Source organism: Pungitius pungitius, chromosome 18, assembly GCF_949316345.1.
Source record: "Pungitius pungitius chromosome 18, fPunPun2.1, whole genome shotgun sequence".
Lineage (NCBI taxonomy): Eukaryota > Metazoa > Chordata > Actinopteri > Perciformes > Gasterosteidae > Pungitius > Pungitius pungitius.
This window is the reverse complement of record NC_084917.1, coordinates 16,603,771-16,747,949: the sequence shown is the minus strand read 5'-3', so window position 1 is coordinate 16,747,949 and position 144,179 is coordinate 16,603,771.

The following is a 144,179-nucleotide window of genomic DNA, read 5'->3' as shown; positions in this document are numbered from 1 at the left end:
TAAACATCATCCTTCACACCATAGTGATACGGATGAAAAAAGGTAATTTGCTTGATAGTAACAGTGAAAGTTAAAGCATTCTTCATACAGTCTGTTTTAGCTGTTTTCTCCTTCTGCAAAAGCTTTGAAAGTAACAATAACGGTAAAAAACGTGGTTGAGTCATTCAGGTTCTAAAACTAAACATCATCATTCATAGCATAGTGATAGGGATGAAAAAAGGTATTTTGCTTGATAGAAACAGTGTAAGGTAAAGCATTCTTCATACAGTCCGTTTTAGCTGTTTTCTCCTTCTGCAAAAGCTTTGAAAGTAACAATAATGGTCAAAACGTGGTTGAGTGAATCAGGTTCTAAAACTAAACATCATCCTTCATACCATAATGATAGGGATGAAAAAAGGTCATTTGCTTGATAGTAACAGTGAAAGTTAAAACATTCTTCATACAGTCCGTTTTAGCTGTTTTCTCATTCTGCAACAGCTTTGAAAGTAACAATAATGGTCAAAATGTGGTTGAGTGAATCAGGTTTTAAAACTAAACATCATCCTTCACACCATAGTGATACGGATGAAAAAAGGTCATTTGCTTGATAGAAACAGTTTAAGCTAAAGCAATCTTGATACAGTCCGTTTTAGCTGTTTACTGCTTCTGCAACAGCTTTGAAAGTAACAATAATTGTCAAAACGTTGTTGAGTGAATCAGGTTCTAAAACTAAACATCATCCTTCATACCATAATGATAGGGATGAAAAAAGGTAATTTGCTTGATAGAAACAGTGTAAGGTAAAGCATTCTTCATACAGTCCGTTTTAGCTGTTTTCTCCTTCTGCAAAAGCTTTGAAAGTAACAATAATGGTCAAAACGTGGTTGAGTGAATCAGGTTCTAAAACTAAACATCATCCTTCATACCATAATGATAGGGATGAAAAAAGGTCATTTGCTTGATAGTAACAGTGAAAGTTAAAACATTCTTCATACAGTCCGTTTTAGCTGTTTTCTCATTCTGCAACAGCTTTGAAAGTAACAATAATGGTCAAAATGTGGTTGAGTGAATCAGGTTCTAAAACTAAACATCATCCTTCATACCATAATGATAGGGATGAAAAAAGGTCATTTGCTTGATAGTAACAGTGAAAGTTAAAACATTCTTCATACAGTCCGTTTTAGCTGTTTTCTCATTCTGCAACAGCTTTGAAAGTAACAATAATGGTCAAAATGTGGTTGAGTGAATCAGGTTTTAAAACTAAACATCATCCTTCACACCATAGTGATACGGATGAAAAAAGGTCATTTGCTTGATAGTAACAGTGAAAGTTAAAGCATTCTTCATACAGTCCGTTTTAGCTGTTTTCTCCTTCTGCAAAAGCTTTGAAAGTAACAATAATGGTAAAAAACGTGGTTGAGTCATTCAGGTTCTAAAACTAAACATCATCCTTCATACCATAATGATAGGGATGAAAAAAGGTAATTTGCTTGATAGAAACAGTGTAAGGTAAAGCATTCTTCATACAGTCCGTTTTAGCTGTTTTCTCCTTCTGCAAAAGCTTTGAAAGTAACAATAATGGTCAAAACGTGGTTGAGTGAATCAGGTTCTAAAACTAAACATCATCCTTCATACCATAATGATAGGGATGAAAAAAGGTCATTTGCTTGATAGTAACAGTGAAAGTTAAAACATTCTTCATACAGTCCGTTTTAGCTGTTTTCTCATTCTGCAACAGCTTTGAAAGTAACAATAATGGTCAAAATGTGGTTGAGTGAATCAGGTTTTAAAACTAAACATCATCCTTCACACCATAGTGATACGGATGAAAAAAGGTCATTTGCTTGATAGAAACAGTTTAAGCTAAAGCAATCTTGATACAGTCCGTTTTAGCTGTTTACTGCTTCTGCAACAGCTTTGAAAGTAACAATAATTGTCAAAACGTTGTTGAGTGAATCAGGTTCTAAAACTAAACATCATCCTTCATACCATAATGATAGGGATGAAAAAAGGTAATTTGCTTGATAGAAACAGTGTAAGGTAAAGCATTCTTCATACAGTCCGTTTTAGCTGTTTTCTCCTTCTGCAAAAGCTTTGAAAGTAACAATAATGGTCAAAACGTGGTTGAGTGAATCAGGTTCTAAAACTAAACATCATCCTTCATACCATAATGATAGGGATGAAAAAAGGTAATTTGCTTGATAGAAACAGTGTAAGGTAAAGCATTCTTCATACAGTCCGTTTTAGCTGTTTTCTCCTTCTGCAAAAGCTTTGAAGTAACAATAATGGTAAAAAACGTGGTTGAGTCATTCAGGTTCTAAAACTAAACATCATCCTTCATACCATAATGATAGGGATGAAAAAAGGTCATTTGCTTGATAGTAACAGTGAAAGTTAAAGCAATCTTGATACAGTCTGTTTTAGCTGTTTTCTCCTTCTGCAAAAGCTTTGAAAGTAACAATAACGGTAAAAAACGTGGTTGAGTCATTCAGGTTCTAAAACTAAACATCATCATTCATAGCATAGTGATAGGGATGAAAAAAGGTATTTTGCTTGATAGAAACAGTTTAAGCTAAAGCAATCTTGATACAGTCCGTTTTAGCTGTTTACTGCTTCTGCAACAGCTTTGAAAGTAACAATAATGGTCAAAACGTTGTTGAGTGAATCAGGTTCTAAAACTAAACATCATCCTTCATACCATAATGATAGGGATGAAAAAAGGTAATTTGCTTGATAGTAACAGTGAAAGTTAAAAGCATTCTTTATACAGTCCGTTTTAGCTGTTTTCTCATTCTGCAACAGCTTTGAAAGTAACAATAATGGTCAAAACGTTGAGTGAATCAGGTTCTAAAACTAAACATCATCCTTCATACCATAATGATAGGGATGAAAAAAGGTAATTTGCTTGATAGTAACAGTGAAAGTTAAAAGCATTCTTTATACAGTCCGTTTTAGCTGTTTTCTCATTCTGCAACAGCTTTGAAAGTAACAATAATGGTCAAAACGTTGAGTGAATCAGGTTCTAAAACTAAACATCATCCTTCATACCATAATGATAGGGATGAAAAAAGGTAATTTGCTTGATAGTAACAGTGAAAGTTAAAAGCATTCTTTATACAGTCCGTTTTAGCTGTTTTCTCATTCTGCAACAGCTTTGAAAGTAACAATAATGGTCAAAACGTTGAGTGAATCAGGTTCTAAAACTAAACATCATCCTTCATACCATAATGATAGGGATGAAAAAAGGTAATTTGCTTGATAGTAACAGTGAAAGTTAAAGCATTCTTCATACAGTCCGTTTTAGCTGTTTTCTCCTTCTGCAAAAGCTTTGAAAGTAACAATAATGGTCAAAACGTGGTTGAGTGAATCAGGTTCTAAAACTAAACATCATCCTTCATACCATAATGATAGGGATGAAAAAAGGTAATTTGCTTGATAGTAACAGTGAAAGTTAAAGCAATCTTGATACAGTCCGTTTTAGCTGTTTACTGCTTCTGCAACAGCTTTGAAAGTAACAATAATGGTCAAAACGTTGTTGAGTGAATCAGGTTCTAAAACTAAACATCATCCTTCATACCATAATGATAGGGATGAAAAAAGGTAATTTGCTTGATAGTAACAGTGAAAGTTAAAAGCATTCTTCATACAGTCCGTTTTAGCTGTTTTCTCATTCTGCAACAGCTTTGAAAGTAACAATAATGGTCAAAACGTTGTTGAGTGAATCAGGTTCTAAAACTAAACATCATCCTTCATACCATAATGATAGGGATGAAAAAAGGTAATTTGCTTGATAGTAACAGTGAAAGTTAAAGCATTCTTCATACAGTCCGTTTTAGCTGTTTTCTCCTTCTGCAAAAGCTTTGAAAGTAACAATAATGGTAAAAAACGTGGTTGAGTCATTCAGGTTCTAAAACTAAACATCATCCTTCATACTATAATGATAGGGATGAAAAAAGGTAATTTGCTTGATGGAAACAGTGTAAGGTAAAGCATTCTTCATACAGTCCGTTTTAGCTGTTTTCTCCATCTGCAAAAGCTTTGAAAGTAACAATAATGGTCAAAACGTGGTTGAGTGAATCAGGTTCTAAAACTAAACATCATCCTTCATACCATAATGATAGGGATGAAAAAAGGTAATTTGCTTGATAGTAACAGTGAAAGTTAAAGCATTCTTCATACAGTCCGTTTTAGCTGTTTTCTCCTTCTGCAAAAGCTTTGAAAGTAACAATAATGGTAAAAAACGTGGTTGAGTCATTCAGGTTCTAAAACTAAACATCATCCTTCATACTATAATGATAGGGATGAAAAAAGGTAATTTGCTTGATAGTAACAGTGAAAGTTAAAGCAATCTTGATACAGTCCGTTTTAGCTGTTTACTGATTCTGCAACAGCTTTGAAAGTAACAATAATGGTCAAAACGTTGAGTGAATCAGGTTCTAAAACTAAACATCATCCTTCATACCATAATGATAGGGATGAAAAAAGGTAATTTGCTTGATAGTAACAGTGAAAGTTAAAGCATTCTTCATACAGTCCGTTTTAGCTGTTTTCTCCTTCTGCAAAAGCTTTGAAAGTAACAATAATGGTAAAAAACGTGGTTGAGTCATTCAGGTTCTAAAACTAAACATCATCCTTCATACTATAATGATAGGGATGAAAAAAGGTAATTTGCTTGATAGTAACAGTGAAAGTTAAAGCAATCTTGATACAGTCCGTTTTAGCTGTTTACTGATTCTGCAACAGCTTTGAAAGTAACAATAATGGTCAAAACGTTGTTGAGTGAATCAGGTTCTAAAACTAAACATCATCCTTCATACCATAATGATAGGGATGAAAAAAGGTAATTTGCTTGATAGTAACAGTGAAAGTTAAAGCATTCTTCATACAGTCCGTTTTAGCTGTTTACTGATTCTGCAACAGCTTTGAAAGTAACAATAATGGTCAAAACGTTGTTGAGTGAATCAGGTTCTAAAACTAAACATCATCCTTCACACCATAGTGATACGGATGAAAAAAGGTAATTTGCTTGATAGTAACAGTGAAAGTTAAAGCATTCTTCATACAGTCTGTTTTAGCTGTTTTCTCCTTCTGCAAAAGCTTTGAAAGTAACAATAACGGTAAAAAACGTGGTTGAGTCATTCAGGTTCTAAAACTAAACATCATCATTCATAGCATAGTGATAGGGATGAAAAAAGGTATTTTGCTTGATAGAAACAGTGTAAGGTAAAGCATTCTTCATACAGTCCGTTTTAGCTGTTTTCTCCTTCTGCAAAAGCTTTGAAAGTAACAATAATGGTCAAAACGTGGTTGAGTGAATCAGGTTCTAAAACTAAACATCATCCTTCATACCATAATGATAGGGATGAAAAAAGGTCATTTGCTTGATAGTAACAGTGAAAGTTAAAACATTCTTCATACAGTCCGTTTTAGCTGTTTTCTCATTCTGCAACAGCTTTGAAAGTAACAATAATGGTCAAAATGTGGTTGAGTGAATCAGGTTTTAAAACTAAACATCATCCTTCACACCATAGTGATACGGATGAAAAAAGGTCATTTGCTTGATAGAAACAGTTTAAGCTAAAGCAATCTTGATACAGTCCGTTTTAGCTGTTTACTGCTTCTGCAACAGCTTTGAAAGTAACAATAATTGTCAAAACGTTGTTGAGTGAATCAGGTTCTAAAACTAAACATCATCCTTCATACCATAATGATAGGGATGAAAAAAGGTAATTTGCTTGATAGAAACAGTGTAAGGTAAAGCATTCTTCATACAGTCCGTTTTAGCTGTTTTCTCCTTCTGCAAAAGCTTTGAAAGTAACAATAATGGTCAAAACGTGGTTGAGTGAATCAGGTTCTAAAACTAAACATCATCCTTCACACCATAGTGATACGGATGAAAAAAGGTAATTTGCTTGATAGTAACAGTGAAAGTTAAAGCATTCTTCATACAGTCTGTTTTAGCTGTTTTCTCCTTCTGCAAAAGCTTTGAAAGTAACAATAACGGTAAAAAACGTGGTTGAGTCATTCAGGTTCTAAAACTAAACATCATCATTCATAGCATAGTGATAGGGATGAAAAAAGGTATTTTGCTTGATAGAAACAGTGTAAGGTAAAGCATTCTTCATACAGTCCGTTTTAGCTGTTTTCTCCTTCTGCAAAAGCTTTGAAAGTAACAATAATGGTCAAAACGTGGTTGAGTGAATCAGGTTCTAAAACTAAACATCATCCTTCATACCATAATGATAGGGATGAAAAAAGGTCATTTGCTTGATAGTAACAGTGAAAGTTAAAACATTCTTCATACAGTCCGTTTTAGCTGTTTTCTCATTCTGCAACAGCTTTGAAAGTAACAATAATGGTCAAAATGTGGTTGAGTGAATCAGGTTTTAAAACTAAACATCATCCTTCACACCATAGTGATACGGATGAAAAAAGGTCATTTGCTTGATAGAAACAGTTTAAGCTAAAGCAATCTTGATACAGTCCGTTTTAGCTGTTTACTGCTTCTGCAACAGCTTTGAAAGTAACAATAATTGTCAAAACGTTGTTGAGTGAATCAGCTTCTAAAACTAAACATCATCCTTCATACCATAATGATAGGGATGAAAAAAGGTAATTTGCTTGATAGAAACAGTGTAAGGTAAAGCATTCTTCATACAGTCCGTTTTAGCTGTTTTCTCCTTCTGCAAAAGCTTTGAAAGTAACAATAATGGTCAAAACGTGGTTGAGTGAATCAGGTTCTAAAACTAAACATCATCCTTCATACCATAATGATAGGGATGAAAAAAGGTCATTTGCTTGATAGTAACAGTGAAAGTTAAAACATTCTTCATACAGTCCGTTTTAGCTGTTTTCTCATTCTGCAACAGCTTTGAAAGTAACAATAATGGTCAAAATGTGGTTGAGTGAATCAGGTTCTAAAACTAAACATCATCCTTCATACCATAATGATAGGGATGAAAAAAGGTCATTTGCTTGATAGTAACAGTGAAAGTTAAAACATTCTTCATACAGTCCGTTTTAGCTGTTTTCTCATTCTGCAACAGCTTTGAAAGTAACAATAATGGTCAAAATGTGGTTGAGTGAATCAGGTTTTAAAACTAAACATCATCCTTCACACCATAGTGATACGGATGAAAAAAGGTCATTTGCTTGATAGAAACAGTTTAAGCTAAAGCAATCTTGATACAGTCCGTTTTAGCTGTTTACTGCTTCTGCAACAGCTTTGAAAGTAACAATAATTGTCAAAACGTTGTTGAGTGAATCAGGTTCTAAAACTAAACATCATCCTTCATACCATAATGATAGGGATGAAAAAAGGTAATTTGCTTGATAGAAACAGTGTAAGGTAAAGCATTCTTCATACAGTCCGTTTTAGCTGTTTTCTCCTTCTGCAAAAGCTTTGAAAGTAACAATAATGGTCAAAACGTGGTTGAGTGAATCAGGTTCTAAAACTAAACATCATCCTTCATACCATAATGATAGGGATGAAAAAAGGTAATTTGCTTGATAGAAACAGTGTAAGGTAAAGCATTCTTCATACAGTCCGTTTTAGCTGTTTTCTCCTTCTGCAAAAGCTTTGAAGTAACAATAATGGTAAAAAACGTGGTTGAGTCATTCAGGTTCTAAAACTAAACATCATCCTTCATACCATAATGATAGGGATGAAAAAAGGTCATTTGCTTGATAGTAACAGTGAAAGTTAAAGCAATCTTGATACAGTCTGTTTTAGCTGTTTACTGCTTCTGCAACAGCTTTGAAAGTAACAATAATGGTCAAAATGTGCTTGAGTGAATCAGGTTCTAAAACTAAACATCATCCTTCACACCATAGTGATACGGATGAAAAAAGGTAATTTGCTTGATAGTAACAGTGAAAGTTAAAGCAATCTTGATACAGTCTGTTTTAGCTGTTTACTGCTTCTGCAACAGCTTTGAAAGTAACAATAATGGTCAAAATGTGCTTGAGTGAATCAGGTTTTAAAACTAAACATCATCCTTCACACCATAGTGATACGGATGAAAAAAGGTCATTTGCTTGATAGTAACAGTGAAAGTTAAAGCATTCTTCATACAGTCTGTTTTAGCTGTTTTCTCCTTCTGCAAAAGCTTTGAAAGTAACAATAACGGTAAAAAACGTGGTTGAGTCATTCAGGTTCTAAAACTAAACATCATCATTCATAGCATAGTGATAGGGATGAAAAAAGGTATTTTGCTTGATAGAAACAGTTTAAGCTAAAGCAATCTTGATACAGTCCGTTTTAGCTGTTTACTGCTTCTGCAACAGCTTTGAAAGTAACAATAATGGTCAAAACGTTGTTGAGTGAATCAGGTTCTAAAACTAAACATCATCCTTCATACCATAATGATAGGGATGAAAAAAGGTAATTTGCTTGATAGTAACAGTGAAAGTTAAAAGCATTCTTTATACAGTCCGTTTTAGCTGTTTTCTCATTCTGCAACAGCTTTGAAAGTAACAATAATGGTCAAAACGTTGAGTGAATCAGGTTCTAAAACTAAACATCATCCTTCATACCATAATGATAGGGATGAAAAAAGGTAATTTGCTTGATAGTAACAGTGAAAGTTAAAAGCATTCTTTATACAGTCCGTTTTAGCTGTTTTCTCATTCTGCAACAGCTTTGAAAGTAACAATAATGGTCAAAACGTTGAGTGAATCAGGTTCTAAAACTAAACATCATCCTTCATACCATAATGATAGGGATGAAAAAAGGTAATTTGCTTGATAGTAACAGTGAAAGTTAAAAGCATTCTTTATACAGTCCGTTTTAGCTGTTTTCTCATTCTGCAACAGCTTTGAAAGTAACAATAATGGTCAAAACGTTGTTGAGTGAATCAGGTTCTAAAACTAAACATCATCCTTCATACCATAATGATAGGGATGAAAAAAGGTAATTTGCTTGATAGTAACAGTGAAAGTTAAAGCATTCTTCATACAGTCCGTTTTAGCTGTTTTCTCCTTCTGCAAAAGCTTTGAAAGTAACAATAATGGTAAAAAACGTGGTTGAGTCATTCAGGTTCTAAAACTAAACATCATCCTTCATACTATAATGATAGGGATGAAAAAAGGTAATTTGCTTGATGGAAACAGTGTAAGGTAAAGCATTCTTCATACAGTCCGTTTTAGCTGTTTTCTCCATCTGCAAAAGCTTTGAAAGTAACAATAATGGTCAAAACGTGGTTGAGTGAATCAGGTTCTAAAACTAAACATCATCCTTCATACCATAATGATAGGGATGAAAAAAGGTAATTTGCTTGATAGTAACAGTGAAAGTTAAAGCATTCTTCATACAGTCCGTTTTAGCTGTTTTCTCCTTCTGCAAAAGCTTTGAAAGTAACAATAATGGTAAAAAACGTGGTTGAGTCATTCAGGTTCTAAAACTAAACATTATCCTTCATACTATAATGATAGGGATGAAAAAAGGTAATTTGCTTGATAGTAACAGTGAAAGTTAAAGCAATCTTGATACAGTCCGTTTTAGCTGTTTACTGATTCTGCAACAGCTTTGAAAGTAACAATAATGGTCAAAACGTTGTTGAGTGAATCAGGTTCTAAAACTAAACATCATCCTTCATACCATAATGATAGGGATGAAAAAAGGTAATTTGCTTGATAGTAACAGTGAAAGTTAAAGCATTCTTCATACAGTCCGTTTTAGCTGTTTTCTCCTTCTGCAAAAGCTTTGAAAGTAACAATAATGGTAAAAAACGTGGTTGAGTCATTCAGGTTCTAAAACTAAACATCATCCTTCATACTATAATGATAGGGATGAAAAAAGGTAATTTGCTTGATAGAAACAGTGTAAGGTAAAGCATTCTTCATACAGTCCGTTTTAGCTGTTTTCTCCATCTGCAAAAGCTTTGAAAGTAACAATAATGGTCAAAACGTGGTTGAGTGAATCAGGTTCTAAAACTAAACATCATCCTTCATACCATAATGATAGGGATGAAAAAAGGTAATTTGCTTGATAGAAACAGTGTAAGGTAAAGCATTCTTCATACAGTCCGTTTTAGCTGTTTTCTCCTTCTGCAAAAGCTTTGAAAGTAACAATAATGGTCAAAACGTGGTTGAGTGAATCAGGTTCTAAAACTAAACATCATCCTTCATACCATAATGATAGGGATGAAAAAAGGTAATTTGCTTGATAGAAACAGTGTAAGGTAAAGCATTCTTCATACAGTCCGTTTTAGCTGTTTTCTCCTTCTGCAAAAGCTTTGAAGTAACAATAATGGTAAAAAACGTGGTTGAGTCATTCAGGTTCTAAAACTAAACATCATCCTTCATACCATAATGATAGGGATGAAAAAAGGTCATTTGCTTGATAGTAACAGTGAAAGTTAAAGCAATCTTGATACAGTCTGTTTTAGCTGTTTACTGCTTCTGCAACAGCTTTGAAAGTAACAATAATGGTCAAAATGTGCTTGAGTGAATCAGGTTCTAAAACTAAACATCATCCTTCACACCATAGTGATACGGATGAAAAAAGGTAATTTGCTTGATAGTAACAGTGAAAGTTAAAGCAATCTTGATACAGTCTGTTTTAGCTGTTTACTGCTTCTGCAACAGCTTTGAAAGTAACAATAATGGTCAAAATGTGCTTGAGTGAATCAGGTTTTAAAACTAAACATCATCCTTCACACCATAGTGATACGGATGAAAAAAGGTCATTTGCTTGATAGTAACAGTGAAAGTTAAAGCATTCTTCATACAGTCTGTTTTAGCTGTTTTCTCCTTCTGCAAAAGCTTTGAAAGTAACAATAACGGTAAAAAACGTGGTTGAGTCATTCAGGTTCTAAAACTAAACATCATCATTCATAGCATAGTGATAGGGATGAAAAAAGGTATTTTGCTTGATAGAAACAGTTTAAGCTAAAGCAATCTTGATACAGTCCGTTTTAGCTGTTTACTGCTTCTGCAACAGCTTTGAAAGTAACAATAATGGTCAAAACGTTGTTGAGTGAATCAGGTTCTAAAACTAAACATCATCCTTCATACCATAATGATAGGGATGAAAAAAGGTAATTTGCTTGATAGTAACAGTGAAAGTTAAAAGCATTCTTTATACAGTCCGTTTTAGCTGTTTTCTCATTCTGCAACAGCTTTGAAAGTAACAATAATGGTCAAAACGTTGAGTGAATCAGGTTCTAAAACTGAACATCATCCTTCATACCATAATGATAGGGATGAAAAAAGGTAATTTGCTTGATAGTAACAGTGAAAGTTAAAAGCATTCTTTATACAGTCCGTTTTAGCTGTTTTCTCATTCTGCAACAGCTTTGAAAGTAACAATAATGGTCAAAACGTTGTTGAGTGAATCAGGTTCTAAAACTAAACATCATCCTTCATACCATAATGATAGGGATGAAAAAAGGTAATTTGCTTGATAGTAACAGTGAAAGTTAAAGCATTCTTCATACAGTCCGTTTTAGCTGTTTTCTCCTTCTGCAAAAGCTTTGAAAGTAACAATAATGGTAAAAAACGTGGTTGAGTCATTCAGGTTCTAAAACTAAACATCATCCTTCATACTATAATGATAGGGATGAAAAAAGGTAATTTGCTTGATGGAAACAGTGTAAGGTAAAGCATTCTTCATACAGTCCGTTTTAGCTGTTTTCTCCATCTGCAAAAGCTTTGAAAGTAACAATAATGGTCAAAACGTGGTTGAGTGAATCAGGTTCTAAAACTAAACATCATCCTTCATACCATAATGATAGGGATGAAAAAAGGTAATTTGCTTGATAGTAACAGTGAAAGTTAAAGCATTCTTCATACAGTCCGTTTTAGCTGTTTTCTCCTTCTGCAAAAGCTTTGAAAGTAACAATAATGGTAAAAAACGTGGTTGAGTCATTCAGGTTCTAAAACTAAACATTATCCTTCATACTATAATGATAGGGATGAAAAAAGGTAATTTGCTTGATAGTAACAGTGAAAGTTAAAGCAATCTTGATACAGTCCGTTTTAGCTGTTTACTGATTCTGCAACAGCTTTGAAAGTAACAATAATGGTCAAAACGTTGTTGAGTGAATCAGGTTCTAAAACTAAACATCATCCTTCATACCATAATGATAGGGATGAAAAAAGGTAATTTGCTTGATAGTAACAGTGAAAGTTAAAGCATTCTTCATACAGTCCGTTTTAGCTGTTTTCTCCTTCTGCAAAAGCTTTGAAAGTAACAATAATGGTAAAAAACGTGGTTGAGTCATTCAGGTTCTAAAACTAAACATCATCCTTCATACTATAATGATAGGGATGAAAAAAGGTAATTTGCTTGATAGAAACAGTGTAAGGTAAAGCATTCTTCATACAGTCCGTTTTAGCTGTTTTCTCCATCTGCAAAAGCTTTGAAAGTAACAATAATGGTCAAAACGTGGTTGAGTGAATCAGGTTCTAAAACTAAACATCATCCTTCATACCATAATGATAGGGATGAAAAAAGGTAATTTGCTTGATAGAAACAGTGTAAGGTAAAGCATTCTTCATACAGTCCGTTTTAGCTGTTTTCTCCTTCTGCAAAAGCTTTGAAAGTAACAATAATGGTCAAAACGTGGTTGAGTGAATCAGGTTCTAAAACTAAACATCATCCTTCATACCATAATGATAGGGATGAAAAAAGGTAATTTGCTTGATAGAAACAGTGTAAGGTAAAGCATTCTTCATACAGTCCGTTTTAGCTGTTTTCTCCTTCTGCAAAAGCTTTGAAGTAACAATAATGGTAAAAAACGTGGTTGAGTCATTCAGGTTCTAAAACTAAACATCATCCTTCATACCATAATGATAGGGATGAAAAAAGGTCATTTGCTTGATAGTAACAGTGAAAGTTAAAGCAATCTTGATACAGTCTGTTTTAGCTGTTTACTGCTTCTGCAACAGCTTTGAAAGTAACAATAATGGTCAAAATGTGCTTGAGTGAATCAGGTTCTAAAACTAAACATCATCCTTCACACCATAGTGATACGGATGAAAAAAGGTAATTTGCTTGATAGTAACAGTGAAAGTTAAAGCAATCTTGATACAGTCTGTTTTAGCTGTTTACTGCTTCTGCAACAGCTTTGAAAGTAACAATAATGGTCAAAATGTGCTTGAGTGAATCAGGTTTTAAAACTAAACATCATCCTTCACACCATAGTGATACGGATGAAAAAAGGTCATTTGCTTGATAGTAACAGTGAAAGTTAAAGCATTCTTCATACAGTCTGTTTTAGCTGTTTTCTCCTTCTGCAAAAGCTTTGAAAGTAACAATAACGGTAAAAAACGTGGTTGAGTCATTCAGGTTCTAAAACTAAACATCATCATTCATAGCATAGTGATAGGGATGAAAAAAGGTATTTTGCTTGATAGAAACAGTTTAAGCTAAAGCAATCTTGATACAGTCCGTTTTAGCTGTTTACTGCTTCTGCAACAGCTTTGAAAGTAACAATAATGGTCAAAACGTTGTTGAGTGAATCAGGTTCTAAAACTAAACATCATCCTTCATACCATAATGATAGGGATGAAAAAAGGTAATTTGCTTGATAGTAACAGTGAAAGTTAAAAGCATTCTTTATACAGTCCGTTTTAGCTGTTTTCTCATTCTGCAACAGCTTTGAAAGTAACAATAATGGTCAAAACGTTGAGTGAATCAGGTTCTAAAACTAAACATCATCCTTCATACCATAATGATAGGGATGAAAAAAGGTAATTTGCTTGATAGTAACAGTGAAAGTTAAAAGCATTCTTTATACAGTCCGTTTTAGCTGTTTTCTCATTCTGCAACAGCTTTGAAAGTAACAATAATGGTCAAAACGTTGAGTGAATCAGGTTCTAAAACTAAACATCATCCTTCATACCATAATGATAGGGATGAAAAAAGGTAATTTGCTTGATAGTAACAGTGAAAGTTAAAAGCATTCTTTATACAGTCCGTTTTAGCTGTTTTCTCATTCTGCAACAGCTTTGAAAGTAACAATAATGGTCAAAACGTTGAGTGAATCAGGTTCTAAAACTAAACATCATCCTTCATACCATAATGATAGGGATGAAAAAAGGTAATTTGCTTGATAGTAACAGTGAAAGTTAAAGCATTCTTCATACAGTCCGTTTTAGCTGTTTTCTCCTTCTGCAAAAGCTTTGAAAGTAACAATAATGGTAAAAAACGTGGTTGAGTCATTCAGGTTCTAAAACTAAACATCATCCTTCATACCATAATGATAGGGATGAAAAAAGGTAATTTGCTTGATAGAAACAGTGTAAGGTAAAGCATTCTTCATACAGTCCGTTTTAGCTGTTTTCTCCTTCTGCAAAAGCTTTGAAAGTAACAATAATGGTCAAAACGTGGTTGAGTGAATCAGGTTCTAAAACTAAACATCATCCTTCATACCATAATGATAGGGATGAAAAAAGGTCATTTGCTTGATAGTAACAGTGAAAGTTAAAACATTCTTCATACAGTCCGTTTTAGCTGTTTTCTCATTCTGCAACAGCTTTGAAAGTAACAATAATGGTCAAAATGTGGTTGAGTGAATCAGGTTTTAAAACTAAACATCATCCTTCACACCATAGTGATACGGATGAAAAAAGGTCATTTGCTTGATAGAAACAGTTTAAGCTAAAGCAATCTTGATACAGTCCGTTTTAGCTGTTTACTGCTTCTGCAACAGCTTTGAAAGTAACAATAATTGTCAAAACGTTGTTGAGTGAATCAGGTTCTAAAACTAAACATCATCCTTCATACCATAATGATAGGGATGAAAAAAGGTAATTTGCTTGATAGAAACAGTGTAAGGTAAAGCATTCTTCATACAGTCCGTTTTAGCTGTTTTCTCCTTCTGCAAAAGCTTTGAAAGTAACAATAATGGTCAAAACGTGGTTGAGTGAATCAGGTTCTAAAACTAAACATCATCCTTCATACCATAATGATAGGGATGAAAAAAGGTAATTTGCTTGATAGAAACAGTGTAAGGTAAAGCATTCTTCATACAGTCCGTTTTAGCTGTTTTCTCCTTCTGCAAAAGCTTTGAAGTAACAATAATGGTAAAAAACGTGGTTGAGTCATTCAGGTTCTAAAACTAAACATCATCCTTCATACCATAATGATAGGGATGAAAAAAGGTCATTTGCTTGATAGTAACAGTGAAAGTTAAAGCAATCTTGATACAGTCTGTTTTAGCTGTTTACTGCTTCTGCAACAGCTTTGAAAGTAACAATAATGGTCAAAATGTGCTTGAGTGAATCAGGTTCTAAAACTAAACATCATCCTTCACACCATAGTGATACGGATGAAAAAAGGTAATTTGCTTGATAGTAACAGTGAAAGTTAAAGCAATCTTGATACAGTCTGTTTTAGCTGTTTACTGCTTCTGCAACAGCTTTGAAAGTAACAATAATGGTCAAAATGTGCTTGAGTGAATCAGGTTTTAAAACTAAACATCATCCTTCACACCATAGTGATACGGATGAAAAAAGGTCATTTGCTTGATAGTAACAGTGAAAGTTAAAGCATTCTTCATACAGTCTGTTTTAGCTGTTTTCTCCTTCTGCAAAAGCTTTGAAAGTAACAATAACGGTAAAAAACGTGGTTGAGTCATTCAGGTTCTAAAACTAAACATCATCATTCATAGCATAGTGATAGGGATGAAAAAAGGTATTTTGCTTGATAGAAACAGTTTAAGCTAAAGCAATCTTGATACAGTCCGTTTTAGCTGTTTACTGCTTCTGCAACAGCTTTGAAAGTAACAATAATGGTCAAAACGTTGTTGAGTGAATCAGGTTCTAAAACTAAACATCATCCTTCATACCATAATGATAGGGATGAAAAAAGGTAATTTGCTTGATAGTAACAGTGAAAGTTAAAAGCATTCTTTATACAGTCCGTTTTAGCTGTTTTCTCATTCTGCAACAGCTTTGAAAGTAACAATAATGGTCAAAACGTTGAGTGAATCAGGTTCTAAAACTAAACATCATCCTTCATACCATAATGATAGGGATGAAAAAAGGTAATTTGCTTGATAGTAACAGTGAAAGTTAAAAGCATTCTTTATACAGTCCGTTTTAGCTGTTTTCTCATTCTGCAACAGCTTTGAAAGTAACAATAATGGTCAAAACGTTGAGTGAATCAGGTTCTAAAACTAAACATCATCCTTCATACCATAATGATAGGGATGAAAAAAGGTAATTTGCTTGATAGTAACAGTGAAAGTTAAAAGCATTCTTTATACAGTCCGTTTTAGCTGTTTTCTCATTCTGCAACAGCTTTGAAAGTAACAATAATGGTCAAAACGTTGAGTGAATCAGGTTCTAAAACTAAACATCATCCTTCATACCATAATGATAGGGATGAAAAAAGGTAATTTGCTTGATAGTAACAGTGAAAGTTAAAGCATTCTTCATACAGTCCGTTTTAGCTGTTTTCTCCTTCTGCAAAAGCTTTGAAAGTAACAATAATGGTCAAAACGTGGTTGAGTGAATCAGGTTCTAAAACTAAACATCATCCTTCATACCATAATGATAGGGATGAAAAAAGGTAATTTGCTTGATAGTAACAGTGAAAGTTAAAGCAATCTTGATACAGTCCGTTTTAGCTGTTTACTGCTTCTGCAACAGCTTTGAAAGTAACAATAATGGTCAAAACGTTGTTGAGTGAATCAGGTTCTAAAACTAAACATCATCCTTCATACCATAATGATAGGGATGAAAAAAGGTAATTTGCTTGATAGTAACAGTGAAAGTTAAAAGCATTCTTCATACAGTCCGTTTTAGCTGTTTTCTCATTCTGCAACAGCTTTGAAAGTAACAATAATGGTCAAAACGTTGTTGAGTGAATCAGGTTCTAAAACTAAACATCATCCTTCATACCATAATGATAGGGATGAAAAAAGGTAATTTGCTTGATAGTAACAGTGAAAGTTAAAGCATTCTTCATACAGTCCGTTTTAGCTGTTTTCTCCTTCTGCAAAAGCTTTGAAAGTAACAATAATGGTAAAAAACGTGGTTGAGTCATTCAGGTTCTAAAACTAAACATCATCCTTCATACTATAATGATAGGGATGAAAAAAGGTAATTTGCTTGATGGAAACAGTGTAAGGTAAAGCATTCTTCATACAGTCCGTTTTAGCTGTTTTCTTCATCTGCAAAAGCTTTGAAAGTAACAATAATGGTCAAAACGTGGTTGAGTGAATCAGGTTCTAAAACTAAACATCATCCTTCATACCATAATGATAGGGATGAAAAAAGGTAATTTGCTTGATAGTAACAGTGAAAGTTAAAGCATTCTTCATACAGTCCGTTTTAGCTGTTTTCTCCTTCTGCAAAAGCTTTGAAAGTAACAATAATGGTAAAAAACGTGGTTGAGTCATTCAGGTTCTAAAACTAAACATCATCCTTCATACTATAATGATAGGGATGAAAAAAGGTAATTTGCTTGATAGTAACAGTGAAAGTTAAAGCAATCTTGATACAGTCCGTTTTAGCTGTTTACTGATTCTGCAACAGCTTTGAAAGTAACAATAATGGTCAAAACGTTGTTGAGTGAATCAGGTTCTAAAACTAAACATCATCCTTCATACCATAATGATAGGGATGAAAAAAGGTAATTTGCTTGATAGTAACAGTGAAAGTTAAAGCATTCTTCATACAGTCCGTTTTAGCTGTTTTCTCCTTCTGCAAAAGCTTTGAAAGTAACAATAATGGTAAAAAACGTGGTTGAGTCATTCAGGTTCTAAAACTAAACATCATCCTTCATACTATAATGATAGGGATGAAAAAAGGTAATTTGCTTGATAGAAACAGTGTAAGGTAAAGCATTCTTCATACAGTCCGTTTTAGCTGTTTTCTCCATCTGCAAAAGCTTTGAAAGTAACAATAATGGTCAAAACGTGGTTGAGTGAATCAGGTTCTAAAACTAAACATCATCCTTCATACCATAATGATAGGGATGAAAAAAGGTAATTTGCTTGATAGAAACAGTGTAAGGTAAAGCATTCTTCATACAGTCCGTTTTAGCTGTTTTCTCCTTCTGCAAAAGCTTTGAAAGTAACAATAATGGTCAAAACGTGGTTGAGTGAATCAGGTTCTAAAACTAAACATCATCCTTCATACCATAATGATAGGGATGAAAAAAGGTAATTTGCTTGATAGAAACAGTGTAAGGTAAAGCATTCTTCATACAGTCCGTTTTAGCTGTTTTCTCCTTCTGCAAAAGCTTTGAAGTAACAATAATGGTAAAAAACGTGGTTGAGTCATTCAGGTTCTAAAACTAAACATCATCCTTCATACCATAATGATAGGGATGAAAAAAGGTCATTTGCTTGATAGTAACAGTGAAAGTTAAAGCAATCTTGATACAGTCTGTTTTAGCTGTTTACTGCTTCTGCAACAGCTTTGAAAGTAACAATAATGGTCAAAATGTGCTTGAGTGAATCAGGTTCTAAAACTAAACATCATCCTTCACACCATAGTGATACGGATGAAAAAAGGTAATTTGCTTGATAGTAACAGTGAAAGTTAAAGCAATCTTGATACAGTCTGTTTTAGCTGTTTACTGCTTCTGCAACAGCTTTGAAAGTAACAATAATGGTCAAAATGTGCTTGAGTGAATCAGGTTTTAAAACTAAACATCATCCTTCACACCATAGTGATACGGATGAAAAAAGGTCATTTGCTTGATAGTAACAGTGAAAGTTAAAGCATTCTTCATACAGTCTGTTTTAGCTGTTTTCTCCTTCTGCAAAAGCTTTGAAAGTAACAATAACGGTAAAAAACGTGGTTGAGTCATTCAGGTTCTAAAACTAAACATCATCATTCATAGCATAGTGATAGGGATGAAAAAAGGTATTTTGCTTGATAGAAACAGTTTAAGCTAAAGCAATCTTGATACAGTCCGTTTTAGCTGTTTACTGCTTCTGCAACAGCTTTGAAAGTAACAATAATGGTCAAAACGTTGTTGAGTGAATCAGGTTCTAAAACTAAACATCATCCTTCATACCATAATGATAGGGATGAAAAAAGGTAATTTGCTTGATAGTAACAGTGAAAGTTAAAAGCATTCTTTATACAGTCCGTTTTAGCTGTTTTCTCATTCTGCAACAGCTTTGAAAGTAACAATAATGGTCAAAACGTTGAGTGAATCAGGTTCTAAAACTAAACATCATCCTTCATACCATAATGATAGGGATGAAAAAAGGTAATTTGCTTGATAGTAACAGTGAAAGTTAAAAGCATTCTTTATACAGTCCGTTTTAGCTGTTTTCTCATTCTGCAACAGCTTTGAAAGTAACAATAATGGTCAAAACGTTGAGTGAATCAGGTTCTAAAACTAAACATCATCCTTCATACCATAATGATAGGGATGAAAAAAGGTAATTTGCTTGATAGTAACAGTGAAAGTTAAAAGCATTCTTTATACAGTCCGTTTTAGCTGTTTTCTCATTCTGCAACAGCTTTGAAAGTAACAATAATGGTCAAAACGTTGAGTGAATCAGGTTCTAAAACTAAACATCATCCTTCATACCATAATGATAGGGATGAAAAAAGGTAATTTGCTTGATAGTAACAGTGAAAGTTAAAGCATTCTTCATACAGTCCGTTTTAGCTGTTTTCTCCTTCTGCAAAAGCTTTGAAAGTAACAATAATGGTCAAAACGTGGTTGAGTGAATCAGGTTCTAAAACTAAACATCATCCTTCATACCATAATGATAGGGATGAAAAAAGGTAATTTGCTTGATAGTAACAGTGAAAGTTAAAGCAATCTTGATACAGTCCGTTTTAGCTGTTTACTGCTTCTGCAACAGCTTTGAAAGTAACAATAATGGTCAAAACGTTGTTGAGTGAATCAGGTTCTAAAACTAAACATCATCCTTCATACCATAATGATAGGGATGAAAAAAGGTAATTTGCTTGATAGTAACAGTGAAAGTTAAAAGCATTCTTCATACAGTCCGTTTTAGCTGTTTTCTCATTCTGCAACAGCTTTGAAAGTAACAATAATGGTCAAAACGTTGTTGAGTGAATCAGGTTCTAAAACTAAACATCATCCTTCATACCATAATGATAGGGATGAAAAAAGGTAATTTGCTTGATAGTAACAGTGAAAGTTAAAGCATTCTTCATACAGTCCGTTTTAGCTGTTTTCTCCTTCTGCAAAAGCTTTGAAAGTAACAATAATGGTAAAAAACGTGGTTGAGTCATTCAGGTTCTAAAACTAAACATCATCCTTCATACTATAATGATAGGGATGAAAAAAGGTAATTTGCTTGATGGAAACAGTGTAAGGTAAAGCATTCTTCATACAGTCCGTTTTAGCTGTTTTCTCCATCTGCAAAAGCTTTGAAAGTAACAATAATGGTCAAAACGTGGTTGAGTGAATCAGGTTCTAAAACTAAACATCATCCTTCATACCATAATGATAGGGATGAAAAAAGGTAATTTGCTTGATAGTAACAGTGAAAGTTAAAGCATTCTTCATACAGTCCGTTTTAGCTGTTTTCTCCTTCTGCAAAAGCTTTGAAAGTAACAATAATGGTAAAAAACGTGGTTGAGTCATTCAGGTTCTAAAACTAAACATCATCCTTCATACTATAATGATAGGGATGAAAAAAGGTAATTTGCTTGATAGTAACAGTGAAAGTTAAAGCAATCTTGATACAGTCCGTTTTAGCTGTTTACTGATTCTGCAACAGCTTTGAAAGTAACAATAATGGTCAAAACGTTGTTGAGTGAATCAGGTTCTAAAACTAAACATCATCCTTCATACCATAATGATAGGGATGAAAAAAGGTAATTTGCTTGATAGTAACAGTGAAAGTTAAAGCATTCTTCATACAGTCCGTTTTAGCTGTTTTCTCCTTCTGCAAAAGCTTTGAAAGTAACAATAATGGTAAAAAACGTGGTTGAGTCATTCAGGTTCTAAAACTAAACATCATCCTTCATACTATAATGATAGGGATGAAAAAAGGTAATTTGCTTGATAGAAACAGTGTAAGGTAAAGCATTCTTCATACAGTCCGTTTTAGCTGTTTTCTCCATCTGCAAAAGCTTTGAAAGTAACAATAATGGTCAAAACGTGGTTGAGTGAATCAGGTTCTAAAACTAAACATCATCCTTCATACCATAATGATAGGGATGAAAAAAGGTAATTTGCTTGATAGTAACAGTGAAAGTTAAAGCATTCTTCATACAGTCCGTTTTAGCTGTTTACTGATTCTGCAACAGCTTTGAAAGTAACAATAATGGTCAAAACGTTGTTGAGTGAATCAGGTTCTAAAACTAAACATCATCCTTCACACCATAGTGATACGGATGAAAAAAGGTAATTTGCTTGATAGTAACAGTGAAAGTTAAAGCATTCTTCATACAGTCTGTTTTAGCTGTTTTCTCCTTCTGCAAAAGCTTTGAAAGTAACAATAACGGTAAAAAACGTGGTTGAGTCATTCAGGTCCTAAAACTAAACATCATCATTCATAGCATAGTGATAGGGATGAAAAAAGGTATTTTGCTTGATAGAAACAGTGTAAGGTAAAGCATTCTTCATACAGTCCGTTTTAGCTGTTTTCTCCTTCTGCAAAAGCTTTGAAAGTAACAATAATGGTCAAAACGTGGTTGAGTGAATCAGGTTCTAAAACTAAACATCATCCTTCATACCATAATGATAGGGATGAAAAAAGGTCATTTGCTTGATAGTAACAGTGAAAGTTAAAACATTCTTCATACAGTCCGTTTTAGCTGTTTTCTCATTCTGCAACAGCTTTGAAAGTAACAATAATGGTCAAAATGTGGTTGAGTGAATCAGGTTTTAAAACTAAACATCATCCTTCACACCATAGTGATACGGATGAAAAAAGGTCATTTGCTTGATAGAAACAGTTTAAGCTAAAGCAATCTTGATACAGTCCGTTTTAGCTGTTTTCTCCTTCTGCAAAAGCTTTGAAAGTAACAATAACGGTAAAAAACGTTGTTGAGTGAATCAGGTTCTAAAACTAAACATCATCATTCATAGCATAGTGATAGGGATGAAAAAAGGTATTTTGCTTGATAGAAACAGTTTAAGCTAAAGCAATCTTGATACAGTCCGTTTTAGCTGTTTACTGCTTCTGCAACAGCTTTGAAAGTAACAATAATGGTCAAAACGTTGTTGAGTGAATCAGGTTCTAAAACTAAACATCATCCTTCATACCATAATGATAGGGATGAAAAAAGGTAATTTGCTTGATAGTAACAGTGAAAGTTAAAAGCATTCTTTATACAGTCCGTTTTAGCTGTTTTCTCATTCTGCAACAGCTTTGAAAGTAACAATAATGGTCAAAACGTTGAGTGAATCAGGTTCTAAAACTAAACATCATCCTTCATACCATAATGATAGGGATGAAAAAAGGTAATTTGCTTGATAGTAACAGTGAAAGTTAAAAGCATTCTTTATACAGTCCGTTTTAGCTGTTTTCTCATTCTGCAACAGCTTTGAAAGTAACAATAATGGTCAAAACGTTGAGTGAATCAGGTTCTAAAACTAAACATCATCCTTCATACCATAATGATAGGGATGAAAAAAGGTAATTTGCTTGATAGTAACAGTGAAAGTTAAAAGCATTCTTTATACAGTCCGTTTTAGCTGTTTTCTCATTCTGCAACAGCTTTGAAAGTAACAATAATGGTCAAAACGTTGAGTGAATCAGGTTCTAAAACTAAACATCATCCTTCATACCATAATGATAGGGATGAAAAAAGGTAATTTGCTTGATAGTAACAGTGAAAGTTAAAGCATTCTTCATACAGTCCGTTTTAGCTGTTTTCTCCTTCTGCAAAAGCTTTGAAAGTAACAATAATGGTCAAAACGTGGTTGAGTGAATCAGGTTCTAAAACTAAACATCATCCTTCATACCATAATGATAGGGATGAAAAAAGGTAATTTGCTTGATAGTAACAGTGAAAGTTAAAGCAATCTTGATACAGTCCGTTTTAGCTGTTTACTGCTTCTGCAACAGCTTTGAAAGTAACAATAATGGTCAAAACGTTGTTGAGTGAATCAGGTTCTAAAACTAAACATCATCCTTCATACCATAATGATAGGGATGAAAAAAGGTAATTTGCTTGATAGTAACAGTGAAAGTTAAAAGCATTCTTCATACAGTCCGTTTTAGCTGTTTTCTCATTCTGCAACAGCTTTGAAAGTAACAATAATGGTCAAAACGTTGTTGAGTGAATCAGGTTCTAAAACTAAACATCATCCTTCATACCATAATGATAGGGATGAAAAAAGGTAATTTGCTTGATAGTAACAGTGAAAGTTAAAGCATTCTTCATACAGTCCGTTTTAGCTGTTTTCTCCTTCTGCAAAAGCTTTGAAAGTAACAATAATGGTAAAAAACGTGGTTGAGTCATTCAGGTTCTAAAACTAAACATCATCCTTCATACTATAATGATAGGGATGAAAAAAGGTAATTTGCTTGATAGTAACAGTGAAAGTTAAAAGCATTCTTCATACAGTCCGTTTTAGCTGTTTTCTCATTCTGCAACAGCTTTGAAAGTAACAATAATGGTCAAAACGTTGAGTGAATCAGGTTCTAAAACTAAACATCATCCTTCATACCATAATGATAGGGATGAAAAAAGGTAATTTGCTTGATAGTAACAGTGAAAGTTAAAAGCATTCTTTATACAGTCCGTTTTAGCTGTTTTCTCATTCTGCAACAGCTTTGAAAGTAACAATAATGGTCAAAACGTTGAGTGAATCAGGTTCTAAAACTAAACATCATCCTTCATACCATAATGATAGGGATGAAAAAAGGTAATTTGCTTGATAGTAACAGTGAAAGTTAAAAGCATTCTTTATACAGTCCGTTTTAGCTGTTTTCTCATTCTGCAACAGCTTTGAAAGTAACAATAATGGTCAAAACGTTGAGTGAATCAGGTTCTAAAACTAAACATCATCCTTCATACCATAATGATAGGGATGAAAAAAGGTAATTTGCTTGATAGTAACAGTGAAAGTTAAAGCATTCTTCATACAGTCCGTTTTAGCTGTTTTCTCCTTCTGCAAAAGCTTTGAAAGTAACAATAATGGTCAAAACGTGGTTGAGTGAATCAGGTTCTAAAACTAAACATCATCCTTCATACCATAATGATAGGGATGAAAAAAGGTAATTTGCTTGATAGTAACAGTGAAAGTTAAAGCAATCTTGATACAGTCCGTTTTAGCTGTTTACTGCTTCTGCAACAGCTTTGAAAGTAACAATAATGGTCAAAACGTTGTTGAGTGAATCAGGTTCTAAAACTAAACATCATCCTTCATACCATAATGATAGGGATGAAAAAAGGTAATTTGCTTGATAGTAACAGTGAAAGTTAAAAGCATTCTTCATACAGTCCGTTTTAGCTGTTTTCTCATTCTGCAACAGCTTTGAAAGTAACAATAATGGTCAAAACGTTGTTGAGTGAATCAGGTTCTAAAACTAAACATCATCCTTCATACCATAATGATAGGGATGAAAAAAGGTAATTTGCTTGATAGTAACAGTGAAAGTTAAAGCATTCTTCATACAGTCCGTTTTAGCTGTTTTCTCCTTCTGCAAAAGCTTTGAAAGTAACAATAATGGTAAAAAACGTGGTTGAGTCATTCAGGTTCTAAAACTAAACATCATCCTTCATACTATAATGATAGGGATGAAAAAAGGTAATTTGCTTGATAGTAACAGTGAAAGTTAAAGCAATCTTGATACAGTCCGTTTTAGCTGTTTACTGATTCTGCAACAGCTTTGAAAGTAACAATAATGGTCAAAACGTTGAGTGAATCAGGTTCTAAAACTAAACATCATCCTTCATACCATAATGATAGGGATGAAAAAAGGTAATTTGCTTGATAGTAACAGTGAAAGTTAAAGCATTCTTCATACAGTCCGTTTTAGCTGTTTTCTCCTTCTGCAAAAGCTTTGAAAGTAACAATAATGGTAAAAAACGTGGTTGAGTCATTCAGGTTCTAAAACTAAACATCATCCTTCATACTATAATGATAGGGATGAAAAAAGGTAATTTGCTTGATAGTAACAGTGAAAGTTAAAGCAATCTTGATACAGTCCGTTTTAGCTGTTTACTGATTCTGCAACAGCTTTGAAAGTAACAATAATGGTCAAAACGTTGTTGAGTGAATCAGGTTCTAAAACTAAACATCATCCTTCACACCATAGTGATACGGATGAAAAAAGGTCATTTGCTTGATAGTAACAGTGAAAGTTAAAGCATTCTTCATACAGTCTGTTTTAGCTGTTTTCTCCTTCTGCAAAAGCTTTGAAAGTAACAATAACGGTAAAAAACGTGGTTGAGTCATTCAGGTTCTAAAACTAAACATCATCATTCATAGCATAGTGATAGGGATGAAAAAAGGTATTTTGCTTGATAGAAACAGTGTAAGGTAAAGCATTCTTCATACAGTCCGTTTTAGCTGTTTTCTCCTTCTGCAAAAGCTTTGAAAGTAACAATAATGGTCAAAACGTGGTTGAGTGAATCAGGTTCTAAAACTAAACATCATCCTTCATACCATAATGATAGGGATGAAAAAAGGTCATTTGCTTGATAGTAACAGTGAAAGTTAAAACATTCTTCATACAGTCCGTTTTAGCTGTTTTCTCATTCTGCAACAGCTTTGAAAGTAACAATAATGGTCAAAATGTGGTTGAGTGAATCAGGTTTTAAAACTAAACATCATCCTTCACACCATAGTGATACGGATGAAAAAAGGTCATTTGCTTGATAGAAACAGTTTAAGCTAAAGCAATCTTGATACAGTCCGTTTTAGCTGTTTACTGCTTCTGCAACAGCTTTGAAAGTAACAATAATTGTCAAAACGTTGTTGAGTGAATCAGGTTCTAAAACTAAACATCATCCTTCATACCATAATGATAGGGATGAAAAAAGGTAATTTGCTTGATAGAAACAGTGTAAGGTAAAGCATTCTTCATACAGTCCGTTTTAGCTGTTTTCTCCTTCTGCAAAAGCTTTGAAAGTAACAATAATGGTCAAAACGTGGTTGAGTGAATCAGGTTCTAAAACTAAACATCATCCTTCATACCATAATGATAGGGATGAAAAAAGGTCATTTGCTTGATAGTAACAGTGAAAGTTAAAACATTCTTCATACAGTCCGTTTTAGCTGTTTTCTCATTCTGCAACAGCTTTGAAAGTAACAATAATGGTCAAAATGTGGTTGAGTGAATCAGGTTTTAAAACTAAACATCATCCTTCACACCATAGTGATACGGATGAAAAAAGGTCATTTGCTTGATAGTAACAGTGAAAGTTAAAGCATTCTTCATACAGTCCGTTTTAGCTGTTTTCTCCTTCTGCAAAAGCTTTGAAAGTAACAATAATGGTAAAAAACTTGGTTGAGTCATTCAGGTTCTAAAACTAAACATCATCCTTCATACCATAATGATAGGGATGAAAAAAGGTAATTTGCTTGATAGAAACAGTGTAAGGTAAAGCATTCTTCATACAGTCCGTTTTAGCTGTTTTCTCCTTCTGCAAAAGCTTTGAAAGTAACAATAATGGTCAAAACGTGGTTGAGTGAATCAGGTTCTAAAACTAAACATCATCCTTCACACCATAGTGATACGGATGAAAAAAGGTAATTTGCTTGATAGTAACAGTGAAAGTTAAAGCATTCTTCATACAGTCTGTTTTAGCTGTTTTCTCCTTCTGCAAAAGCTTTGAAAGTAACAATAACGGTTAAAAACGTGGTTGAGTCATTCAGGTTCTAAAACTAAACATCATCATTCATAGCATAGTGATAGGGATGAAAAAAGGTATTTTGCTTGATAGAAACAGTGTAAGGTAAAGCATTCTTCATACAGTCCGTTTTAGCTGTTTTCTCCTTCTGCAAAAGCTTTGAAAGTAACAATAATGGTCAAAACGTGGTTGAGTGAATCAGGTTCTAAAACTAAACATCATCCTTCATACCATAATGATAGGGATGAAAAAAGGTCATTTGCTTGATAGTAACAGTGAAAGTTAAAACATTCTTCATACAGTCCGTTTTAGCTGTTTTCTCATTCTGCAACAGCTTTGAAAGTAACAATAATGGTCAAAATGTGGTTGAGTGAATCAGGTTTTAAAACTAAACATCATCCTTCACACCATAGTGATACGGATGAAAAAAGGTCATTTGCTTGATAGAAACAGTTTAAGCTAAAGCAATCTTGATACAGTCCGTTTTAGCTGTTTACTGCTTCTGCAACAGCTTTGAAAGTAACAATAATTGTCAAAACGTTGTTGAGTGAATCAGGTTCTAAAACTAAACATCATCCCTCATACCATAATGATAGGGATGAAAAAAGGTAATTTGCTTGATAGAAACAGTGTAAGGTAAAGCATTCTTCATACAGTCCGTTTTAGCTGTTTTCTCCTTCTGCAAAAGCTTTGAAAGTAACAATAATGGTCAAAACGTGGTTGAGTGAATCAGGTTCTAAAACTAAACATCATCCTTCATACCATAATGATAGGGATGAAAAAAGGTCATTTGCTTGATAGTAACAGTGAAAGTTAAAACATTCTTCATACAGTCCGTTTTAGCTGTTTTCTCATTCTGCAACAGCTTTGAAAGTAACAATAATGGTCAAAATGTGGTTGAGTGAATCAGGTTCTAAAACTAAACATCATCCTTCATACCATAATGATAGGGATGAAAAAAGGTCATTTGCTTGATAGTAACAGTGAAAGTTAAAACATTCTTCATACAGTCCGTTTTGCTGTTTTCTCATTCTGCAACAGCTTTGAAAGTAACAATAATGGTCAAAATGTGGTTGAGTGAATCAGGTTTTAAAACTAAACATCATCCTTCACACCATAGTGATACGGATGAAAAAAGGTCATTTGCTTGATAGTAACAGTGAAAGTTAAAGCATTCTTCATACAGTCCGTTTTAGCTGTTTTCTCCTTCTGCAAAAGCTTTGAAAGTAACAATAATGGTAAAAAACGTGGTTGAGTCATTCAGGTTCTAAAACTAAACATCATCCTTCATACCATAATGATAGGGATGAAAAAAGGTAATTTGCTTGATAGAAACAGTGTAAGGTAAAGCATTCTTCATACAGTCCGTTTTAGCTGTTTTCTCCTTCTGCAAAAGCTTTGAAAGTAACAATAATGGTCAAAACGTGGTTGAGTGAATCAGGTTCTAAAACTAAACATCATCCTTCATACCATAATGATAGGGATGAAAAAAGGTCATTTGCTTGATAGTAACAGTGAAAGTTAAAACATTCTTCATACAGTCCGTTTTAGCTGTTTTCTCATTCTGCAACAGCTTTGAAAGTAACAATAATGGTCAAAATGTGGTTGAGTGAATCAGGTTTTAAAACTAAACATCATCCTTCACACCATAGTGATACGGATGAAAAAAGGTCATTTGCTTGATAGAAACAGTTTAAGCTAAAGCAATCTTGATACAGTCCGTTTTAGCTGTTTACTGCTTCTGCAACAGCTTTGAAAGTAACAATAATGGTCAAAACGTGGTTGAGTGAATCAGGTTCTAAAACTAAACATCATCCTTCACACCATAGTGATACGGATGAAAAAAGGTAATTTGCTTGATAGTAACAGTGAAAGTTAAAGCATTCTTCATACAGTCTGTTTTAGCTGTTTTCTCCTTCTGCAAAAGCTTTGAAAGTAACAATAACGGTAAAAAACGTGGTTGAGTCATTCAGGTTCTAAAACTAAACATCATCCTTCATACTATAATGATAGGGATGAAAAAAGGTAATTTGCTTGATAGTAACAGTGAAAGTTAAAGCAATCTTGATACAGTCCGTTTTAGCTGTTTACTGATTCTGCAACAGCTTTGAAAGTAACAATAATGGTCAAAACGTTGAGTGAATCAGGTTCTAAAACTAAACATCATCCTTCATACCATAATGATAGGGATGAAAAAAGGTAATTTGCTTGATAGTAACAGTGAAAGTTAAAGCATTCTTCATACAGTCCGTTTTAGCTGTTTTCTCCTTCTGCAAAAGCTTTGAAAGTAACAATAATGGTAAAAAACGTGGTTGAGTCATTCAGGTTCTAAAACTAAACATCATCCTTCATACTATAATGATAGGGATGAAAAAAGGTAATTTGCTTGATAGTAACAGTGAAAGTTAAAGCAATCTTGATACAGTCCGTTTTAGCTGTTTACTGATTCTGCAACAGCTTTGAAAGTAACAATAATGGTCAAAACGTTGTTGAGTGAATCAGGTTCTAAAACTAAACATCATCCTTCACACCATAGTGATACGGATGAAAAAAGGTCATTTGCTTGATAGTAACAGTGAAAGTTAAAGCATTCTTCATACAGTCTGTTTTAGCTGTTTTCTCCTTCTGCAAAAGCTTTGAAAGTAACAATAACGGTAAAAAACGTGGTTGAGTCATTCAGGTTCTAAAACTAAACATCATCATTCATAGCATAGTGATAGGGATGAAAAAAGGTATTTTGCTTGATAGAAACAGTTTAAGCTAAAGCAATCTTGATACAGTCCGTTTTAGCTGTTTACTGCTTCTGCAACAGCTTTGAAAGTAACAATAATGGTCAAAACGTTGTTGAGTGAATCAGGTTCTAAAACTAAACATCATCCTTCATACCATAATGATAGGGATGAAAAAAGGTAATTTGCTTGATAGTAACAGTGAAAGTTAAAAGCATTCTTCATACAGTCCGTTTTAGCTGTTTTCTCATTCTGCAACAGCTTTGAAAGTAACAATAATGGTCAAAACGTTGTTGAGTGAATCAGGTTCTAAAACTAAACATCATCCTTCATACCATAATGATAGGGATGAAAAAAGGTAATTTGCTTGATAGTAACAGTGAAAGTTAAAGCATTCTTCATACAGTCCGTTTTAGCTGTTTTCTCCTTCTGCAAAAGCTTTGAAAGTAACAATAATGGTAAAAAACGTGGTTGAGTCATTCAGGTTCTAAAACTAAACATCATCCTTCATACTATATTGATAGGGATGAAAAAAGGTAATTTGCTTGATAGAAACAGTGTAAGGTAAAGCATTCTTCATACAGTCCGTTTTAGCTGTTTTCTCCATCTGCAAAAGCTTTGAAAGTAACAATAATGGTCAAAACGTGGTTGAGTGAATCAGGTTCTAAAACTAAACATCATCCTTCATACCATAATGATAGGGATGAAAAAAGGTAATTTGCTTGATAGTAACAGTGAAAGTTAAAGCATTCTTCATACAGTCCGTTTTAGCTGTTTACTGATTCTGCAACAGCTTTGAAAGTAACAATAATGGTCAAAACGTTGTTGAGTGAATCAGGTTCTAAAACTAAACATCATCCTTCACACCATAGTGATACGGATGAAAAAAGGTCATTTGCTTGATAGTAACAGTGAAAGTTAAAGCATTCTTCATACAGTCTGTTTTAGCTGTTTTCTCCTTCTGCAAAAGCTTTGAAAGTAACAATAACGGTAAAAAACGTGGTTGAGTCATTCAGGTTCTAAAACTAAACATCATCATTCATAGCATAGTGATAGGGATGAAAAAAGGTATTTTGCTTGATAGAAACAGTTTAAGCTAAAGCAATCTTGATACAGTCCGTTTTAGCTGTTTACTGCTTCTGCAACAGCTTTGAAAGTAACAATAATGGTCAAAACGTTGTTGAGTGAATCAGGTTCTAAAACTAAACATCATCCTTCATACCATATAGGGATGAAAAAAGGTAATTTGCTTGATAGTAACAGTGAAAGTTAAAAGCATTCTTCATACAGTCCGTTTTAGCTGTTTTCTCATTCTGCAACAGCTTTGAAAGTAACAATAATGGTCAAAACGTTGTTGAGTGAATCAGGTTCTAAAACTAAACATCATCCTTCATACCATAATGATAGGGATGAAAAAAGGTAATTTGCTTGATAGTAACAGTGAAAGTTAAAGCATTCTTCATACAGTCCGTTTTAGCTGTTTTCTCCTTCTGCAAAAGCTTTGAAAGTAACAATAATGGTAAAAAACGTGGTTGAGTCATTCAGGTTCTAAAACTAAACATCATCCTTCATACTATAATGATAGGGATGAAAAAAGGTAATTTGCTTGATAGTAACAGTGAAAGTTAAAGCATTCTTCATACAGTCCGTTTTAGCTGTTTACTGATTCTGCAACAGCTTTGAAAGTAACAATAATGGTCAAAACGTTGTTGAGTGAATCAGGTTCTAAAACTAAACATCATCCTTCATACCATAATGATAGGGATGAAAAAAGGTAATTTGCTTGATAGTAACAGTGAAAGTTAAAGCATTCTTCATACAGTCCGTTTTAGCTGTTTTCTCCTTCTGCAAAAGCTTTGAAAGTAACAATAATGGTCAAAACGTGGTTGAGTGAATCAGGTTCTAAAACTAAACATCATCCTTCATACCATAATGATAGGGATGAAAAAAGGTAATTTGCTTGATAGTAACAGTGAAAGTTAAAGCATTCTTCATACAGTCCGTTTTAGCTGTTTTCTCCTTCTGCAAAAGCTTTGAAAGTAACAATAATGGTCAAAACGTGGTTGAGTGAATCAGGTTCTAAAACTAAACATCGTCCTTCATACTATAATGATAGGGATGAAAAAAGGTAATTTGCTTGATAGTAACAGTGAAAGTTAAAGCAATCTTGATACAGTCCGTTTTAGCTGTTTACTGATTCTGCAACAGCTTTGAAAGTAACAATAATGGTCAAAACGTTGTTGAGTCATTCAGGTTCTAAAGCTAAACATCATCCTTCACACCATAGTGATACGGATGAAAAAAGGTAATTTGCTTGATAGTAACAGTGAAAGTTAAAGCATTCTTCATACAGTCCGTTTTAGCTGTTTTCTCCTTCTGCAAAAGCTTTGAAAGTAACAATAATGGTAAAAAACGTGGTTGAGTCATTCAGGTTCTAAAACTAAACATCATCCTTCATACCATAATGATAGGGATGAAAAAAGGTCATTTGCTTGATAGTAACAGTGAAAGTTAAAACATTCTTCATACAGTCCGTTTTAGCTGTTTTCTCATTCTGCAACAGCTTTGAAAGTAACAATAATGGTCAAAATGTGGTTGAGTGAATCAGGTTTTAAAACTAAACATCATCCTTCACACCATAGTGATACGGATGAAAAAAGGTCATTTGCTTGATAGTAACAGTGAAAGTTAAAGCATTCTTCATACAGTCCGTTTTAGCTGTTTTCTCCTTCTGCAAAAGCTTTGAAAGTAACAATAATGGTAAAAAACGTGGTTGAGTCATTCAGGTTCTAAAACTAAACATCATCCTTCATACTATAATGATAGGGATGAAAAAAGGTAATTTGCTTGATAGTAACAGTGAAAGTTAAAGCAATCTTGATACAGTCCGTTTTAGCTGTTTACTGATTCTGCAACAGCTTTGAAAGTAACAATAATGGTCAAAACGTTGTTGAGTGAATCAGGTTCTAAAACTAAACATCATCCTTCATACCATAATGATAGGGATGAAAAAAGGTAATTTGCTTGATAGTAACAGTGAAAGTTAAAGCATTCTTCATACAGTCTGTTTTAGCTGTTTTCTCCTTCTGCAAAAGCTTTGAAAGTAACAATAACGGTAAAAAACGTGGTTGAGTCATTCAGGTTCTAAAACTAAACATCATCATTCATAGCATAGTGATAGGGATGAAAAAAGGTATTTTGCTTGATAGAAACAGTTTAAGCTAAAGCAATCTTGATACAGTCCGTTTTAGCTGTTTACTGCTTCTGCAACAGCTTTGAAAGTAACAATAATGGTCAAAACGTTGTTGAGTGAATCAGGTTCTAAAACTAAACATCATCCTTCATACCATAATGATAGGGATGAAAAAAGGTAATTTGCTTGATAGTAACAGTGAAAGTTAAAAGCATTCTTCATACAGTCCGTTTTAGCTGTTTTCTCATTCTGCAAAAGCTTTGAAAGTAACAATAATGGTAAAAAACGTGGTTGAGTCATTCAGGTTCTAAAACTAAACATCATCCTTCATACTATAATGATAGGGATGAAAAAAGGTAATTTGCTTGATAGAAACAGTGTAAGGTAAAGCATTCTTCATACAGTCCGTTTTAGCTGTTTTCTCCATCTGCAAAAGCTTTGAAAGTAACAATAATGGTCAAAACGTGGTTGAGTGAATCAGGTTTTAAAACTAAACATCTTCCTTCACACCATAGTGATACGGATGAAAAAAGGTCATTTGCTTGATAGAAACAGTGTAAGGTAAAGCATTCTTCATTCAGTCCGTTTTAGCTGTTTTCTCATTCTGCAAAAGCTTTGAAAGTAACAATAATGGTCAAAACGTAGTGGAGTGAATCAGGTTTTAAAACTAAACATCATCATTCATATCATAGTGATAGGGATGAAAAAAGGTCATTTGCTTGATAGTAACAGTGAAAGTTAAAGCATTCTTCATACAGTCCGATTTAGCTGATTTCTCCTTCTGCAAAGGCTTTGAAAGTAACAATAATGGTCAAAATGTGGTGGAGTGAATTAGTTTTTAAAACTAAACATCATCCTTCACACCATAGTGATACGGATGAAAAAAGGTCATTTGCTTGATAGAAACAGTGTAAGGTAAATCATTCTTCATACAGTCCGTTTTAGCTGTTTACTGCTTCTGCAACAGCTTTGAAAGTAACAATAATGGTCAAAACATTGTTGACTGAATCAGGTTCTAAAACTAAACCTAATCGATCATAGCATGATTAAAATGGTGAAAAAGGTCATTTGCTTGATAGAAACAGTGAAAGTTAAAGCATTCTTCATACAGTCCGTTTTAGCTGTTTACTCCTTCTGCAAAGGCTTTGAAAGTAACAATAATGGTCAAAATGTGGTGGAGTGAATCAGGTTTTAAAACTAAACATCATCCTTCACACCATAGTGATACGGATGAAAAAAGGTCATTTGCTTGATAGAAACAGTGTAAGGTAAATTATTCTTCATACAGTCCGTTTTAGCTGTTTACTGCTTCTTCAACAGCTTTGAAAGTAACAATAATGGTCAAAATGTGGTTGAGTGAATCAGGTTTTAAAACTAAACATCTTCCTTCACACCATAGTGATACGGATGAAAAAAGGTCATTTGCTTGATAGAAACAGTGTAAGGTAAATCATTCTTCATACAGTCCGTTTTAGCTGTTTTCTCCGTCTGCAAAAGCTTTGAAAGTAACAATAATGATCAAAACGTAGTGGAGTCAATACGGTTCTAAAACTAAACATCATCCTTCATACCATAATGATAGGGATGAAAAAAGGTCTTTTGCTTGGTAGTAACAGTGAAAGTTAAAGCAATCTTGATACAGTCTGTTTTAGCTGTTTACTGCTTCTGCAACAGCTTTGAAAGTAACAATAATGGTCAAAATGTGGTTGAGTGAATCAGGTTTTAAAACTAAACATCTTCCTTCACACCATAGTGATACGGATGAAAAAAGGTCATTTGCTTGATAGAAACAGTGTAAGGTAAAGCATTCTTCATTCAGTCCGTTTTAGCTGTTTTCTCATTCTGCAAAAGCTTTGAAAGTAACAATAATGGTCAAAACGTAGTGGAGTGAATCAGGTTTTAAAACTAAACATCATCATTCATATCATAGTGATAGGGATGAAAAAAGGTCATTTGCTTGATAGTAACAGTGAAAGTTAAAGCATTCTTCATACAGTCCGATTTAGCTGATTTCTCCTTCTGCAAAGGCTTTGAAAGTAACAATAATGGTCAAAATGTGGTGGAGTGAATTAGTTTTTAAAACTAAACATCATCCTTCACACCATAGTGATACGGATGAAAAAAGGTCATTTGCTTGATAGAAACAGTGTAAGGTAAATCATTCTTCATACAGTCCGTTTTAGCTGTTTACTGCTTCTGCAACAGCTTTGAAAGTAACAATAATGGTCAAAACATTGTTGACTGAATCAGGTTCTAAAACTAAACCTAATCGATCATAGCATGATTAAAATGGTGAAAAAGGTCATTTGCTTGATAGAAACAGTGAAAGTTAAAGCATTCTTCATACAGTCCGTTTTAGCTGTTTACTCCTTCTGCAAAGGCTTTGAAAGTAACAATAATGGTCAAAATGTGGTGGAGTGAATCAGGTTTTAAAACTAAACATCATCCTTCACACCATAGTGATACGGATGAAAAAAGGTCATTTGCTTGATAGAAACAGTGTAAGGTAAATTATTCTTCATACAGTCCGTTTTAGCTGTTTACTGCTTCTTCAACAGCTTTGAAAGTAACAATAATGGTCAAAATGTGGTTGAGTGAATCAGGTTTTAAAACTAAACATCTTCCTTCACACCATAGTGATACGGATGAAAAAAGGTCATTTGCTTGATAGAAACAGTGTAAGGTAAATCATTCTTCATACAGTCCGATATAGCTGATTTCTCCTTCTGCAAAAGCTTTGAAAGTAACAATAATGGTCAAAACGTTGTTGAGTGAATCAGGTTGTAAAACTAAACCTAATCCATCATAGCATGATTAAAATGGTGAAAAAGGTCATTTGCTTGATAGAAACAGTGAAAGTTAAAGCATTCTTCATACAGTCCGTTTTAGCTGTTTTCTCCGTCTGCAAAAGCTTTGAAAGTAACAATAATGATCAAAACGTAGTGGAGTCAATACGATTCTAAAACTAAACATCATCCTTCATACCATAATGATAGGGATGAAAAAAGGTCATTTGCTTGATAGTAACAGTGAAAGTTAAAGCAATCTTGATACAGTCTGTTTTAGCTGTTTACTGCTTCTGCAACAGCTTTGAAAGTAACAATAATGGTCAAAATGTGCTTGACTGAATCAGGTTCTAAAACTAAACATCATCCTTCATACCATAATGATAGGGATGAAAAAAGGTCATTTGCTTGATAGAAACAGTGAAAGTTAAAGCATTCTTCATTCAGTCCGTTTTAGCTGTTTTCTCATTCTGCAAAAGCTTTGAAAGTAACAATAATGGTCAAAACGTAGTGGAGTGAATCAGGTTTTAAAACTAAACATCATCATTCATATCATAGTGATAGGGATGAAAAAAGGTCATTTGCTTGATAGTAACAGTGAAAGTTAAAGCATTCTTCATACAGTCCGATTTAGCTGATTTCTCCTTCTGCAAAGGCTTTGAAAGTAACAATAATGGTCAAAATGTGGTGGAGTGAATTAGGTTTTAAAACTAAACATCATCCTTCACACCATAGTGATACGGATGAAAAAAGGTCATTTGCTTGATAGAAACAGTGTAAGGTAAATCATTCTTCATACAGTCCGATTTAGCTGTTTACTGCTTCTGCAACAGCTTTGAAAGTAACAATAATGGTCAAAATGTGGTTGAGTTAATCAGGTTTTAAAACTAAACATCTTCCTTCACACCATAGTGATACGGATGAAAAAAGGTCATTTGCTTGATAGAAACAGTGTAAGGTAAATCATTCTTCATACAGTCCGATTTAGCTGTTTACTGCTTCTGCAACAGCTTTGAAAGTAACAATAATGGTCAAAACATTGTTGACTGAATCAGGTTCTAAAACTAAACCTAATCCATCATAGCATGATTAAAATGGTGAAAAAGGTCATTTGCTTGATAGAAACAGTGAAAGTTAAAGCATTCTTCATACAGTCCGTTTTAGCTGTTTACTCCTTCTGCAAAGGCTTTGAAAGTAACAATAATGGTCAAAATGTGGTTGAGTGAATCAGGTTTTAAAACTAAACATCTTCCTTCACACCATAGTGATACGGATGAAAAAAGGTCATTTGCTTGATAGAAACAGTTTAAGGTAAATCATTCTTCATACAGTCCGATATAGCTGATTTCTCCTTCTGCAAAAGCTTTGAAAGTAACAATAATGGTCAAAACGTTGTTGAGTGAATCAGGTTGTAAAACTAAACCTAATCCATCATAGCATGATTAAAATGGTGAAAAAGGTCATTTGCTTGATAGAAACAGTGAAAGTTAAAGCATTCTTCATACAGTCCGATTTAGCTGATTTCTCCTTCTGCAAAGGCTTTGAAAGTAACAATAATGGTCAAAATGTGGTGGAGTGAATTAGGTTTTAAAACTAAACATCATCCTTCACACCATAGTGATACGGATGAAAAAAGGTCATTTGCTTGATAGAAACAGTGTAAGGTAAATCATTCTTCATACAGTCCGTTTTAGCTGTTTACTCCTTCTGCAAAAGCTTTGAAAGTAACAATAATGGTAAAAAACGTGGTTGAGTCATTCAGGTTCTAAAACTAAACATCATCATTCATAGCATAGTGATAGGGATGAAAAAAGGTATTTTGCTTGATAGAAACAGTTTAAGCTAAAGCAATCTTGATACAGTCCGTTTTAGCTGTTTACTGCTTCTGCAACAGCTTTGAAAGTAACAATAATGGTCAAAACGTTGTTGAGTGAATCAGGTTCTAAAACTAAACATCATCCTTCATACCATATAGGGATGAAAAAAGGTAATTTGCTTGATAGTAACAGTGAAAGTTAAAAGCATTCTTCATACAGTCCGTTTTAGATGTTTTCTCATTCTGCAACAGCTTTGAAAGTAACAATAATGGTCAAAACGTTGTTGAGTGAATCAGGTTCTAAAACTAAACATCATCCTTCATACCATAATGATAGGGATGAAAAAAGGTAATTTGCTTGATAGTAACAGTGAAAGTTAAAGCATTCTTCATACAGTCCGTTTTAGCTGTTTTCTCCTTCTGCAAAAGCTTTGAAAGTAACAATAATGGTAAAAAACGTGGTTGAGTCATTCAGGTTCTAAAACTAAACATCATCCTTCATACTATAATGATAGGGATGAAAAAAGGTAATTTGCTTGATAGAAACAGTGTAAGGTAAAGCATTCTTCATACAGTCCGTTTTAGCTGTTTTCTCCATCTGCAAAAGCTTTGAAAGTAACAATAATGGTCAAAACGTGGTTGAGTGAATCAGGTTCTAAAACTAAACATCATCCTTCATACCATAATGATAGGGATGAAAAAAGGTAATTTGCTTGATAGTAACAGTGAAAGTTAAAGCATTCTTCATACAGTCCGTTTTAGCTGTTTTCTCCTTCTGCAAAAGCTTTGAAAGTAACAATAATGGTAAAAAACGTGGTTGAGTCATTCAGGTTCTAAAACTAAACATCATCCTTCATACCATAATGATAGTGATGAAAAAAGGTCATTTGCTTGATAGTAACAGTGAAAGTTAAAACATTCTTCATACAGTCCGTTTTAGCTGTTTTCTCATTCTGCAACAGCTTTGAAAGTAACAATAATGGTCAAAATGTGGTTGAGTGAATCAGGTTTTAAAACTAAACATCATCCTTCACACCATAGTGATACGGATGAAAAAAGGTCATTTGCTTGATAGTAACAGTGAAAGTTAAAGCATTCTTCATACAGTCCGTTTTAGCTGTTTTCTCCTTCTGCAAAAGCTTTGAAAGTAACAATAATGGTAAAAAACGTGGTGAGTCATTCAGGTTCTAAAACTAAACATCATCCTTCATACTATAATGATAGGGATGAAAAAAGGTAATTTGCTTGATAGTAACAGTGAAAGTTAAAGCAATCTTTATACAGTCCGTTTTAGCTGTTTACTGATTCTGCAACAGCTTTGAAAGTAACAATAATGGTCAAAACGTTGTTGAGTGAATCAGGTTCTAAAACTAAACATCATCCTTCATACCATAATGATAGGGATGAAAAAAGGTAATTTGCTTGATAGAAACAGTGTAAGGTAAAGCATTCTTCATACAGTCCGTTTTAGCTGTTTTCTCCATCTGCAAAAGCTTTGAAAGTAACAATAATGGTCAAAACGTGGTTGAGTGAATCAGGTTCTAAAACTAAACATCATCCTTCATACCATAATGATAGGGATGAAAAAAGGTAATTTGCTTGATAGTAACAGTGAAAGTTAAAGCATTCTTCATACAGTCCGTTTTAGCTGTTTACTGATTCTGCAACAGCTTTGAAAGTAACAATAATGGTCAAAACGTTGTTGAGTGAATCAGGTTCTAAAACTAAACATCATCCTTCACACCATAGTGATACGGATGAAAAAAGGTCATTTGCTTGATAGTAACAGTGAAAGTTAAAGCATTCTTCATACAGTCCGTTTTAGCTGTTTTCTCCTTCTGCAAAGGCTTTGAAAGTAACAATAATGGTCAAAATGTGCTTGACTGAATCAGGTTCTAAAACTAAACATCATCCTTCATACCATAATGATAGGGATGAAAAAAGGTCATTTGCTTGATAGAAACAGTGTAAGGTAAATCATTCTTCATACAGTCCGTTTTAGCTGTTTACTGCTTCTGCAACAGCTTTGAAAGTAACAATAATGGTCAAAACATTGTTGACTGAATCAGGTTCTAAAACTAAACCTAATCGATCATAGCATGATTAAAATGGTGAAAAAGGTCATTTGCTTGATAGAAACAGTGAAAGTTAAAGCATTCTTCATACAGTCCGTTTTAGCTGTTTACTCCTTCTGCAAAGGCTTTGAAAGTAACAATAATGGTCAAAATGTGGTGGAGTGAATTAGTTTTTAAAACTAAACATCATCCTTCACACCATAGTGATACGGATGAAAAAAGGTCATTTGCTTGATAGAAACAGTGTAAGGTAAATCATTCTTCATACAGTCCGTTTTAGCTGTTTACTGCTTCTGCAACAGCTTTGAAAGTAACAATAATGGTCAAAACATTGTTGACTGAATCAGGTTCTAAAACTAAACCTAATCGATCATAGCATGATTAAAATGGTGAAAAAGGTCATTTGCTTGATAGAAACAGTGAAAGTTAAAGCATTCTTCATACAGTCCGTTTTAGCTGTTTACTCCTTCTGCAAAGGCTTTGAAAGTAACAATAATGGTCAAAATGTGCTTGACTGAATCAGGTTCTAAAACTAAACATCATCCTTCATACCATAATGATAGGGATGAAAAAAGGTCATTTGCTTGATAGAAACAGTGAAAGTTAAAGCATTCTTCATTCAGTCCGTTTTAGCTGTTTTCTCATTCTGCAAAAGCTTTGAAAGTAACAATAATGGTCAAAACGTAGTGGAGTGAATCAGGTTTTAAAACTAAACATCATCATTCATATCATAGTGATAGGGATGAAAAAAGGTCATTTGCTTGATAGTAACAGTGAAAGTTAAAGCATTCTTCATACAGTCCGATTTAGCTGATTTCTCCTTCTGCAAAGGCTTTGAAAGTAACAATAATGGTCAAAATGTGGTGGAGTGAATTAGTTTTTAAAACTAAACATCATCCTTCACACCATAGTGATACGGATGAAAAAAGGTCATTTGCTTGATAGAAACAGTGTAAGGTAAATCATTCTTCATACAGTCCGTTTTAGCTGTTTACTGCTTCTGCAACAGCTTTGAAAGTAACAATAATGGTCAAAACATTGTTGACTGAATCAGGTTCTAAAACTAAACCTAATCGATCATAGCATGATTAAAATGGTGAAAAAGGTCATTTGCTTGATAGAAACAGTGAAAGTTAAAGCATTCTTCATACAGTCCGTTTTAGCTGTTTACTCCTTCTGCAAAGGCTTTGAAAGTAACAATAATGGTCAAAATGTGGTGGAGTGAATCAGGTTTTAAAACTAAACATCATCCTTCACACCATAGTGATACGGATGAAAAAAGGTCATTTGCTTGATAGAAACAGTGTAAGGTAAATTATTCTTCATACAGTCCGTTTTAGCTGTTTACTGCTTCTTCAACAGCTTTGAAAGTAACAATAATGGTCAAAATGTGGTTGAGTGAATCAGGTTTTAAAACTAAACATCTTCCTTCACACCATAGTGATACGGATGAAAAAAGGTCATTTGCTTGATAGAAACAGTGTAAGGTAAATCATTCTTCATACAGTCCGATATAGCTGATTTCTCCTTCTGCAAAAGCTTTGAAAGTAACAATAATGGTCAAAACGTTGTTGAGTGAATCAGGTTGTAAAACTAAACCTAATCCATCATAGCATGATTAAAATGGTGAAAAAGGTCATTTGCTTGATAGAAACAGTGAAAGTTAAAGCATTCTTCATACAGTCCGTTTTAGCTGTTTTCTCCGTCTGCAAAAGCTTTGAAAGTAACAATAATGATCAAAACGTAGTGGAGTCAATACGATTCTAAAACTAAACATCATCCTTCATACCATAATGATAGGGATGAAAAAAGGTCATTTGCTTGATAGTAACAGTGAAAGTTAAAGCAATCTTGATACAGTCTGTTTTAGCTGTTTACTGCTTCTGCAACAGCTTTGAAAGTAACAATAATGGTCAAAATGTGCTTGACTGAATCAGGTTCTAAAACTAAACATCATCCTTCATACCATAATGATAGGGATGAAAAAAGGTCATTTGCTTGATAGAAACAGTGAAAGTTAAAGCATTCTTCATTCAGTCCGTTTTAGCTGTTTTCTCATTCTGCAAAAGCTTTGAAAGTAACAATAATGGTCAAAACGTAGTGGAGTGAATCAGGTTTTAAAACTAAACATCATCATTCATATCATAGTGATAGGGATGAAAAAAGGTCATTTGCTTGATAGTAACAGTGAAAGTTAAAGCATTCTTCATACAGTCCGATTTAGCTGATTTCTCCTTCTGCAAAGGCTTTGAAAGTAACAATAATGGTCAAAATGTGCTTGACTGAATCAGGTTCTAAAACTAAACATCATCCTTCATACCATAATGATAGGGATGAAAAAAGGTCATTTGCTTGATAGAAACAGTGTAAGGTAAATCATTCTTCATACAGTCCGTTTTAGCTGTTTACTGCTTCTGCAACAGCTTTGAAAGTAACAATAATGGTCAAAACATTGTTGACTGAATCAGGTTCTAAAACTAAACCTAATCGATCATAGCATGATTAAAATGGTGAAAAAGGTCATTTGCTTGATAGAAACAGTGAAAGTTAAAGCATTCTTCATACAGTCCGTTTTAGCTGTTTACTCCTTCTGCAAAGGCTTTGAAAGTAACAATAATGGTCAAAATGTGGTGGAGTGAATTAGTTTTTAAAACTAAACATCATCCTTCACACCATAGTGATACGGATGAAAAAAGGTCATTTGCTTGATAGAAACAGTGTAAGGTAAATCATTCTTCATACAGTCCGTTTTAGCTGTTTACTGCTTCTGCAACAGCTTTGAAAGTAACAATAATGGTCAAAACATTGTTGACTGAATCAGGTTCTAAAACTAAACCTAATCGATCATAGCATGATTAAAATGGTGAAAAAGGTCATTTGCTTGATAGAAACAGTGAAAGTTAAAGCATTCTTCATACAGTCCGTTTTAGCTGTTTACTCCTTCTGCAAAGGCTTTGAAAGTAACAATAATGGTCAAAATGTGCTTGACTGAATCAGGTTCTAAAACTAAACATCATCCTTCATACCATAATGATAGGGATGAAAAAAGGTCATTTGCTTGATAGAAACAGTGAAAGTTAAAGCATTCTTCATTCAGTCCGTTTTAGCTGTTTTCTCATTCTGCAAAAGCTTTGAAAGTAACAATAATGGTCAAAACGTAGTGGAGTGAATCAGGTTTTAAAACTAAACATCATCATTCATATCATAGTGATAGGGATGAAAAAAGGTCATTTGCTTGATAGTAACAGTGAAAGTTAAAGCATTCTTCATACAGTCCGATTTAGCTGATTTCTCCTTCTGCAAAGGCTTTGAAAGTAACAATAATGGTCAAAATGTGGTGGAGTGAATTAGTTTTTAAAACTAAACATCATCCTTCACACCATAGTGATACGGATGAAAAAAGGTCATTTGCTTGATAGAAACAGTGTAAGGTAAATCATTCTTCATACAGTCCGTTTTAGCTGTTTACTGCTTCTGCAACAGCTTTGAAAGTAACAATAATGGTCAAAACATTGTTGACTGAATCAGGTTCTAAAACTAAACCTAATCGATCATAGCATGATTAAAATGGTGAAAAAGGTCATTTGCTTGATAGAAACAGTGAAAGTTAAAGCATTCTTCATACAGTCCGTTTTAGCTGTTTACTCCTTCTGCAAAGGCTTTGAAAGTAACAATAATGGTCAAAATGTGGTGGAGTGAATCAGGTTTTAAAACTAAACATCATCCTTCACACCATAGTGATACGGATGAAAAAAGGTCATTTGCTTGATAGAAACAGTGTAAGGTAAATTATTCTTCATACAGTCCGTTTTAGCTGTTTACTGCTTCTTCAACAGCTTTGAAAGTAACAATAATGGTCAAAATGTGGTTGAGTGAATCAGGTTTTAAAACTAAACATCTTCCTTCACACCATAGTGATACGGATGAAAAAAGGTCATTTGCTTGATAGAAACAGTGTAAGGTAAATCATTCTTCATACAGTCCGATATAGCTGATTTCTCCTTCTGCAAAAGCTTTGAAAGTAACAATAATGGTCAAAACGTTGTTGAGTGAATCAGGTTGTAAAACTAAACCTAATCCATCATAGCATGATTAAAATGGTGAAAAAGGTCATTTGCTTGATAGAAACAGTGAAAGTTAAAGCATTCTTCATACAGTCCGTTTTAGCTGTTTTCTCCGTCTGCAAAAGCTTTGAAAGTAACAATAATGATCAAAACGTAGTGGAGTCAATACGATTCTAAAACTAAACATCATCCTTCATACCATAATGATAGGGATGAAAAAAGGTCATTTGCTTGATAGTAACAGTGAAAGTTAAAGCAATCTTGATACAGTCTGTTTTAGCTGTTTACTGCTTCTGCAACAGCTTTGAAAGTAACAATAATGGTCAAAATGTGCTTGACTGAATCAGGTTCTAAAACTAAACATCATCCTTCACACCATAGTGATACGGATGAAAAAAGGTCATTTGCTTGATAGAAACAGTGTAAGGTAAATCATTCTTCATACAGTCCGATTTAGCTGTTTACTGCTTCTGCAACAGCTTTGAAAGTAACAATAATGGTCAAAATGTGGTTGAGTTAATCAGGTTTTAAAACTAAACATCTTCCTTCACACCATAGTGATACGGATGAAAAAAGGTCATTTGCTTGATAGAAACAGTGTAAGGTAAATCATTCTTCATACAGTCCGATTTAGCTGTTTACTGCTTCTGCAACAGCTTTGAAAGTAACAATAATGGTCAAAACATTGTTGACTGAATCAGGTTCTAAAACTAAACCTAATCCATCATAGCATGATTAAAATGGTGAAAAAGGTCATTTGCTTGATAGAAACAGTGAAAGTTAAAGCATTCTTCATACAGTCCGTTTTAGCTGTTTACTCCTTCTGCAAAGGCTTTGAAAGTAACAATAATGGTCAAAATGTGGTTGAGTGAATCAGGTTTTAAAACTAAACATCTTCCTTCACACCATAGTGATACGGATGAAAAAAGGTCATTTGCTTGATAGAAACAGTTTAAGGTAAATCATTCTTCATACAGTCCGATATAGCTGATTTCTCCTTCTGCAAAAGCTTTGAAAGTAACAATAATGGTCAAAACGTTGTTGAGTGAATCAGGTTGTAAAACTAAACCTAATCCATCATAGCATGATTAAAATGGTGAAAAAGGTCATTTGCTTGATAGAAACAGTGAAAGTTAAAGCATTCTTCATACAGTCCGATTTAGCTGATTTCTCCTTCTGCAAAGGCTTTGAAAGTAACAATAATGGTCAAAATGTGGTGGAGTGAATTAGGTTTTAAAACTAAACATCATCCTTCACACCATAGTGATACGGATGAAAAAAGGTCATTTGCTTGATAGAAACAGTGTAAGGTAAATCATTCTTCATACAGTCCGTTTTAGCTGTTTACTCCTTCTGCAAAAGCTTTGAAAGTAACAATAATGGTAAAAAACGTGGTTGAGTCATTCAGGTTCTAAAACTAAACATCATCATTCATAGCATAGTGATAGGGATGAAAAAAGGTATTTTGCTTGATAGAAACAGTTTAAGCTAAAGCAATCTTGATACAGTCCGTTTTAGCTGTTTACTGCTTCTGCAACAGCTTTGAAAGTAACAATAATGGTCAAAACGTTGTTGAGTGAATCAGGTTCTAAAACTAAACATCATCCTTCATACCATATAGGGATGAAAAAAGGTAATTTGCTTGATAGTAACAGTGAAAGTTAAAAGCATTCTTCATACAGTCCGTTTTAGATGTTTTCTCATTCTGCAACAGCTTTGAAAGTAACAATAATGGTCAAAACGTTGTTGAGTGAATCAGGTTCTAAAACTAAACATCATCCTTCATACCATAATGATAGGGATGAAAAAAGGTAATTTGCTTGATAGTAACAGTGAAAGTTAAAGCATTCTTCATACAGTCCGTTTTAGCTGTTTTCTCCTTCTGCAAAAGCTTTGAAAGTAACAATAATGGTAAAAAACGTGGTTGAGTCATTCAGGTTCTAAAACTAAACATCATCCTTCATACTATAATGATAGGGATGAAAAAAGGTAATTTGCTTGATAGAAACAGTGTAAGGTAAAGCATTCTTCATACAGTCCGTTTTAGCTGTTTTCTCCATCTGCAAAAGCTTTGAAAGTAACAATAATGGTCAAAACGTGGTTGAGTGAATCAGGTTCTAAAACTAAACATCATCCTTCATACCATAATGATAGGGATGAAAAAAGGTAATTTGCTTGATAGTAACAGTGAAAGTTAAAGCATTCTTCATACAGTCCGTTTTAGCTGTTTTCTCCTTCTGCAAAAGCTTTGAAAGTAACAATAATGGTAAAAAACGTGGTTGAGTCATTCAGGTTCTAAAACTAAACATCATCCTTCATACCATAATGATAGTGATGAAAAAAGGTCATTTGCTTGATAGTAACAGTGAAAGTTAAAACATTCTTCATACAGTCCGTTTTAGCTGTTTTCTCATTCTGCAACAGCTTTGAAAGTAACAATAATGGTAAAAAACGTGGTGAGTCATTCAGGTTCTAAAACTAAACATCATCCTTCATACTATAATGATAGGGATGAAAAAAGGTAATTTGCTTGATAGTAACAGTGAAAGTTAAAGCAATCTTTATACAGTCCGTTTTAGCTGTTTACTGATTCTGCAACAGCTTTGAAAGTAACAATAATGGTCAAAACGTTGTTGAGTGAATCAGGTTCTAAAACTAAACATCATCCTTCATACCATAATGATAGGGATGAAAAAAGGTAATTTGCTTGATAGAAACAGTGTAAGGTAAAGCATTCTTCATACAGTCCGTTTTAGCTGTTTTCTCCATCTGCAAAAGCTTTGAAAGTAACAATAATGGTCAAAACGTGGTTGAGTGAATCAGGTTCTAAAACTAAACATCATCCTTCATACCATAATGATAGGGATGAAAAAAGGTAATTTGCTTGATAGTAACAGTGAAAGTTAAAGCATTCTTCATACAGTCCGTTTTAGCTGTTTACTGATTCTGCAACAGCTTTGAAAGTAACAATAATGGTCAAAACGTTGTTGAGTGAATCAGGTTCTAAAACTAAACATCATCCTTCACACCATAGTGATACGGATGAAAAAAGGTCATTTGCTTGATAGTAACAGTGAAAGTTAAAGCATTCTTCATACAGTCTGTTTTAGCTGTTTTCTCCTTCTGCAAAAGCTTTGAAAGTAACAATAACGGTAAAAAACGTGGTTGAGTCATTCAGGTTCTAAAACTAAACATCATCCTTCACACCATAGTGATACGGATGAAAAAAGGTAATTTGCTTGATAGTAACAGTGAAAGTTAAAGCAATCTTGATACAGTCCGTTTTAGCTGTTTACTGATTCTGCAACAGCTTTGAAAGTAACAATAATGGTCAAAACGTTGTTGAGTGAATCAGGTTCTAAAACTAAACATCATCCTTCATACCATAATGATAGGGATGAAAAAAGGTAATTTGCTTGATAGTAACAGTGAAAGTTAAAGCATTCTTCATACAGTCTGTTTTAGCTGTTTTCTCCTTCTGCAAAAGCTTTGAAAGTAACAATAACGGTAAAAAACGTGGTTGAGTCATTCAGGTTCTAAAACTAAACATCATCATTCATAGCATAGTGATAGGGATGAAAAAAGGTATTTTGCTTGATAGAAACAGTTTAAGCTAAAGCAATCTTGATACAGTCCGTTTTAGCTGTTTACTGCTTCTGCAACAGCTTTGAAAGTAACAATAATGGTCAAAACGTGGTTGAGTGAATCAGGTTCTAAAACTAAACATCATCCTTCATACCATAATGATAGGGATGAAAAAAGGTAATTTGCTTGATAGTAACAGTGAAAGTTAAAGCATTCTTCATACAGTCCGTTTTAGCTGTTTTCTCCTTCTGCAAAAGCTTTGAAAGTAACAATAATGGTAAAAAACGTGGTTGAGTCATTCAGGTTCTAAAACTAAACATCATCCTTCATACCATAATGATAGGGATGAAAAAAGGTCATTTGCTTGATAGTAACAGTGAAAGTTAAAACATTCTTCATACAGTCCGTTTTAGCTGTTTTCTCATTCTGCAACAGCTTTGAAAGTAACAATAATGGTCAAAATGTGGTTGAGTGAATCAGGTTTTAAAACTAAACATCATCCTTCACACCATAGTGATACGGATGAAAAAAGGTCATTTGCTTGATAGTAACAGTGAAAGTTAAAGCATTCTTCATACAGTCCGTTTTAGCTGTTTTCTCCTTCTGCAAAAGCTTTGAAAGTAACAATAATGGTAAAAAACGTGGTTGAGTCATTCAGGTTCTAAAACTAAACATCATCCTTCATACTATAATGATAGGGATGAAAAAAGGTAATTTGCTTGATAGTAACAGTGAAAGTTAAAGCAATCTTGATACAGTCCGTTTTAGCTGTTTACTGATTCTGCAACAGCTTTGAAAGTAACAATAATGGTCAAAACGTTGTTGAGTGAATCAGGTTCTAAAACTAAACATCATCCTTCATACCATAATGATAGGGATGAAAAAAGGTAATTTGCTTGATAGTAACAGTGAAAGTTAAAGCATTCTTCATACAGTCCGATTTAGCTGATTTCTCCTTCTGCAAAGGCTTTGAAAGTAACAATAATGGTCAAAACGTTGTTGAGTGAATCAGGTTCTAAAACTAAACATCATCCTTCATACCATAATGATAGGGATGAAAAAAGGTAATTTGCTTGATAGTAACAGTGAAAGTTAAAGCATTCTTCATACAGTCCGTTTTAGCTGTTTTCTCCTTCTGCAAAAGCTTTGAATGTAACAATAATGGTAAAAAACGTGGTTGAGTCATTCAGGTTCTAAAACTAAACATCATCCTTCATACTATAATGATAGGGATGAAAAAAGGTAATTTGCTTGATAGTAACAGTGAAAGTTAAAGCAATCTTGATACAGTCCGTTTTAGCTGTTTACTGCTTCTGCAACAGCTTTGAAAGTAACAATAATGGTCAAAACGTTGTTGAGTGAATCAGGTTCTAAAACTAAACATCATCCTTCATACCATAATGATAGGGATGAAAAAAGGTAATTTGCTTGATAGTAACAGTGAAAGTTAAAAGCATTCTTCATACAGTCCGTTTTAGCTGTTTTCTCATTCTGCAACAGCTTTGAAAGTAACAATAATGGTCAAAACGTTGTTGAGTGAATCAGGTTCTAAAACTAAACATCATCCTTCATACCATAATGATAGGGATGAAAAAAGGTAATTTGCTTGATAGTAACAGTGAAAGTTAAAGCATTCTTCATACAGTCCGTTTTAGCTGTTTTCTCCTTCTGCAAAAGCTTTGAAAGTAACAATAATGGTAAAAAAACGTGGTTGAGTCATTCAGGTTCTAAAACTAAACATCATCCTTCACACCATAGTGATACGGATGAAAAAAGGTAATTTGCTTGATAGTAACAGTGAAAGTTAAAGCAATCTTGATACAGTCCGTTTTAGCTGTTTACTGATTCTGCAACAGCTTTGAAAGTAACAATAATGGTCAAAACGTTGTTGAGTGAATCAGGTTCTAAAACTAAACATCATCCTTCATACCATAATGATAGGGATGAAAAAAGGTAATTTGCTTGATAGTAACAGTGAAAGTTAAAGCATTCTTCATACAGTCTGTTTTAGCTGTTTTCTCCTTCTGCAAAAGCTTTGAAAGTAACAATAACGGTAAAAAACGTGGTTGAGTCATTCAGGTTCTAAAACTAAACATCATCATTCATAGCATAGTGATAGGGATGAAAAAAGGTATTTTGCTTGATAGAAACAGTTTAAGCTAAAGCAATCTTGATACAGTCCGTTTTAGCTGTTTACTGCTTCTGCAACAGCTTTGAAAGTAACAATAATGGTCAAAACGTGGTTGAGTGAATCAGGTTCTAAAACTAAACATCATCCTTCATACCATAATGATAGGGATGAAAAAAGGTAATTTGCTTGATAGTAACAGTGAAAGTTAAAGCATTCTTCATACAGTCCGTTTTAGCTGTTTTCTCCTTCTGCAAAAGCTTTGAAAGTAACAATAATGGTAAAAAACGTGGTTGAGTCATTCAGGTTCTAAAACTAAACATCATCCTTCATACCATAATGATAGGGATGAAAAAAGGTCATTTGCTTGATAGTAACAGTGAAAGTTAAAACATTCTTCATACAGTCCGTTTTAGCTGTTTTCTCATTCTGCAACAGCTTTGAAAGTAACAATAATGGTCAAAATGTGGTTGAGTGAATCAGGTTTTAAAACTAAACATCATCCTTCACACCATAGTGATACGGATGAAAAAAGGTCATTTGCTTGATAGTAACAGTGAAAGTTAAAGCATTCTTCATACAGTCCGTTTTAGCTGTTTTCTCCTTCTGCAAAAGCTTTGAAAGTAACAATAATGGTAAAAAACGTGGTTGAGTCATTCAGGTTCTAAAACTAAACATCATCCTTCATACTATAATGATAGGGATGAAAAAAGGTAATTTGCTTGATAGTAACAGTGAAAGTTAAAGCAATCTTGATACAGTCCGTTTTAGCTGTTTACTGATTCTGCAACAGCTTTGAAAGTAACAATAATGGTCAAAACGTTGTTGAGTGAATCAGGTTCTAAAACTAAACATCATCCTTCATACCATAATGATAGGGATGAAAAAAGGTAATTTGCTTGATAGTAACAGTGAAAGTTAAAGCATTCTTCATACAGTCCGATTTAGCTGATTTCTCCTTCTGCAAAGGCTTTGAAAGTAACAATAATGGTCAAAACGTTGTTGAGTGAATCAGGTTCTAAAACTAAACATCATCCTTCATACCATAATGATAGGGATGAAAAAAGGTAATTTGCTTGATAGTAACAGTGAAAGTTAAAGCATTCTTCATACAGTCCGTTTTAGCTGTTTTCTCCTTCTGCAAAAGCTTTGAATGTAACAATAATGGTAAAAAACGTGGTTGAGTCATTCAGGTTCTAAAACTAAACATCATCCTTCATACTATAATGATAGGGATGAAAAAAGGTAATTTGCTTGATAGTAACAGTGAAAGTTAAAGCAATCTTGATACAGTCCGTTTTAGCTGTTTACTGCTTCTGCAACAGCTTTGAAAGTAACAATAATGGTCAAAACGTTGTTGAGTGAATCAGGTTCTAAAACTAAACATCATCCTTCATACCATAATGATAGGGATGAAAAAAGGTAATTTGCTTGATAGTAACAGTGAAAGTTAAAAGCATTCTTCATACAGTCCGTTTTAGCTGTTTTCTCATTCTGCAACAGCTTTGAAAGTAACAATAATGGTCAAAACGTTGTTGAGTGAATCAGGTTCTAAAACTAAACATCATCCTTCATACCATAATGATAGGGATGAAAAAAGGTAATTTGCTTGATAGTAACAGTGAAAGTTAAAGCATTCTTCATACAGTCCGTTTTAGCTGTTTTCTCCTTCTGCAAAAGCTTTGAATGTAACAATAATGGTAAAAAACGTGGTTGAGTCATTCAGGTTCTAAAACTAAACATCATCCTTCATACTATAATGATAGGGATGAAAAAAGGTAATTTGCTTGATAGTAACAGTGAAAGTTAAAGCAATCTTGATACAGTCCGTTTTAGCTGTTTACTGCTTCTGCAACAGCTTTGAAAGTAACAATAATGGTCAAAACGTTGTTGAGTGAATCAGGTTCTAAAACTAAACATCATCCTTCATACCATAATGATAGGGATGAAAAAAGGTAATTTGCTTGATAGTAACAGTGAAAGTTAAAGCATTCTTCATACAGTCCGTTTTAGCTGTTTTCTCCTTCTGCAAAAGCTTTGAAAGTAACAATAATGGTAAAAAAACGTGGTTGAGTCATTCAGGTTCTAAAACTAAACATCATCCTTCATACTATAATGATAGGGATGAAAAAAGGTAATTTGCTTGATAGTAACAGTGAAAGTTAAAGCAATCTTGATACAGTCCGTTTTAGCTGTTTACTGATTCTGCAACAGCTTTGAAAGTAACAATAATGGTCAAAACGTTGTTGAGTGAATCAGGTTCTAAAACTAAACATCATCCTTCATACCATAATGATAGGGATGAAAAAAGGTAATTTGCTTGATAGTAACAGTGAAAGTTAAAGCATTCTTCATACAGTCCGTTTTAGCTGTTTTCTCCTTCTGCAAAAGCTTTGAAAGTAACAATAATGGTAAAAAACGTGGTTGAGTCATTCAGGTTCTAAAACTAAACATCATCCTTCATACTATAATGATAGGGATGAAAAAAGGTAATTTGCTTGATAGTAACAGTGAAAGTTAAAAGCATTCTTCATACAGTCCGTTTTAGCTGTTTACTCCTTCTGCAAAAGCTTTGAAAGTAACAATAATGGTCAAAACGTAGTAGAGTGAATCAGGTTTTAAAACTAAACATCATCCTCCATACCATAATGATAGGGATGAAAAAAGGTAATTTGCTTGATAGTAACAGTGAAAGTTAAAGCAATCTTGATACAGTCTGTTTTAGCTGTTTACTGCTTCTGCAACAGCTTTGAAAGTAACAATAATGGTCAAAATGTGGTTGAGTGAATCAGGTTCTAAAACTAAACATCATCCTTCACACCATAGTGATACGGATGAAAAAAGGTCATTTGCTTGATAGTAACAGTGAAAGTTAAAGCATTCTTCATACAGTTCCGTTTTAGCTGTTTTCTCCTTCTGCAAAAGCTTTGAAAGTAACAATAACGGTAAAAAACGTGGTTGAGTCATTCAGGTTCTAAAACTAAACATCATCATTCATAGCATAGTGATAGGGATGAAAAAAGGTAATTTGCTTGATAGAAACAGTGTAAGGTAAAGGATTCTTTATACAGTCTGTTTTAGCTTTTTACTGCTTCTGCAACAGCTTTGAAAGTAACAATAATGGTAAAAAACGTGGTTGAGTGATTCAGGTTCTAAAACTAAACATCATCCTTCACACCATAGTGATACGGATGAAAAAAGGTCATTTGCTTGATAGAAACAGTGTAAGGTAAATCATTCTTCATACAGTCCGTTTTAGCTGTTTACTCCTTCTGCAAAAGCTTTGAAAGTAACAATAATGGTCAAAACGTAGTAGAGTGAATCAGGTTCTAAAACTAAACATCATCCTCCATACCATAATGATAGGGATGAAAAAAGGTAATTTGCTTGATAGAAACAGTTTAAGCTAAAGCAATCTTTATACAGTCCGTTTTAGCTGTTTACTGCTTCTGCAACAGCTTTGAAAGTAACAATAATGGTCAAAACGTTGTTGAGTGAATCAGGTTCTAAAACTAAACATCATCCTTCATACCATAATGATAGGGATGAAAAAAGGTAATTTGCTTGATAGTAACAGTGAAAGTTAAAGCATTCTTCATACAGTCCGTTTTAGCTGTTTTCTCATTCTGCAACAGCTTTGAAAGTAACAATAATGGTCAAAATGTGGTTGAGTGAATCAGGTTTTAAAACTAAACATCATCCTTCACACCATAGTGATACGGATGAAAAAAGGTCATTTGCTTGATAGAAACAGTGTAAGGTAAATCATTCTTCATACAGTCCGTTTTAGCTGTTTACTCCTTCTGCAAAAGCTTTGAAAGTAACAATAATGGTAAAAAACGTGGTTGAGTCATTCAGGTTCTAAAACTAAACATCATCCTTCATACTATAATGATAGGGATGAAAAAAGGTAATTTGCTTGATAGTAACAGTGAAAGTTAAAGCAATCTTGATACAGTCTGTTTTAGCTGTTTACTGCTTCTGCAACAGCTTTGAAAATAACAATAATGGTCAAAATGTGCTTGAGTGAATCAGGTTCTAAAACTAAACATCATCCTTCACACCATAGTGATAGGGATGAAAAAAGGTAATTTGCTTGATAGAAACAGTGTAAGGTAAAGGATTCTTTATACAGTCTGTTTTAGCTTTTTACTGCTTCTGCAACAGCTTTGAAAGTAACAATAATGGTAAAAAACGTGGTTGAGTGATTCAGGTTCTAAAACTAAACATCATCCTTCACACCATAGTGATACGGATGAAAAAAGGTCATTTGCTTGATAGAAACAGTGTAAGGTAAATCATTCTTCATACAGTCCGTTTTAGCTGTTTACTCCTTCTGCAAAAGCTTTGAAAGTAACAATAATGGTCAAAACGTAGTAGAGTGAATCAGGTTCTAAAACTAAACATCATCCTCCATACCATAATGATAGGGATGAAAAAAGGTAATTTGCTTGATAGAAACAGTTTAAGCTAAAGCAATCTTTATACAGTCCGTTTTAGCTGTTTACTGCTTCTGCAACAGCTTTGAAAGTAACAATAATGGTCAAAACGTTGTTGAGTGAATCAGGTTCTAAAACTAAACATCATCCTTAATACCATAATGATAGGGATGAAAAAAGGTAATTTGCTTGATAGAAACAGTTTAAGCTAAAGCAATCTTGATACAGTCCGTTTTAGCTGTTTACTGCTTCTTCAACAGCTTTGAAAGTAACAATAATTGTCAAAACGTTGTTGAGTGAATCAGGTTCTAAAACTAAACATCATCCTTAATACCATAATGATAGGGATGAAAAAAGGTAATTTGCTTGATAGTAACAGTGAAAGTTAAAGCATTCTTCATACAGTCCGTTTTAGCTGTTTTCTCCTTCTGCAAAAGCTTTGAAAGTAACAATAATGGTAAAAAACGTGGTTGAGTCATTCAGGTTCTAAAACTAAACATCATCCTTCATACTATAATGATAGGGATGAAAAAAGGTAATTTGCTTGATAGTAACAGTGAAAGTTAAAGCAATCTTGATACAGTCTGTTTTAGCTGTTTACTGCTTCTGCAACAGCTTTGAAAGTAACAATAATGGTCAAAATGTGCTTGAGTGAATCAGGTTCTAAAACTAAACATCATCCTTCACACCATAGTGATACGGATGAAAAAAGGTCATTTGCTTGATAGTAACAGTGAAAGTTAAAGCATTCTTCATACAGTCCGTTTTAGCTGTTTTCTCCTTCTGCAAAAGCTTTGAAAGTAACAATAACGGTAAAAAACGTGGTTGAGTCATTCAGGTTCTAAAACTAAACATCATCATTCATAGCATAGTGATAGGGATGAAAAAAGGTAATTTGCTTGATAGAAACAGTTTAAGCTAAAGCAATCTTGATACAGTCCGTTTTAGCTGTTTACTGCCTCTGCAACAGCTTTGAAAGTAACAATAATTGTCAAAACGTTGTTGAGTGAATCAGGTTCTAAAACTAAACATCTTCCTTCACACCATAGTGATACGGATGAAAAAAGGTCATTTGCTTGATAGAAACAGTGTAAGGTAAATCATTCTTCATACAGTCCGATATAGCTGATTTCTCCTTCTGCAAAAGCTTTGAAAGTAACAATAATGGTCAAAACGTTGTTGAGTGAATCAGGTTGTAAAACTAAACCTAATCCATCATAGCATGATTAAAATGGTGAAAAAGGTCATTTGCTTGATAGAAACAGTGAAAGTTAAAGCATTCTTCATACAGTCCGTTTTAGCTGTTTTCTCCGTCTGCAAAAGCTTTGAAAGTAACAATAATGATCAAAACGTAGTGGAGTCAATACGATTCTAAAACTAAACATCATCCTTCATACCATAATGATAGGGATGAAAAAAGGTCATTTGCTTGATAGTAACAGTGAAAGTTAAAGCAATCTTGATACAGTCTGTTTTAGCTGTTTACTGCTTCTGCAACAGCTTTGAAAGTAACAATAATGGTCAAAATGTGCTTGACTGAATCAGGTTCTAAAACTAAACATCATCCTTCATACCATAATGATAGGGATGAAAAAAGGTCATTTGCTTGATAGAAACAGTGAAAGTTAAAGCATTCTTCATTCAGTCCGTTTTAGCTGTTTTCTCATTCTGCAAAAGCTTTGAAAGTAACAATAATGGTCAAAACGTAGTGGAGTGAATCAGGTTTTAAAACTAAACATCATCATTCATATCATAGTGATAGGGATGAAAAAAGGTCATTTGCTTGATAGTAACAGTGAAAGTTAAAGCATTCTTCATACAGTCCGATTTAGCTGATTTCTCCTTCTGCAAAGGCTTTGAAAGTAACAATAATGGTCAAAATGTGGTGGAGTGAATTAGGTTTTAAAACTAAACATCATCCTTCACACCATAGTGATACGGATGAAAAAAGGTCATTTGCTTGATAGAAACAGTGTAAGGTAAATCATTCTTCATACAGTCCGATTTAGCTGTTTACTGCTTCTGCAACAGCTTTGAAAGTAACAATAATGGTCAAAATGTGGTTGAGTTAATCAGGTTTTAAAACTAAACATCTTCCTTCACACCATAGTGATACGGATGAAAAAAGGTCATTTGCTTGATAGAAACAGTGTAAGGTAAATCATTCTTCATACAGTCCGATTTAGCTGTTTACTGCTTCTGCAACAGCTTTGAAAGTAACAATAATGGTCAAAACATTGTTGACTGAATCAGGTTCTAAAACTAAACCTAATCCATCATAGCATGATTAAAATGGTGAAAAAGGTCATTTGCTTGATAGAAACAGTGAAAGTTAAAGCATTCTTCATACAGTCCGTTTTAGCTGTTTACTCCTTCTGCAAAGGCTTTGAAAGTAACAATAATGGTCAAAATGTGGTTGAGTGAATCAGGTTTTAAAACTAAACATCTTCCTTCACACCATAGTGATACGGATGAAAAAAGGTCATTTGCTTGATAGAAACAGTTTAAGGTAAATCATTCTTCATACAGTCCGATATAGCTGATTTCTCCTTCTGCAAAAGCTTTGAAAGTAACAATAATGGTCAAAACGTTGTTGAGTGAATCAGGTTGTAAAACTAAACCTAATCCATCATAGCATGATTAAAATGGTGAAAAAGGTCATTTGCTTGATAGAAACAGTGAAAGTTAAAGCATTCTTCATACAGTCTGATTTAGCTGATTTCTCCTTCTGCAAAGGCTTTGAAAGTAACAATAATGGTCAAAATGTGGTGGAGTGAATTAGGTTTTAAAACTAAACATCATCCTTCACACCATAGTGATACGGATGAAAAAAGGTCATTTGCTTGATAGAAACAGTGTAAGGTAAATCATTCTTCATACAGTCCGATTTAGCTGTTTACTGCTTCTGCAACAGCTTTGAAAGTAACAATAATGGTCAAAACATTGTTGACTGAATCAGGTTCTAAAACTAAACCTAATCCATCATAGCATGATTAAAATGGTGAAAAAGGTCATTTGCTTGATAGAAACAGTGAAAGTTAAAGCATTCTTCATACAGTCCGTTTTAGCTGTTTACTCCTTCTGCAAAGGCTTTGAAAGTAACAATAATGGTCAAAATGTGCTTGACTGAATCAGGTTCTAAAACTAAACATCATCCTTCATACCATAATGATAGGGATGAAAAAAGGTCATTTGCTTGATAGAAACAGTGAAAGTTAAAGCATTCTTCATTCAGTCCGTTTTAGCTGTTTTCTCATTCTGCAAAAGCTTTGAAAGTAACAATAATGGTCAAAACGTAGTGGAGTGAATCAGGTTTTAAAACTAAACATCATCATTGATATCATAGTGATAGGGATGAAAAAAGGTCATTTGCTTGATAGTAACAGTGAAAGTTAAAGCATTCTTCATACAGTCCGATTTAGCTGATTTCTCCTTCTGCAAAGGCTTTGAAAGTAACAATAATGGTCAAAATGTGGTGGAGTGAATTAGTTTTTAAAACTAAACATCATCCTTCACACCATAGTGATACGGATGAAAAAAGGTCATTTGCTTGATAGAAACAGTGTAAGGTAAATCATTCTTCATACAGTCTGTTTTAGCTGTTTACTGCTTCTGCAACAGCTTTGAAAGTAACAATAATGGTCAAAACATTGTTGACTGAATCAGGTTCTAAAACTAAACCTAATCGATCATAGCATGATTAAAATGGTGAAAAAGGTCATTTGCTTGATAGAAACAGTGAAAGTTAAAGCATTCTTCATACAGTCCGTTTTAGCTGTTTACTCCTTCTGCAAAGGCTTTGAAAGTAACAATAATGGTCAAAATGTGGTGGAGTGAATCAGGTTTTAAAACTAAACATCATCTTTCACACCATAGTGATACGGATGAAAAAAGGTCATTTGCTTGATAGAAACAGTGTAAGGTAAATTATTCTTCATACAGTCCGTTTTAGCTGTTTACTGCTTCTGCAACAGCTTTGAAAGTAACAATAATGGTCAAAATGTGCTTGACTGAATCAGGTTCTAAAACTAAACATCATCCTTCACACCATAGTGATACGGATGAAAAAAGGTAATTTGCTTGATAGTAACAGTGAAAGTTAAAGCAATCTTGATACAGTCCGTTTTAGCTGTTTACTGCTTCTTCAACAGCTTTGAAAGTAACAATAATGGTCAAAATGTGGTTGAGTGAATCAGGTTTTAAAACTAAACATCTTCCTTCACACCATAGTGATACGGATGAAAAAAGGTCATTTGCTTGATAGAAACAGTGTAAGGTAAATCATTCTTCATACAGTCCGATATAGCTGATTTCTCCTTCTGCAAAAGCTTTGAAAGTAACAATAATGGTCAAAACGTTGTTGAGTGAATCAGGTTGTAAAACTAAATCTAATCCATCATAGCATGATTAAAATGGTGAAAAAGGTCATTTGCTTGATAGAAACAGTGAAAGTTAAAGCATTCTTCATACAGTCCGTTTTAGCTGTTTTCTCCGTCTGCAAAAGCTTTAAAAGTAACAATAATGATCAAAACGTAGTGGAGTCAATACGATTCTAAAACTAAACATCATCCTTCATACCATAATGATAGGGATGAAAAAAGGTCATTTGCTTGATAGTAACAGTGAAAGTTAAAGCAATCTTGATACAGTCTGTTTTAGCTGTTTACTGCTTCTGCAACAGCTTTGAAAGTAACAATAATGGTCAAAATGTGCTTGACTGAATCAGGTTCTAAAACTAAACATCATCCTTCATACCATAATGATAGGGATGAAAAAAGGTCATTTGCTTGATAGAAACAGTGAAAGTTAAAGCATTCTTCATTCAGTCCGTTTTAGCTGTTTTCTCATTCTGCAAAAGCTTTGAAAGTAACAATAATGGTCAAAACCTAGTGGAGTGAATCAGGTTTTAAAACTAAACATCATCATTCATATCATAGTGATAGGGATGAAAAAAGGTCATTTGCTTGATAGTAACAGTGAAAGGTAAAGCATTCTTCATACAGTCCGATTTAGCTGATTTCTCCTTCTGCAAAGGCTTTGAAAGTAACAATAATGGTCAAAATGTGGTGGAGTGAATTAGGTTTTAAAACTAAACATCATCCTTCACACCATAGTGATACGGATGAAAAAAGGTCATTTGCTTGATAGAAACAGTGTAAGGTAAATCATTCTTCATACAGTCCGATTTAGCTGTTTACTGCTTCTGCAACAGCTTTGAAAGTAACAATAATGGTCAAAATGTGGTTGAGTTAATCAGGTTTTAAAACTAAACATCTTCCTTCACACCATAGTGATACGGATGAAAAAAGGTCATTTGCTTGATAGAAACAGTGTAAGGTAAATCATTCTTCATACAGTCCGTTTTAACTGTTTACTGCTTCTGCAACAGCTTTGAAAGTAACAATAATGGTCAAAATGTGGTTGAGTGAATCAGGTTTTAAAACTAAACATCTTCCTTCACACCATAGTGATACGGATGAAAAAAGGTCATTTGCTTGATAGAAACAGTTTAAGGTAAATCATTCTTCATACAGTCCGATATAGCTGATTTCTCCTTCTGCAAAAGCTTTGAAAGTAACAATAATGGTCAAAACGTTGTTGAGTGAATCAGGTTGTAAAACTAAACCTAATCCATCATAGCATGATTAAAATGGTGAAAAAGGTCATTTGCTTGATAGAAACAGTGAAAGTTAAAGCATTCTTCATACAGTCCGATTTAGCTGATTTCTCCTTCTGCAAAGGCTTTGAAAGTAACAATAATGGTCAAAATGTGGTGGAGTGAATTAGGTTTTAAAACTAAACATCATCCTTCACACCATAGTGATACGGATGAAAAAAGGTCATTTGCTTGATAGTAACAGTGAAAGTTAAAGCATTCTTCATACAGTCCGATTTAGCTGATTTCTCCTTCTGCAAAGGCTTTGAAAGTAACAATAATGGTCAAAATGTGGTGGAGTGAATTAGTTTTTAAAACTAAACATCATCCTTCACACCATAGTGATACGGATGAAAAAAGGTCATTTGCTTGATAGAAACAGTGTAAGGTAAATCATTCTTCATACAGTCTGTTTTAGCTGTTTACTGCTTCTGCAACAGCTTTGAAAGTAACAATAATGGTCAAAACATTGTTGACTGAATCAGGTTCTAAAACTAAACCTAATCGATCATAGCATGATTAAAATGGTGAAAAAGGTCATTTGCTTGATAGAAACAGTGAAAGTTAAAGCATTCTTCATACAGTCCGTTTTAGCTGTTTACTCCTTCTGCAAAGGCTTTGAAAGTAACCATAATGGTCAAAATGTGGTGGAGTGAATCAGGTTTTAAAACTAAACATCATCTTTCACACCATAGTGATACGGATGAAAAAAGGTCATTTGCTTGATAGAAACAGTGTAAGGTAAATTATTCTTCATACAGTCCGTTTTAGCTGTTTACTGCTTCTGCAACAGCTTTGAAAGTAACAATAATGGTCAAAATGTGCTTGACTGAATCAGGTTCTAAAACTAAACATCATCCTTCACACCATAGTGATACGGATGAAAAAAGGTAATTTGCTTGATAGTAACAGTGAAAGTTAAAGCAATCTTGATACAGTCCGTTTTAGCTGTTTACTGCTTCTTCAACAGCTTTGAAAGTAACAATAATGGTCAAAATGTGGTTGAGTGAATCAGGTTTTAAAACTAAACATCTTCCTTCACACCATAGTGATACGGATGAAAAAAGGTCATTTGCTTGATAGAAACAGTGTAAGGTAAATCATTCTTCATACAGTCCGATATAGCTGATTTCTCCTTCTGCAAAAGCTTTGAAAGTAACAATAATGGTCAAAACGTTGTTGAGTGAATCAGGTTGTAAAACTAAATCTAATCCATCATAGCATGATTAAAATGGTGAAAAAGGTCATTTGCTTGATAGAAACAGTGTAAGTTAAAGCATTCTTCATTCAGTCCGGTTTAGCTGTTTTCTCATTCTGCAAAAGCTTTGAAAGTAACAATAATGGTCAAAACGTAGTGGAGTGAATTAGTTTTTGAAACTAAACATCTTCCTTCACACCATAGTGATAGGGATGAAAAAAGGTCATTTGCTTGATAGTAACAGTGAAAGTTAAAGCATTCTTCATACAGTCCGATTTAGCTGATTTCTCCTTCTGCAAAGGCTTTGAAAGTAACAATAATGGTCAAAATGTGGTGGAGTGAATTAGTTTTTGAAACTAAACATCTTCCTTCACACCATAGTGATAGGGATGAAAAAAGGTCATTTGCTTGATAGTAACAGTGAAAGTTAAAGCATTCTTCATACAGTCCGTTTTAGCTGTTTTCTCCGTCTGCAAAAGCTTTGAAAGTAACAATAATGATCAAAACGTAGTGGAGTCAATACGATTCTAAAACTAAACATCATCCTTCATACCATAATGATAGGGATGAAAAAAGGTCATTTGCTTGATAGTAACAGTGAAAGTTAAAGCAATCTTGATACAGTCTGTTTTAGCTGTTTACTGCTTCTGCAACAGCTTTGAAAGTAACAATAATGGTCAAAATGTGCTTGACTGAATCAGGTTCTAAAACTAAACATCATCCTTCATACCATAATGATAGGGATGAAAAAAGGTCATTTGCTTGATAGAAACAGTGAAAGTTAAAGCATTCTTCATTCAGTCCGTTTTAGCTGTTTTCTCATTCTGCAAAAGCTTTGAAAGTAACAATAATGGTCAAAACGTAGTGGAGTGAATCAGGTTTTAAAACTAAACATCATCATTCATATCATAGTGATAGGGATGAAAAAAGGTCATTTGCTTGATAGTAACAGTGAAAGGTAAAGCATTCTTCATACAGTCCGATTTAGCTGATTTCTCCTTCTGCAAAGGCTTTGAAAGTAACAATAATGGTCAAAATGTGGTGGAGTGAATTAGGTTTTAAAACTAAACATCATCCTTCACACCATAGTGATACGGATGAAAAAAGGTCATTTGCTTGATAGAAACAGTGTAAGGTAAATCATTCTTCATACAGTCCGATTTAGCTGTTTACTGCTTCTGCAACAGCTTTGAAAGTAACAATAATGGTCAAAATGTGGTTGAGTTAATCAGGTTTTAAAACTAAACATCTTCCTTCACACCATAGTGATACGGATGAAAAAAGGTCATTTGCTTGATAGAAACAGTGTAAGGTAAATCATTCTTCATACAGTCCGTTTTAACTGTTTACTGCTTCTGCAACAGCTTTGAAAGTAACAATAATGGTCAAAATGTGGTTGAGTGAATCAGGTTTTAAAACTAAACATCTTCCTTCACACCATAGTGATACGGATGAAAAAAGGTCATTTGCTTGATAGAAACAGTTTAAGGTAAATCATTCTTCATACAGTCCGATATAGCTGATTTCTCCTTCTGCAAAAGCTTTGAAAGTAACAATAATGGTCAAAACGTTGTTGAGTGAATCAGGTTGTAAAACTAAACCTAATCCATCATAGCATGATTAAAATGGTGAAAAAGGTCATTTGCTTGATAGAAACAGTGAAAGTTAAAGCATTCTTCATACAGTCCGATTTAGCTGATTTCTCCTTCTGCAAAGGCTTTGAAAGTAACAATAATGGTCAAAATGTGGTGGAGTGAATTAGGTTTTAAAACTAAACATCATCCTTCACACCATAGTGATACGGATGAAAAAAGGTCATTTGCTTGATAGAAACAGTGTAAGGTAAATCATTCTTCATACAGTCCGATTTAGCTGTTTACTGCTTCTGCAACAGCTTTGAAAGTAACAATAATGGTCAAAACATTGTTGACTGAATCAGGTTCTAAAACTAAACCTAATCCATCATAGCATGATTAAAATGGTGAAAAAGGTAATTTGCTTGATAGAAACAGTGAAAGTTAAAGCATTCTTCATACAGTCCGTTTTAGCTGTTTACTCCTTTTGCAAAGGCTTTGAAAGTAACAATAATGGTCAAAATGTGGTGGAGTGAATCAGGTTTTAAAACTAAACATCATCCTTCACACCATAGTGATACGGATGAAAAAAGGTCATTTGCTTGATAGAAACAGTGTAAGGTAAATTATTCTTCATACAGTCAGTTTTAGCTGTTTACTGCTTCTGCAACAGCTTTGAAAGTAACAATAATGGTCAAAATGTGGTTGAGTTAATCAGGTTTTAAAACTAAACATCTTCCTTCACACCATAGTGATACGGATGAAAAAAGGTCATTTGCTTGATAGAAACAGTGTAAGGTAAATCATTCTTCATACAGTCCGTTTTAACTGTTTACTGCTTCTGCAACAGCTTTGAAAGTAACAATAATGGTCAAAATGTGGTTGAGTGAATCAGGTTTTAAAACTAAACATCTTCCTTCACACCATAGTGATACGGATGAAAAAAGGTCATTTGCTTGATAGAAACAGTTTAAGGTAAATCATTCTTCATACAGTCCGATATAGCTGATTTCTCCTTCTGCAAAAGCTTTGAAAGTAACAATAATGGTCAAAACGTTGTTGAGTGAATCAGGTTGTAAAACTAAACCTAATCCATCATAGCATGATTAAAATGGTGAAAAAGGTCATTTGCTTGATAGAAACAGTGAAAGTTAAAGCATTCTTCATACAGTCCGTTTTAGCTGTTTTCTCCGTCTGCAAAAGCTTTGAAAGTAACAATAATGATCAAAACGTAGTGGAGTCAATACGATTCTAAAACTAAACATCATCCTTCATACCATAATGATAGGGATGAAAAAAGGTCATTTGCTTGATAGTAACAGTGAAAGTTAAAGCAATCTTGATACAGTCTGTTTTAGCTGTTTACTGCTTCTGCAACAGCTTTGAAAGTAACAATAATGGTCAAAATGTGCTTGACTGAATCAGGTTCTAAAACTAAACATCATCCTTCATACCATAATGATAGGGATGAAAAAAGGTCATTTGCTTGATAGAAACAGTGAAAGTTAAAGCATTCTTCATTCAGTCCGTTTTAGCTGTTTTCTCATTCTGCAAAAGCTTTGAAAGTAACAATAATGGTCAAAACGTAGTGGAGTGAATCAGGTTTTAAAACTAAACATCATCATTCATATCATAGTGATAGGGATGAAAAAAGGTCATTTGCTTGATAGTAACAGTGAAAGGTAAAGCATTCTTCATACAGTCCGATTTAGCTGATTTCTCCTTCTGCAAAGGCTTTGAAAGTAACAATAATGGTCAAAATGTGGTGGAGTGAATTAGGTTTTAAAACTAAACATCATCCTTCACACCATAGTGATACGGATGAAAAAAGGTCATTTGCTTGATAGAAACAGTGTTGTCAGGATCGCGTGGAGGAGCAGGCGGAAGCAGGACTCAGGCGCAGACTTCTCCAGGTTTCCAAAAAAAGTGATCTTTATTCTATACAAAACCCAAACGTGCTCCCACAGCGAGGGACATATAGACAATGACACGACAACGGACAACAGGCACACAGGGCTTAAATACACAAGGGAGGTGCAGGTGATTGGACACAGGTGGAATCAATCAGGCAATCACAGGACAAGGCAGGAAGTGAAGTTACCCAGGAACACAAGAGACATGAAAACTACCAAATAAAACAGGAAGAGAGACCAAACCGTGACAGAACCCCCCCCTCAAGGACCGAATTCCAGACGGTCCTCAAGGGGAACAGAACCAGAGAAACACAGACAAGGGGAGGGAGGGTGGGAACCCAACGATCTTGGGCCGCGCAAGGAACTCAGGGTGATGGCGGCCACTCGTCGGGTCCTTCGGGGGGTCTACCGCTACGGCGACCGGGCTTCAGGGTCTCGGGGGGGCGACCGCTACGGCGGCCGGGCTTCAGGGTCTCGGGGGGCCGACCGCTACGGCGGCCGGGCTTCCGGGTCTCGGGGGGCCGACCGCTACGGCGGCCGGGCCTCAGGATCTCGGGGGGTCTGCCGGGTCGGCGGCCGGGCCTCAGGGTCTCGGGGGCCCTGCCGGGTCGGCGACCGGGCCTCGGAGTGGCGGTGAGCGCCGAGCTGTGCGGCTGCGGCGTCGTCGCGGCGGGGGGCGCCGAGCTCTGCGGCTCCGGCGTCGTCGTGGCGGGGGGCGCCGAGCTCTGCGGCTCCGGCGTCGTCGTGGCGGGGGGCGCCGAGCTCTGCGGCTCCGGCGTCGTCGTGGCGGGGGGCGCCGAGCTCTGCGGCTCCGGCGTCGTCGTGGCGGGGGGCGCCGAGCTCTGCGGCTCCGGCGTCGTCGTGGCGGGGGGCGCCGAGCAGTGCGGCTCCGGCGTCGTCGTGGCGGGGGGCGCCGAGCAGTGCGGCTCCGGCGTCGTCGTGGCGGGGGGCGCCGAGCAGTGCGGCTCTGGCGTCGTCGTGGCGAGGGGCGCCGAGCTGTGCGGCTCCGTCGTCGTCGTCGTGGCGGGGGGCGCCGAGCTGTGCGGCTCCGGCGTCGTCGTGGCGGGGGGCTCCGGCCCAACCCCTGACCCCACCCCCCCTTCAAGGACCGACTTCCAGGCGGTCACAAGAGGGTGGGAGGGAGGGGCCATCGTCGGGGGCCGTGGGGGCGGGGGAGGAGACTGGACTCTGGGGGCCGGAACGGGCGGAGACTGGACTCTGGGGGCCGGAACGGGCGGAGACTGGACTCTGGGGGCCGGAACGGGCGGAGACTGGACTCTGGGGGCCGGAACGGGCGGAGACTGGACTCTGGGGGCCGGAACGGGCGGAGACTGGACTCTGGGGGCCGGAACGGGCGGAGACTGGACTCTGGGGGCCGGAACGGGCGGAGACTGGACTCTGGGGGCCGGAACGGGCGGAGACTGGACTCTGGGGGCCGGAACGGGCGCCGACGGGCGTCTCGGCGCAGGAACGGGCTGGGGCGAGCGTCTTTGGGCCGGGTCAGGAGCCGGGGCTGGAGGGGTTCGTATCCTCCTCCTCCGGCTCTTCCTCGGGTTGAGGAGGTCCCTTATTTCCAGGCACGCCTTCTGATAGCCCCTGGGACCAAAAATGAAGTTCGTCTTGCGCTGGAAAAACGGGCTCCTCACATCCAGGTATTCCGGGCCCAAGTCGTACCAGGAGTCTGCTGAGTCCTTCCTTGGTCGTGTCATTCTGTCAGGATCGCGTGGAGGAGCAGGCGGAAGCAGGACTCAGGCGCAGACTTCTCCAGGTTTCCAAAAAAAGTGATCTTTATTCTATACAAAACCCAAACGTGCTCCCACAGCGAGGGACATATAGACAATGACACGACAACGGACAACAGGCACACAGGGCTTAAATACACAAGGGAGGTGCAGGTGATTGGACACAGGTGGAATCAATCAGGCAATCACAGGACAAGGCAGGAAGTGAAGTTACCCAGGAACACAAGAGACATGAAAACTACCAAATAAAACAGGAAGAGAGACCAAACCGTGACAAGTGTAAGGTAAATCATTCTTCATACAGTCCGATTTAGCTGTTTACTGCTTCTGCAACAGCTTTGAAAGTAACAATAATGGTCAAAATGTGGTTGAGTTAATCAGGTTTTAAAACTAAACATCTTCCTTCACACCATAGTGATACGGATGAAAAAAGGTCATTTGCTTGATAGAAACAGTGTAAGGTAAATCATTCTTCATACAGTCCGTTTTAACTGTTTACTGCTTCTGCAACAGCTTTGAAAGTAACAATAATGGTCAAAATGTGGTTGAGTGAATCAGGTTTTAAAACTAAACATCTTCCTTCACACCATAGTGATACGGATGAAAAAAGGTCATTTGCTTGATAGAAACAGTTTAAGGTAAATCATTCTTCATACAGTCCGATATAGCTGATTTCTCCTTCTGCAAAAGCTTTGAAAGTAACAATAATGGTCAAAACGTTGTTGAGTGAATCAGGTTGTAAAACTAAACCTAATCCATCATAGCATGATTAAAATGGTGAAAAAGGTCATTTGCTTGATAGAAACAGTGAAAGTTAAAGCATTCTTCATACAGTCCGATTTAGCTGATTTCTCCTTCTGCAAAGGCTTTGAAAGTAACAATAATGGTCAAAATGTGGTGGAGTGAATTAGGTTTTAAAACTAAACATCATCCTTCACACCATAGTGATACGGATGAAAAAAGGTCATTTGCTTGATAGAAACAGTGTAAGGTAAATCATTCTTCATACAGTCCGATTTAGCTGTTTACTGCTTCTGCAACAGCTTTGAAAGTAACAATAATGGTCAAAACATTGTTGACTGAATCAGGTTCTAAAACTAAACCTAATCCATCATAGCATGATTAAAATGGTGAAAAAGGTAATTTGCTTGATAGAAACAGTGAAAGTTAAAGCATTCTTCATACAGTCCGTTTTAGCTGTTTACTCCTTTTGCAAAGGCTTTGAAAGTAACAATAATGGTCAAAATGTGGTGGAGTGAATCAGGTTTTAAAACTAAACATCATCCTTCACACCATAGTGATACGGATGAAAAAAGGTCATTTGCTTGATAGAAACAGTGTAAGGTAAATTATTCTTCATACAGTCAGTTTTAGCTGTTTACTGCTTCTGCAACAGCTTTGAAAGTAACAATAATGGTCAAAATGTGGTTGAGTTAATCAGGTTTTAAAACTAAACATCTTCCTTCACACCATAGTGATACGGATGAAAAAAGGTCATTTGCTTGATAGAAACAGTGTAAGGTAAATCATTCTTCATACAGTCCGTTTTAACTGTTTACTGCTTCTGCAACAGCTTTGAAAGTAACAATAATGGTCAAAATGTGGTTGAGTGAATCAGGTTTTAAAACTAAACATCTTCCTTCACACCATAGTGATACGGATGAAAAAAGGTCATTTGCTTGATAGAAACAGTTTAAGGTAAATCATTCTTCATACAGTCCGATATAGCTGATTTCTCCTTCTGCAAAAGCTTTGAAAGTAACAATAATGGTCAAAACGTTGTTGAGTGAATCAGGTTGTAAAACTAAACCTAATCCATCATAGCATGATTAAAATGGTGAAAAAGGTCATTTGCTTGATAGAAACAGTGAAAGTTAAAGCATTCTTCATACAGTCCGTTTTAGCTGTTTACTCCTTCTGCAAAGGCTTTGAAAGTAACAATAATGGTCAAAATGTGGTGGAGTGAATCAGGTTTTAAAACTAAACATCATCCTTCACACCATAGTGATACGGATGAAAAAAGGTCATTTGCTTGATAGAAACAGTGTAAGGTAAATCATTCTTCATACAGTCCGTTTTAGCTGTTTACTGCTTCTGCAACAGCTTTGAAAGTAACAATAATGGTCAAAATGTGGTTGAGTGAATCAGGTTTTAAAACTAAACATCTTCCTTCACACCATAGTGATACGGATGAAAAAAGGTCATTTGCTTGATAGTAACAGTGTAAGGTAAATCATTCTTCATACAGTCCGATATAGCTGATTTCTCCTTCTGCAAAAGCTTTGAAAGTAACAATAATGGTCAAAACGTTGTTGAGTGAATCAAGTTCTAAAACTAAACCTAATCCATCATAGCATGATTAAAATGGTGAAAAAGGTCATTTGCTTGATAGAAACAGTGTAAGGTAAATCATTCTTCATACAGTCCGTTTTAGCTGTTTTCTCCGTCTGCAAAAGCTTTGAAAGTAACAATAATGATCAAAACGTAGTGGAGTCAATACGGTTCTAAAACTAAAAATCATCCTTCATACCATAATGATAGGGATGAAAAAAGGTCATTTGCTTGATAGTAACAGTGAAAGTTAAAGCAATCTTGATACAGTCTGTTTTAGCTGTTTACTGCTTCTGCAACAGCTTTGAAAGTAACAATAATGGTCAAAATGTGCTTGACTGAATCAGGTTCTAAAACTAAACATCATCCTTCATACCATAATGATAGGGATGAAAAAAGGTCATTTGCTTGATAGTAACAGTGAAAGTTAAAGCATTCTTCATACAGTCCGATTTAGCTGATTTCTCCTTCTGCAAAGGCTTTGAAAGTAACAATAATGGTCAAAATGTGGTGGAGTGAATTAGTTTTTGAAACTAAACATCTTCCTTCACACCATAGTGATAGGGATGAAAAAAGGTCATTTGCTTGATAGTAACAGTGAAAGTTAAAGCATTCTTCATACAGTCCGATTTAGCTGATTTCTCCTTCTGCAAAGGCTTTGAAAGTAACAATAATGGTCAAAATGTGGTGGAGTGAATTAGTTTTTGAAACTAAACATCTTCCTTCACACCATAGTGATACGGATGAAAAAACGTAATTTGCTTGATAGTAACAGTGAAAGTTAAAGCAATCTTGATACAGTCCGTTTTAGCTGTTTACTGCTTCTGCAACAGCTTTGAAAGTAACAAAAATGGTCAAAATGTGGTTGAGTGAATCAGGTTCTAAAACTAAACATCATCATTCATATCATAATGATAGGGATGAAAAAAGGTCATTTGCTTGATAGTAACAGTGAAAGTTAAAGCAATCTTGATACAGTCTGTTTTAGCTGTTTACTGCTTCTGCAACAGCTTTGAAAGTAACAATAATGGTCAAAATGTGCTTGACTGAATCAGGTTCTAAAACTAAACATCATCCTTCATACCATAATGATAGGGATGAAAAAAGGTCATTTGCTTGATAGAAACAGTGAAAGTTAAAGCATTCTTCATTCAGTCCGTTTTAGCTGTTTTCTCATTCTGCAAAAGCTTTGAAAGTAACAATAATGGTCAAAACGTAGTGGAGTGAATTAGTTTTTGAAACTAAACATCTTCCTTCACACCATAGTGATAGGGATGAAAAAAGGTCATTTGCTTGATAGTAACAGTGAAAGTTAAAGCATTCTTCATACAGTCCGATTTAGCTGATTTCTCCTTCTGCAAAGGCTTTGAAAGTAACAATAATGGTCAAAATGTGGTGGAGTGAATTAGTTTTTGAAACTAAACATCTTCCTTCACACCATAGTGATACGGATGAAAAAACGTAATTTGCTTGATAGTAACAGTGAAAGTTAAAGCAATCTTGATACAGTCCGTTTTAGCTGTTTACTGCTTCTGCAACAGCTTTGAAAGTAACAAAAATGGTCAAAATGTGGTTGAGTGAATCAGGTTCTAAAACTAAACATCATCATTCATATCATAATGATAGGGATGAAAAAAGGTCATTTGCTTGATAGTAACAGTGAAAGTTAAAGCAATCTTGATACAGTCTGTTTTAGCTGTTTACTGCTTCTGCAACAGCTTTGAAAGTAACAATAATGGTCAAAATGTGCTTGACTGAATCAGGTTCTAAAACTAAACATCATCCTTCATACCATAATGATAGGGATGAAAAAAGGTCATTTGCTTGATAGAAACAGTGTAAGGTAAATTATTCTTCATACAGTCCGTTTTAGCTGTTTACTGCTTCTGCAACAGCTTTGAAAGTAACAATAATGGTCAAAACGTTGTTGAGTGAATCAGGTTCTAAAACTAAACCTAATCCATCATAGCATGATTAAAATGGTGAAAAAGGTCATTTGCTTGATAGAAACAGTGAAAGTTAAAGCATTCTTCATACAGTCCGTTTTAGCTGTTTACTCCTTCTGCAAAGGGTTTGAAAGTAACAATAATGGTCAAAATGTGGTGGAGTGAATCAGGTTTTAAAACTAAACATCATCCTTCACACCATAGTGATACGGATGAAAAAAGGTCATTTGCTTGATAGAAACAGTGTAAGGTAAATCATTCTTCATACAGTCCGTTTTAGCTGTTTACTGCTTCTGCAACAGCTTTGAAAGTAACAATAATGGTCAAAATGTGGTTGAGTCAATACGGTTCTAAAACTAAACATCATCCTTCATACCATAATGATAGGTGAAAGTTAAAGCATTCTTCATACAGTCCGTTTTAGCTGTTTACTCCTTCTGCAAAGGCTTTGAAAGTAACAATAATGGTCAAAATGTGGTGGAGTGAATCAGGTTTTAAAACTAAACATCATCCTTCACACCATAGTGATACGGATGAAAAAAGGTCATTTGCTTGATAGAAACAGTGTAAGGTAAATCATTCTTCATACAGTCCGTTTTAGCTGTTTACTGCTTCTGCAACAGCTTTGAAAGTAACAATAATGGTCAAAATGTGGTTGAGTGAATCAGGTTTTAAAACTAAACATCTTCCTTCACACCATAGTGATACGGATGAAAAAAGGTCATTTGCTTGATAGAAACAGTGTAAGGTAAATCATTCTTCATACAGTCCGATATAGCTGATTTCTCCTTCTGCAAAAGCTTTGAAAGTAACAATAATGGTCAAAACGTTGTTGAGTGAATCAGGTTCTAAAACTAAACCTAATCCATCATACGATGATGAAAATGGTGAAAAGGTCATTTGCCTTATAGAAACAGTGTAAGCTAAAGGATTCTTTATACAGTCCGTTTTAGCTGTTTTCTCATTCTGCAAAAGCTTTGAAAGTAACAATAATGGTCAAAACGTAGTAGAGTGATTCAGGTTCTAAAACTAAACATCATCCTTCATACCATAATGATAGGGATGAAAAAAGGTCATTTGCTTGATAGTAACAGTGAAAGTTAAAGCAATCTTGATACAGTCTGTTTTAGCTGTTTACTGCTTCTGCAACAGCTTTGAAAGTAACAATAATGGTCAAAATGTGCTTGACTGAATCAGGTTCTAAAACTAAACATCATCCTTCACACCATAGTGATACGGATGAAAAAAGGTCATTTGCTTGATAGAAACGGTGTAAGGTAAATCATTCTTCATACAGTCCGTTTTAACTGTTTACTGCTTCTGCAACAGCTTTGAAAGTAACAATAATGGTCAAAACGTTGTTGAGTGAATCAGGTTCTAAAACTAAACCTAATCCATCATACGATGACGAAAATGGTGAAAAGGTCATTTGCTTGATAGAAACAGTGTAAGCTAAAGGATTCTTTATACAGTCCGTTTTAGCTGTTTTCTCATTCTGCAAAAGCTTTGAAAGTAACAATAATGGTCAAAACGTAGTAGAGTGATTCAGGTTCTAAAACTAAACATCATCCTTCATACCATAATGATAGGGATGAAAAAAGGTCATTTGCTTGATAGTAACAGTGAAAGTTAAAGCAATCTTGATACAGTCTGTTTTAGCTGTTTACTGCTTCTGCAACAGCTTTGAAAGTAACAATAATGGTCAAAATGTGCTTGACTGAATCAGGTTCTAAAACTAAACCTAATCCATCATAGCATGATTAAAATGTTGAAAAAGGTCATTTGCTTGATAGAAACAGTGAAAGTTAAAGCATTCTTCATACAGTCCGTTTTAGCTGTTTACTCCTTCTGCAAAGGCTTTGAAAGTAACAATAATGGTCAAAATGTGGTGGAGTGAATCAGGTTTTAAAACTAAACATCATCCTTCACACCATAGTGATACGGATGAAAAAAGGTCATTTGCTTGATAGAAACAGTGTAAGGTAAATTATTCTTCATACAGTCCGTTTTAGCTGTTTACTGCTTCTGCAACAGCTTTGAAAGTAACAATAATGGTCAAAATGTGGTTGAGTGAATCAGGTTTTAAAACTAAACATCTTCCTTCACACCATAGTGATACGGATGAAAAAAGGTCATTTGCTTGATAGAAACAGTGTAAGGTAAATCATTCTTCATACAGTCCGATATAGCTGATTTCTCCTTCTGCAAAAGCTTTGAAAGTAACAATAATGGTCAAAACGTTGTTGAGTGAATCAAGTTCTAAAACTAAACCTAATCCATCATAGCATGATTAAAATGGTGAAAAAGGTCATTTGCTTGATAGAAACAGTGTAAGGTAAATCATTCTTCATACAGTCCGTTTTAGCTGTTTTCTCCGTCTGCAAAAGCTTTGAAAGTAACAATAATGATCAAAACGTAGTGGAGTCAATACGGTTCTAAAACTAAAAATCATCCTTCATACCATAATGATAGGGATGAAAAAAGGTCATTTGCTTGATAGTAACAGTGAAAGTTAAAGCAATCTTGATACAGTCTGTTTTAGCTGTTTACTGCTTCTGCAACAGCTTTGAAAGTAACAATAATGGTCAAAATGTGCTTGACTGAATCAGGTTCTAAAACTAAACATCATCCTTCATACCATAATGATAGGGATGAAAAAAGGTCATTTGCTTGATAGTAACAGTGAAAGTTAAAGCATTCTTCATACAGTCCGATTTAGCTGATTTCTCCTTCTGCAAAGGCTTTGAAAGTAACAATAATGGTCAAAATGTGGTGGAGTGAATTAGTTTTTGAAACTAAACATCTTCCTTCACACCATAGTGATAGGGATGAAAAAAGGTCATTTGCTTGATAGTAACAGTGAAAGTTAAAGCATTCTTCATACAGTCCGATTTAGCTGATTTCTCCTTCTGCAAAGGCTTTGAAAGTAACAATAATGGTCAAAATGTGGTGGAGTGAATTAGTTTTTGAAACTAAACATCTTCCTTCACACCATAGTGATACGGATGAAAAAACGTAATTTGCTTGATAGTAACAGTGAAAGTTAAAGCAATCTTGATACAGTCCGTTTTAGCTGTTTACTGCTTCTGCAACAGCTTTGAAAGTAACAATAATGGTCAAAATGTGCTTGACTGAATCAGGTTCTAAAACTAAACATCATCCTTCATACCATAATGATAGGGATGAAAAAAGGTCATTTGCTTGATAGAAACAGTGAAAGTTAAAGCATTCTTCATTCAGTCCGTTTTAGCTGTTTTCTCATTCTGCAAAAGCTTTGAAAGTAACAATAATGGTCAAAACGTAGTGGAGTGAATTAGTTTTTGAAACTAAACATCTTCCTTCACACCATAGTGATAGGGATGAAAAAAGGTCATTTGCTTGATAGTAACAGTGAAAGTTAAAGCATTCTTCATACAGTCCGATTTAGCTGATTTCTCCTTCTGCAAAGGCTTTGAAAGTAACAATAATGGTCAAAATGTGGTGGAGTGAATCAGGTTCTAAAACTAAACATCATCATTCATATCATAATGATAGGGATGAAAAAAGGTCATTTGCTTGATAGTAACAGTGAAAGTTAAAGCAATCTTGATACAGTCTGTTTTAGCTGTTTACTGCTTCTGCAACAGCTTTGAAAGTAACAATAATGGTCAAAATGTGCTTGACTGAATCAGGTTCTAAAACTAAACATCATCCTTCATACCATAATGATAGGGATGAAAAAAGGTCATTTGCTTGATAGAAACAGTGAAAGTTAAAGCATTCTTCATTCAGTCCGTTTTAGCTGTTTTCTCATTCTGCAAAAGCTTTGAAAGTAACAATAATGGTCAAAACGTAGTGGAGTGAATCAGGTTTTAAAACTAAACATCATCATTCATATCATAGTGATAGGGATGAAAAAAGGTCATTTGCTTGATAGTAACAGTGAAAGTTAAAGCATTCTTCATACAGTCCGATTTAGCTGATTTCTCCTTCTGCAAAGGCTTTGAAAGTAACAATAATGGTCAAAATGTGGTGGAGTGAATTAGGTTTTAAAACTAAACATCATCCTTCACACCATAGTGATACGGATGAAAAAAGGTCATTTGCTTGATAGAAACAGTGTAAGGTAAATTATTCTTCATACAGTCCGTTTTAGCTGTTTACTGCTTCTGCAACAGCTTTGAAAGTAACAATAATGGTCAAAACGTTGTTGAGTGAATCAGGTTCTAAAACTAAACCTAATCCATCATAGCATGATTAAAATGGTGAAAAAGGTCATTTGCTTGATAGAAACAGTGAAAGTTAAAGCATTCTTCATACAGTCCGTTTTAGCTGTTTACTCCTTCTGCAAAGGGTTTGAAAGTAACAATAATGGTCAAAATGTGGTGGAGTGAATCAGGTTTTAAAACTAAACATCATCCTTCACACCATAGTGATACGGATGAAAAAAGGTCATTTGCTTGATAGAAACAGTGTAAGGTAAATCATTCTTCATACAGTCCGTTTTAGCTGTTTACTGCTTCTGCAACAGATTTGAAAGTAACAATAATGGTCAAAACGTTGTTGAGTGAATCAGGTTCTAAAACTAAACCTAATCCATCATAGCATGATTAAAATGGTGAAAAAAGGTCATTTGCTTGATAGAAACAGTGTAAGGTAAATCATTCTTCATACAGTCCGTTTTAGCTGTTTTCTCCGTCTGCAAAAGCTTTGTAAGTAACAATAATGATCAAAACGTAGTGGAGTCAATACGATTCTAAAACTAAACATCATCCTTCATACCATAATGATAGGGATGAAAAAAGGTCATTTGCTTGATAGTAACAGTGAAAGTTAAAGCAATCTTGATACAGTCTGTTTTAGCTGTTTACTGCTTCTGCAACAGCTTTGAAAGTAACAATAATGGTCAAAATGTGCTTGACTGAATCAGGTTCTAAAACTAAACATCATCATTCATATCATAGTGATAGGGATGAAAAAAGGTCATTTGCTTGATAGTAACAGTGAAAGTTAAAGCATTCTTCATACAGTCCGATTTAGCTGATTTCTCCTTCTGCAAAGGCTTTGAAAGTAACAATAATGGTCAAAATGTGGTGGAGTGAATTAGTTTTTAAAACTAAACATCTTCCTTCACACCATAGTGATACGGATGAAAAAACGTAATTTGCTTGATAGTAACAGTGAAAGTTAAAGCAATCTTGATACAGTCCGTTTTAGCTGTTTACTGCTTCTGCAACAGCTTTGAAAGAAACAATAATGGTCAAAACGTTGTGGAGTGAATCAGGTTCTAAAACTAAACCTAATCCATCATACGATGACGAAAATGGTGAAAAGGTCATTTGCTTGATAGAAACAGTGTAAGCTAAAGGATTCTTTATACAGTCTGTTTTAGCTTTTTACTGCTTCTGCAACAGCTTTGAAAGTAACAATAATGGTCAAAACGTGGTTGAGTGAATCAGGTTCTAAAACTAAACATCATCCTTCATACCATAATGATAGGGATGAAAAAAGGTCATTTGCTTGATAGTAACAGTGAAAGTTAAAAGCATTCTTCATACAGTCCGTTTTAGCTGTTTAATCCTTCTGCAAAAGCTTTGAAAGTAACAATAATGGTCAAAACGTAGTAGAGTGAATCAGGTTCTAAAACTAAACATCATCCTCCATACCATAATGATAGGGATGAAAAAAGGTAATTTGCTTGATAGAAACAGTTTAAGCTAAAGCAATCTTGATACAGTCCGTTTTAGCTGTTCACTGCTTCTGCAACGGCTTTGAAAGTAACAATAATGGTCAAAACGTTGAGTGAATCAGGTTCTAAAACTAAACATCATCCTTCATACCATAATGATAGGGATGAAAAAAGGTCATTTGCTTGATAGTAACAGTGAAAGTTAAAGCATTCTTCATACAGTCCGTTTTAGCTGTTTTCTCATTCTGCAACAGCTTTGAAAGTAACAATAATGGTCAAAATGTGGTTGAGTGAATCAGGTTTTAAAACTAAACATCATCCTTCACACCATAGTGATACGGATGAAAAAAGGTCATTTGCTTAATAGAAACAGTGAAAGTTAAAGCAATCTTGATACAGTCTGTTTTAGCTGTTTACTGCTTCTGCAACAGCTTTGAAAGTAACAATAATGGTCAAAATGTGCTTGACTGAATCAGGTTTTAAAACTAAACATCTTCCTTCACACCATAGTGATACGGATGAAAAAAGGTCATTTGCTTGATAGAAACAGTGTAAGGTAAATCATTCTTCATACAGTCCGATATAGCTGATTTCTCCTTCTGCAAAAGCTTTGAAAGTAACAATAATGGTCAAAACGTTGTTGAGTGAATCAGGTTCTAAAACTAAACCTAATCCATCATAGCATGATTAAAATGGTGAAAAAGGTCATTTGCTTGATAGAAACAGTGTAAGGTAAATCATTCTTCATACAGTCCGTTTTAGCTGTTTTCTCCGTCTGCAAAAGCTTTGAAAGTAACAATAATGATCAAAACGTAGTGGAGTCAATACGATTCTAAAACTAAACATCATCCTTCATACCATAATGATAGGGATGAAAAAAGGTCATTTGCTTGATAGTAACAGTGAAAGTTAAAGCAATCTTGATACAGTCTGTTTTAGCTGTTTACTGCTTCTGCAACAGCTTTGAAAGTAACAATAATGGTCAAAATGTGCTTGACTGAATCAGGTTCTAAAACTAAACATCATCCTTCATACCATAATGATAGGGATGAAAAAAGGTCATTTGCTTGATAGTAACAGTGAAAGTTAAAGCATTCTTCATACAGTCCGATTTAGCTGATTTCTCCTTCTGCAAAGGCTTTGAAAGTAACAATAATGGTCAAAATGTGGTGGAGTGAATTAGTTTTTGAAACTAAACATCTTCCTTCACACCATAGTGATAGGGATGAAAAAAGGTCATTTGCTTGATAGTAACAGTGAAAGTTAAAGCATTCTTCATACAGTCCGATTTAGCTGATTTCTCCTTCTGCAAAGGCTTTGAAAGTAACAATAATGGTCAAAATGTGGTGGAGTGAATTAGTTTTTGAAACTAAACATCTTCCTTCACACCATAGTGATACGGATGAAAAAACGTAATTTGCTTGATAGTAACAGTGAAAGTTAAAGCAATCTTGATACAGTCCGTTTTAGCTGTTTACTGCTTCTGCAACAGCTTTGAAAGTAACAAAAATGGTCAAAATGTGGTTGAGTGAATCAGGTTCTAAAACTAAACATCATCATTCATATCATAATGATAGGGATGAAAAAAGGTCATTTGCTTGATAGAAACAGTGAAAGTTAAAGCATTCTTCATTCAGTCCGTTTTAGCTGTTTTCTCATTCTGCAAAAGCTTTGAAAGTAACAATAATGGTCAAAACGTAGTGGAGTGAATCAGGTTTTAAAACTAAACATCATCATTCATATCATAGTGATAGGGATGAAAAAAGGTCATTTGCTTGATAGTAACAGTGAAAGTTAAAGCATTCTTCATACAGTCCGATTTAGCTGATTTCTCCTTCTGCAAAGGCTTTGAAAGTAACAATAATGGTCAAAATGTGGTGGAGTGAATTAGGTTTTAAAACTAAACATCATCCTTCACACCATAGTGATACGGATGAAAAAAGGTCATTTGCTTGATAGAAACAGTGTAAGGTAAATCATTCTTCATACAGTCCGTTTTAGCTGTTTACTGCTTCTGCAACAGCTTTGAAAGTAACAATAATGGTCAAAACATTGTTGACTGAATCAGGTTCTAAAACTAAACCTAATCCATCATAGCATGATTAAAATGGTGAAAAAGGTCATTTGCTTGATAGTAACAGTGAAAGTTAAAGCAATCTTGATACAGTCTGTTTTAGCTGTTTACTGCTTCTGCAACAGCTTTGAAAGTAACAATAATGGTCAAAATGTGCTTGACTGAATCAGGTTCTAAAACTAAACATCATCATTCATATCATAGTGATAGGGATGAAAAAAGGTCATTTGCTTGATAGTAACAGTGAAAGTTAAAGCATTCTTCATACAGTCCGATTTAGCTGATTTCTCCTTCTGCAAAGGCTTTGAAAGTAACAATAATGGTCAAAATGTGGTGGAGTGAATTAGTTTTTAAAACTAAACATCTTCCTTCACACCATAGTGATACGGATGAAAAAACGTAATTTGCTTGATAGTAACAGTGAAAGTTAAAGCAATCTTGATACAGTCCGTTTTAGCTGTTTACTGCTTCTGCAACAGCTTTGAAAGTAACAAAAATGTTTAAAATGTGGTTGAGTGAATCAGGTTTTAAAACTAAACATCATCCTTCACACCATAGTGATACGGATGAAAAAAGGTCATTTGCTTAATAGAAACAGTGAAAGTTAAAGCAATCTTGATACAGTCTGTTTTAGCTGTTTACTGCTTCTGCAACAGCTTTGAAAGTAACAATAATGGTCAAAATGTGGTGGAGTGAATCAGGTTTTAAAACTAAACATCTTCCTTCACACCATAGTGATACGGATGAAAAAAGGTAATTTGCTTGATAGAAACAGTGTAAGGTAAATCATTCTTCATACAGTCCGATATAGCTGATTTCTCCTTCTGCAAAAGCTTTGAAAGTAACAATAATGGTCAAAACGTTGTTGAGTGAATCAGGTTCTAAAACTAAACCTAATCCATCATAGCATGATTAAAATGGTGAAAAAGGTCATTTGCTTGATAGAAACAGTGTAAGGTAAATCATTCTTCATACAGTCCGTTTTAGCTGTTTTCTCCGTCTGCAAAAGCTTTGAAAGTAACAATAATGGTCAAAATGTGGTGGAGTGAATTAGGTTTTAAAACTAAACATCATCCTTCACACCATAGTGATACGGATGAAAAAACGTAATTTGCTTGATAGTAACAGTGAAAGTTAAAGCATTCTTCATACAGTCCGATTTAGCTGATTTCTCCTTCTGCAAAGGCTTTGAAAGTAACAATAATGGTCAAAATGTGGTGGAGTGAATTAGTTTTTAAAACTAAACATCATCCTTCACACCATAGTGATACGGATGAAAAAACGTAATTTGCTTGATAGTAACAGTGAAAGTTAAAGCAATCTTGATACAGTCCGTTTTAGCTGTTTACTGCTTCTGCAACAGCTTTGAAAGTAACAAAAATGGTCAAAATGTGGTTGAGTGAATCAGGTTCTAAAACTAAACATCATCATTCATATCATAGTGATAGGGATGAAAAAAGGTCATTTGCTTGATAGAAACAGTGAAAGTTAAAGCAATCTTGATACAGTCCGTTTTAGCTGTTTACTGCTTCTGCAACAGCTTTGAAAGAAACAATAATGGTCAAAACGTTGTTGAGTGAATCAGGTTCTAAAACTAAACATCATCCTTCATACGATAATGATAGGGATGAAAAAAGGTAATTTGCTTGATAGAAACAGTGAAAGTTAAAGCATTCTTCATACAGTCCGTTTTAGCTGTTCACTGCTTCTGCAACGGCTTTGAAAGTAACAATAATGGTCAAAACGTTGAGTGAATCAGGTTCTAAAACTAAACATCATCCTTCATACCATAATGATAGGGATGAAAAAAGGTCATTTGCTTGATAGTAACAGTGAAAGTTAAAGCATTCTTCATACAGTCTGTTTTAGCTTTTTACTGCTTCTGCAACAGCTTTGAAAGTAACAATAATAATCAAAACGTGGTTGAGTGAATCAGGTTCTAAAACTAAACATCATCCTTCACACCATAGTGATACGGATGAAAAAAGGTCATTTGCTTAATAGAAACAGTGAAAGTTAAAGCAATCTTGATACAGTCTGTTTTAGCTTTTTACTGCTTCTGCAACAGCTTTGAAAGTAACAATAATAATCAAAACGTGGTTGAGTGAATCAGGTTCTAAAACTAAACATCATCCTTCATACCATAATGATAGGGATGAAAAAAGGTAATTTGCTTGATAGTAACAGTGAAAGTTAAAAGCATTCTTCATACAGTCCGTTTTAGCTGTTTAATCCTTCTGCAAAAGCTTTGAAAGTAACAATAATGGTCAAAACGTAGTAGAGTGAATCAGGTTCTAAAACTAAACATCATCCTCCATACCATAATGATAGGGATGAAAAAAGGTAATTTGCTTGATAGAAACAGTGAAAGTTAAAGCATTCTTCATACAGTCCGTTTTAGCTGTTCACTGCTTCTGCAACGGCTTTGAAAGTAACAATAATGGTCAAAACGTTGAGTGAATCAGGTTCTAAAACTAAACATCATCCTTCATACCATAATGATAGGGATGAAAAAAGGTCATTTGCTTGATAGTAACAGTGAAAGTTAAAGCATTCTTCATACAGTCCGTTTTAGCTGTTTTCTCATTCTGCAACAGCTTTGAAAGTAACAATAATGGTCAAAATGTGGTTGAGTGAATCAGGTTTTAAAACTAAACATCATCCTTCACACCATAGTGATACGGATGAAAAAAGGTCATTTGCTTAATAGAAACAGTGAAAGTTAAAGCAATCTTGATACAGTCTGTTTTAGCTGTTTACTGCTTCTGCAACAGCTTTGAAAGTAACAATAATGGTCAAAATGTGGTGGAGTGAATCAGGTTTTAAAACTAAACATCTTCCTTCACACCATAGTGATACGGATGAAAAAAGGTAATTTGCTTGATAGAAACAGTGTAAGGTAAATCATTCTTCATACAGTCCGATATAGCTGATTTCTCCTTCTGCAAAAGCTTTGAAAGTAACAATAATGGTCAAAACGTTGTTGAGTGAATCAGGTTCTAAAACTAAACCTAATCCATCATAGCATGATTAAAATGGTGAAAAAGGTCATTTGCTTGATAGAAACAGTGTAAGGTAAATCATTCTTCATACAGTCCGTTTTAGCTGTTTTCTCCGTCTGCAAAAGCTTTGAAAGTAACAATAATGGTCAAAATGTGGTGGAGTGAATTAGGTTTTAAAACTAAACATCATCCTTCACACCATAGTGATACGGATGAAAAAAGGTCATTTGCTTGATAGAAACAGTGTAAGGTAAATCATTCTTCATACAGTCCGTTTTAGCTGTTTACTGCTTCTGCAACAGCTTTGAAAGTAACAATAATGGTCAAAACATTGTTGACTGAATCAGGTTCTAAAACTAAACCTAATCCATCATAGCATGATTAAAATGGTGAAAAAGGTCATTTGCTTGATAGAAACAGTGAAAGTTAAAGCATTCTTCATACAGTCCGTTTTAGCTGTTTACTCCTTCTGCAAAGGCTTTGAAAGTAACAATAATGGTCAAAATGTGGTGGAGTGAATCAGGTTTTAAAACTAAACATCATCCTTCACACCATAGTGATACGGATGAAAAAAGGTCATTTGCTTGATAGAAACAGTGTAAGGTAAATTATTCTTCATACAGTCCGTTTTAGCTGTTTACTGCTTCTGCAACAGCTTTGAAAGTAATAATAATGGTCAAAACGTTGTTGAGTGAATCAGGTTGTAAAACTAAACCTAATCCTTAATAGCATGATTAAAATGGTGAAAAAGGTCATTTGCTTGATAGAAACAGTGAAAGTTAAAGCATTCTTCATACAGTCCGTTTTAGCTGTTTACTCCTTCTGCAAAGGGTTTGAAAGTAACAATAATGGTCAAAATGTGGTGGAGTGAATCAGGTTTTAAAACTAAACATCATCCTTCACACCATAGTGATACGGATGAAAAAAGGTCATTTGCTTGATAGAAACAGTGTAAGGTAAATCATTCTTCATACAGTCCGTTTTAGCTGTTTACTGCTTCTGCAACAGCTTTGAAAGTAACAATAATGGTCAAAACGTTGTTGAGTGAATCAGGTTCTAAAACTAAACCTAATCCATCATAGCATGATTAAAATGGTGAAAAAGGTCATTTGCTTGATAGAAACAGTGTAAGGTAAATCATTCTTCATACAGTCCGTTTTAGCTGTTTTCTCCGTCTGCAAAAGCTTTGAAAGTAACAATAATGATCAAAACGTAGTGGAGTCAATACGATTCTAAAACTAAACATCATCCTTCATACCATAATGATAGGGATGAAAAAAGGTCATTTGCTTGATAGTAACAGTGAAAGTTAAAGCAATCTTGATACAGTCTGTTTTAGCTGTTTACTGCTTCTGCAACAGCTTTGAAAGTAACAATAATGGTCAAAATGTGCTTGACTGAATCAGGTTCTAAAACTAAACATCATCCTTCATACCATAATGATAGGGATGAAAAAAGGTCATTTGCTTGATAGAAACAGTGAAAGTTAAAGCATTCTTCATTTAGTCCGTTATAGCTGTTTTCTCATTCTGCAAAAGCTTTGAAAGTAACAATAATGGTCAAAATGTAGTGGAGTGAATCAGGTTTTAAAACTAAACCTCATCATTCATATCATAGTGATAGGGATGAAAAAAGGTCATTTGCTTGATAGTAACAGTGAAAGTTAAAGCATTCTTCATACAGTCCGATTTAGCTGATTTCTCCTTCTGCAAAGGCTTTGAAAGTAACAATAATGGTCAAAATGTGGTTGAGTGAATCAGGTTTTAAAACTAAACATCATCCTTCACACCATAGTGATACGGATGAAAAAAGGTCATTTGCTTAATAGAAACAGTGAAAGTTAAAGCAATCTTGATACAGTCTGTTTTAGCTGTTTACTGCTTCTGCAACAGCTTTGAAAGTAACAATAATGGTCAAAATGTGGTGGAGTGAATCAGGTTTTAAAACTAAACATCTTCCTTCACACCATAGTGATACGGATGAAAAAAGGTAATTTGCTTGATAGAAACAGTGTAAGGTAAATCATTCTTCATACAGTCCGATATAGCTGATTTCTCCTTCTGCAAAAGCTTTGAAAGTAACAATAATGGTCAAAACGTTGTTGAGTGAATCAGGTTCTAAAACTAAACCTAATCCATCATAGCATGATTAAAATGGTGAAAAAGGTCATTTGCTTGATAGAAACAGTGTAAGGTAAATCATTCTTCATACAGTCCGTTTTAGCTGTTTTCTCCGTCTGCAAAAGCTTTGAAAGTAACAATAATGGTCAAAATGTGGTGGAGTGAATTAGGTTTTAAAACTAAACATCATCCTTCACACCATAGTGATACGGATGAAAAAAGGTCATTTGCTTGATAGAAACAGTGTAAGGTAAATCATTCTTCATACAGTCCGTTTTAGCTGTTTACTGCTTCTGCAACAGCTTTGAAAGTAACAATAATGGTCAAAACATTGTTGACTGAATCAGGTTCTAAAACTAAACCTAATCCATCAAAGCATGATTAAAATGGTGAAAAAGGTCATTTGCTTGATAGAAACAGTGAAAGTTAAAGCATTCTTCATACAGTCCGTTTTAGCTGTTTACTCCTTCTGCAAAGGGTTTGAAAGTAACAATAATGGTCAAAATGTGGTGGAGTGAATCAGGTTTTAAAACTAAACATCATCCTTCACACCATAGTGATACGGATGAAAAAAGGTCATTTGCTTGATAGAAACAGTGTAAGGTAAATCATTCTTCATACAGTCCGTTTTAGCTGTTTACTGCTTCTGCAACAGCTTTGAAAGTAACAATAATGGTCAAAACGTTGTTGAGTGAATCAGGTTCTAAAACTAAACCTAATCCATCATAGCATGATTAAAATGGTGAAAAAGGTCATTTGCTTGGTAGAAACAGTGTAAGGTAAATCATTCTTCATACAGTCCGTTTTAGCTGTTTTCTCCGTCTGCAAAGGGTTTGAAAGTAACAATAATGGTCAAAATGTGGTGGAGTGAATCAGGTTTTAAAACTAAACATCATCCTTCACACCTTAGTGATACGGATGAAAAAAGGTCATTTGCTTGATAGAAACAGTGTAAGGTAAATCATTCTTCATACAGTCCGTTTTAGCTGTTTACTGCTTCTGCAACAGCTTTGAAAGTAACAATAATGGTCAAAACGTTGTTGAGTGAATCAGGTTCTAAAACTAAACCTAATCCATCATAGCATGATTAAAATGGTGAAAAAGGTCATTTGCTTGATAGAAACAGTGTAAGGTAAATCATTCTTCATACAGTCCGTTTTAGCTGTTTTCTCCGTCTGCAAAAGCTTTGAAAGTAACAATAATGATCAAAACGTAGTGGAGTCAATACGATTCTAAAACAAAACATCATCCTTCATACCATAATGATAGGGATGAAAAAAGGTCATTTGCTTGATAGTAACAGTGAAAGTTAAAGCAATCTTGATACAGTCTGTTTTAGCTGTTTACTGCTTCTGCAACAGCTTTGAAAGTAACAATAATGGTCAAAATGTGCTTGACTGAATCAGGTTCTAAAACTAAACATCATCCTTCATACCATAATGATAGGGATGAAAAAAGGTCATTTGCTTGATAGAAACAGTGAAAGTTAAAGCATTCTTCATTCAGTCCGTTTTAGCTGTTTTCTCATTCTGCAACAGCTTTGAAAGTAACAATAATGGTCAAAATGTGGTTGAGTGAATCAGGTTTTAAAACTAAACATCATCCTTCACACCATAGTGATACGGATGAAAAAAGGTCATTTGCTTAATAGAAACAGTGAAAGTTAAAGCAATCTTGATACAGTCTGTTTTAGCTGTTTACTGCTTCTGCAACAGCTTTGAAAGTAACAATAATGGTCAAAATGTGGTGGAGTGAATCAGGTTTTAAAACTAAACATCTTCCTTCACACCATAGTGATACGGATGAAAAAAGGTAATTTGCTTGATAGAAACAGTGTAAGGTAAATCATTCTTCATACAGTCCGATATAGCTGATTTCTCCTTCTGCAAAGGCTTTGAAAGTAACAATAATGGTCAAAATGTGGTTGAGTGAATCAGGTTTTAAAACTAAACATCATCCTTCACACCATAGTGATACGGATGAAAAAAGGTCATTTGCTTAATAGAAACAGTGAAAGTTAAAGCAATCTTGATACAGTCTGTTTTAGCTGTTTACTGCTTCTGCAACAGCTTTGAAAGTAACAATAATGGTCAAAATGTGGTGGAGTGAATCAGGTTTTAAAACTAAACATCTTCCTTCACACCATAGTGATACGGATGAAAAAAGGTAATTTGCTTGATAGAAACAGAGTAAGGTAAATCATTCTTCATACAGTCCGATATAGCTGATTTCTCCTTCTGCAAAAGCTTTGAAAGTAACAATAATGGTCAAAACGTTGTTGAGTGAATCAGGTTCTAAAACTAAACCTAATCCATCATAGCATGATTAAAATGGTGAAAAAGGTCATTTGCTTGATAGAAACAGTGTAAGGTAAATCATTCTTCATACAGTCCGTTTTAGCTGTTTTCTCCGTCTGCAAAAGCTTTGAAAGTAACAATAATGGTCAAAATGTGGTGGAGTGAATTAGGTTTTAAAACTAAACATCATCCTTCACACCATAGTGATACGGATGAAAAAAGGTCATTTGCTTGATAGTAACAGTGAAAGTTAAAGCAATCTTGATACAGTCTGTTTTAGCTGTTTACTGCTTCTGCAACAGCTTTGAAAGTAACAATAATGGTCAAAATGTGCTTGAGTGAATCAGGTTCTAAAACTAAACATCATCCTTCACACCATAGTGATACGGATGAAAAAAGGTCATTTGCTTGATAGAAACAGTGTAAGGTAAATCATTCTTCATACAGTCCGTTTTAGCTGTTTACTCCTTCTGCAACAGCTTTGAAAGTAACAATAATGGTCAAAACGTTGTTGAGTGAATCAGGTTCTAAAACTAAACCTAATCCATCATACGATGACGAAAATGGTGAAAAGGTCATTTGCTTGATAGAAACAGTGTAAGCTAAAGGATTCTTTATACAGTCTGTTTTAGCTTTTTACTGCTTCTGCAACAGCTTTGAAAGTAACAATAATGGTCAAAACGTGGTTGAGTGAATCAGGTTCTAAAACTAAACATCATCCTTCATACCATAATGATAGGGATGAAAAAAGGTCATTTGCTTGATAGTAACAGTGAAAGTTAAAAGCATTCTTCATACAGTCCGTTTTAGCTGTTTAATCCTTCTGCAAAAGCTTTGAAAGTAACAATAATGGTCAAAACGTAGTAGAGTGAATCAGGTTCTAAAACTAAACATCATCCTCCATACCATAATGATAGGGATGAAAAAAGGTAATTTGCTTGATAGAAACAGTTTAAGCTAAAGCAATCTTCATACAGTCCGTTTTAGCTGTTTTCTCATTCTGCAACAGCTTTGAAAGTAACAATAATGGTCAAAATGTGGTTGAGTGAATCAGGTTTTAAAACTAAACATCATCCTTCACACCATAGTGATACGGATGAAAAAAGGTCATTTGCTTAATAGAAACAGTGAAAGTTAAAGCAATCTTGATACAGTCTGTTTTAGCTGTTTACTGCTTCTGCAACAGCTTTGAAAGTAACAATAATGGTCAAAATGTGGTGGAGTGAATCAGGTTTTAAAACTAAACATCTTCCTTCACACCATAGTGATACGGATGAAAAAAGGTAATTTGCTTGATAGAAACAGTGTAAGGTAAATCATTCTTCATACAGTCCGATATAGCTGATTTCTCCTTCTGCAAAAGCTTTGAAAGTAACAATAATGGTCAAAACGTTGTTGAGTGAATCAGGTTCTAAAACTAAACCTAATCCATCATAGCATGATTAAAATGGTGAAAAAGGTCATTTGCTTGATAGAAACAGTGTAAGGTAAATCATTCTTCATACAGTCCGTTTTAGCTGTTTTCTCCGTCTGCAAAAGCTTTGAAAGTAACAATAATGATCAAAACGTAGTGGAGTCAATACGATTCTAAAACTAAACATCATCCTTCATACCATAATGATAGGGATGAAAAAAGGTCATTTGCTTGATAGTAACAGTGAAAGTTAAAGCAATCTTGATACAGTCTGTTTTAGCTGTTTACTGCTTCTGCAACAGCTTTGAAAGTAACAATAATGGTCAAAATGTGCTTGAGTGAATCAGGTTCTAAAACTAAACATCATCCTTCACACCATAGTGATACGGATGAAAAAAGGTCATTTGCTTGATAGAAACAGTGTAAGGTAAATCATTCTTCATACAGTCCGTTTTAGCTGTTTACTCCTTCTGCAACAGCTTTGAAAGTAACAATAATGGTCAAAACGTTGTTGAGTGAATCAGGTTCTAAAACTAAACCTAATCCATCATAAGATGACGAAAATGGTGAAAAGGTCATTTGCTTGATAGAAACAGTGTAAGCTAAAGGATTCTTTATACAGTCTGTTTTAGCTTTTTACTGCTTCTGCAACAGCTTTGAAAGTAACAATAATGGTCAAAACGTGGTTGAGTGAATCAGGTTCTAAAACTAAACATCATCCTTCATACCATAATGATAGGGATGAAAAAAGGTCATTTGCTTGATAGTAACAGTGAAAGTTAAAAGCATTCTTCATACAGTCCGTTTTAGCTGTTTAATCCTTCTGCAAAAGCTTTGAAAGTAACAATAATGGTCAAAACGTAGTAGAGTGAATCAGGTTCTAAAACTAAACATCATCCTCCATACCATAATGATAGGGATGAAAAAAGGTAATTTGCTTGATAGAAACAGTTTAAGCTAAAGCAATCTTCATACAGTCCGTTTTAGCTGTTTTCTCATTCTGCAACAGCTTTGAAAGTAACAATAATGGTCAAAATGTGGTTGAGTGAATCAGGTTTTAAAACTAAACATCATCCTTCACACCATAGTGATACGGATGAAAAAAGGTCATTTGCTTGATAGAAACAGTGTAAGGTAAATCATTCTTCATACAGTCCGTTTTAGCTGTTTACTCCTTCTGCAACAGCTTTGAAAGTAACAATAATGGTCAAAACGTTGTTGAGTGAATCAGGTTCTAAAACTAAACCTAATCCATCATAAGATGACGAAAATGGTGAAAAGGTCATTTGCTTGATAGAAACAGTGTAAGCTAAAGGATTCTTTATACAGTCTGTTTTAGCTTTTTACTGCTTCTGCAACAGCTTTGAAAGTAACAATAATGGTCAAAACGTGGTTGAGTGAATCAGGTTCTAAAACTAAACATCATCCTTCATACCATAATGATAGGGATGAAAAAAGGTCATTTGCTTGATAGTAACAGTGAAAGTTAAAAGCATTCTTCATACAGTCCGTTTTAGCTGTTTAATCCTTCTGCAAAAGCTTTGAAAGTAACAATAATGGTCAAAACGTAGTAGAGTGAATCAGGTTCTAAAACTAAACATCATCCTCCATACCATAATGATAGGGATGAAAAAAGGTAATTTGCTTGATAGAAACAGTTTAAGCTAAAGCAATCTTCATACAGTCCGTTTTAGCTGTTTTCTCATTCTGCAACAGCTTTGAAAGTAACAATAATGGTCAAAATGTGGTTGAGTGAATCAGGTTTTAAAACTAAACATCATCCTTCACACCATAGTGATACGGATGAAAAAAGGTCATTTGCTTAATAGAAACAGTGAAAGTTAAAGCAATCTTGATACAGTCTGTTTTAGCTGTTTACTGCTTCTGCAACAGCTTTGAAAGTAACAATAATGGTCAAAATGTGGTGGAGTGAATCAGGTTTTAAAACTAAACATCTTCCTTCACACCATAGTGATACGGATGAAAAAAGGTAATTTGCTTGATAGAAACAGTGTAAGGTAAATCATTCTTCATACAGTCCGATATAGCTGATTTCTCCTTCTGCAAAAGCTTTGAAAGTAACAATAATGGTCAAAACGTTGTTGAGTGAATCAGGTTCTAAAACTAAACCTAATCCATCATAGCATGATTAAAATGGTGAAAAAGGTCATTTGCTTGATAGAAACAGTGTAAGGTAAATCATTCTTCATACAGTCCGTTTTAGCTGTTTTCTCCGTCTGCAAAAGCTTTGAAAGTAACAATAATGATCAAAACGTAGTGGAGTCAATACGATTCTAAAACTAAACATCATCCTTCATACCATAATGATAGGGATGAAAAAAGGTCATTTGCTTGATAGTAACAGTGAAAGTTAAAGCAATCTTGATACAGTCTGTTTTAGCTGTTTACTGCTTCTGCAACAGCTTTGAAAGTAACAATAATGGTCAAAATGTGCTTGACTGAATCAGGTTCTAAAACTAAACATCATCCTTCATACCATAATGATAGGAATGAAAAAAGGTCATTTGCTTGATAGAAACAGTGAAAGTTAAAGCATTCTTCATTCAGTCCGTTTTAGCTGTTTTCTCATTCTGCAAAAGCTTTGAAAGTAACAATAATGGTCAAAACGTAGTGGAGTGAATCAGGTTTTAAAATTAAACATCATCATTCATATCATAGTGATAGGGATGAAAAAAGGTCATTTGCTTGATAGTAACAGTGAAAGTTAAAGCATTCTTCATACAGTCCGATTTAGCTGATTTCTCCTTCTGCAAAGGCTTTGAAAGTAACAATAATGGTCAAAATGTGGTGGAGTGAATTAGGTTTTAAAACTAAACATCATCCTTCACACCATAGTGATACGGATGAAAAAAGGTCATTTGCTTGATAGAAACAGTGTAAGGTAAATCATTCTTCATACAGTCCGTTTTAGCTGTTTACTGCTTCTGCAACAGCTTTGAAAGTAACAATAATGGTCAAAATGTGGTTGAGTGAATCAGGTTTTAAAACTAAACATCTTCCTTCACACCATAGTGATACGGATGAAAAAAGGTAATTTGCTTGATAGAAACAGTGTAAGGTAAATCATTCTTCATACAGTCTGATATAGCTGATTTCTCCTTCTGCAAAAGCTTTGAAAGTAACAATAATGGTCAAAACGTTGTTGAGTGAATCAGGTTCTAAAACTAAACCTAATCCATCATAGCATGATTAAAATGGTGAAAAAGGTCATTTGCTTGATAGAAACAGTGAAAGTTAAAGCAATCTTGATACAGTCTGTTTTAGCTGTTTACTGCTTCTGCAACAGCTTTGAAAGTAACAATAATGGTCAAAATGTGCTTGACTGAATCAGGTTCTAAAACTAAACATCATCCTTCATACCATAATGATAGGGATGAAAAAAGGTCATTTGCTTGATAGAAACAGTGAAAGTTAAAGCATTCTTCATTCAGTCCGTTTTAGCTGTTTTCTCATTCTGCAAAAGCTTTGAAAGTAACAATAATGGTCAAAACGTAGTGGAGTGAATCAGGTTTTAAAACTAAACATCATCATTCATATCATAGTGATAGGGATGAAAAAAGGTCATTTGCTTGATAGTAACAGTGAAAGTTAAAGCATTCTTCATACAGTCCGATTTAGCTGTTTACTCCTTCTGCAAAGGCTTTGAAAGTAACAATAATGGTCAAAACGTTGTTGAGTGAATCAGGTTCTAAAACTAAACCTAATCCATCATACGATGATGAAAATGGTGAAAAGGTCATTTGCCTTATAGAAACAGTGTAAGCTAAAGGATTCTTTATACAGTCCGTTTTAGCTGTTTTCTCATTCTGCAAAAGCTTTGAAAGTAACAATAATGGTCAAAACGTAGTAGAGTGAATCAGGTTCTAAAACTAAACATCATCCTTCATACCATAATGATAGGGATGAAAAAAGGTCATTTGCTTGATAGTAACAGTGAAAGTTAAAGCAATCTTGATACAGTCTGTTTTAGCTGTTTACTGCTTCTGCAACAGCTTTGAAAGTAACAATAATGGTCAAAATGTGCTTGAGTGAATCAGGTTCTAAAACTAAACATCATCCTTCACACCATAGTGATACGGATGAAAAAAGGTCATTTGCTTGATAGAAACAGTGTAAGGTAAATCATTCTTCATACAGTCCGTTTTAGCTGTTTACTCCTTCTGCAACAGCTTTGAAAGTAACAATAATGGTCAAAACGTTGTTGAGTGAATCAGGTTCTAAAACTAAACCTAATCCATCATAGCATGATTAAAATGGTGAAAAAGGTCATTTGCTTGATAGAAACAGTGTAAGGTAAATCATTCTTCATACAGTCCGTTTTAGCTGTTTTCTCCGTCTGCAAAGGGTTTGAAAGTAACAATAATGGTCAAAATGTGGTGGAGTGAATCAGGTTTTAAAACTAAACATCATCCTTCACACCATAGTGATACGGATGAAAAAAGGTCATTTGCTTGATAGAAACAGTGTAAGGTAAATCATTCTTCATACAGTCCGTTTTAGCTGTTTACTGCTTCTGCAACAGCTTTGAAAGTAACAATAATGGTCAAAACGTTGTTGAGTGAATCAGGTTCTAAAACTAAACCTAATCCATCATAGCATGATTAAAATGGTGAAAAAGGTCATTTGCTTGATAGAAACAGTGTAAGGTAAATCATTCTTCATACAGTCCGTTTTAGCTGTTTTCTCCGTCTGCAAAAGCTTTGAAAGTAACAATAATGATCAAAACGTAGTGGAGTCAATACGATTCTAAAACTAAACATCATCCTTCATACCATAATGATAGGGATGAAAAAAGGTCATTTGCTTGATAGTAACAGTGAAAGTTAAAGCAATCTTGATACAGTCTGTTTTAGCTGTTTACTGCTTCTGCAACAGCTTTGAAAGTAACAATAATGGTCAAAATGTGCTTGACTGAATCAGGTTCTAAAACTAAACATCACCCTTCATACCATAATGATAGGGATGAAAAAAGGTCATTTGCTTGATAGAAACAGTGAAAGTTAAAGCATTCTTCATTCAGTCCGTTTTAGCTGTTTTCTCATTCTGCAAAAGCTTTGAAAGTAACAATAATGGTCAAAACGTAGTGGAGTGAATCAGGTTTTAAAACTAAACATCATCATTCATATCATAGTGATAGGGATGAAAAAAGGTCATTTGCTTGATAGTAACAGTGAAAGTTAAAGCATTCTTCATACAGTCCGATTTAGCTGATTTCTCCTTCTGCAAAGGCTTTGAAAGTAACAATAATGGTCAAAATGTGGTGGAGTGAATTAGTTTTTAAAACTAAACATCTTCCTTCACACCATAGTGATACGGATGAAAAAACGTAATTTGCTTGATAGTAACAGTGAAAGTTAAAGCAATCTTGATACAGTCCGTTTTAGCTGTTTACTGCTTCTGCAACAGCTTTGAAAGTAACAAAAATGGTCAAAATGTGGTTGAGTGAATCAGGTTCTAAAACTAAACATCATCATTCATATCATAGTGATAGGGATGAAAAAAGGTCATTTGCTTGATAGAAACAGTGAAAGTTAAAGCAATCTTGATACAGTCCGTTTTAGCTGTTTACTGCTTCTGCAACAGCTTTGAAAGAAACAATAATGGTCAAAACGTTGTTGAGTGAATCAGGTTCTAAAACTAAACATCATCCTTCATACGATAATGATAGGGATGAAAAAAGGTAATTTGCTTGATAGAAACAGTGAAAGTTAAAGCATTCTTCATACAGTCCGTTTTAGCTGTTTACTCCTTCTGCAAAGGCTTTGAAAGTAACAATAATGGTCAAAACGTTGTTGAGTGAATCAGGTTCTAAAACTAAACCTAATCCATCATACGATGATGAAAATGGTGAAAAGGTCATTTGCCTTATAGAAACAGTGTAAGCTAAAGGATTCTTTATACAGTCCGTTTTAGCTGTTTTCTCATTCTGCAAAAGCTTTGAAAGTAACAATAATGGTCAAAACGTAGTAGAGTGAATCAGGTTCTAAAACTAAACATCATCCTTCATACCATAATGATAGGGATGAAAAAAGGTCATTTGCTTGATAGTAACAGTGAAAGTTAAAGCAATCTTGATACAGTCTGTTTTAGCTGTTTACTGCTTCTGCAACAGCTTTGAAAGTAACAATAATGGTCAAAATGTGCTTGAGTGAATCAGGTTCTAAAACTAAACATCATCCTTCACACCATAGTGATACGGATGAAAAAAGGTCATTTGCTTGATAGAAACAGTGTAAGGTAAATCATTCTTCATACAGTCCGTTTTAGCTGTTTACTCCTTCTGCAACAGCTTTGAAAGTAACAATAATGGTCAAAACGTTGTTGAGTGAATCAGGTTCTAAAACTAAACCTAATCCATCATACGATGACGAAAATGGTGAAAAGGTCATTTGCTTGATAGAAACAGTGTAAGCTAAAGGATTCTTTATACAGTCTGTTTTAGCTTTTTACTGCTTCTGCAACAGCTTTGAAAGTAACAATAATGGTCAAAACGTGGTTGAGTGAATCAGGTTCTAAAACTAAACATCATCCTTCATACCATAATGATAGGGATGAAAAAAGGTCATTTGCTTGATAGTAACAGTGAAAGTTAAAAGCATTCTTCATACAGTCCGTTTTAGCTGTTTAATCCTTCTGCAAAAGCTTTGAAAGTAACAATAATGGTCAAAACGTAGTAGAGTGAATCAGGTTCTAAAACTAAACATCATCCTCCATACCATAATGATAGGGATGAAAAAAGGTAATTTGCTTGATAGAAACAGTTTAAGCTAAAGCAATCTTCATACAGTCCGTTTTAGCTGTTTTCTCATTCTGCAACAGCTTTGAAAGTAACAATAATGGTCAAAATGTGGTTGAGTGAATCAGGTTTTAAAACTAAACATCATCCTTCACACCATAGTGATACGGATGAAAAAAGGTCATTTGCTTAATAGAAACAGTGAAAGTTAAAGCAATCTTGATACAGTCTGTTTTAGCTGTTTACTGCTTCTGCAACAGCTTTGAAAGTAACAATAATGGTCAAAATGTGGTGGAGTGAATCAGGTTTTAAAACTAAACATCTTCCTTCACACCATAGTGATACGGATGAAAAAAGGTAATTTGCTTGATAGAAACAGTGTAAGGTAAATCATTCTTCATACAGTCCGATATAGCTGATTTCTCCTTCTGCAAAAGCTTTGAAAGTAACAATAATGGTCAAAACGTTGTTGAGTGAATCAGGTTCTAAAACTAAACCTAATCCATCATAGCATGATTAAAATGGTGAAAAAGGTCATTTGCTTGATAGAAACAGTGTAAGGTAAATCATTCTTCATACAGTCCGTTTTAGCTGTTTTCTCCGTCTGCAAAAGCTTTGAAAGTAACAATAATGATCAAAACGTAGTGGAGTCAATACGATTCTAAAACTAAACATCATCCTTCATACCATAATGATAGGGATGAAAAAAGGTCATTTGTTTGATAGTAACAGTGAAAGTTAAAGCAATCTTGATACAGTCTGTTTTAGCTGTTTACTGCTTCTGCAACAGCTTTGAAAGTAACAATAATGGTCAAAATGTGCTTGACTGAATCAGGTTCTAAAACTAAACATCATCCTTCATACCATAATGATAGGAATGAAAAAAGGTCATTTGCTTGATAGAAACAGTGAAAGTTAAAGCATTCTTCATTCAGTCCGTTTTAGCTGTTTTCTCATTCTGCAAAAGCTTTGAAAGTAACAATAATGGTCAAAACGTAGTGGAGTGAATCAGGTTTTAAAACTAAACATCATCATTCATATCATAGTGATAGGGATGAAAAAAGGTCATTTGCTTGATAGTAACAGTGAAAGTTAAAGCATTCTTCATACAGTCCGATTTAGCTGATTTCTCCTTCTGCAAAGGCTTTGAAAGTAACAATAATGGTCAAAATGTGGTGGAGTGAATTAGGTTTTAAAACTAAACATCATCCTTCACACCATAGTGATACGGATGAAAAAAGGTCATTTGCTTGATAGAAACAGTGTAAGGTAAATCATTCTTCATACAGTCCGTTTTAGCTGTTTACTGCTTCTGCAACAGCTTTGAAAGTAACAATAATGGTCAAAATGTGGTTGAGTGAATCAGGTTTTAAAACTAAACATCTTCCTTCACACCATAGTGATACGGATGAAAAAAGGTAATTTGCTTGATAGAAACAGTGTAAGGTAAATCATTCTTCATACAGTCTGATATAGCTGATTTCTCCTTCTGCAAAAGCTTTGAAAGTAACAATAATGGTCAAAACGTTGTTGAGTGAATCAGGTTCTAAAACTAAACCTAATCCATCATAGCATGATTAAAATGGTGAAAAAGGTCATTTGCTTGATAGAAACAGTGAAAGTTAAAGCATTCTTCATTCAGTCCGTTTTAGCTGTTTTCTCATTCTGCAAAAGCTTTGAAAGTAACAATAATGGTCAAAACGTAGTGGAGTGAATCAGGTTTTAAAACTAAACATCATCATTCATATCATAGTGATAGGGATGAAAAAAGGTCATTTGCTTGATAGTAACAGTGAAAGTTAAAGCATTCTTCATACAGTCCGATTTAGCTGATTTCTATGAGGGGCCGTTTAGGACTTAACTACTGAGACACTCTCACACACACTATTGAGACACTCTCACACACACTATTGAGACACTCTCATACACACTACTGAGACACTCTCATACACACTATTGAGACACTCTCACACACACTACTGAGACACTCTCACACACACTACTGAGACACTCTCACACACACTACTGAGACACTCTCACACACACTATTGAGACACTCTCACACACACTACTGAGACACTCTCATACACACTATTGAGACACTCAGACAGCATCTCACTATACAATGTGAGAGAATCTCAGTATACAGTGTGAGAGCATCTCAGTATACAGTGTGAGAGCATCTCAGTATACAGTGTGAGAGAATCTCAGTATACACTGTGAGAGAATCTCAGTTACACCGGAAGGCATCTCAGTTACACCGGAAGGCGGAAGCAAAGAGCGCTGATTTTGAACAGCGTAATGCGCCAATCATACGCGCCCTTCCTTCATATGCCTTGAAGTCTGTGGTCGCCCGTCCAAGTTTATAAATACTACCATATTCAAGGGACGGAATGTCATTTTAGGACGTTTTCAGGCGAGAAATTAGGTGTTTAAGCAACATTTCTGCGGTCGGTTTGTTAACATTCAGCCATCGTAAAAAATTCCATGGAGGATGTCGGAGACGTGAGGCGTAGTTAACGGGACCATCTGATGCCCCCAGCACCGGGCGGTCAGCCTCATCTCACGCCGCAGACAGCAGCCTGTTCTCGGCCAGACTTCTGTGAAATTGACTACTTGTATTAGGGGGATGTTGGACCGTCCTGATTTGCAATGCCCTGACGCGTATTTGTCCTCCTTTTTTGGAGTTGCGCTGGGAAAACTGTCGCCCCCCCCCCCCCCCCCCTCTGGCCGTAACGTCCGCGCCACCCCCGCTAACCTGAAACGACTTTGACACCCCTGATTTAGAGCCTCACGAAATATTGTCCTTTTTTATGGTGTTATGGATATGGTCACCCTACATTGTATCTACTTTTCTATAGCGGAGACACATGTGGATCTTACAATAGAAATATTCATTAATTCATATTTGGATTTTAATGTATTATTTAATCGATTATTATCCTTCGCTTTGAAGCTGATGCCCTGCTGCCGGTTTCCATGACGGTCTCCCCACAAGACCTTTAATAAAGACACGATTAGTTTTATTCCACAATGATAGACAGTACAATAAGCGCGCACACTATGGATACAGTATAGTTTACGTATAGTTTATTAAGGTTATGAATTTAAACTCTGCTCGCAAAATAGCCATTAAACAAACACCAGTCTCAGATTAGAGGTTATGAACACTCATCCTAGTATTACTATCGTATATATAACCGCTACGGAAAAGTGGATCGAAGCGGAGCATTTCACGGATGTCTGGCCGAGAACAGGCTGCTGTCTGCGGCGTGAGATGAGGCTGACCGCCCGGTGCTGGGGGCATCAGATGGTCCCGTTAACTACGCCTCACGTCTCCGACATCCTCCATGGAATTTTTTACGATGGCTGAATGTTAACAAACCGACCGCAGAAATGTTGCTTAAACACCTAATTTCTCGCCTGAAAACGTCCTAAAATGACATTCCGTCCCTTGAATATGGTAGTATTTATAAACTTGGACGGGCGACCGCAGACTTCAAGGCATATGAAGGAAGGGCGTATGATTGGCGCATTGCGCTGTTCAAAATCAGCGCTCTTTGCTTCCGCCTTCCGGTGTAACTGAGATGCCTTCCGGTGTAACTGAGATTCTCTCACACTGTATACTGAGATGCTCTCACACTGTATACTGAGATTCTCTCACATTGTATAGTGAGATGCTCTCATGTTGTATAGTGAGATGCTGTCTGAGTGTCTCAATAGTGTGTATGAGAGTGTCTCAATAGTGTGTATGAGAGTGTCTCAATAGTGTGTATGAGAGTGTCTCAATAGTGCGTGTGAGAGTGTCTCAGTAGTGTGTGTGAGAGTGTCTCAGTAGTGTGTGTGAGAGTGTCTCAGTAGTGTGTGTGAGAGTGTCTCAGTAGTGTGTGTGAGAATGTCTCAGTAGTGTGTGTGAGAGTGTCTCAGTAGTGTGTGTGAGTGTTGAGTGTCTCAGTAGAGTGTGTGACAGTGTCTCAGTAGTGTGTGTGAGTGTTGAGTGTCTCAGTAGAGTGTGTGAGAGTGTCTCAGTAGTGTGTGTGAGAGTGTCTCAGTAGTGTGTGTGAGTGTGTCTCAGTAGTGTGTGTGAGTGTTGAGTGTCTCAGTAGAGTGTGTGAGAGTGTCTCAGTAGTGTGTGTGAGAGTGTCTCAGTAGTTAAGTCCTAAACGGCCCCTCATAGATTTCTCCTTCTGCAAAGGCTTTGAAAGTAACAATAATGGTCAAAATGTGGTGGAGTGAATTAGGTTTTAAAACTAAACATCATCCTTCACACCATAGTGATACGGATGAAAAAACGTAATTTGCTTGATAGTAACAGTGAAAGTTAAAGCAATCTTGATACAGTCCGTTTTAGCTGTTTACTGCTTCTGCAACAGCTTTGAAAGTAACAAAAATGGTCAAAACGTAGTAGAGTGAATCAGGTTCTAAAACTAAACATCATCCTCCATACCATAATGATAGGGATGAAAAAAGGTAATTTGCTTGATAGAAACAGTTTAAGCTAAAGCAATCTTCATACAGTCCGTTTTAGCTGTTTTCTCATTCTGCAACAGCTTTGAAAGTAACAATAATGGTCAAAATGTGGTTGAGTGAATCAGGTTTTAAAACTAAACATCATCCTTCACACCATAGTGATACGGATGAAAAAAGGTCATTTGCTTAATAGAAACAGTGAAAGTTAAAGCAATCTTGATACAGTCTGTTTTAGCTGTTTACTGCTTCTGCAACAGCTTTGAAAGTAACAATAATGGTCAAAATGTGGTGGAGTGAATCAGGTTTTAAAACTAAACATCTTCCTTCACACCATAGTGATACGGATGAAAAAAGGTAATTTGCTTGATAGAAACAGTGTAAGGTAAATCATTCTTCATACAGTCCGATATAGCTGATTTCTCCTTCTGCAAAAGCTTTGAAAGTAACAATAATGGTCAAAACGTTGTTGAGTGAATCAGGTTCTAAAACTAAACCTAATCCATCATAGCATGATTAAAATGGTGAAAAAGGTCATTTGCTTGATAGAAACAGTGTAAGGTAAATCATTCTTCATACAGTCCGTTTTAGCTGTTTTCTCCGTCTGCAAAAGCTTTGAAAGTAACAATAATGATCAAAACGTAGTGGAGTCAATACGATTCTAAAACTAAACATCATCCTTCATACCATAATGATAGGGATGAAAAAAGGTCATTTGCTTGATAGTAACAGTGAAAGTTAAAGCAATCTTGATACAGTCTGTTTTAGCTGTTTACTGCTTCTGCAACAGCTTTGAAAGTAACAATAATGGTCAAAATGTGCTTGACTGAATCAGGTTCTAAAACTAAACATCATCCTTCATACCATAATGATAGGGATGAAAAAAGGTCATTTGCTTGATAGAAACAGTGAAAGTTAAAGCATTCTTCATTCAGTCCGTTTTAGCTGTTTTCTCATTCTGCAAAAGCTTTGAAAGTAACAATAATGGTCAAAACGTAGTGGAGTGAATCAGGTTTTAAAACTAAACATCATCATTCATATCATAGTGATAGGGATGAAAAAAGGTCATTTGCTTGATAGTAACAGTGAAAGTTAAAGCATTCTTCATACAGTCCGATTTAGCTGATTTCTATGAGGGGCCGTTTAGGACTTAACTACTGAGACACTCTCACACACACTATTGAGACACTCTCATACACACTACTGAGACACTCTCATACACACTATTGAGACACTCTCACACACACTACTGAGACACTCTCACACACACTACTGAGACACTCTCACACACACTACTGAGACACTCTCACACACACTACTGAGACACTCTCACACACACTATTGAGACACTCTCACACACACTACTGAGACACTCTCATACACACTATTGAGACACTCAGACAGCATCTCACTATACAATGTGAGAGAATCTCAGTATACAGTGTGAGAGCATCTCAGTATACAGTGTGAGAGCATCTCAGTATACAGTGTGAGAGAATCTCAGTATACACTGTGAGAGAATCTCAGTTACACCGGAAGGCATCTCAGTTACACCGGAAGGCGGAAGCAAAGAGCGCTGATTTTGAACAGCGTAATGCGCCAATCATACGCGCCCTTCCTTCATATGCCTTGAAGTCTGTGGTCGCCCGTCCAAGTTTATAAATACTACCATATTCAAGGGACGGAATGTCATTTTAGGACGTTTTCAGGCGAGAAATTAGGTGTTTAAGCAACATTTCTGCGGTCGGTTTGTTAACATTCAGCCATCGTAAAAAATTCCATGGAGGATGTCGGAGACGTGAGGCGTAGTTAACGGGACCATCTGATGCCCCCAGCACCGGGCGGTCAGCCTCATCTCACGCCGCAGACAGCAGCCTGTTCTCGGCCAGACTTCTGTGAAATTGACTACTTGTATTAGGGGGATGTTGGACCGTCCTGATTTGCAATGCCCTGACGCGTATTTGTCCTCCTTTTTTGGAGTTGCGCTGGGAAAACTGTCGCCCCCCCCCCCCCCCCCCTCTGGCCGTAACGTCCGCGCCACCCCCGCTAACCTGAAACGACTTTGACACCCCTGATTTAGAGCCTCACGAAATATTGTCCTTTTTTATGGTGTTATGGATATGGTCACCCTACATTGTATCTACTTTTCTATAGCGGAGACACATGTGGATCTTACAATAGAAATATTCATTAATTCATATTTGGATTTTAATGTATTATTTAATCGATTATTATCCTTCGCTTTGAAGCTGATGCCCTGCTGCCGGTTTCCATGACGGTCTCCCCACAAGACCTTTAATAAAGACACGATTAGTTTTATTCCACAATGATAGACAGTACAATAAGCGCGCACACTATGGATACAGTATAGTTTACGTATAGTTTATTAAGGTTATGAATTTAAACTCTGCTCGCAAAATAGCCATTAAACAAACACCAGTCTCAGATTAGAGGTTATGAACACTCATCCTAGTATTACTATCGTATATATAACCGCTACGGAAAAGTGGATCGAAGCGGAGCATTTCACGGATGTCTGGCCGAGAACAGGCTGCTGTCTGCGGCGTGAGATGAGGCTGACCGCCCGGTGCTGGGGGCATCAGATGGTCCCGTTAACTACGCCTCACGTCTCCGACATCCTCCATGGAATTTTTTACGATGGCTGAATGTTAACAAACCGACCGCAGAAATGTTGCTTAAACACCTAATTTCTCGCCTGAAAACGTCCTAAAATGACATTCCGTCCCTTGAATATGGTAGTATTTATAAACTTGGACGGGCGACCGCAGACTTCAAGGCATATGAAGGAAGGGCGTATGATTGGCGCATTGCGCTGTTCAAAATCAGCGCTCTTTGCTTCCGCCTTCCGGTGTAACTGAGATGCCTTCCGGTGTAACTGAGATTCTCTCACACTGTATACTGAGATGCTCTCACACTGTATACTGAGATTCTCTCACATTGTATAGTGAGATGCTCTCATGTTGTATAGTGAGATGCTGTCTGAGTGTCTCAATAGTGTGTATGAGAGTGTCTCAATAGTGTGTATGAGAGTGTCTCAATAGTGTGTATGAGAGTGTCTCAATAGTGCGTGTGAGAGTGTCTCAGTAGTGTGTGTGAGAGTGTCTCAGTAGTGTGTGTGAGAGTGTCTCAGTAGTGTGTGTGAGAGTGTCTCAGTAGTGTGTGTGAGAATGTCTCAGTAGTGTGTGTGAGAGTGTCTCAATAGTGTGTATGAGAGTGTCTCAGTAGTGTGTGTGAGTGTGTCTCAGTAGTGTGTGTGAGTGTTGAGTGTCTCAGTAGAGTGTGTGAGAGTGTCTCAGTAGTGTGTGTGAGAGTGTCTCAGTAGTTAAGTCCTAAACGGCCCCTCATAGATTTCTCCTTCTGCAAAGGCTTTGAAAGTAACAATAATGGTCAAAATGTGGTGGAGTGAATTAGGTTTTAAAACTAAACATCATCCTTCACACCATAGTGATACGGATGAAAAAACGTAATTTGCTTGATAGTAACAGTGAAAGTTAAAGCAATCTTGATACAGTCCGTTTTAGCTGTTTACTGCTTCTGCAACAGCTTTGAAAGTAACAAAAATGGTCAAAACGTAGTAGAGTGAATCAGGTTCTAAAACTAAACATCATCCTCCATACCATAATGATAGGGATGAAAAAAGGTAATTTGCTTGATAGAAACAGTTTAAGCTAAAGCAATCTTCATACAGTCCGTTTTAGCTGTTTTCTCATTCTGCAACAGCTTTGAAAGTAACAATAATGGTCAAAATGTGGTTGAGTGAATCAGGTTTTAAAACTAAACATCATCCTTCACACCATAGTGATACGGATGAAAAAAGGTCATTTGCTTAATAGAAACAGTGAAAGTTAAAGCAATCTTGATACAGTCTGTTTTAGCTGTTTACTGCTTCTGCAACAGCTTTGAAAGTAACAATAATGGTCAAAATGTGGTGGAGTGAATCAGGTTTTAAAACTAAACATCTTCCTTCACACCATAGTGATACGGATGAAAAAAGGTAATTTGCTTGATAGAAACAGTGTAAGGTAAATCATTCTTCATACAGTCCGATATAGCTGATTTCTCCTTCTGCAAAAGCTTTGAAAGTAACAATAATGGTCAAAACGTTGTTGAGTGAATCAGGTTCTAAAACTAAACCTAATCCATCATAGCATGATTAAAATGGTGAAAAAGGTCATTTGCTTGATAGAAACAGTGTAAGGTAAATCATTCTTCATACAGTCCGTTTTAGCTGTTTTCTCCGTCTGCAAAAGCTTTGAAAGTAACAATAATGATCAAAACGTAGTGGAGTCAATACGATTCTAAAACTAAACATCATCCTTCATACCATAATGATAGGGATGAAAAAAGGTCATTTGCTTGATAGTAACAGTGAAAGTTAAAGCAATCTTGATACAGTCTGTTTTAGCTGTTTACTGCTTCTGCAACAGCTTTGAAAGTAACAATAATGGTCAAAATGTGCTTGACTGAATCAGGTTCTAAAACTAAACATCATCCTTCATACCATAATGATAGGGATGAAAAAAGGTCATTTGCTTGATAGAAACAGTGAAAGTTAAAGCATTCTTCATTCAGTCCGTTTTAGCTGTTTTCTCATTCTGCAAAAGCTTTGAAAGTAACAATAATGGTCAAAACGTAGTGGAGTGAATCAGGTTTTAAAACTAAACATCATCATTCATATCATAGTGATAGGGATGAAAAAAGGTCATTTGCTTGATAGTAACAGTGAAAGTTAAAGCATTCTTCATACAGTCCGATTTAGCTGATTTCTCCTTCTGCAAAGGCTTTGAAAGTAACAATAATGGTCAAAATGTGGTGGAGTGAATTAGGTTTTAAAACTAAACATCATCCTTCACACCATAGTGATACGGATAAAAAAAGGTCATTTGCTTGATAGAAACAGTGTAAGGTAAATCATTCTTCATACAGTCCGTTTTAGCTGTTTACTGCTTCTGCAACAGCTTTGAAAGTAACAATAATGGTCAAAATGTGGTTGAGTGAATCAGGTTTTAAAACTAAACATCTTCCTTCACACCATAGTGATACGGATGAAAAAAGGTAATTTGCTTGATAGAAACAGTGTAAGGTAAATCATTCTTCATACAGTCCGATATAGCTGATTTCTCCTTCTGCAAAAGCTTTGAAAGTAACAATAATGGTCAAAACGTTGTTGAGTGAATCAGGTTCTAAAACTAAACCTAATCCATCATAGCATGATTAAAATGGTGAAAAAGGTCATTTGCTTGATAGAAACAGTGTAAGGTAAATCATTCTTCATACAGTCCGTTTTAGCTGTTTTCTCCGTCTGCAAAAGCTTTGAAAGTAACAATAATGATCAAAACGTAGTGGAGTCAATACGATTCTAAAACTAAACATCATCCTTCATACCATAATGATAGGGATGAAAAAAGGTCATTTGCTTGATAGTAACAGTGAAAGTTAAAGCAATCTTGATACAGTCTGTTTTAGCTGTTTACTGCTTCTGCAACAGCTTTGAAAGTAACAATAATGGTCAAAATGTGCTTGACTGAATCAGGTTCTAAAACTAAACATCATCCTTCATACCATAATGATAGGGATGAAAAAAGGTCATTTGCTTGATAGAAACAGTGAAAGTTAAAGCATTCTTCATTCAGTCCGTTTTAGCTGTTTTCTCATTCTGCAAAAGCTTTGAAAGTAACAATAATGGTCAAAACGTAGTGGAGTGAATCAGGTTTTAAAACTAAACATCATCATTCATATCATAGTGATAGGGATGAAAAAAGGTCATTTGCTTGATAGTAACAGTGAAAGTTAAAGCATTCTTCATACAGTCCGATTTAGCTGATTTCTCCTTCTGCAAAGGCTTTGAAAGTAACAATAATGGTCAAAATGTGGTGGAGTGAATTAGGTTTTAAAACTAAACATCATCCTTCACACCATAGTGATACGGATGAAAAAAGGTCATTTGCTTGATAGAAACAGTGTAAGGTAAATCATTCTTCATACAGTCCGTTTTAGCTGTTTACTGCTTCTGCAACAGCTTTGAAAGTAACAATAATGGTCAAAATGTGGTTGAGTGAATCAGGTTTTAAAACTAAACATCTTCCTTCACACCATAGTGATACGGATGAAAAAAGGTAATTTGCTTGATAGAAACAGTGTAAGGTAAATCATTCTTCATACAGTCTGATATAGCTGATTTCTCCTTCTGCAAAAGCTTTGAAAGTAACAATAATGGTCAAAACGTTGTTGAGTGAATCAGGTTCTAAAACTAAACCTAATCCATCATAGCATGATTAAAATGGTGAAAAAGGTCATTTGCTTGATAGAAACAGTGAAAGTTAAAGCAATCTTGATACAGTCTGTTTTAGCTGTTTACTGCTTCTGCAACAGCTTTGAAAGTAACAATAATGGTCAAAATGTGCTTGACTGAATCAGGTTCTAAAACTAAACATCATCCTTCATACCATAATGATAGGGATGAAAAAAGGTCATTTGCTTGATAGAAACAGTGAAAGTTAAAGCATTCTTCATTCAGTCCGTTTTAGCTGTTTTCTCATTCTGCAAAAGCTTTGAAAGTAACAATAATGGTCAAAACGTAGTGGAGTGAATCAGGTTTTAAAACTAAACATCATCATTCATATCATAGTGATAGGGATGAAAAAAGGTCATTTGCTTGATAGTAACAGTGAAAGTTAAAGCATTCTTCATACAGTCCGATTTAGCTGATTTCTATGAGGGGCCGTTTAGGACTTAACTACTGAGACACTCTCACACACACTATTGAGACACTCTCATACACACTACTGAGACACTCTCATACACACTATTGAGACACTCTCACACACACTACTGAGACACTCTCACACACACTACTGAGACACTCTCACACACACTACTGAGACACTCTCACACACACTACTGAGACACTCTCACACACACTATTGAGACACTCTCACACACACTACTGAGACACTCTCATACACACTATTGAGACACTCAGACAGCATCTCACTATACAATGTGAGAGAATCTCAGTATACAGTGTGAGAGCATCTCAGTATACAGTGTGAGAGCATCTCAGTATACAGTGTGAGAGAATCTCAGTATACACTGTGAGAGAATCTCAGTTACACCGGAAGGCATCTCAGTTACACCGGAAGGCGGAAGCAAAGAGCGCTGATTTTGAACAGCGCAATGCGCCAATCATACGCCCTTCCTTCATATGCCTTGAAGTCTGCGGTCGCCCGTCCAAGTTTATAAATACTACCATATTCAAGGGACGGAATGTCATTTTAGGACGTTTTCAGGCGAGAAATTAGGTGTTTAAGCAACATTTCTGCGGTCGGTTTGTTAACATTCAGCCATCGTAAAAAATTCCATGGAGGATGTCGGAGACGTGAGGCGTAGTTAACGGGACCATCTGATGCCCCCAGCACCGGGCGGTCAGCCTCATCTCACGCCGCAGACAGCAGCCTGTTCTCGGCCAGACTTCTGTGAAATTGACTACTTGTATTAGGGGGATGTTGGACCGTCCTGATTTGCAATGCCCTGACGCGTATTTGTCCTCCTTTTTTGGAGTTGCGCTGGGAAAACTGTCGCCCCCCCCCCCCCCCCTCTGGCCGTAACGTCCGCGCCACCCCCGCTAACCTGAAACGACTTTGACACCCCTGATTTAGAGCCTCACGAAATATTGTCCTTTTTTATGGTGTTATGGATATGGTCACCCTACATTGTATCTACTTTTCTATAGCGGAGACACATGTGGATCTTACAATAGAAATATTCATTAATTCATATTTGGATTTTAATGTATTATTTAATCGATTATTATCCTTCGCTTTGAAGCTGATGCCCTGCTGCCGGTTTCCATGACGGTCTCCCCACAAGACCTTTAATAAAGACACGATTAGTTTTATTCCACAATGATAGACAGTACAATAAGCGCGCACACTATGGATACAGTATAGTTTACGTATAGTTTATTAAGGTTATGAATTTAAACTCTGCTCGCAAAATAGCCATTAAACAAACACCAGTCTCAGATTAGAGGTTATGAACACTCATCCTAGTATTACTATCGTATATATAACCGCTACGGAAAAGTGGATCGAAGCGGAGCATTTCACGGATGTCTGGCCGAGAACAGGCTGCTGTCTGCGGCGTGAGATGAGGCTGACCGCCCGGTGCTGGGGGCATCAGATGGTCCCGTTAACTACGCCTCACGTCTCCGACATCCTCCATGGAATTTTTTACGATGGCTGAATGTTAACAAACCGACCGCAGAAATGTTGCTTAAACACCTAATTTCTCGCCTGAAAACGTCCTAAAATGACATTCCGTCCCTTGAATATGGTAGTATTTATAAACTTGGACGGGCGACCGCAGACTTCAAGGCATATGAAGGAAGGGCGTATGATTGGCGCATTGCGCTGTTCAAAATCAGCGCTCTTTGCTTCCGCCTTCCGGTGTAACTGAGATGCCTTCCGGTGTAACTGAGATTCTCTCACACTGTATACTGAGATGCTCTCACACTGTATACTGAGATTCTCTCACATTGTATAGTGAGATGCTCTCATGTTGTATAGTGAGATGCTGTCTGAGTGTCTCAATAGTGTGTATGAGAGTGTCTCAATAGTGTGTATGAGAGTGTCTCAATAGTGTGTATGAGAGTGTCTCAATAGTGCGTGTGAGAGTGTCTCAGTAGTGTGTGTGAGAGTGTCTCAGTAGTGTGTGTGAGAGTGTCTCAGTAGTGTGTGTGAGAGTGTCTCAGTAGTGTGTGTGAGAATGTCTCAGTAGTGTGTGTGAGAGTGTCTCAGTAGTGTGTGTGAGTGTTGAGTGTCTCAGTAGAGTGTGTGACAGTGTCTCAGTAGTGTGTGTGAGTGTTGAGTGTCTCAGTAGAGTGTGTGAGAGTGTCTCAGTAGTGTGTGTGAGAGTGTCTCAGTAGTGTGTGTGAGTGTGTCTCAGTAGTGTGTGTGAGTGTTGAGTGTCTCAGTAGATTGTGTGAGAGTGTCTCAGTAGTGTGTGTGAGAGTGTCTCAGTAGTTAAGTCCTAAACGGCCCCTCATAGATTTCTCCTTCTGCAAAGGCTTTGAAAGTAACAATAATGGTCAAAATGTGGTGGAGTGAATTAGGTTTTAAAACTAAACATCATCCTTCACACCATAGTGATACGGATGAAAAAACGTAATTTGCTTGATAGTAACAGTGAAAGTTAAAGCAATCTTGATACAGTCCGTTTTAGCTGTTTACTGCTTCTGCAACAGCTTTGAAAGTAACAAAAATGGTCAAAACGTAGTAGAGTGAATCAGGTTCTAAAACTAAACATCATCCTCCATACCATAATGATAGGGATGAAAAAAGGTAATTTGCTTGATAGAAACAGTTTAAGCTAAAGCAATCTTCATACAGTCCGTTTTAGCTGTTTTCTCATTCTGCAACAGCTTTGAAAGTAACAATAATGGTCAAAATGTGGTTGAGTGAATCAGGTTTTAAAACTAAACATCATCCTTCACACCATAGTGATACGGATGAAAAAAGGTCATTTGCTTAATAGAAACAGTGAAAGTTAAAGCAATCTTGATACAGTCTGTTTTAGCTGTTTACTGCTTCTGCAACAGCTTTGAAAGTAACAATAATGGTCAAAATGTAGTGGAGTGAATCAGGTTTTAAAACTAAACATCTTCCTTCACACCATAGTGATACGGATGAAAAAAGGTAATTTGCTTGATAGAAACAGTGTAAGGTAAATCATTCTTCATACAGTCCGATATAGCTGATTTCTCCTTCTGCAAAAGCTTTGAAAGTAACAATAATGGTCAAAACGTTGTTGAGTGAATCAGGTTCTAAAACTAAACCTAATCCATCATAGCATGATTAAAATGGTGAAAAAGGTCATTTGCTTGATAGAAACAGTGTAAGGTAAATCATTCTTCATACAGTCCGTTTTAGCTGTTTTCTCCGTCTGCAAAAGCTTTGAAAGTAACAATAATGATCAAAACGTAGTGGAGTCAATACGATTCTAAAACTAAACATCATCCTTCATACCATAATGATAGGGATGAAAAAAGGTCATTTGCTTGATAGTAACAGTGAAAGTTAAAGCAATCTTGATACAGTCTGTTTTAGCTGTTTACTGCTTCTGCAACAGCTTTGAAAGTAACAATAATGGTCAAAATGTGCTTGACTGAATCAGGTTCTAAAACTAAACATCATCCTTCATACCATAATGATAGGGATGAAAAAAGGTCATTTGCTTGATAGAAACAGTGAAAGTTAAAGCATTCTTCATTCAGTCCGTTTTAGCTGTTTTCTCATTCTGCAAAGGCTTTGAAAGTAACAATAATGGTCAAAATGTGGTGGAGTGAATTAGTTTTTGAAACTAAACATCTTCCTTCACACCATAGTGATAGGGATGAAAAAAGGTCATTTGCTTGATAGTAACAGTGAAAGTTAAAGCATTCTTCATACAGTCCGATTTAGCTGATTTCTCCTTCTGCAAAGGCTTTGAAAGTAACAATAATGGTCAAAATGTGGTGGAGTGAATTAGGTTTTAAAACTAAACATCATCCTTCACACCATAGTGATACGGATGAAAAAAGGTCATTTGCTTGATAGAAACAGTGTAAGGTAAATCATTCTTCATACAGTCCGTTTTAGCTGTTTACTGCTTCTGCAACAGCTTTGAAAGTAACAATAATGGTCAAAATGTGGTTGAGTGAATCAGGTTTTAAAACTAAACATCATCATTCATATCATAGTGATAGGGATGAAAAAAGGTCATTTGCTTGATAGAAACAGTGAAAGTTAAAGCAATCTTGATACAGTCCGTTTTAGCTGTTTACTGCTTCTGCAACAGCTTTGAAAGAAACAATAATGGTCAAAACGTTGTTGAGTGAATCAGGTTCTAAAACTAAACATCATCCTTCATACGATAATGATAGGGATGAAAAAAGGTAATTTGCTTGATAGAAACAGTGAAAGTTAAAGCATTCTTCATACAGTCCGTTTTAGCTGTTTACTCCTTCTGCAAAGGCTTTGAAAGTAACAATAATGGTCAAAACGTTGTTGAGTGAATCAGGTTCTAAAACTAAACCTAATCCATCATACGATGATGAAAATGGTGAAAAGGTCATTTGCCTTATAGAAACAGTGTAAGCTAAAGGATTCTTTATACAGTCCGTTTTAGCTGTTTTCTCATTCTGCAAAAGCTTTGAAAGTAACAATAATGGTCAAAACGTAGTAGAGTGAATCAGGTTCTAAAACTAAACATCATCCTTCATACCATAATGATAGGGATGAAAAAAGGTCATTTGCTTGATAGTAACAGTGAAAGTTAAAGCAATCTTGATACAGTCTGTTTTAGCTGTTTACTGCTTCTGCAACAGCTTTGAAAGTAACAATAATGGTCAAAATGTGCTTGAGTGAATCAGGTTCTAAAACTAAACATCATCCTTCACACCATAGTGATACGGATGAAAAAAGGTCATTTGCTTGATAGAAACAGTGTAAGGTAAATCATTCTTCATACAGTCCGTTTTAGCTGTTTACTCCTTCTGCAACAGCTTTGAAAGTAACAATAATGGTCAAAACGTTGTTGAGTGAATCAGGTTCTAAAACTAAACCTAATCCATCATACGATGACGAAAATGGTGAAAAGGTCATTTGCTTGATAGAAACAGTGTAAGCTAAAGGATTCTTTATACAGTCTGTTTTAGCTTTTCACTGCTTCTGCAACAGCTTTGAAAGTAACAATAATGGTCAAAACGTGGTTGAGTGAATCAGGTTCTAAAACTAAACATCATCCTTCATACCATAATGATAGGGATGAAAAAAGGTCATTTGCTTGATAGTAACAGTGAAAGTTAAAAGCATTCTTCATACAGTCCGTTTTAGCTGTTTAATCCTTCTGCAAAAGCTTTGAAAGTAACAATAATGGTCAAAACGTAGTAGAGTGAATCAGGTTCTAAAACTAAACATCATCCTCCATACCATAATGATAGGGATGAAAAAAGGTAATTTGCTTGATAGAAACAGTTTAAGCTAAAGCAATCTTCATACAGTCCGTTTTAGCTGTTTTCTCATTCTGCAACAGCTTTGAAAGTAACAATAATGGTCAAAATGTGGTTGAGTGAATCAGGTTTTAAAACTAAACATCATCCTTCACACCATAGTGATACGGATGAAAAAAGGTCATTTGCTTAATAGAAACAGTGAAAGTTAAAGCAATCTTGATACAGTCTGTTTTAGCTGTTTACTGCTTCTGCAACAGCTTTGAAAGTAACAATAATGGTCAAAATGTGGTGGAGTGAATCAGGTTTTAAAACTAAACATCTTCCTTCACACCATAGTGATACGGATGAAAAAAGGTAATTTGCTTGATAGAAACAGTTTAAGCTAAAGCAATCTTCATACAGTCCGTTTTAGCTGTTTTCTCATTCTGCAACAGCTTTGAAAGTAACAATAATGGTCAAAATGTGGTTGAGTGAATCAGGTTTTAAAACTAAACATCATCCTTCACACCATAGTGATACGGATGAAAAAAGGTCATTTGCTTAATAGAAACAGTGAAAGTTAAAGCAATCTTGATACAGTCTGTTTTAGCTGTTTACTGCTTCTGCAACAGCTTTGAAAGTAACAATAATGGTCAAAATGTGGTGGAGTGAATCAGGTTTTAAAACTAAACATCATCCTTCACACCATAGTGATACGGATGAAAAAAGGTCATTTGCTTGATAGTAACAGTGAAAGTTAAAGCATTCTTCATACAGTCCGATTTAGCTGATTTCTCCTTCTGCAAAGGCTTTGAAAGTAACAATAATGGTCAAAATGTGGTGGAGTGAATTAGTTTTTGAAACTAAACATCTTCCTTCACACCATAGTGATACGGATGAAAAAACGTAATTTGCTTGATAGTAACAGTGAAAGTTAAAGCAATCTTGATACAGTCTGTTTTAGCTGTTTACTGCTTCTGCAACAGCTTTGAAAGTAACAATAATGGTCAAAATGTGGTGGAGTGAATCAGGTTTTAAAACTAAACATCTTCCTTCACACCATAGTGATACGGATGAAAAAAGGTAATTTGCTTGATAGAAACAGTGTAAGGTAAATCATTCTTCATACAGTCCGATATAGCTGATTTCTCCTTCTGCAAAAGCTTTGAAAGTAACAATAATGGTCAAAACGTTGTTGAGTGAATCAGGTTCTAAAACTAAACCTAATCCATCATAGCATGATTAAAATGGTGAAAAAGGTCATTTGCTTGATAGAAACAGTGTAAGGTAAATCATTCTTCATACAGTCCGTTTTAGCTGTTTTCTCCATCTGCAAAAGCTTTGAAAGTAACAATAATGATCAAAACGTAGTGGAGTCAATACGATTCTAAAACTAAACATCATCCTTCATACCATAATGATAGGGATGAAAAAAGGTCATTTGCTTGATAGTAACAGTGAAAGTTAAAGCATTCTTCATACAGTCCGTTTTAGCTGTTTACTCCTTCTGCAAAGGCTTTGAAAGTAACAATAATGGTCAAAACGTTGTTGAGTGAATCAGGTTCTAAAACTAAACCTAATCCATCATACGATGATGAAAATGGTGAAAAGGTCATTTGCCTTATAGAAACAGTGTAAGCTAAAGGATTCTTTATACAGTCCGTTTTAGCTGTTTTCTCATTCTGCAAAAGCTTTGAAAGTAACAATAATGGTCAAAACGTAGTAGAGTGAATCAGGTTCTAAAACTAAACATCATCCTTCATACCATAATGATAGGGATGAAAAAAGGTCATTTGCTTGATAGTAACAGTGAAAGTTAAAGCAATCTTGATACAGTCTGTTTTAGCTGTTTACTGCTTCTGCAACAGCTTTGAAAGTAACAATAATGGTCAAAATGTGCTTGAGTGAATCAGGTTCTAAAACTAAACATCATCCTTCACACCATAGTGATACGGATGAAAAAAGGTCATTTGCTTGATAGAAACAGTGTAAGGTAAATCATTCTTCATACAGTCCGTTTTAGCTGTTTACTCCTTCTGCAACAGCTTTGAAAGTAACAATAATGGTCAAAACGTTGTTGAGTGAATCAGGTTCTAAAACTAAACCTAATCCATCATACGATGACGAAAATGGTGAAAAGGTCATTTGCTTGATAGAAACAGTGTAAGCTAAAGGATTCTTTATACAGTCTGTTTTAGCTTTTCACTGCTTCTGCAACAGCTTTGAAAGTAACAATAATGGTCAAAACGTGGTTGAGTGAATCAGGTTCTAAAACTAAACATCATCCTTCATACCATAATGATAGGGATGAAAAAAGGTCATTTGCTTGATAGTAACAGTGAAAGTTAAAAGCATTCTTCATACAGTCCGTTTTAGCTGTTTAATCCTTCTGCAAAAGCTTTGAAAGTAACAATAATGGTCAAAACGTAGTAGAGTGAATCAGGTTCTAAAACTAAACATCATCCTCCATACCATAATGATAGGGATGAAAAAAGGTAATTTGCTTGATAGAAACAGTTTAAGCTAAAGCAATCTTCATACAGTCCGTTTTAGCTGTTTTCTCATTCTGCAACAGCTTTGAAAGTAACAATAATGGTCAAAATGTGGTTGAGTGAATCAGGTTTTAAAACTAAACATCATCCTTCACACCATAGTGATACGGATGAAAAAAGGTCATTTGCTTAATAGAAACAGTGAAAGTTAAAGCAATCTTGATACAGTCTGTTTTAGCTGTTTACTGCTTCTGCAACAGCTTTGAAAGTAACAATAATGGTCAAAATGTGGTGGAGTGAATCAGGTTTTAAAACTAAACATCTTCCTTCACACCATAGTGATACGGATGAAAAAAGGTAATTTGCTTGATAGAAACAGTGTAAGGTAAATCATTCTTCATACAGTCCGATATAGCTGATTTCTCCTTCTGCAAAAGCTTTGAAAGTAACAATAATGGTCAAAACGTTGTTGAGTGAATCAGGTTCTAAAACTAAACCTAATCAATCATAGCATGATTAAAATGGTGAAAAAGGTCATTTGCTTGATAGAAACAGTGTAAGGTAAATCATTCTTCATACAGTCCGTTTTAGCTGTTTTCTCCATCTGCAAAAGCTTTGAAAGTAACAATAATGATCAAAACGTAGTGGAGTCAATACGATTCTAAAACTAAACATCATCCTTCATACCATAATGATAGGGATGAAAAAAAGTCATTTGCTTGATAGTAACAGTGAAAGTTAAAGCAATCTTGATACAGTCTGTTTTAGCTGTTTACTGCTTCTGCAACAGCTTTGAAAGTAACAATAATGGTCAAAATGTGCTTGACTGAATCAGGTTCTAAAACTAAACATCATCCTTCATACCATAATGATAGGAATGAAAAAAGGTCATTTGCTTGATAGAAACATTGAAAGTTAAATCATTCTTCATTCAGTCCGTTTTAGCTGTTTTCTCATTCTGCAAAAGCTTTGAAAGTAACAATAATGGTCAAAACGTAGTGGAGTGAATCAGGTTTTAAAACTAAACATCATCATTCATATCATAGTGATAGGGATGAAAAAAGGTCATTTGCTTGATAGTAACAGTGAAAGTTAAAGCATTCTTCATACAGTCCGATTTAGCTGATTTCTCCTTCTGCAAAGGCTTTGAAAGTAACAATAATGGTCAAAATGTGGTGGAGTGAATTAGGTTTTAAAACTAAACATCATCCTTCACACCATAGTGATACGGATGAAAAAAGGTCATTTGCTTGATAGAAACAGTGTAAGGTAAATCATTCTTCATACAGTCCGTTTTAGCTGTTTACTGCTTCTGCAACAGCTTTGAAAGTAACAATAATGGTCAAAATGTGGTTGAGTGAATCAGGTTTTAAAACTAAACATCTTCCTTCACACCATAGTGATACGGATGAAAAAAGGTAATTTGCTTGATAGAAACAGTGTAAGGTAAATCATTCTTCATACAGTCTGATATAGCTGATTTCTCCTTCTGCAAAAGCTTTGAAAGTAACAATAATGGTCAAAACGTTGTTGAGTGAATCAGGTTCTAAAACTAAACCTAATCCATCATAGCATGATTAAAATGGTGAAAAAGGTCATTTGCTTGATAGAAACAGTGAAAGTTAAAGCAATCTTGATACAGTCTGTTTTAGCTGTTTACTGCTTCTGCAACAGCTTTGAAAGTAACAATAATGGTCAAAATGTGCTTGACTGAATCAGGTTCTAAAACTAAACATCATCCTTCATACCATAATGATAGGGATGAAAAAAGGTCATTTGCTTGATAGAAACAGTGAAAGTTAAAGCATTCTTCATTCAGTCCGTTTTAGCTGTTTTCTCATTCTGCAAAAGCTTTGAAAGTAACAATAATGGTCAAAACGTAGTGGAGTGAATCAGGTTTTAAAACTAAACATCATCATTCATATCATAGTGATAGGGATGAAAAAAGGTCATTTGCTTGATAGTAACAGTGAAAGTTAAAGCATTCTTCATACAGTCCGATTTAGCTGATTTCTATGAGGGGCCGTTTAGGACTTAACTACTGAGACACTCTCACACACACTATTGAGACACTCTCATACACACTACTGAGACACTCTCATACACACTATTGAGACACTCTCACACACACTACTGAGACACTCTCACACACACTACTGAGACACTCTCACACACACTACTGAGACACTCTCACACACACTACTGAGACACTCTCACACACACTATTGAGACACTCTCACACACACTACTGAGACACTCTCATACACACTATTGAGACACTCAGACAGCATCTCACTATACAATGTGAGAGAATCTCAGTATACAGTGTGAGAGCATCTCAGTATACAGTGTGAGAGCATCTCAGTATACAGTGTGAGAGAATCTCAGTATACACTGTGAGAGAATCTCAGTTACACCGGAAGGCATCTCGGTTACACCGGAAGGCGGAAGCAAAGAGCGCTGATTTTGAACAGCGTAATGCGCCAATCATACGCGCCCTTCCTTCATATGCCTTGAAGTCTGTGGTCGCCCGTCCAAGTTTATAAATACTACCATATTCAAGGGACGGAATGTCATTTTAGGACGTTTTCAGGCGAGAAATTAGGTGTTTAAGCAACATTTCTGCGGTCGGTTTGTTAACATTCAGCCATCGTAAAAAATTCCATGGAGGATGTCGGAGACGTGAGGCGTAGTTAACGGGACCATCTGATGCCCCCAGCACCGGGCGGTCAGCCTCATCTCACGCCGCAGACAGCAGCCTGTTCTCGGCCAGACATCTTCCTTCACACCATAGTGATACGGATGAAAAAAGGTCATTTGCTTGATAGAAACAGTTTAAGGTAAATCATTCTTCATACAGTCCGATATAGCTGATTTCTCCTTCTGCAAAAGCTTTGAAAGTAACAATAATGGTCAAAACGTTGTTGAGTGAATCAGGTTGTAAAACTAAACCTAATCCATCATAGCATGATTAAAATGGTGAAAAAGGTCATTTGCTTGTTAGAAACAGTGAAAGTTAAAGCATTCTTCATACAGTCCGTTTTAGCTGTTTACTCCTTCTGCAAAGGCTTTGAAAGTAACAATAATGGTCAAAACATTGTTGACTGAATCAGGCCCTAAAACTAAACCTAATCCATCATACGATGACGAAAATGGTGAAAAGGTCATTTGCTTGATAGAAACAGTGTAAGGTAAATCATTCTTCATACAGTCCGTTTTAGCTGTTTTCTCCGTCTGCAAAAGCTTTGAAAGTAACAATAATGATCAAAACGTAGTGGAGTCAATACGATTCTAAAACTAAACATCATCCTTCATACCATAATGATAGGGATGAAAAAAGGTCATTTGCTTGATAGTAACAGTGAAAGTTAAAGCAATCTTGATACAGTCTGTTTTAGCTGTTTACTGCTTCTGCAACAGCTTTGAAAGTAACAATAATGGTCAAAATGTGCTTGACTGAATCAGGTTCTAAAACTAAACCTAATCCATCATAGCATGATTAAAATGTTGAAAAAGGTCATTTGCTTGATAGAAACAGTGAAAGTTAAAGCATTCTTCATACAGTCCGTTTTAGCTGTTTACTCCTTCTGCAAAGGCTTTGAAAGTAACAATAATGGTCAAAATGTGGTGGAGTGAATCAGGTTTTAAAACTAAACATCATCCTTCACACCATAGTGATACGGATGAAAAAAGGTCATTTGCTTGATAGAAACAGTGTAAGGTAAATTATTCTTCATACAGTCCGTTTTAGCTGTTTACTGCTTCTGCAACAGCTTTGAAAGTAACAATAATGGTCAAAATGTGGTTGAGTGAATCAGGTTTTAAAACTAAACATCTTCCTTCACACCATAGTGATACGGATGAAAAAAGGTCATTTGCTTGATAGAAACAGTGTAAGGTAAATCATTCTTCATACAGTCCGATATAGCTGATTTCTCCTTCTGCAAAAGCTTTGAAAGTAACAATAATGGTCAAAACGTTGTTGAGTGAATCAGGTTGTAAAACTAAACCTAATCCATCATAGCATGATTAAAATGGTGAAAAAGGTCATTTGCTTGATAGAAACAGTGAAAGTTAAAGCATTCTTCATACAGTCCGTTTTAGCTGTTTACTCCTTCTGCAAAGGCTTTGAAAGTAACAATAATGGTCAAAATGTGGTGGAGTGAATTAGTTTTTGAAACTAAACATCTTCCTTCACACCATAGTGATAGGGATGAAAAAAGGTCATTTGCTTGATAGTAACAGTGAAAGTTAAAGCATTCTTCATACAGTCCGATTTAGCTGATTTCTCCTTCTGCAAAGGCTTTGAAAGTAACAATAATGGTCAAAATGTGGTGGAGTGAATTAGTTTTTGAAACTAAACATCTTCCTTCACACCATAGTGATACGGATGAAAAAAGGTAATTTGCTTGATAGAAACAGTGTAAGGTAAATCATTCTTCATACAGTCCGATATAGCTGATTTCTCCTTCTGCAAAAGCTTTGAAAGTAACAATAATGGTCAAAACGTTGTTGAGTGAATCAGGTTCTAAAACTAAACCTAATCCATCATAGCATGATTAAAATGGTGAAAAAGGTCATTTGCTTGATAGAAACAGTGTAAGGTAAATCATTCTTCATACAGTCCGTTTTAGCTGTTTTCTCCGTCTGCAAAAGCTTTGAAAGTAACAATAATGATCAAAACGTAGTGGAGTCAATACGATTCTAAAACTAAACATCATCCTTCATACCATAATGATAGGGATGAAAAAAGGTCATTTGCTTGATAGTAACAGTGAAAGTTAAAGCATTCTTCATACAGTCCGATTTAGCTGATTTCTCCTTCTGCAAAGGCTTTGAAAGTAACAATAATGGTCAAAATGTGGTGGAGTGAATTAGTTTTTGAAACTAAACATCTTCCTTCACACCATAGTGATAGGGATGAAAAAAGGTCATTTGCTTGATAGTAACAGTGAAAGTTAAAGCATTCTTCATACAGTCCGATTTAGCTGATTTCTCCTTCTGCAAAGGCTTTGAAAGTAACAATAATGGTCAAAATGTGGTGGAGTGAATTAGTTTTTGAAACTAAACATCTTCCTTCACACCATAGTGATACGGATGAAAAAACGTAATTTGCTTGATAGTAACAGTGAAAGTTAAAGCAATCTTGATACAGTCCGTTTTAGCTGTTTACTGCTTCTGCAACAGCTTTGAAAGTAACAAAAATGGTCAAAATGTGGTTGAGTGAATCAGGTTCTAAAACTAAACATCATCATTCATATCATAATGATAGGGATGAAAAAAGGTCATTTGCTTGATAGAAACAGTGTAAGGTAAATCATTCTTCATACAGTCCGTTTTAGCTGTTTTCTCCGTCTGCAAAAGCTTTGAAAGTAACAATAATGATCAAAACGTAGTGGAGTCAATACGATTCTAAAACTAAACATCATCCTTCATACCATAATGATAGGGATGAAAAAAGGTCATTTGCTTGATAGAAACAGTGAAAGTTAAAGCATTCTTCATTCAGTCCGTTTTAGCTGTTTTCTCATTCTGCAAAAGCTTTGAAAGTAACAATAATGGTCAAAACGTAGTGGAGTGAATCAGGTTTTAAAACTAAACATCATCATTCATATCATAGTGATAGGGATGAAAAAAGGTCATTTGCTTGATAGTAACAGTGAAAGTTAAAGCATTCTTCATACAGTCCGATTTAGCTGATTTCTCCTTCTGCAAAGGCTTTGAAAGTAACAATAATGGTCAAAATGTGGTGGAGTGAATTAGGTTTTAAAACTAAACATCATCCTTCACACCATAGTGATACGGATGAAAAAAGGTCATTTGCTTGATAGAAACAGTGTAAGGTAAATCATTCTTCATACAGTCCGTTTTAGCTGTTTACTGCTTCTGCAACAGCTTTGAAAGTAACAATAATGGTCAAAATGTGGTTGAGTGAATCAGGTTTTAAAACTAAACATCTTCCTTCACACCATAGTGATACGGATGAAAAAAGGTAATTTGCTTGATAGAAACAGTGTAAGGTAAGTCATTCTTCATACAGTCTGATATAGCTGATTTCTCCTTCTGCAAAAGCTTTGAAAGTAACAATAATGGTCAAAACGTTGTTGAGTGAATCAGGTTCTAAAACTAAACCTAATCCATCATAGCATGATTAAAATGGTGAAAAAGGTCATTTGCTTGATAGAAACAGTGAAAGTTAAAGCAATCTTGATACAGTCTGTTTTAGCTGTTTACTGCTTCTGCAACAGCTTTGAAAGTAACAATAATGGTCAAAATGTGCTTGACTGAATCAGGTTCTAAAACTAAACATCATCCTTCATACCATAATGATAGGGATGAAAAAAGGTCATTTGCTTGATAGAAACAGTGAAAGTTAAAGCATTCTTCATTCAGTCCGTTTTAGCTGTTTTCTCATTCTGCAAAAGCTTTGAAAGTAACAATAATGGTCAAAACGTAGTGGAGTGAATCAGGTTTTAAAACTAAACATCATCATTCATATCATAGTGATAGGGATGAAAAAAGGTCATTTGCTTGATAGTAACAGTGAAAGTTAAAGCATTCTTCATACAGTCCGATTTAGCTGATTTCTATGAGGGGCCGTTTAGGACTTAACTACTGAGACACTCTCACACACACTATTGAGACACTCTCATACACACTACTGAGACACTCTCATACACACTATTGAGACACTCTCACACACACTACTGAGACACTCTCACACACACTACTGAGACACTCTCACACACACTACTGAGACACTCTCACACACACTACTGAGACACTCTCACACACACTATTGAGACACTCTCACACACACTACTGAGACACTCTCATACACACTATTGAGACACTCAGACAGCATCTCACTATACAATGTGAGAGAATCTCAGTATACAGTGTGAGAGCATCTCAGTATACAGTGTGAGAGCATCTCAGTATACAGTGTGAGAGAATCTCAGTATACACTGTGAGAGAATCTCAGTTACACCGGAAGGCATCTCGGTTACACCGGAAGGCGGAAGCAAAGAGCGCTGATTTTGAACAGCGTAATGCGCCAATCATACGCGCCCTTCCTTCATATGCCTTGAAGTCTGTGGTCGCCCGTCCAAGTTTATAAATACTACCATATTCAAGGGACGGAATGTCATTTTAGGACGTTTTCAGGCGAGAAATTAGGTGTTTAAGCAACATTTCTGCGGTCGGTTTGTTAACATTCAGCCATCGTAAAAAATTCCATGGAGGATGTCGGAGACGTGAGGCGTAGTTAACGGGACCATCTGATGCCCCCAGCACCGGGCGGTCAGCCTCATCTCACGCCGCAGACAGCAGCCTGTTCTCGGCCAGACATCTTCCTTCACACCATAGTGATACGGATGAAAAAAGGTCATTTGCTTGATAGAAACAGTTTAAGGTAAATCATTCTTCATACAGTCCGATATAGCTGATTTCTCCTTCTGCAAAAGCTTTGAAAGTAACAATAATGGTCAAAACGTTGTTGAGTGAATCAGGTTGTAAAACTAAACCTAATCCATCATAGCATGATTAAAATGGTGAAAAAGGTCATTTGCTTGATAGAAACAGTGAAAGTTAAAGCATTCTTCATACAGTCCGTTTTAGCTGTTTACTCCTTCTGCAAAGGCTTTGAAAGTAACAATAATGGTCAAAATGTGGTGGAGTGAATCAGGTTTTAAAACTAAACATCATCCTTCACACCATAGTGATACGGATGAAAAAAGGTCATTTGCTTGATAGAAACAGTGTAAGGTAAATCATTCTTCATACAGTCCGTTTTAGCTGTTTACTGCTTCTGCAACAGCTTTGAAAGTAACAATAATGGTCAAAATGTGGTTGAGTGAATCAGGTTTTAAAACTAAACATCTTCCTTCACACCATAGTGATACGGATGAAAAAAGGTCATTTGCTTGATAGAAACAGTGTAAGGTAAATCATTCTTCATACAGTCCGTTTTAGCTGTTTACTGCTTCTGCAACAGCTTTGAAAGTAACAATAATGGTCAAAACATTGTTGACTGAATCAGGCCCTAAAACTAAACCTAATCCATCATACGATGACGAAAATGGTGAAAAGGTCATTTGCTTGATAGAAACAGTGTAAGGTAAATCATTCTTCATACAGTCCGTTTTAGCTGTTTTCTCCGTCTGCAAAAGCTTTGAAAGTAACAATAATGATCAAAACGTAGTGGAGTCAATACGATTCTAAAACTAAACATCATCCTTCATACCATAATGATAGGGATGAAAAAAGGTCATTTGCTTGATAGTAACAGTGAAAGTTAAAGCAATCTTGATACAGTCTGTTTTAGCTGTTTACTGCTTCTGCAACAGCTTTGAAAGTAACAATAATGGTCAAAATGTGCTTGACTGAATCAGGTTCTAAAACTAAACCTAATCCATCATAGCATGATTAAAATGTTGAAAAAGGTCATTTGCTTGATAGAAACAGTGAAAGTTAAAGCATTCTTCATACAGTCCGTTTTAGCTGTTTACTCCTTCTGCAAAGGCTTTGAAAGTAACAATAATGGTCAAAATGTGGTGGAGTGAATCAGGTTTTAAAACTAAACATCATCCTTCACACCATAGTGATACGGATGAAAAAAGGTCATTTGCTTGATAGAAACAGTGTAAGGTAAATTATTCTTCATACAGTCCGTTTTAGCTGTTTACTGCTTCTGCAACAGCTTTGAAAGTAACAATAATGGTCAAAATGTGGTTGAGTGAATCAGGTTTTAAAACTAAACATCTTCCTTCACACCATAGTGATACGGATGAAAAAAGGTCATTTGCTTGATAGAAACAGTGTAAGGTAAATCATTCTTCATACAGTCCGATATAGCTGATTTCTCCTTCTGCAAAAGCTTTGAAAGTAACAATAATGGTCAAAACGTTGTTGAGTGAATCAGGTTGTAAAACTAAACCTAATCCATCATAGCATGATTAAAATGGTGAAAAAGGTCATTTGCTTGATAGAAACAGTGAAAGTTAAAGCATTCTTCATACAGTCCGTTTTAGCTGTTTACTCCTTCTGCAAAGGCTTTGAAAGTAACAATAATGGTCAAAATGTGGTGGAGTGAATTAGTTTTTGAAACTAAACATCTTCCTTCACACCATAGTGATAGGGATGAAAAAAGGTCATTTGCTTGATAGTAACAGTGAAAGTTAAAGCATTCTTCATACAGTCCGATTTAGCTGATTTCTCCTTCTGCAAAGGCTTTGAAAGTAACAATAATGGTCAAAATGTGGTGGAGTGAATTAGTTTTTGAAACTAAACATCTTCCTTCACACCATAGTGATACGGATGAAAAAACGTAATTTGCTTGATAGTAACAGTGAAAGTTAAAGCAATCTTGATACAGTCCGTTTTAGCTGTTTACTGCTTCTGCAACAGCTTTGAAAGTAACAAAAATGGTCAAAATGTGGTTGAGTGAATCAGGTTCTAAAACTAAACATCATCATTCATATCATAATGATAGGGATGAAAAAAGGTCATTTGCTTGATAGTAACAGTGAAAGTTAAAGCAATCTTGATACAGTCTGTTTTAGCTGTTTACTGCTTCTGCAACAGCTTTGAAAGTAACAATAATGGTCAAAATGTGCTTGACTGAATCAGGTTCTAAAACTAAACATCATCCTTCATACCATAATGATAGGGATGAAAAAAGGTCATTTGCTTGATAGAAACAGTGAAAGTTAAAGCATTCTTCATTCAGTCCGTTTTAGCTGTTTTCTCATTCTGCAAAAGCTTTGAAAGTAACAATAATGGTCAAAACGTAGTGGAGTGAATCAGGTTTTAAAACTAAACATCATCATTCATATCATAGTGATAGGGATGAAAAAAGGTCATTTGCTTGATAGTAACAGTGAAAGTTAAAGCATTCTTCATACAGTCCGATTTAGCTGATTTCTCCTTCTGCAAAGGCTTTGAAAGTAACAATAATGGTCAAAATGTGGTGGAGTGAATTAGGTTTTAAAACTAAACATCATCCTTCACACCATAGTGATACGGATGAAAAAAGGTCATTTGCTTGATAGAAACAGTGTAAGGTAAATTATTCTTCATACAGTCCGTTTTAGCTGTTTACTGCTTCTGCAACAGCTTTGAAAGTAACAATAATGGTCAAAACGTTGTTGAGTGAATCAGGTTCTAAAACTAAACCTAATCCATCATAGCATGATTAAAATGGTGAAAAAGGTCATTTGCTTGATAGAAACAGTGAAAGTTAAAGCATTCTTCATACAGTCCGTTTTAGCTGTTTACTCCTTCTGCAAAGGGTTTGAAAGTAACAATAATGGTCAAAATGTGGTGGAGTGAATCAGGTTTTAAAACTAAACATCATCCTTCACACCATAGTGATACGGATGAAAAAAGGTCATTTGCTTGATAGAAACAGTGTAAGGTAAATCATTCTTCATACAGTCCGTTTTAGCTGTTTACTGCTTCTGCAACAGATTTGAAAGTAACAATAATGGTCAAAACGTTGTTGAGTGAATCAGGTTCTAAAACTAAACCTAATCCATCATAGCATGATTAAAATGGTGAAAAAGGTCATTTGCTTGATAGAAACAGTGTAAGGTAAATCATTCTTCATACAGTCCGTTTTAGCTGTTTTCTCCGTCTGCAAAAGCTTTGAAAGTAACAATAATGATCAAAACGTAGTGGAGTCAATACGATTCTAAAACTAAACATCATCCTTCATACCATAATGATAGGGATGAAAAAAGGTCATTTGCTTGATAGTAACAGTGAAAGTTAAAGCAATCTTGATACAGTCTGTTTTAGCTGTTTACTGCTTCTGCAACAGCTTTGAAAGTAACAATAATGGTCAAAATGTGCTTGACTGAATCAGGTTCTAAAACTAAACATCATCATTCATATCATAGTGATAGGGATGAAAAAAGGTCATTTGCTTGATAGTAACAGTGAAAGTTAAAGCATTCTTCATACAGTCCGATTTAGCTGATTTCTCCTTCTGCAAAGGCTTTGAAAGTAACAATAATGGTCAAAATGTGGTGGAGTGAATTAGTTTTTAAAACTAAACATCTTCCTTCACACCATAGTGATACGGATGAAAAAACGTAATTTGCTTGATAGTAACAGTGAAAGTTAAAGCAATCTTGATACAGTCCGTTTTAGCTGTTTACTGCTTCTGCAACAGCTTTGAAAGAAACAATAATGGTCAAAACGTTGTGGAGTGAATCAGGTTCTAAAACTAAACCTAATCCATCATACGATGACGAAAATGGTGAAAAGGTCATTTGCTTGATAGAAACAGTGTAAGCTAAAGGATTCTTTATACAGTCTGTTTTAGCTTTTTACTGCTTCTGCAACAGCTTTGAAAGTAACAATAATGGTCAAAACGTGGTTGAGTGAATCAGGTTCTAAAACTAAACATCATCCTTCATACCATAATGATAGGGATGAAAAAAGGTCATTTGCTTGATAGTAACAGTGAAAGTTAAAAGCATTCTTCATACAGTCCGTTTTAGCTGTTTAATCCTTCTGCAAAAGCTTTGAAAGTAACAATAATGGTCAAAACGTAGTAGAGTGAATCAGGTTCTAAAACTAAACATCATCCTCCATACCATAATGATAGGGATGAAAAAAGGTAATTTGCTTGATAGAAACAGTTTAAGCTAAAGCAATCTTGATACAGTCCGTTTTAGCTGTTCACTGCTTCTGCAACGGCTTTGAAAGTAACAATAATGGTCAAAACGTTGAGTGAATCAGGTTCTAAAACTAAACATCATCCTTCATACCATAATGATAGGGATGAAAAAAGGTCATTTGCTTGATAGTAACAGTGAAAGTTAAAGCATTCTTCATACAGTCCGTTTTAGCTGTTTTCTCATTCTGCAACAGCTTTGAAAGTAACAATAATGGTCAAAATGTGGTTGAGTGAATAAGGTTTTAAAACTAAACATCATGCTTCACACCATAGTGATACGGATGAAAAAAGGTCATTTGCTTAATAGAAACAGTGAAAGTTAAAGCAATCTTGATACAGTCTGTTTTAGCTGTTTACTGCTTCTGCAACAGCTTTGAAAGTAACAATAATGGTCAAAATGTGCTTGACTGAATCAGGTTTTAAAACTAAACATCTTCCTTCACACCATAGTGATACGGATGAAAAAAGGTAATTTGCTTGATAGAAACAGTGTAAGGTAAATCATTCTTCATACAGTCCGATATAGCTGATTTCTCCTTCTGCAAAGGCTTTGAAAGTAACAATAATGGTCAAAATGTGGTGGAGTGAATTAGTTTTTGAAACTAAACATCTTCCTTCACACCATAGTGATAGGGATGAAAAAAGGTCATTTGCTTGATAGTAACAGTGAAAGTTAAAGCATTCTTCATACAGTCCGTTTTAGCTGTTTTCTCATTCTGCAACAGCTTTGAAAGTAACAATAATGGTCAAAACGTTGTTGAGTGAATCAGGTTCTAAAACTAAACCTAATCCATCATAGCATGATTAAAATGGTTTAAAAAGGTCATTTGCTTGATAGAAACAGTGTAAGGTAAATCATTCTTCATACAGTCCGTTTTAGCTGTTTTCTCCGTCTGCAAAAGCTTTGAAAGTAACAATAATGATCAAAACGTAGTGGAGTCAATACGATTCTAAAACTAAACATCATCCTTCATACCATAATGATAGGGATGAAAAAAGGTCATTTGCTTGATAGTAACAGTGAAAGTTAAAGCAATCTTGATACAGTCTGTTTTAGCTGTTTACTGCTTCTGCAACAGCTTTGAAAGTAACAATAATGGTCAAAATGTGCTTGACTGAATCAGGTTCTAAAACTAAACATCATCCTTCATACCATAATGATAGGGATGAAAAAAGGTCATTTGCTTGATAGTAACAGTGAAAGTTAAAGCATTCTTCATACAGTCCGATTTAGCTGATTTCTCCTTCTGCAAAGGCTTTGAAAGTAACAATAATGGTCAAAATGTGGTGGAGTGAATTAGTTTTTGAAACTAAACATCTTCCTTCACACCATAGTGATAGGGATGAAAAAAGGTCATTTGCTTGATAGTAACAGTGAAAGTTAAAGCATTCTTCATACAGTCCGATTTAGCTGATTTCTCCTTCTGCAAAGGCTTTGAAAGTAACAATAATGGTCAAAATGTGGTGGAGTGAATTAGTTTTTGAAACTAAACATCTTCCTTCACACCATAGTGATACGGATGAAAAAACGTAATTTGCTTGATAGTAACAGTGAAAGTTAAAGCAATCTTGATACAGTCCGTTTTAGCTGTTTACTGCTTCTGCAACAGCTTTGAAAGTAACAAAAATGGTCAAAATGTGGTTGAGTGAATCAGGTTCTAAAACTAAACATCATCATTCATATCATAATGATAGGGATGAAAAAAGGTCATTTGCTTGATAGAAACAGTGTAAGGTAAATCATTCTTCATACAGTCCGTTTTAGCTGTTTTCTCCGTCTGCAAAAGCTTTGAAAGTAACAATAATGATCAAAACGTAGTGGAGTCAATACGATTCTAAAACTAAACATCATCCTTCATACCATAATGATAGGGATGAAAAAAGGTCATTTGCTTGATAGAAACAGTGAAAGTTAAAGCATTCTTCATTCAGTCCGTTTTAGCTGTTTTCTCATTCTGCAAAAGCTTTGAAAGTAACAATAATGGTCAAAACGTAGTGGAGTGAATCAGGTTTTAAAACTAAACATCATCATTCATATCATAGTGATAGGGATGAAAAAAGGTCATTTGCTTGATAGTAACAGTGAAAGTTAAAGCATTCTTCATACAGTCCGATTTAGCTGATTTCTCCTTCTGCAAAGGCTTTGAAAGTAACAATAATGGTCAAAATGTGGTGGAGTGAATTAGGTTTTAAAACTAAACATCATCCTTCACACCATAGTGATACGGATGAAAAAAGGTCATTTGCTTGATAGAAACAGTGTAAGGTAAATCATTCTTCATACAGTCCGTTTTAGCTGTTTACTGCTTCTGCAACAGCTTTGAAAGTAACAATAATGGTCAAAATGTGGTTGAGTGAATCAGGTTTTAAAACTAAACATCTTCCTTCACACCATAGTGATACGGATGAAAAAAGGTAATTTGCTTGATAGAAACAGTGTAAGGTAAATCATTCTTCATACAGTCTGATATAGCTGATTTCTCCTTCTGCAAAAGCTTTGAAAGTAACAATAATGGTCAAAACGTTGTTGAGTGAATCAGGTTCTAAAACTAAACCTAATCCATCATAGCATGATTAAAATGGTGAAAAAGGTCATTTGCTTGATAGAAACAGTGAAAGTTAAAGCAATCTTGATACAGTCTGTTTTAGCTGTTTACTGCTTCTGCAACAGCTTTGAAAGTAACAATAATGGTCAAAATGTGCTTGACTGAATCAGGTTCTAAAACTAAACATCATCCTTCATACCATAATGATAGGGATGAAAAAAGGTCATTTGCTTGATAGAAACAGTGAAAGTTAAAGCATTCTTCATTCAGTCCGTTTTAGCTGTTTTCTCATTCTGCAAAAGCTTTGAAAGTAACAATAATGGTCAAAACGTAGTGGAGTGAATCAGGTTTTAAAACTAAACATCATCATTCATATCATAGTGATAGGGATGAAAAAAGGTCATTTGCTTGATAGTAACAGTGAAAGTTAAAGCATTCTTCATACAGTCCGATTTAGCTGATTTCTATGAGGGGCCGTTTAGGACTTAACTACTGAGACACTCTCACACACACTATTGAGACACTCTCATACACACTACTGAGACACTCTCATACACACTATTGAGACACTCTCACACACACTACTGAGACACTCTCACACACACTACTGAGACACTCTCACACACACTACTGAGACACTCTCACACACACTACTGAGACACTCTCACACACACTATTGAGACACTCTCACACACACTACTGAGACACTCTCATACACACTATTGAGACACTCAGACAGCATCTCACTATACAATGTGAGAGAATCTCAGTATACAGTGTGAGAGCATCTCAGTATACAGTGTGAGAGCATCTCAGTATACAGTGTGAGAGAATCTCAGTATACACTGTGAGAGAATCTCAGTTACACCGGAAGGCATCTCAGTTACACCGGAAGGCGGAAGCAAAGAGCGCTGATTTTGAACAGCGTAATGCGCCAATCATACGCGCCCTTCCTTCATATGCCTTGAAGTCTGTGGTCGCCCGTCCAAGTTTATAAATACTACCATATTCAAGGGACGGAATGTCATTTTAGGACGTTTTCAGGCGAGAAATTAGGTGTTTAAGCAACATTTCTGCGGTCGGTTTGTTAACATTCAGCCATCGTAAAAAATTCCATGGAGGATGTCGGAGACGTGAGGCGTAGTTAACGGGACCATCTGATGCCCCCAGCACCGGGCGGTCAGCCTCATCTCACGCCGCAGACAGCAGCCTGTTCTCGGCCAGACATCTTCCTTCACACCATAGTGATACGGATGAAAAAAGGTCATTTGCTTGATAGAAACAGTTTAAGGTAAATCATTCTTCATACAGTCCGATATAGCTGATTTCTCCTTCTGCAAAAGCTTTGAAAGTAACAATAATGGTCAAAACGTTGTTGAGTGAATCAGGTTGTAAAACTAAACCTAATCCATCATAGCATGATTAAAATGGTGAAAAAGGTCATTTGCTTGATAGAAACAGTGAAAGTTAAAGCATTCTTCATACAGTCCGTTTTAGCTGTTTACTCCTTCTGCAAAGGCTTTGAAAGTAACAATAATGGTCGAAATGTGGTGGAGTGAATCAGGTTTTAAAACTAAACATCATCCTTCACACCATAGTGATACGGATGAAAAAAGGTCATTTGCTTGATAGAAACAGTGTAAGGTAAATCATTCTTCATACAGTCCGTTTTAGCTGTTTACTGCTTCTGCAACAGCTTTGAAAGTAACAATAATGGTCAAAATGTGGTTGAGTGAATCAGGTTTTAAAACTAAACATCTTCCTTCACACCATAGTGATACGGATGAAAAAAGGTCATTTGCTTGATAGTAACAGTGTAAGGTAAATCATTCTTCATACAGTCCGATATAGCTGATTTCTCCTTCTGCAAAAGCTTTGAAAGTAACAATAATGGTCAAAACGTTGTTGAGTGAATCAAGTTCTAAAACTAAACCTAATCCATCATAGCATGATTAAAATGGTGAAAAAGGTCATTTGCTTGATAGAAACAGTGTAAGGTAAATCATTCTTCATACAGTCCGTTTTAGCTGTTTTCTCCGTCTGCAAAAGCTTTGAAAGTAACAATAATGATCAAAACGTAGTGGAGTCAATACGGTTCTAAAACTAAAAATCATCCTTCATACCATAATGATAGGGATGAAAAAAGGTCATTTGCTTGATAGTAACAGTGAAAGTTAAAGCAATCTTGATACAGTCTGTTTTAGCTGTTTACTGCTTCTGCAACAGCTTTGAAAGTAACAATAATGGTCAAAATGTGCTTGACTGAATCAGGTTCTAAAACTAAACATCATCCTTCATACCATAATGATAGGGATGAAAAAAGGTCATTTGCTTGATAGTAACAGTGAAAGTTAAAGCATTCTTCATACAGTCCGATTTAGCTGATTTCTCCTTCTGCAAAGGCTTTGAAAGTAACAATAATGGTCAAAATGTGGTGGAGTGAATTAGTTTTTGAAACTAAACATCTTCCTTCACACCATAGTGATAGGGATGAAAAAAGGTCATTTGCTTGATAGTAACAGTGAAAGTTAAAGCATTCTTCATACAGTCCGATTTAGCTGATTTCTCCTTCTGCAAAGGCTTTGAAAGTAACAATAATGGTCAAAATGTGGTGGAGTGAATTAGTTTTTGAAACTAAACATCTTCCTTCACACCATAGTGATACGGATGAAAAAACGTAATTTGCTTGATAGTAACAGTGAAAGTTAAAGCAATCTTGATACAGTCCGTTTTAGCTGTTTACTGCTTCTGCAACAGCTTTGAAAGTAACAAAAATGGTCAAAATGTGGTTGAGTGAATCAGGTTCTAAAACTAAACATCATCATTCATATCATAATGATAGGGATGAAAAAAGGTCATTTGCTTGATAGTAACAGTGAAAGTTAAAGCAATCTTGATACAGTCTGTTTTAGCTGTTTACTGCTTCTGCAACAGCTTTGAAAGTAACAATAATGGTCAAAATGTGCTTGACTGAATCAGGTTCTAAAACTAAACATCATCCTTCATACCATAATGATAGGGATGAAAAAAGGTCATTTGCTTGATAGAAACAGTGAAAGTTAAAGCATTCTTCATTCAGTCCGTTTTAGCTGTTTTCTCATTCTGCAAAAGCTTTGAAAGTAACAATAATGGTCAAAACGTAGTGGAGTGAATTAGTTTTTGAAACTAAACATCTTCCTTCACACCATAGTGATAGGGATGAAAAAAGGTCATTTGCTTGATAGTAACAGTGAAAGTTAAAGCATTCTTCATACAGTCCGATTTAGCTGATTTCTCCTTCTGCAAAGGCTTTGAAAGTAACAATAATGGTCAAAATGTGGTGGAGTGAATTAGTTTTTGAAACTAAACATCTTCCTTCACACCATAGTGATACGGATGAAAAAACGTAATTTGCTTGATAGTAACAGTGAAAGTTAAAGCAATCTTGATACAGTCCGTTTTAGCTGTTTACTGCTTCTGCAACAGCTTTGAAAGTAACAAAAATGGTCAAAATGTGGTTGAGTGAATCAGGTTCTAAAACTAAACATCATCATTCATATCATAATGATAGGGATGAAAAAAGGTCATTTGCTTGATAGTAACAGTGAAAGTTAAAGCAATCTTGATACAGTCTGTTTTAGCTGTTTACTGCTTCTGCAACAGCTTTGAAAGTAACAATAATGGTCAAAATGTGCTTGACTGAATCAGGTTCTAAAACTAAACATCATCCTTCATACCATAATGATAGGGATGAAAAAAGGTCATTTGCTTGATAGAAACAGTGAAAGTTAAAGCATTCTTCATTCAGTCCGTTTTAGCTGTTTTCTCATTCTGCAAAAGCTTTGAAAGTAACAATAATGGTCAAAACGTAGTGGAGTGAATCAGGTTTTAAAACTAAACATCATCATTCATATCATAGTGATAGGGATGAAAAAAGGTCATTTGCTTGATAGTAACAGTGAAAGTTAAAGCATTCTTCATACAGTCCGATTTAGCTGATTTCTCCTTCTGCAAAGGCTTTGAAAGTAACAATAATGGTCAAAATGTGGTGGAGTGAATTAGGTTTTAAAACTAAACATCATCCTTCACACCATAGTGATACGGATGAAAAAAGGTCATTTGCTTGATAGAAACAGTGTAAGGTAAATTATTCTTCATACAGTCCGTTTTAGCTGTTTACTGCTTCTGCAACAGCTTTGAAAGTAACAATAATGGTCAAAACGTTGTTGAGTGAATCAGGTTCTAAAACTAAACCTAATCCATCATAGCATGATTAAAATGGTGAAAAAGGTCATTTGCTTGATAGAAACAGTGAAAGTTAAAGCATTCTTCATACAGTCCGTTTTAGCTGTTTACTCCTTCTGCAAAGGGTTTGAAAGTAACAATAATGGTCAAAATGTGGTGGAGTGAATCAGGTTTTAAAACTAAACATCATCCTTCACACCATAGTGATACGGATGAAAAAAGGTCATTTGCTTGATAGAAACAGTGTAAGGTAAATCATTCTTCATACAGTCCGTTTTAGCTGTTTACTGCTTCTGCAACAGATTTGAAAGTAACAATAATGGTCAAAACGTTGTTGAGTGAATCAGGTTCTAAAACTAAACCTAATCCATCATAGCATGATTAAAATGGTGAAAAAGGTCATTTGCTTGATAGAAACAGTGTAAGGTAAATCATTCTTCATACAGTCCGTTTTAGCTGTTTTCTCCGTCTGCAAAAGCTTTGAAAGTAACAATAATGATCAAAACGTAGTGGAGTCAATACGATTCTAAAACTAAACATCATCCTTCATACCATAATGATAGGGATGAAAAAAGGTCATTTGCTTGATAGTAACAGTGAAAGTTAAAGCAATCTTGATACAGTCTGTTTTAGCTGTTTACTGCTTCTGCAACAGCTTTGAAAGTAACAATAATGGTCAAAATGTGCTTGACTGAATCAGGTTCTAAAACTAAACATCATCATTCATATCATAGTGATAGGGATGAAAAAAGGTCATTTGCTTGATAGTAACAGTGAAAGTTAAAGCATTCTTCATACAGTCCGATTTAGCTGATTTCTCCTTCTGCAAAGGCTTTGAAAGTAACAATAATGGTCAAAATGTGGTGGAGTGAATTAGTTTTTAAAACTAAACATCTTCCTTCACACCATAGTGATACGGATGAAAAAACGTAATTTGCTTGATAGTAACAGTGAAAGTTAAAGCAATCTTGATACAGTCCGTTTTAGCTGTTTACTGCTTCTGCAACAGCTTTGAAAGAAACAATAATGGTCAAAACGTTGTGGAGTGAATCAGGTTCTAAAACTAAACCTAATCCATCATACGATGACGAAAATGGTGAAAAGGTCATTTGCTTGATAGAAACAGTGTAAGCTAAAGGATTCTTTATACAGTCTGTTTTAGCTTTTTACTGCTTCTGCAACAGCTTTGAAAGTAACAATAATGGTCAAAACGTGGTTGAGTGAATCAGGTTCTAAAACTAAACATCATCCTTCATACCATAATGATAGGGATGAAAAAAGGTCATTTGCTTGATAGTAACAGTGAAAGTTAAAGCATTCTTCATACAGTCCGTTTTAGCTGTTTTCTCATTCTGCAACAGCTTTGAAAGTAACAATAATGGTCAAAATGTGCTTGACTGAATCAGGTTTTAAAACTAAACATCTTCCTTCACACCATAGTGATACGGATGAAAAAAGGTAATTTGCTTGATAGAAACAGTGTAAGGTAAATCATTCTTCATACAGTCCGATATAGCTGATTTCTCCTTCTGCAAAAGCTTTGAAAGTAACAATAATGGTCAAAACGTTGTTGAGTGAATCAGGTTCTAAAACTAAACCTAATCCATCATAGCATGATTAAAATGGTGAAAAAGGTCATTTGCTTGATAGAAACAGTGTAAGGTAAATCATTCTTCATACAGTCCGTTTTAACTTTTTTCTCCGTCTGCAAAAGCTTTGAAAGTAACAATAATGATCAAAACGTAGTGGAGTCAATACGATTCTAAAACTAAACATCATCCTTCATACCATAATGATAGGGATGAAAAAAGGTCATTTGCTTGATAGTAACAGTGAAAGTTAAAGCATTCTTCATACAGTCCGATTTAGCTGATTTCTCCTTCTGCAAAGGCTTTGAAAGTAACAATAATGGTCAAAAGGTGGTGGAGTGAATTAGTTTTTGAAACTAAACATCTTCCTTCACACCATAGTGATAGGGATGAAAAAAGGTCATTTGCTTGATAGTAACAGTGAAAGTTAAAGCATTCTTCATACAGTCCGATTTAGCTGATTTCTCCTTCTGCAAAGGCTTTGAAAGTAACAATAATGGTCAAAATGTGGTGGAGTGAATTAGTTTTTGAAACTAAACATCTTCCTTCACACCATAGTGATACGGATGAAAAAACGTAATTTGCTTGATAGTAACAGTGAAAGTTAAAGCAATCTTGATACAGTCCGTTTTAGCTGTTTACTACTTCTGCAACAGCTTTGAAAGTAACAAAAATGGTCAAAATGTGGTTGAGTGAATCAGGTTCTAAAACTAAACATCATCATTCATATCATAATGATAGGGATGAAAAAAGGTCATTTGCTTGATAGTAACAGTGAAAGTTAAAGCAATCTTGATACAGTCTGTTTTAGCTGTTTACTGCTTCTGCAACAGCTTTGAAAGTAACAATAATGGTCAAAATGTGCTTGACTGAATCAGGTTCTAAAACTAAACATCATCCTTCATACCATAATGATAGGGATGAAAAAAGGTCATTTGCTTGATAGAAACAGTGAAAGTTAAAGCATTCTTCATTCAGTCCGTTTTAGCTGTTTTCTCATTCTGCAAAAGCTTTGAAAGTAACAATAATGGTCAAAACGTAGTGGAGTGAATCAGGTTTTAAAACTAAACATCATCATTCATATCATAGTGATAGGGATGAAAAAAGGTCATTTGCTTGATAGTAACAGTGAAAGTTAAAGCATTCTTCATACAGTCCGATTTAGCTGATTTCTCCTTCTGCAAAGGCTTTGAAAGTAACAATAATGGTCAAAATGTGGTGGAGTGAATTAGGTTTTAAAACTAAACATCATCCTTCACACCATAGTGATACGGATGAAAAAAGGTCATTTGCTTGATAGAAACAGTGTAAGGTAAATCATTCTTCATACAGTCCGTTTTAGCTGTTTACTGCTTCTGCAACAGCTTTGAAAGTAACAATAATGGTCAAAACATTGTTGACTGAATCAGGTTCTAAAACTAAACCTAATCCATCATAGCATGATTAAAATGGTGAAAAAGGTCATTTGCTTGATAGAAACAGTGAAAGTTAAAGCATTCTTCATACAGTCCGTTTTAGCTGTTTACTCCTTCTGCAAAGGCTTTGAAAGTAACAATAATGGTCAAAATGTGGTGGAGTGAATCAGGTTTTAAAACTAAACATCATCCTTCACACCATAGTGATACGGATGAAAAAAGGTCATTTGCTTGATAGAAACAGTGTAAGGTAAATTATTCTTCATACAGTCCGTTTTAGCTGTTTACTGCTTCTGCAACAGCTTTGAAAGTAACAATAATGGTCAACACGTTGTTGAGTGAATCAGGTTCTAAAACTAAACCTAATCCATCATAGCATGATTAAAATGGTGAAAAAGGTCATTTGCTTGATAGAAACAGTGTAAGGTAAATCATTCTTCATACAGTCCGTTTTAGCTGTTTTCTCCGTCTGCAAAAGCTTTGAAAGTAACAATAATGATCAAAACGTAGTGGAGTCAATACGATTCTAAAACTAAACATCATCCTTCATACCATAATGATAGGGATGAAAAAAGGTCATTTGCTTGATAGTAACAGTGAAAGTTAAATCATTCTTCATACAGTCCGTTTTAGCTGTTTACTGCTTCTGCAACAGCTTTGAAAGTAACAATAATGGTCAAAACGTGGTTGAGTGAATCAGGTTCTAAAACTAAACATCATCCTTCATACCATAATGATAGGGATGAAAAAAGGTCATTTGCTTGATAGTAACAGTGAAAGTTAAAAGCATTCTTCATACAGTCCGTTTTAGCTGTTTAATCCTTCTGCAAAAGCTTTGAAAGTAACAATAATGGTCAAAACGTAGTAGAGTGAATCAGGTTCTAAAACTAAACATCATCCTCCATACCATAATGATAGGGATGAAAAAAGGTAATTTGCTTGATAGAAACAGTTTAAGCTAAAGCAATCTTGATACAGTCCGTTTTAGCTGTTCACTGCTTCTGCAACGGCTTTGAAAGTAACAATAATGGTCAAAACGTTGAGTGAATCAGGTTCTAAAACTAAACATCATCCTTCATACCATAATGATAGGGATGAAAAAAGGTCATTTGCTTGATAGTAACAGTGAAAGTTAAAGCATTCTTCATACAGTCCGTTTTAGCTGTTTTCTCATTCTGCAACAGCTTTGAAAGTAACAATAATGGTCAAAATGTGCTTGACTGAATCAGGTTTTAAAACTAAACATCTTCCTTCACACCATAGTGATACGGATGAAAAAAGGTAATTTGCTTGATAGAAACAGTGTAAGGTAAATCATTCTTCATACAGTCCGATATAGCTGATTTCTCCTTCTGCAAAAGCTTTGAAAGTAACAATAATGGTCAAAACGTTGTTGAGTGAATCAGGTTCTAAAACTAAACCTAATCCATCATAGCATGATTAAAATGGTGAAAAAGGTCATTTGCTTGATAGAAACAGTGTAAGGTAAATCATTCTTCATACAGTCCGTTTTAGCTGTTTTCTCCGTCTGCAAAAGCTTTGAAAGTAACAATAATGATCAAAACGTAGTGGAGTCAATACGATTCTAAAACTAAACATCATCCTTCATACCATAATGATAGGGATGAAAAAAGGTCATTTGCTTGATAGTAACAGTGAAAGTTAAAGCAATCTTGATACAGTCTGTTTTAGCTGTTTACTGCTTCTGCAACAGCTTTGAAAGTAACAATAATGGTCAAAATGTGCTTGACTGAATCAGGTTCTAAAACTAAACATCATCATTCATATCATAGTGATAGGGATGAAAAAAGGTCATTTGCTTGATAGTAACAGTGAAAGTTAAAGCATTCTTCATACAGTCCGATTTAGCTGATTTCTCCTTCTGCAAAGGCTTTGAAAGTAACAATAATGGTCAAAATGTGGTGGAGTGAATTAGTTTTTAAAACTAAACATCTTCCTTCACACCATAGTGATACGGATGAAAAAACGTAATTTGCTTGATAGTAACAGTGAAAGTTAAAGCAATCTTGATACAGTCCGTTTTAGCTGTTTACTGCTTCTGCAACAGCTTTGAAAGAAACAATAATGGTCAAAACGTTGTGGAGTGAATCAGGTTCTAAAACTAAACCTAATCCATCATACGATGACGAAAATGGTGAAAAGGTCATTTGCTTGATAGAAACAGTGTAAGCTAAAGGATTCTTTATACAGTCTGTTTTAGCTTTTTACTGCTTCTGCAACAGCTTTGAAAGTAACAATAATGGTCAAAACGTGGTTGAGTGAATCAGGTTCTAAAACTAAACATCATCCTTCATACCATAATGATAGGGATGAAAAAAGGTCATTTGCTTGATAGTAACAGTGAAAGTTAAAAGCATTCTTCATACAGTCCGTTTTAGCTGTTTAATCCTTCTGCAAAAGCTTTGAAAGTAACAATAATGGTCAAAACGTAGTAGAGTGAATCAGGTTCTAAAACTAAACATCATCCTCCATACCATAATGATAGGGATGAAAAAAGGTAATTTGCTTGATAGAAACAGTTTAAGCTAAAGCAATCTTGATACAGTCCGTTTTAGCTGTTCACTGCTACTGCAACGGCTTTGAAAGTAACAATAATGGTCAAAACGTTGAGTGAATCAGGTTCTAAAACTAAACATCATCCTTCATACCATAATGATAGGGATGAAAAAAGGTCATTTGCTTGATAGTAACAGTGAAAGTTAAAGCATTCTTCATACAGTCCGTTTTAGCTGTTTTCTCATTCTGCAACAGCTTTGAAAGTAACAATAATGGTCAAAATGTGCTTGACTGAATCAGGTTTTAAAACTAAACATCTTCCTTCACACCATAGTGATACGGATGAAAAAAGGTAATTTGCTTGATAGAAACAGTGTAAGGTAAATCATTCTTCATACAGTCCGATATAGCTGATTTCTCCTTCTGCAAAAGCTTTGAAAGTAACAATAATGGTCAAAACGTTGTTGAGTGAATCAGGTTCTAAAACTAAACCTAATCCATCATAGCATGATTAAAATGGTGAAAAAGGTCATTTGCTTGATAGAAACAGTGTAAGGTAAATCATTCTTCATACAGTCCGTTTTAACTTTTTTCTCCGTCTGCAAAAGCTTTGAAAGTAACAATAATGATCAAAACGTAGTGGAGTCAATACGATTCTAAAACTAAACATCATCCTTCATACCATAATGATAGGGATGAAAAAAGGTCATTTGCTTGATAGTAACAGTGAAAGTTAAAGCAATCTTGATACAGTCTGTTTTAGCTGTTTACTGCTTCTGCAACAGCTTTGAAAGTAACAATAATGGTCAAAATGTGCTTGACTGAATCAGGTTCTAAAACTAAACATCATCCTTCATACCATAATGATAGGGATGAAAAAAGGTCATTTGCTTGATAGTAACAGTGAAAGTTAAAGCATTCTTCATACAGTCCGATTTAGCTGATTTCTCCTTCTGCAAAGGCTTTGAAAGTAACAATAATGGTCAAAATGTGGTGGAGTGAATTAGTTTTTGAAACTAAACATCTTCCTTCACACCATAGTGATAGGGATGAAAAAAGGTCATTTGCTTGATAGTAACAGTGAAAGTTAAAGCATTCTTCATACAGTCCGATTTAGCTGATTTCTCCTTCTGCAAAGGCTTTGAAAGTAACAATAATGGTCAAAATGTGGTGGAGTGAAATAGTTTTTGAAACTAAACATCTTCCTTCACACCATAGTGATACGGATAAAAAAACGTAATTTGCTTGATAGTAACAGTGAAAGTTAAAGCAATCTTGATACAGTCTGTTTTAGCTGTTTACTGCTTCTGCAACAGCTTTGAAAGTAACAATAATGGTCAAAATGTGCTTGACTGAATCAGGTTCTAAAACTAAACATCATCCTTCATACCATAATGATAGGGATGAAAAAAGGTCATTTGCTTGATAGAAACAGTGAAAGTTAAAGCATTCTTCATACAGTCCGTTTTAGCTGTTTAATCCTTCTGCAAAAGCTTTGAAAGTAACAATAATGGTCAAAACGTAGTAGAGTGAATCAGGTTCTAAAACTAAACATCATCCTCCATACCATAATGATAGGGATGAAAAAAGGTAATTTGCTTGATAGAAACAGTTTAAGCTAAAGCAATCTTGATACAGTCCGTTTTAGCTGTTCACTGCTACTGCAACGGCTTTGAAAGTAACAATAATGGTCAAAACGTTGAGTGAATCAGGTTCTAAAACTAAACATCATCCTTCATACCATAATGATAGGGATGAAAAAAGGTCATTTGCTTGATAGTAACAGTGAAAGTTAAAGCATTCTTCATACAGTCCGTTTTAGCTGTTTTCTCATTCTGCAACAGCTTTGAAAGTAACAATAATGGTCAAAATGTGCTTGACTGAATCAGGTTTTAAAACTAAACATCTTCCTTCACACCATAGTGATACGGATGAAAAAAGGTAATTTGCTTGATAGAAACAGTGTAAGGTAAATCATTCTTCATACAGTCCGATATAGCTGATTTCTCCTTCTGCAAAAGCTTTGAAAGTAACAATAATGGTCAAAACGTTGTTGAGTGAATCAGGTTCTAAAACTAAACCTAATCCATCATAGCATGATTAAAATGGTGAAAAAGGTCATTTGCTTGATAGAAACAGTGTAAGGTAAATCATTCTTCATACAGTCCGTTTTAACTTTTTTCTCCGTCTGCAAAAGCTTTGAAAGTAACAATAATGATCAAAACGTAGTGGAGTCAATACGATTCTAAAACTAAACATCATCCTTCATACCATAATGATAGGGATGAAAAAAGGTCATTTGCTTGATAGTAACAGTGAAAGTTAAAGCAATCTTGATACAGTCTGTTTTAGCTGTTTACTGCTTCTGCAACAGCTTTGAAAGTAACAATAATGGTCAAAATGTGCTTGACTGAATCAGGTTCTAAAACTAAACATCATCCTTCATACCATAATGATAGGGATGAAAAAAGGTCATTTGCTTGATAGTAACAGTGAAAGTTGAAGCATTCTTCATACAGTCCGATTTAGCTGATTTCTCCTTCTGCAAAGGCTTTGAAAGTAACAATAATGGTCAAAATGTGGTGGAGTGAATTAGTTTTTGAAACTAAACATCTTCCTTCACACCATAGTGATAGGGATGAAAAAAGGTCATTTGCTTGATAGTAACAGTGAAAGTTAAAGCATTCTTCATACAGTCCGATTTAGCTGATTTCTCCTTCTGCAAAGGCTTTGAAAGTAACAATAATGGTCAAAATGTGGTGGAGTGAAATAGTTTTTGAAACTAAACATCTTCCTTCACACCATAGTGATACGGATAAAAAAACGTAATTTGCTTGATAGTAACAGTGAAAGTTAAAGCAATCTTGATACAGTCCGTTTTAGCTGTTTACTACTTCTGCAACAGCTTTGAAAGTAACAAAAATGGTCAAAATGTGGTTGAGTGAATCAGGTTCTAAAACTAAACATCATCATTCATATCATAATGATAGGGATGAAAAAAGGTCATTTGCTTGATAGTAACAGTGAAAGTTAAAGCAATCTTGATACAGTCTGTTTTAGCTGTTTACTGCTTCTGCAACAGCTTTGAAAGTAACAATAATGGTCAAAATGTGCTTGACTGAATCAGGTTCTAAAACTAAACATCATCCTTCATACCATAATGATAGGGATGAAAAAAGGTCATTTGCTTGATAGAAACAGTGAAAGTTAAAGCATTCTTCATTCAGTCCGTTTTAGCTGTTTTCTCATTCTGCAAAAGCTTTGAAAGTAACAATAATGGTCAAAACGTAGTGGAGTGAATCAGGTTTTAAAACTAAACATCATCATTCATATCATAGTGATAGGGATGAAAAAAGGTCATTTGCTTGATAGTAACAGTGAAAGTTAAAGCATTCTTCATACAGTCCGATTTAGCTGATTTCTCCTTCTGCAAAGGCTTTGAAAGTAACAATAATGGTCAAAATGTGGTGGAGTGAATTAGGTTTTAAAACTAAACATCATCCTTCACACCATAGTGATACGGATGAAAAAAGGTCATTTGCTTGATAGAAACAGTGTAAGGTAAATCATTCTTCATACAGTCCGTTTTAGCTGTTTACTGCTTCTGCAACAGCTTTGAAAGTAACAATAATGGTCAAAACATTGTTGACTGAATCAGGTTCTAAAACTAAACCTAATCCATCATAGCATGATTAAAATGGTGAAAAAGGTCATTTGCTTGATAGAAACAGTGAAAGTTAAAGCATTCTTCATACAGTCCGTTTTAGCTGTTTACTCCTTCTGCAAAGGCTTTGAAAGTAACAATAATGGTCAAAATGTGGTGGAGTGAATCAGGTTTTAAAACTAAACATCATCCTTCACACCATAGTGATACGGATGAAAAAAGGTCATTTGCTTGATAGAAACAGTGTAAGGTAAATTATTCTTCATACAGTCCGTTTTAGCTGTTTACTGCTTCTGCAACAGCTTTGAAAGTAACAATAATGGTCAACACGTTGTTGAGTGAATCAGGTTCTAAAACTAAACCTAATCCATCATAGCATGATTAAAATGGTGAAAAAGGTCATTTGCTTGATAGAAACAGTGTAAGGTAAATCATTCTTCATACAGTCCGTTTTAGCTGTTTTCTCCGTCTGCAAAAGCTTTGAAAGTAACAATAATGATCAAAACGTAGTGGAGTCAATACGATTCTAAAACTAAACATCATCCTTCATACCATAATGATAGGGATGAAAAAAGGTCATTTGCTTGATAGTAACAGTGAAAGTTAAATCATTCTTCATACAGTCCGTTTTAGCTGTTTACTGCTTCTGCAACAGCTTTGAAAGTAACAATAATGGTCAAAACGTGGTTGAGTGAATCAGGTTCTAAAACTAAACATCATCCTTCATACCATAATGATAGGGATGAAAAAAGGTCATTTGCTTGATAGTAACAGTGAAAGTTAAAAGCATTCTTCATACAGTCCGTTTTAGCTGTTTAATCCTTCTGCAAAAGCTTTGAAAGTAACAATAATGGTCAAAACGTAGTAGAGTGAATCAGGTTCTAAAACTAAACATCATCCTCCATACCATAATGATAGGGATGAAAAAAGGTAATTTGCTTGATAGAAACAGTTTAAGCTAAAGCAATCTTGATACAGTCCGTTTTAGCTGTTCACTGCTTCTGCAACGGCTTTGAAAGTAACAATAATGGTCAAAACGTTGAGTGAATCAGGTTCTAAAACTAAACATCATCCTTCATACCATAATGATAGGGATGAAAAAAGGTCATTTGCTTGATAGTAACAGTGAAAGTTAAAGCATTCTTCATACAGTCCGTTTTAGCTGTTTTCTCATTCTGCAACAGCTTTGAAAGTAACAATAATGGTCAAAATGTGCTTGACTGAATCAGGTTTTAAAACTAAACATCTTCCTTCACACCATAGTGATACGGATGAAAAAAGGTAATTTGCTTGATAGAAACAGTGTAAGGTAAATCATTCTTCATACAGTCCGATATAGCTGATTTCTCCTTCTGCAAAAGCTTTGAAAGTAACAATAATGGTCAAAACGTTGTTGAGTGAATCAGGTTCTAAAACTAAACCTAATCCATCATAGCATGATTAAAATGGTGAAAAAGGTCATTTGCTTGATAGAAACAGTGTAAGGTAAATCATTCTTCATACAGTCCGTTTTAACTTTTTTCTCCGTCTGCAAAAGCTTTGAAAGTAACAATAATGATCAAAACGTAGTGGAGTCAATACGATTCTAAAACTAAACATCATCCTTCATACCATAATGATAGGGATGAAAAAAGGTCATTTGCTTGATAGTAACAGTGAAAGTTAAAGCAATCTTGATACAGTCTGTTTTAGCTGTTTACTGCTTCTGCAACAGCTTTGAAAGTAACAATAATGGTCAAAATGTGCTTGACTGAATCAGGTTCTAAAACTAAACATCATCCTTCATACCATAATGATAGGGATGAAAAAAGGTCATTTGCTTGATAGTAACAGTGAAAGTTAAAGCATTCTTCATACAGTCCGATTTAGCTGATTTCTCCTTCTGCAAAGGCTTTGAAAGTAACAATAATGGTCAAAATGTGGTGGAGTGAATTAGTTTTTGAAACTAAACATCTTCCTTCACACCATAGTGATAGGGATGAAAAAAGGTCATTTGCTTGATAGTAACAGTGAAAGTTAAAGCATTCTTCATACAGTCCGATTTAGCTGATTTCTCCTTCTGCAAAGGCTTTGAAAGTAACAATAATGGTCAAAATGTGGTGGAGTGAATTAGTTTTTGAAACTAAACATCTTCCTTCACACCATAGTGATACGGATGAAAAAACGTAATTTGCTTGATAGTAACAGTGAAAGTTAAAGCAATCTTGATACAGTCCGTTTTAGCTGTTTACTACTTCTGCAACAGCTTTGAAAGTAACAAAAATGGTCAAAATGTGGTTGAGTGAATCAGGTTCTAAAACTAAACATCATCATTCATATCATAATGATAGGGATGAAAAAAGGTCATTTGCTTGATAGTAACAGTGAAAGTTAAAGCAATCTTGATACAGTCTGTTTTAGCTGTTTACTGCTTCTGCAACAGCTTTGAAAGTAACAATAATGGTCAAAATGTGCTTGACTGAATCAGGTTCTAAAACTAAACATCATCCTTCATACCATAATGATAGGGATGAAAAAAGGTCATTTGCTTGATAGAAACAGTGAAAGTTAAAGCATTCTTCATTCAGTCCGTTTTAGCTGTTTTCTCATTCTGCAAAAGCTTTGAAAGTAACAATAATGGTCAAAACGTAGTGGAGTGAATCAGGTTTTAAAACTAAACATCATCATTCATATCATAGTGATAGGGATGAAAAAAGGTCATTTGCTTGATAGTAACAGTGAAAGTTAAAGCATTCTTCATACAGTCCGATTTAGCTGATTTCTCCTTCTGCAAAGGCTTTGAAAGTAACAATAATGGTCAAAATGTGGTGGAGTGAATTAGGTTTTAAAACTAAACATCATCCTTCACACCATAGTGATACGGATGAAAAAAGGTCATTTGCTTGATAGAAACAGTGTAAGGTAAATCATTCTTCATACAGTCCGTTTTAGCTGTTTACTGCTTCTGCAACAGCTTTGAAAGTAACAATAATGGTCAAAACATTGTTGACTGAATCAGGTTCTAAAACTAAACCTAATCCATCATAGCATGATTAAAATGGTGAAAAAGGTCATTTGCTTGATAGAAACAGTGAAAGTTAAAGCATTCTTCATACAGTCCGTTTTAGCTGTTTACTCCTTCTGCAAAGGCTTTGAAAGTAACAATAATGGTCAAAATGTGGTGGAGTGAATCAGGTTTTAAAACTAAACATCATCCTTCACACCATAGTGATACGGATGAAAAAAGGTCATTTGCTTGATAGAAACAGTGTAAGGTAAATTATTCTTCATACAGTCCGTTTTAGCTGTTTACTGCTTCTGCAACAGCTTTGAAAGTAACAATAATGGTCAACACGTTGTTGAGTGAATCAGGTTCTAAAACTAAACCTAATCCATCATAGCATGATTAAAATGGTGAAAAAGGTCATTTGCTTGATAGAAACAGTGTAAGGTAAATCATTCTTCATACAGTCCGTTTTAGCTGTTTTCTCCGTCTGCAAAAGCTTTGAAAGTAACAATAATGATCAAAACGTAGTGGAGTCAATACGATTCTAAAACTAAACATCATCCTTCATACCATAATGATAGGGATGAAAAAAGGTCATTTGCTTGATAGTAACAGTGAAAGTTAAAGCAATCTTGATACAGTCTGTTTTAGCTGTTTACTGCTTCTGCAACAGCTTTGAAAGTAACAATAATGGTCAAAATGTGCTTGACTGAATCAGGTTCTAAAACTAAACATCATCATTCATATCATAGTGATAGGGATGAAAAAAGGTCATTTGCTTGATAGTAACAGTGAAAGTTAAAGCATTCTTCATACAGTCCGATTTAGCTGATTTCTCCTTCTGCAAAGGCTTTGAAAGTAACAAAAATGTTTAAAATGTGGTTGAGTGAATCAGGTTCTAAAACTAAACATCATCATTCATATCATAGTGATAGGGATGAAAAAAGGTCATTTGCTTGATAGAAACAGTGAAAGTTAAAGCAATCTTGATACAGTCCGTTTTAGCTGTTTACTGCTTCTGCAAGAGCTTTGAAAGAAACAATAATGGTCAAAACGTTGTGGAGTGAATCAGGTTTTAAAACTAAACATCATCATTCATATCATAGTGATAGGGATGAAAAAAGGTCATTTGCTTGATAGTAACAGTGAAAGTTAAAGCATTCTTCATACAGTCCGATTTAGCTGATTTCTCCTTCTGCAAAGGCTTTGAAAGTAACAATAATGGTCAAAATGTGGTGGAGTGAATTAGTTTTTAAAACTAAACATCATCCTTCACACCATAGTGATACGGATGAAAAAACGTAATTTGCTTGATAGTAACAGTGAAAGTTAAAGCAATCTTGATACAGTCCGTTTTAGCTGTTTACTGCTTCTGCAACAGCTTTGAAAGTAACAAAAATGGTCAAAAT